Genomic DNA, 124,688 nt, shown 5'->3' with positions numbered 1-124,688 from the left:
CTAAAAAACAAGTTTTAAAAAAAAAAGATCAGCATCCTCAGTAGTATGAATAACCAATGTGAGTAGACCTGAATAGACCCAGGATAAAAAGCTACATTAACATCGTTGACTCCATCTTTATTCAAATTCTTACATGTGTGAGCAACCGAACTCGCAAAGATGCATTTTAATGTGGATCGATATGCTTCCATAGTGTGAATAACAAACCTGGAATCTGTGAGTGAGATGGACTAACAGCACAGAGAGAGAGTGCTGGGCATGGCCTCCCACCCCCGAACCATCAGATTACGCTGGCTAGGGATGATGGGAGATGTAGGCCCCAAAACACTGTAAGGACCAGGATCGCCTCCCATCCTCTGTAACAGCACTGAATATAATCAGTGGTTCATTGTGCCCAATATGCCCAGTATATTACTCTGAACCTGTGGAGGCAGGCATGAAACGTTATGAGACGGAATTGCACTCTGCCAGTCCCTTGATGGATACAAAGGAGCCTATCACTTAAACATATAAGCAGAGTAGGATCTCACAATATTGTTGCTAATGGACAGGACCAGTTTAGGAGGTTGGAAAGTTGGGGGCTGGCCCTGGGCACCATACTGAAAGGAGTGCAAGATAACCCTGAGGGCTTGAGGTCTATTGAGTATACTGTCTACAGCAGGGGTGGGAAACCCTTCATCTACTCCAGATGCTTTAGACTTGTTGTTGTTGTTGGGTGCCTTCAAGTCATTTCACAGGGTTTTCTTGTCAAATTTCTTCAGAGGGGGTTTGCCATTGCCTTCCTCTGAGGCTGAGAAAGTGTGACTTTACCAGGGTCACCCAGTAGGTTTAATGGTTAAGCAGGGATTCAGACTCTGATCTCCAGAGTCCTAGTCCAGTGCTCAAACTACTAACTACATCATGCTGGCTCTCACTGGACTCATTGAACTCTTTTTGTACTAAAGTGCCCATAATAACCAAGGGATATGCTGCCTGCACCTTCTGGAAGATGAGGGCCAAAATATTTGGAATGTATTTATTTATTAATTATCCTGCCTTTCTCCTAATATAGGAGACCAAAAATTGCAGTCTGAAGTTTTTTACATGTAAGGGTAGTGGGCTGTACTACAGCACCTTCATTCTATTTTATGTGTTCTGTACTGTTTTTAATTTATGCTTTCAAATTAATGTTTTCAATTATTGTTAATCATATAGACAATTTAATACTCTTTTAATCTTAACCTTTTGCTTGTTTTAGCCACATGTGGTTTTACGTGTATTTCCTTTAATCTTGTAAACTGTCTTGAGTCCCAGTCTTAGGGGAAGGTGGATCATAAACAAAGACAGACACAGTGGGCTACAGTGAAAAGGGGCTAATTTCTGCAGTGTGTTTGTTATAAACTACAAAAGAAATGGGAGCTGTGTAGCTTTCCAGATGTTGCTGGTCTGCATGCCTCACCAGTCCTTGCCAATATAACCAAAAGTGAAGAATGCTGGGAGTTGCAGTCCAACATTTGGAGGATAAGATGATTCCAGGCCCTGAATTATACAAATAGCTTTCCATCAATTACCTTTAATAATCAGTTTGCAATTGTTACCTTTTGGGCTATAACTCCCCCAGAATCCTCCAGCCATTGATGCCACAGACATCATTGGGGGGGTTCTGGGAACTGTAGTCCCTCAAAGTAATGCTTCTGAGCTCATGCTTTATGTTAGGTTTCTTTTTAAAATATCCAGGATGAGGTCATTCATTCTTGATAAAAATCTGCAGAGCAAAGCTTTACTTTACTAGGGTTGTGCAGTTATGCACAAGCCACATAACTTGGCATCACTGCCAAACTGACTGGCAGCAGGGATTTGGGTGGTGAGAATGGACCAAATGCATTCCCTGGCCAAGGTGCTGTTTATTCTAGGGATGGCCTGCCAATGGATGCTGATCTCACCAATTCAGATCATAGCCTCTGGTTCCGCCTTCTCCCCCAGCTTCATGCCCTTTCACACATGCTCACATACCAGAATAGAATAGAATAGCATTTTTGCATCAGTCTTTGGACCATCTGTTGACAAGGTTTACAGAAAAATACAACAGACAGAGTTAACTGAATTGTTAAACTCATAGTATCAGATATTGAGTAATTTGTTGTTTGCTGTCAAATAATTGCTTGCTGTCAAATAATTCTGATGTATTGGCAACCCTAAGGTGACCCTATCATGGGATTTTCTTGGCAGAATTTGTTCAGAGAGGCTTTACTCTTGCTTTCCTCTGAGGATGAGAGAGTGTGACTTGCCAAGGCATCCCACTTGTTTCCCATGGCTGAGTGGGAATTCAAACCCCGGACTCCCAGAGTCCTAGCCCAACACTCAAACCACTATACCCTGCTCTTTAATAATAATAATAATAATAAATTTTATTTGTGTTTCCCCGCCTCTCCCATTGGATCGAGGCGGGGTTACAGACTAATTAAAACCATTATACAATCTCATAAAAACAGGAGAAATAAACTCCAATATAAAATTCTCTATAGACAACATACAATAGGGTAAGGCAGGGAATCAATCACATCGGAAACCTATTCATTCTAAAGAGGGGAAGGCTTGGGAGAAGAGAAAGGTTTTAAGTCTCTTTTTGAATAATTCCAAGGGGTGTACAAGATGGAGCTCCTCGGGAAGACGATTCCACATTCGGGGGGCTGCTACAGAAAAAGCCCTCTGGGAAGTAGAGGCATATCTGGAAGATGGAATTTCCAACAGGTTCTTCCCGGATGTTCTAAGTGTGCGGGGCGGACTATAGGGGGAGATGCGGTCCCTCAAGTAATTCGGGCCCAAGCCATGTAGGGCTTTATAAAGCATACAATCTTACTAATGAGGGAGATAACTTATAAAACATACAATATTACTTGTAGGGAGATGAAATAACTTTTAGGATTCATGTCAGGATACATCTTTCATGTTTTCAGATTTCCCTGGCAGTTTACAGAGATGGAGCATTTGTTTCACATTGAATTGTCTCATAGGATTTTTGTGATAAAAGATATCCAAAAGGGGATTACTGAGCCTCTTATGCACAGTACTAACAAGGGTTAGCTATGGTGCTGCTGCCATTATCTCTGTGAGATCCTCTGCCAGTGTCATGCCCCATTACTGCTGCTGCCCAGTGGCTGTTCGGCACGATTAGTCTGGCTCCTCAGCAAAAGCCTGTCTGACTTGGGGGACCATAGCATTTCAATCAGCAGCATAGTCTCTTGCCTAGGGGACGTCAAATTCCACTCCCTCATATCTGGGCATCAATGTTGCATATTATGCAAATTATTATAATTATGCATATTATTAATTTGCATTCTGATTATACAAATTCAACACCTTAATCATTGTACTGTTTCTGCCATTATGTTTCAACCTCAATACCAGTATCAAGCTAAGCACTCTTTTTACTTCTTTCCCCTGCTAACTGATGTGAAGAGAGGGAGGCTTCCAAGCAGCCCCAAAGAGTAAAAGGACTCCCTTTACTCTCGCAAGGCTGTTTGGAAGTGAAGTTCCTGCTGCCTAGCCCTAGGCTCAAACTGCTAGACTCAAACCACACAACACAAGGCAATCTCTGCTCACTTCCTTTCCTTTTCCTCTTTCTAGGCCTGTTGGGGGAAGCAGGGAGTGGATGAAAGAATAAGGTGTCAGTGCTACCCCTGTGCAATAGCAACCGGAGCCTGGAAGGTGGGATGAGATTCCTGTCCATGCCAGTCTTCTTATAAGGTTTCCTGCTTCTGCCACTGCCACATTTTAACCTACCCAATAGCCTACAATGAAGGGGAAATTGGCTTTTACTGCTTCCACTGGCCCAGTCAGCCAGGATATTAGTTCCATCAATCCAGGATTTTCCAGCTTTTCTGGAACAAATGGCAACCCTACTCTTGCTTCCCAGGGACACACAATCCCACCACTATGGAAATGTAGTGCCAATGCAAGGTGACCAGATGTCCTAACTGTAAAGGAGGACAAGGCACCGTGAAATGTAGGACATTCAAGAAAATGTAGGGCATTACCAAATAAAAGCTGAAAACACTAATTTAAGTATAAATTCATGCTTCTTAGTGACGCCCCAGAAGGGAGGACATTTTGAAATTCTTCCTGGACTTAAGACTGAAATGTAGGACCTGTCCTAGAAAAGGAAGACGAAAGCTCATGCTACCAGTTTCTTTTTTTCAGTTAGTCTCAAAGATGCCATCCAACAAGAACAAGGAATATACTTTTCCAGGGACGGTCACCCTATGCCAACATGGTCACAGAAATGGAATCCATATACCTTTCCGTTCACACACCAAATATACACAGTTTAATGATCATGGGCTGTGTCTTTCCCACATTCTAGAAAGGAGAATGAAAAACCTGTAAACTTTGGGTCAATCCTAGACAGCTGGCAGGCAGCCCTAACCTGATACATAGTGGAGGAGAGTAGGGAGGATCCTTTGCTCTTAGTGCCATCACAGGTTAGTGCCCAGATGAGCTCACAACTCTTTTGCCCAGAGCTCCAAATAGCAATGAGAGTGCTGCTGCTGGAAGCTGCCAAAATGTTGTACTTTGGAAGCTGGGAATGGCTAAGTGCTATTTTCTTGTTGTTATCTAGAGCAAAAGAATTTGGATTGCCCACAAGAAATGCAAGGAATGAAGGATAATTGTACATTCCCATTAAAAGCATTGTCGGGGCGGGGGACTCTAAGGGTCAGAACCCAAGGAAATAGTGTGACCAGGCCCCCAAATTACTGAGCCATTAAAAAAATAAACCAAAACCTTTCCTCTTAATCTGAACATCACCTGCTTCTACAGCACTGATTGAGGAAGAGCACTATTGCTTGTTACGTGTGGAGAACTTACACCCTAACTAGTGCTAAATAAACATGGCATAACGATAAAAGCAAAAGGTTAGAAATAAGGGAGAGAGGGATCAAGATTTTTCTCCTCCTCTGTAGTTGTTAAAGGCGGAAGGAGGAAGTAGCAGGAGGAAAAGTACTGTATATTCCTTGTTCTTGTTAGTATGGCATCTTTCTGAGACTAACTGAAAGAAAGAAGCTGGTGGCGTCAATTTTCGTAGTTGATCTCAAAGGTGCCACAAAATCTCTTTGCATATTGATTTTCCAGACTAACATGGCTGTCTTTGAAATCTACCACTTTCAACCTTCTGTCCAGGAGGACTTCCAAAATGTTTATTTTGAGTCTGAATTTATATTTACAGTGTTTTCAGCTTTCATTTCCTAATGTCCCCCCCTTTTCCTTGAATGTCCTAAATTTTGTGGTGCCATGTCCTTCTTTCCAGTTAAGACATCTGCTCACCCTGACAGAGAAGGCTAAATATCTCTGAAAACTACAAATCCCAGGATTCCATAGCATTGAGCCATTGCAGTTAAAGTGGTATCATACTAGATTATTTCTTCAGTGCGGATGCAGCCTGAATGTGTGTGTGTGTGTGTGTGTGTGTGTGTGTGTGTTGTTGCCTTCAAGTCATTTCCAATTTCTGGGCAAGAATAGTTCAGCTTTGTCTTTGCATTCCTTTGAGGCTGAGAGAATGTGCCTTGCAGATACGGCCCAGAGGTTGTTTTTTTTTATCCCCACTCAACTTCCCTTATATTTCCCTTCCCTCCCACCACTTGACCATTGGAAAATAGTAATAATTTTGTTCTGTTTCTGGCAATTTGTCACTCTTCTTTATTTCTTTCTGTTCCTCCTACTTGTTCCTACATTTGTATTTTTGACAGTATTTGGATATTTCTCAGTACCGATAAAAAAATCACAATTGAGGGGTATTTTGTTTTTAGCATATTAGTATATTATTTCAGTATGGTAGCATTTTTATAGTGTGGTATTTTATTGTTCCTTATTATTTTATATGTTCTGTTGTTCTGCTCTTTGGTGGAAAGGGCATTATAAACAAACATCATCATCATCATCATCATCATTGCATCTGAGATCCAAATGCATCTGAGGAAGTAGAGTTAAGTCTACCAAAGCTCATGCTACCAACTTTTTTTCTTAAGTCTCAAAGGTGCTACAAAATCTCTCTACATTATTATTATTATTATTATTAGAGAGATTAACATGATGTAGATTGTTTTATTAAAAATAATAAATGGCCTCTGAGGGGAGCGTGGGCTGTAAGGGCGGTCGTCGAAGGCCGTTGGCATTTGTGAGGGAAATGTTTCCTCTCTTGAACCTTCCTCACCCTGCTGCTTTCCAGTAAACATTAACCGTGTGCAGAACGTATTAAAACAAAAGACAGTACTTGCCCATATGCTAACAATGGGGAATGCTTGCTCATAGGCAAACATAGGATACTTATACTATGTTTCCCTATGGGCAAGCATTCCCCAATGTCTCCCTATTGGCAAGTAGTCCCCTATATTTCCCTATGGGAAAGTATTCACCAATGATTCTTTATGGGCAGGTAGTCCCCTTTTTTCCCTATGATCAAATATTCCCCAATGTTTCCCTATGGTCAAAGACTCCCAATGTTTCCCTAGCGTCAAATATTCCCAATGTTTCCCTATGGCCAAATATTCCCAACGTTTCCCTAGGGTCAAATATTCCCAACGTTTCCTTATGGTCAAATATTCCCAATGTCTCCCTATGGTCAACTATTACCAATGTTTCCTTGTGGTCAAATATTCCCAATGGTTCCTTATGGTCAAATATTCCCAATGTTGCCCTATGGGCAAGTATTCCCAATGTTTTCCTTGTGTCAAAAATTCCCCAGTGTTTCCTTATGGTCAAATATTGCCAATGTTTCCCTAGGGTCACCTATTCCCAATGTTTCCGAAGGGTCAAATATTCCGAAGGTTTCCATAGGGTCAAATATCCCCAGTGTCTCCCAAAGGTCAAATATTCCCAATGTTTCTCTATAGCCAAATATGTCAGAATGTTTCTTTATGGTCAAATATTCCCAATGTTTCCTTATGGTCAAATATTCCCAATGTTTGTATTTGCAATCTTTCCCTTGGGTCAAAAATTCCCCAGTGTTTCCCTATGGTCAAATATTCCCAATGTTTCTCTAGGGTGAAATATTCCCAACGTTTCCCTATGTTTCCTGTGCTGCTCCTGCTGTGTATGTGTGTGTTGTTGTTGTTGTGTGTCTCTCTCTTCCCTCAGTCCTTTCCCTCAGAAAGATGCCTCTGGGACCCTGACTGAGGAGGCGGTTTCTCCTCCAACCGCCACCAACTTGAGGGCTGTGTTCTGAGGGGATTGAGGGGGCAGAGCCCCTATCTTATCCCCTCTGCCCTCCCTGCCTCCTGAGAGGGTTTGGGGGCTTCCTAGATCCCTGAGAGGGAGCCCCTATCCCCCTTCTCTCTCTCTCTCTCTCTCTTCTCTCTCTCCCTCCTCTTCTAGGGAGGCTCTGCTCCCTCTCTCCGCCTCCTCCACTTCCCTCTCCTCCTCCTCTGCCTTCCCTCTTTCCAACCCCCCCCCCCTTCATTGGAGTGTGTTTAGGGACCGCTGGGTTTCGCTTTTTTGTTTTCATATTATTTTTATTGGGGGGGGGGCTGTTTCCCCACTTTTTAAAGACTATCTTTCTCGCAGCCTCCTTCTCTGCGGGGCTCCTCCATGGCTGGGAGCGAGTGGGACTGGTTTCAGCGGGAGGAGATGATCGGGCAGATCACAGACCTCCGGGTCCAAAACCTCCAAGGTAAGATGGTCTCTCTATCTATCTATCTATAGCTATCTCTCTGGACCTGGACCTGGACCTGGAACTATGAAGGCACACAACATCCACAACCCCACCTGGGTTTCCTTTGGAGGCAGAAATATGTGTGTGTGTGTCTGTGCATGTGTGTGTGTGAATATATATATTTATACACGTATATGTGTTTATGTGTGTATGCATGTATACATGCATGTCAGTGTATGTATATGTGTGTATACGTGTGTATATGTATAATTATATATGTATATGTGTGCATAGGCATATATGTATATATACATATGTATATATGTGTGTGTATATATATGTATATGTGTGTATGTGTGTCTATATGTATGTAAGTATGTGTGTGTATACGTATATTTATATATATATGCATATGTGTGTATAGATATATATGTATGTGTGTATGTATATGTGTGTATATGTATTTGAGTGTGTACGTATATTTGTATATGTGTGTGTGTATATATGTACAGTATATGTATATGCATATGTATATATGTGTGTATGTATATATAGTTATATGTACTGTACACACACACATACTCTGTGTGTGTGTGTTTGTGTGTGTGTGTGTGTGTGAGAGAGAGAGAGTCAGAGTGATGCAGTGGTTTGAGTGTTGGACTACAACTGGAGACTAAGGTTTGAATTCAAGCTTGGCCATGGGAACCCTCTGGATGACCTTGGGCAAGTCACACTCTCTCAGCCTCAGAGGAAAGCAAAGGCAAATCTCTTCTGAACAAATCTTGCCATGAAAACCCCATAATAGATTTGCCTTAGGGTCACCGTAAGTTGTAAATGACTTGCAGGCACACAACAATACACACACAAGCTGCATCCACACGCAGAAATAATCTGGTTTAACCCCATGGCGCAATGCTATGGAATCATGGGTAGTTTTTGGAGAGATTTAGCCTTCTCTGTCAGGGTGGGCAGATGTCCTAACTGGAAAGGAGGACAAGACATTGCAAAATGGAGGCCATTCAAGGAAAAGGGGGGACATTAGGAAATAACAGTTAAAAACACTAATGTAAATATCAAGTCATGCTCAGAATGGAGGACATTTTGGGATTCCTCCTGGACAGAAGGTTGAAATGTAGGGTTTGTCTGCTGGCCCTATCTGTCAGAGAGTGTGGATCATGCAGTCCTATAGAGAGGGTGAAGTTCCCCTCCTCTTTTGGTCAACTTCCAGATGGAATCGATTTGGGGACTTTAAACTCTAGCTTCCCTCCCTCCAACCAAATCCTTTCCTTAATTCTTCTGTCTGTGCATTTGAGCTCCCTTTCCTTTCCCCCCTTTTGCTACTTTGATCTTGCTTTCCTTGGAAGACTTGGGGGGAGGAGAGAGAAAGAAAGAGATCTGTATAGCATTTAAATGTGTAAACTTAAAACATTAAATAGCTGCCATGCATGGAAAATGGAGGTGGGGAGGGAAAGGAGAGGGAGTCTGGCCCTGGGTTGGAGATCTGTGGAGGCCAGAGAAAGGTGTCAGTCACAGGCTTGCATTTTGTCAAGGTGTTGCTAATGTGTTGCTTTTTGGAGGGATACCTATGCAAGCAGGCTCTTCTCCTTCTGGCCATGTCACACTGGGGACAAGGATTAAAGGAATAAAGGTTTATTAGTTCTCCAGAATGATGTAGTGGACAGTAGATAGTCCAGGGTGGCCTGATTCCCAATACCTTTTAAACTTGCAAATCGGTTTCAACCAGTTCAAATGGCCCTGGTTCCCACTTGCATCAATTTGCTGAAGTGATTCAGAGAAGGGGGCATGCACTAGGCCTATTTAACCTGCGTCTTTTTGAAGCTGATTTTTCCCCACATCTTTTTCACCAAATCGATTCAATGCAAGTGTGAACCAGAAGCTGATCAGATCCGATTTCACAAATCAATCTTAAAAGAATAGCTTCAGCACAAATGTGAACCGGAAGTGGATCGGAATCGGTTTATTATGATGTGTTTAGGAATCGCCAGGTGGGTGTTTTTTGCAGTGCAGGAAAGCGGAAATGATATCCTGTGTCTGCCCACCCTCTCTTGGACCAGCACCATTTTTTAATTGGCCATTGACAGAAGTACAGAGAAATGTGATTACTGTGATAGACATTAAAAAAAAACTGTAGAAAACGATTCTATTTAAATCAATTCATTACTCAGTGTGAACCACAAGTGGGTTATCTACCTCAGGAAACAGTTTAAATAGAATCAATTCATACGTTGGTGGGAACTATAAGTGGGTTATTTTGATACCAGAAAATGACAGAAAATGCGATCATGACAACTGTAGTGTGAACCACGATCTGATGTCGAATCGATCCATCAATTCGGATCATACACCAATTTATTTCTAAATGGGAATGAGGCCGGTATAACTTTCCAGATGTTGTTGGACTACACTTCTCCTCAGCCCTCAATGGTATAGCCAAAAGTAAAGGCTGATGGGAATCGTAGTCCCGCAATACCTGGAGGACCACACGTTCCCTATCATTGAGACAGACCAGAGTTCACAGGTGAAGCGAACTACTTGCCAATAACTGGTGGTCTCTGTAACACCTGCTGGTTGCTGGACCTGTTCCTTATTTGTATAGGGCCATAAATTTACACCAAAACATGCAAAACATGGTGAGCAGCATATGAATCTTGGCCTGATCAACCTTGACACTTAATCAGGACATAACCCTAGTTAGTTCCTGATATATTTCCCCATGTTCCACTGTAACCCAGCCTAAGCACATATAACTGAAATACATGCATATTCAATATTGCTGCACCCATCTCCTCTTTCCCCTCCCTTTTCTCTTACTTCAATGTGACAAATTTAGATTATAAGATCCTTGGAGGCAGGGCCTTGTTGCCTTGTAGATCCAGTATTCACATTGATGCTGCTATATAATTTGTGATGATTGATCCTGAGTGTGCATTCTTTCTTTCTTAATTAAACACAATGAACAAATGAGCAGACTGAACTTTTTAGTTGACTCTCAATACTGTATCCTTATGCCCGCATCTGAGATTTCACAGATTTCTGTGATAAGCGCTTTCCTCTTATCTGTTCTATTCTCCCATTTTTAAGTATCATTAAAAAATGTTAGTGTTTTCACTCAGTAAAGTAAATCAATGTGCTGGGCAGAGTTGCTAAGAGTAAATAAAGTTTTCTGAGACGTGATAGGTTGTTGCCTCAAATCAGCCCTTACTTCCTCCTCCACAGTCACATGGCTGAAGAAATACTTTCATATGCCTCTCATTATGATTTGTTTTGTCTGTATTCTGTTTCAGTCTATGTTGCAAGCCACTTTGGGTCCTACACTGGGAAGAAGGTGGGATATTAAATAAACAGATATAGCAGGAAAGTTCACCTGCAGCCCAAAACCTGGTACAGCATCTAGAGCTAACTTGATAGGGAAGAGGGAATTGTAGGGAAGAGTTTATAGGTGAATTGAATGCAATAACTACTTTTTCTTCTTCTTTTTTTTAGAAAAATAAATAAAATAAAAACCCAAGTATCTGAGAGCTTTTAAAAGAGCCTTTTGTGGGATGGTTAAATTTCAGAAATAGAAACCATTGGGAAGTGAGTGGCCTTAAAACATATTGTCTTGCACATTAATGTGTCCACAGATGCAGTTAGGATGAACTTCTCTCAAGTCTTCACTCAGATGGTTCTTGTGTGTGTTCATTCATGCCCTAGTTTCTGGAATATGTTAATTCCTACATTAGGAGCCAGAGGAATTTTTAATTTTACAAGCGGAGGTGATCTTCTTCAGTTTTGTATTATATACAGAGCGTGCTGAATGATGATGAGTAATAATTACGATGAAATGAAATATTACTGTGATCCTGTTTCAAGTTAGCAGACCACACACATGGAGGCAGCCAGGCTAGCAGTTTGACCAGTAGCTTCCCAGGGCATCACATGGACAATTAGTGCCTGCTCTAGGGGTGGCAGAGTTATGCCCAGGCATTAACCAGTCTGTAAGACAAGCAGCTGCATCCCCATGTGAAGAGAAAACTGCTTGCACAACTGTGGGTAACTGTGATGGATCTGGGGTCCAGCTTTGTGCTCTGGAGCCCCATGAGGCCTCACAGATTGCCAAAAATGTCAGAAAATGGACAAATACAAAAGTGGCCAGAAAGTTGACTTCTAGTGGTTTTTTTTTTTTTTTGGGGGGGGGGGGGGAACCCAATCAGAGGGTTTTTTTAAAAAAATGTTAAATAGTGCAGAAATTTGCAACCCCTGGAGGCAATATACACTCTTTACCAAGAAACTGAGATCCAACATGGCATAGTGGTTTGAGTGTTGGACTATGACTCTGGAGGCCAGAGTTTGATGTCCAGTTCTACCATGGAAAATCACTGGGTGACTGGGCAAGTCACATGCTTTCAGTCTCAGGGGAAGGCAATGAGAGACTTCCTCTGAACAAATCTTTCCAAGAAAACTCCATGACAGGTTCATGCTAGGGTCGCCATAAGTCAGAAATGTCTTGAAGGCACCCAACAACAAACCTGAAACTCGAGGGGGGGGGGAGTTGAAAACTGAAGGGCTTGAGAGCTGTAAAAATAATCTTGGGGACATCATGTGGCCCAGAGTTGCACTTTGGCCAATATCTGGTGTCCCTCCACATGCTCACTAGTTGCTTGGATTTTTGCAAAGCCTGCTGGCTTAAATAGCTTGAAGGCTTGGATACTGTGATGTCCTGCCAGGACTGATTGAATCTCCCCCTGCATTTTCTTTCACATTGGTTCAGACCATAGTATGTTTAGTGTAGGAAAGTCAATGTATTAGTTTGTGGGAGGAGCTGTAGGATTCCCCTGCATTATTTCCAGGTTTGGTTTGCCCTTTCCCAGCATGCTCTGTTGTAGCTGGAAGCCTTTAGTTGGGAGCAGTCTTTGCTGTGAGCAGGCAGAGAGCTGTCTTTTGGTGGCAAATAGGCCCAGACAGCCAGAAAGGGCATTTCTTACACGTTAGCCATTTCAGTTACCAGGTTTAGCCATTTTAGTTACCAATTTAGCCATTTTAGTTACCAACTCAGCCAAATTAGTTACCAATAACAAGTGAATAAAGAATTCAGGAGCTGAAAGACCCTGCACCAGCTCCATTGAGTGAGGAGAGCAAACTAACATCAGACTCAGAAAGATGACATCCGGAAGATTAGTGAAACTGTAAAGTACCTTTTGTTTAGAGCTGGGGAGGAGAAAACTCTTTATTTTGTCCTTTAAATTAAATTTCCACCCTTTTGAACTTTACATTCAGTTTCAGAGCCTTTTTTGGGTAAAGAGTTTGATCTCACCAGGGTACCGGCGTTGCACACCCAAACCTGCCACCACCTTTAGTTGGGTGTGTCTTCACAGATACCTTTTGCAACCTTATGCAAGGTTGTAAAAAGCCATCACCACTGACACAAGACCAGCATAGTGCCCCAATAGGATCCTACCCTATGAATGCTGGAGGTTGGCACAGGTTCCTTTGGATCATTGTTATCAAGGCATGCTTTTGGGAGGGAGGGCAAAATGTCCAGTGTCTTACATTTGTCATTCTACTACACTGTAATGGAACATCAGATAAGCCTTGTTCATACACAGCAGGCATTCCAGTGTTTTTGTAAAGGTTGTTTTGCAATATCTCTAGAAAGTATTGGATACAGAGTCTAATCTTCAGCACCTTTGAGGTGTCTTCTTCCATGTGTGCCTTGTAGTGTTTTCTTAACTTGTTGGAAGTTTTCTGGAGCAGGGTCAATTGTTCCCACTTTCTAAATGCTCAACAAATATTTCTGTGAATTCAACCAGCAGATCAGTGCCATGGAGGCTTAGCTTGCTTTCAGGCCTGTCTTTACTTTGGAGCAAGTCCCACTGAAGCAGCCCAAACACCTGAAAGGCACCAGCTCCCATATGATCTTGGAAGCTAAGCAGTGGCAGGCCTGGTTAGTATTTAGATGGGGGACTGCCAATTAATACCAGGAGGAGCTGTAGGCTGTATTTCAGAGGAAAACAGTGACAATATATCTCTGAGTATTCCTTGCCTAAGAAAATCTATGAAATTCATGGGACCATTAATCAACAAGTGGATTGAGGGCAACATGTATAGTGCCATTGAACTCACTGAGGCTCAGTCCCAAATGGACCTGCATAAATTTGTGTGTTTACTTCATTCAAAAGGGAAGCATTGCTGTAACTCAGTGACAGGACACTTACTTGGCATACAGAAAGAGGCAGCTTCAGTCCTTGACATCTCAGATTTCATTCCTTGACTAGGGAAGACTCCTGCCTGAAACCCTGATAAACGGCTGTCAGACATTGGAGTTATTCAAATGGTGAAAATAATCCAGGTAGAATCTGGGATGAATCTTTGTTGTTCACATGCATTTCAGATACATCCAATCAAGTTTTTTGGGGGAGGGGGGGCTGCAAAAACACACACACACTTAACCTGGGGTAATTGATATTGGAGGGTTTTTTTCTGAGTTTTTCTAAAAGATTCTGATTCTCGGCTGTATGAATAACTGACACCAACAGACCTGTGATAAATTGGAGTAAAACTCTGTATGCTTTGAACGTACAGTAGACCCTTGTTATACGCTGGGGTTTGGTTCCAAGATCCCCCATGTATAACAAAATCCGTGTATGCTCAAGTCCCATTAAATATAATGACATAGCAAAATGGTGTCCCTTATAAAAAATGGAAAATCAAGGCTTGATATTTGAAATTTATACTTTTTTTGAACATTTTCAAACCGTGTATGCTTGAATCTGTGTATAAAAAAATCAGTGTATAAGAAGGGCTGACTGTACTTCAAATACATTTGCATCACTGACTCCATTTTTATTCAAGTGCTTACATGTGTGAGCAACCACACCTGCAGAGATGCACACAGACGCGGTTCCATAGTGTGAACAACAAACCCGGAATGTGTGGGTGAAATTATTTGCGTAGTTGCACTAAAAAAGCCAATGTGTGAATGGCCCCATTATAAACCAGAACAAGCATGTGACATCTAGAGATTCCCCTCTGTCCCCACTCAATTAAAAAAAATACTGTACTAGAAGTGAAGTTTTCTTATGAAACAAGGTACACAGCTCTCTTTGGATGATTTCTGGTTTGATCTTTGGTTGTTGACATTTTCTAGTAGTAAGTCTGAAGAAGTGAGACTTGGCCTCTATAGCAACTGAAGTTGCACACCTCTGATATAGACAATACTGAGCTAGGTCTGACTTGGTATAAGTTTATATTTATAAAAGCAGTTGGCTGATTGCCCTCCTCTTCAGAACTGTGAACTGGTAGCCTTGGTTGACACACAAGTGGAATGGAAGCTCATTGGCAGCTGGTTCACCTTTCAGCTAGTGTGTGATGCAATTTGACCTGGTTGCTACTGCTTCTCCATAAAACCTTCATATTGACTACCTGAGATAAGAAACCCTGTCTGTGCAAATAAGGAATTTTTAAGGTTTTACTCATATCACTTCCAGATATTAACAGCTCAGGGTTCCTAACAAACTTGGAGGAAGTGTTCTTGTTGTTGTTATTACTATCCTCATCACCCATGGCCACCTGTTCTGTAGTAAAAGGTAGCAAGCTCTCAACCTGTGCTTTCAGGGGTATGGTCTTTTCTAATTCATTTTGAAAGTGTAAGCAAATCAGAGCATGGTCCAATTAAGTCCACACATGATAGCTGCAGGATAATCAATTTGCAGATGGAGGCTAAATGTATCCCATAGGTGTTCCAGGGAATCTATTCTGTTTGGACTGATGGCTCCTTAGCTTTATGGATAGTGCTACCCTAGAATGTCAGAATTAATTGAATGCATCAAAGTTCTCCTGCTCACGGGTATCAGTAGCTTGTGTGCTACAGTCTCTAATTTTACTTCCCCACCCCCCAATAAACAGTTAGTGTCTGTACATTGCCTCCACGCAAGCTACTTCCACTGAGACAATGGATTCTACAAGCAGAGAGATGGGGTAACCATGGGAAGGCATCTGAGCCTTGTGATAGCAAACTGTTACATGGAACACTTTGAAAAGCAAGCCCTTGAAACAGCACCAAAAAAGACCACAACGTGGTTCTTATATGTGGATAACAATTTCACCTTTTGGAGCCACGGAGAAGAATATCTGACTTTGTTCCTGAACCATCTGAACATAATTCAACCAAGCATCTAATTCACGATGGAAAAAGAAAAAGAAGGAACATTGCCATTCTTGGATGTCCTGGTCATCCACAAACCAAACCAAGGGCCACACAGTATACAGAAAACCGACACACACAGAGATACCTACATAGGAACTCCAACTGTCACCTGGGACAAAAAAGAAGCGCAATAAAAACACTGGTAGACTGGGCCAAAAGGATCTGTAAACCCCACTTCCTGGAGGATGAATTGAGGCACCTGGGCTTTACAGGCTAATGATTACTCCAGCTCAGATATCAGAAGGGCTGTGAGACCCAGAAAAGCCCGTAGGAGTGAAGACAAACAACCACCCAAAGGGAAGGTATCTTTACCATACACCAAAGGAGTCACAGACAGATTAGGGAAACTCTGGCCTGTTACAGACAGGACTAAAAGTGTGCACTCCGCGCGTGCTAGGGTTAGAAAGGGGCGTCCTTTCCGGATGCCCCCAACCCTAGGATGCGCGGAGCGTGCACAAAATGGCAGCGGCCGTTCCACACGGCCGCCGCCATGACTACGTCACGATCACGCCGCCTCTAAACGGGGCAGTGCGGTTGTGACATAGTGGGGCCGCGCGAGGGCGCCTAGTGTGCCCTTTCCGCGGCCCCGGAAGGAGCTCCGTTTTGGAGCTCCTATCAGGTTTGCGTCGCTGGGCGCAGCCTTTAGATGGCTGCGCCCAGTGATGCAGAGGAGAAAGGGTCCAAGCGGCCCCTTTCCCCTCCTCCCCGTCACCATGGGGTGTCCTTGGGGCTTGAAGCTCCAAGGACACCGCTTTCCAGGCCTCGGGGAAGTGGCCTTTTGCTGCTTCCCCGCAGCCTGGAAAGCGGCGGATCAGGGCCTCAGCGGCTGCCGCTCTGACCGCTGAGGCCTCAGTCCGGCGGGGAAAGGAGCAGGTGCAGGCCGCCGCTTTTCGGCAGTCTGTAACGCGCCTCTGTGAGGAAACACAACCTCCAAATACTGACCAAGAAAATTCAGCAAATAATTTTTCATACCACTATAACTGTGTAGTGTGAAAGGACTGGATAATAGCCCAGAGAAGAGAAGGTTAAGAGGCGATATGATAGCCCTGTTTAAATATTTGAAAGAATGTCATACTGAAGATGGAGCAAAGTTGTTTTTTGCAGCTCCAGGGAATAGGGCCTGAAGGAACAGATTCAAACTATAGGAAAAGTGATTCCACCTAAAAATTAGGAAGAACTTCCTGACAGTAAGAGCTGTTCGACAGCAGAATACACTGCCTCAGAGAGTGGTGGTGTCCCCTTCTTTGGAGGTCTTTAAACAGAGACTGGATAGCCATCAGTCAGGAGTGCTTTCATCACATCTTCCTGCATTGCAGGAAGCTAAACTGGATGGCCCTTGAGATCTCTTCCAACTGTAGGATTCTGTGATTCTATATACATGTTCACTGAGAGGGGAAAACTGCAATGGCTCTACCGGGCTAATCTCCCAAGTAAATATTTCTCTGACTGAAACCTCCTTCTATCTCTTTCTCATAAAGAATATTGTCCATTAACTGTCATGGCAACATCCTTCTTGAATTCTGAGATTTCTGGTTTCATTAGGAATTGTCAGCCTGAAAGCTGTAGTGCCTCACCAGACTACAAACCCCACGATTCCATGGAATGGTGCAATTGCAGTTAAAGGGAAACCCCAGCACTGTAACTGTGTAGTGTGAAAGGGCCCCTAGAGACTGTAATTGATGTGGTTTTAAGATAGCATAAGCCTATTGTTTCAATGGTACTTATTTCATGTTGTTCCAGTCTACTTCATTTTTTATGTCAAATTACATGCCAGAAATACCAGGAATGTCCCTGAGGCCTAGTTCAAAGGTCAGATGTGTAAAGGAACAAAACAATGGGCCTAAGAGAGCTTTGAAAAATAGTTGTAGTAATAGTAGTAGTAGCAGCTATTTTTATTATTATTAGGTATTAATTTCTCAGGCAGGCAAGGATTATCCTATAATATCAGTGTCTGTAAGATATCACAAACAGAAACTCATCAGTTTTCCTAGTGTTTATTGATTCTTTCCAAGGGCTGCGGGAGTTTTCTACAATGTTGGTATTTGTAACCACTCCATGCAGATGGTGTGTTCTAACCTGATTATACATGGTTGATATTCTATTACATTTCAGAGACTATTTAGTTTCAAGGTATAATCTGTTTTGGCATGAGTCAAACATCCTTCATACACTAATCATCTCTCTTACATGCCTCTCAAATCCTCATTATACTAAAGACATGTGTAGAAGAGTAGTAAAGATGACAGCATGTAGGGTGTTTGCCATTATCAGTAAATAATACCTATTGTAATCCAAATACTAAACTGCCATGAGTGAGTCCTATCAGATCTTATACCAACTGCCTGAGAAAGGGGGAGGCCTATTGCTGCAGTCTAATATTGATGATTGTCCAAATGTAAGTAATAATAGCCAAATATAATACAGAAAGTAATTCAGCCACAGCTGTCTGTCTGATCCTATGTACATTTGTTCTTCTATCCCACTGATTTCATAGAATTCATGTACAGGCAGCCTTAAAGGTAGGTGTAGGAAACCTGAGGCCTCCAAATGGTGGAAATGTATCAACCCCAGCTAACATGCTCTGTCGTGGTGGTGGGATTGTAGTCTAAGATTTGGAGTGCAGGTTGCCCTTATCTGTTCCAAGGGATACTGCTGAAGTCTGGCCATCTGGGTAAGAAGTGGGTAAGAAGCGAGCTTTCAAAGCAAGTACTATAGACATATTTTTAAAAGGGTGGGTGGATTCATGTAGAAGTGTTGGAACATTTTGATCTAATGCCCCATAACTGATGCTAAGAGGTCAAACTAATTCTGGGGCATAGTTTTAGAAGGAAGTCTGGTGGTACATTTAGTATGGTCTGCAGCAAAAGTGTGCTTTATGTTTGGATATGTCCTATGTGGTGGGGAAAGCTAATTTTACATCAGGCTATCTGAACAAAATTGGCTCATATACTGATGAAACAGTTGTCCTTGTAATGTACTGCTGTGTAGTGAATTAGGAGAGAAGTGGCACATTGATTGTTCTAACTCACCATGCTTATAGACTGGGTAATGTGGAAGCAAAACTGTATTGACTTCCATTATTATTCATCCAACACAGAATATTTGTTATATTTGCTCATTTTTGTCAAACTGTGTGCCAGTGAAAGTAGCAATAGAGTAAGAGCTTTGGTGGAGGGATGGAAAAACAATTTATTTAATGTATCCTATTCTAGTCTTTTTAATCAAGTTGACATTAAGCAGAAACATAGCTATACCTCAAATTAAAATAATACATTTGGGATTATCTGCCATTATCATTAGGTACAGGGAGGGAATGATAATATGACAGTGAAGCATAAAAAGAAAATTGCAGCAATTGATGAGAAGTTATGTAATATTTGCTTTATATACATTTTCATTCCTTTAGGTATGAGCACTTAGGAAGTCTTGCTTTATACCAATCCAAAAATCACTTTATAAGAAAGCTCCTTTGGCTCTGTGGAATTTGTTTAGGATTGTGCTGTGCACAAGCCTTACCATGCAATTCTGTACACATTTAGTTGGTAGTCAGTTTTCCTGAATATAATGGGCCTGATTTCTGAGTAGGCTTTCAACAATCCTGCAAAGTAGCTCAGATTGAGACAGAATGAGTTGCCCTAGATTCATGCTGTACATTTGGTAGCTCAATGGGAACAAGAACATAGACTTCCCAAATCCCAGTCCAGCACTCTAAACATTAAACAACACTGTTCCTCAGTCGTTTTGTATATTTATTGAAAAGTGCCTATAAAATCAGTGTGTGCTAGTAAAGGTTTGATATTCAGCTCACATCTATATGGGAAATTTGTTGTAGCTCATCAAGGCATACTGAGAATGGCTTTAATGTTTTTTAAACAAACATTAAAAGGTTCAGAATTTTATTTTTGAAAATTATAGTCTATCATATGCATATCATTTGTCAACTAATTATGAAAAAGATACTATATATAGGCGACTATAATTTGACCTCATGTGTAAGTCAAGGGCAGGTTTTGGGACCAAAATTAGGGATTTTGATATGACCTATAGATAAGTCAAGGGTAAAATTTATCAAATGATGTAAAGGACAATCAAAGGAAAACCGTGCCAAAGAACTTACAAAATTCCAGTAGGCCTAACTGTTTGTGCTCACACTAAAGGCAGGATGAATGAGAAAAGAAATAACTTTCAAACATCATGGCAATACTCCTGTAAGCATTGCACTGTTGCCAAATGCATAAAAGCCAAGCACCCTTAAGAATTCACCAGAATTTACTTGCAGTATTAGGGCGGTTAACAACAAAAACAAAAAATTATGTATATTGAAGGATGGAAAGGTCAAGTATCCCTTACCCAGACACAGTGTTCTTAATCTGGATCAGGAACCCACACTTTTACCTCCAACTGTCCCAGTTTGGCTGGAAGACCCTGGCTTTTCCTCTGCCATCCCACCTTCCCAGCTACTTTTTAAAAGTCCTTTTTTTCTCTCTCCTCCTACCACTTTCTTTTTTTCTCCTCAGCTTACTTCAGTTGCTGCAAACTAAGTTAAAAGTGTAAAAGTAGTTTGCATTCAATTAATTCAACTGGGAAGAGAGGAGGGAATGGAATTTCCCCCTTCCCAGTAGGCTCTGGCTTTCCTAAGTTCAGGATGCAGGTTCCACTGCTTTTCTGCTTAAAATAGTGGGTTTTTCCTCATTCATAACTTTTGCCCTCTTGTTGCTTGGCCACACCCTTTTGACCACATTCTAATGCAAAATACCTTGTGTACCTAATGCAAAATGTGAAATTCCTTGTGTACCTAAGTTCAAGAAAGGGAACAGAAATTGCAAAACCCGACATTTTTGCATTCTCTCTGCAGTTGGGAGTAGGTTCTATTCTCTTAAACCTACCAATTAGAAATTCTGTTTGTGTTTGTAACAGAACAATGAATTTCATCCTCACTATTCTATTAATCTGGAGCGGTCATTCTTGTGCATCACTGGCAGAGTGTGTGTGTCCTTTATTTGTTTAATTTATATCCCACCTTTCTCGCAACATAGGATTTGAGGTGGATTACAACAAAGTTAAAACAAAATACAACTGAAAAGCTGATGACACAAAATTTTAAAAAATAAAGGCCAAAACACACTACAAAAATAATCCACTTTGAGACCACTTTAATTGCCCTGGCTCAGTGCTGGTGAATCCTGGGTATTGTAATTTATTGTGGTACTAGAGCTCTCTGATAAAGCTAAATGTCTCACAAAACTACTGTTTCCAGAATTCCCCAGCATTGAACCTGGGCAGTTAAAGTAGTTTCAAACTGGATTATTTCTGCAGCGTGTTGTGACCCTTACTTATTATATTAAAACAGCTATAATTTAAAAATCATTTAGAAAACATAACTATAAAGATAAAAGACTAACTGAAATGTCTAAACAAAAAAAGAAAGAAAAGACAATTCCAGAAGATTTAAGTGTGGTTGGCAGCAGCAAAATATTATTCTGGGATATCAGAGGCTGACTAATTGGATATATTATGAGTTCTCATGAGCAAAAGACTACATAATCAGCTGTGAGGTAATGGGCCTAGTACAGCAGTCGTCGTCCAGTTAAAAACCCAACCAGTTTTTCCACCCAGTGCAAGGAATGATCTCAGTACACCAGCGAGGTTTTTTGAAGTAGCACAGAATGTTTGCCTTGTGCTTAACTGACGTCCACAGGGAATTTTGCTATTGATTTTTTTAACAGCCGGCAAGGCTTGAAAGCTCCATTTGCTGGGATGCCAAAGGCAACTTACGCTGGTGTTTTGTATTATATAGCAGAAGTGTAAATGCTACAGTCTGAACTCTCCTTCTAACCTTGCGCAAGGACTTCTCAAACTTAGGGAAATTATTTTGGACTGAGTTAAAAACAGCAACAACCCAACAACACCTCTTGGTCTTCCTTTGATGTAATACAGGGAGGCAGGGGTGGCCTAAGGCATTTTGCTGCCTGAGGCAAAGAACAAAATGGCACTTTTCTTCCTTCTGTTTCATGTACAGAACCTGACTGGTAAGCAAATGGACCTTCAGTGGACTCAAATGGACTCTGACAGTGGTATAGGGTCCTCTAACACACCAGAAGGCAGCAGGCCAATTTAGGTCAGAGGTGTAGCTACAGGAGAGGAAGCAAAATGTGGACCTTGCTCCTCAAATAAAAATTCTGTCCCTATGCAATTTTTCGTCTCATGTTTTTGGCATTTCTGCTGCTTATGAAGTTGAGCATTTAGCAATACAGTTTAGGCATCCAAAGATAAGGGACAGGCAGAGTTGCCAAGGGAATGGTGACTTGGCAAATGTGAGAGCTAAGCATGAACAATTCTCAGGACTTTTTCACACGGGGACTTATGTGCTTCCATCCCGAAAATGGTTAAAGTGCTGGCATCCCAGAAAAGCAATCCCATTTGCTAATGGTTATCACACACAAGAGCACAACAAGGGATTAAAGGAACATTATTTAGGGTCCAATGCAAATTTGGGCATCAAACAGAGGAGGACAAACACCCATTGCTAGCTTAGAAATATCTTTTCAGCACATGCTACAAACTGTCATTTCCACAAGTGCATACACATCCACATGCTCCAGGGAGGGAAGAGAAACAGGGAGGAAAAAAACTCTTTGCCCCAGAAGCCACAGAAGGTGTTTCAGAGGAAGGCAGGATGAGGCCTCCCTTTGCAAACTCTGTAAAACCACACACAAAGACACACGAGAGAGAGAGAGAGAGAAAGAGGAGGGGGCTGAGGCCATAAACCTGCCTGATTCCAGTGAGGGCTGATACTCCCAGATGCCCTCCTTTTCCAGAACATGTCCTCCATTTCTCCCTCCTGCCAGGAGGAATGCCAAAACGTACTCTCTCTGCCTTCACCTCGCATTCTGTCTGGAGTCTGTCCTGATTGCATGCAGCATCATGTGAAAAGCAGCAGCAGCAGCAGCAAACTTGTTCCTAATACAGTGCTACCTTGGGTTACGAATTTAATTCGTTCCGCGGCGCCGTTCGTAACCCGATACATTTCGCAACCCGAAAAAGCCGCTGGAAAGCCGCTAGCCGCGCTTTGAATTTCGCGCCGAAACGCGCCGAAAAGATTTCGTAACCCGAAAAATCATTCGTAACCCGGAACAGTTTTTTTAAATCTAACTTTTTCGTACCCCGGAAATTTCGTAACGCGGTGAATTCGTATCCCGGGGTACCACTGTACCCTGGATGACCCTACATTGGCACCAGTATAACCTTCCAGAGTTTCACTTTCTGGAATGCTAGCAAATGGGGACCGGAGCAAAACTTCATGGTAGGGCAGAATTATTAGGCTGTGCCATTGGTTTAGGGGGTGATGACCAGGATGTATGGCACTCACAGGTTGTTTTCATAGAGAGGTCTAAGATGATGGATGCGTGTGTCATGAAGAACTGCTTGGAAGGCTACCACCGTAGCCATCAAAAATTTGTTGTCTGAAGCATTGTTTTGTAGACCAGGATTTGGAACGATGACTGTACTTCGAGTAAAAGCTGAGCTTGAAAAGATTGAATTGAACATTTATTTGCTCTGAGTATAGGCAACAAAGAATGATGGGATTTGAAGCTCATGATATCTGAAATTGTTTTAGCTGAATATGTTCAATCTTCTATACCTTTTGGAGCAAGGGGTCTGTAACTCAGTGGTTGGATAGAAGCCCTTCAGAGACCATAATGGGCTAGAGGTACTAATAATTTGAACCCATATGAGACAACTTCATATGTTGCTATCTCATTTTCTTAGACAGGTAGTTCTTTGCTTTTTGACTCTTGAGAATTTGTGATTTAGATCACCACACTTCCATTTTTAAAGCTATATAATTCATGTTGTGAGTTATATTGAAGGTAGTGTAACTTGACACGTGCTCCCTTTAGGACAACTGAAGTACAAGTTGCATTGGAGCTCCATGTTGGGAGCTCCCAACATAATTTGCTTCTGAAAAAAAAACATACATGGTCCCAGTTAAAGACCTACCTACATCTATGGTACAATCATGATTTGCTGCTCCACACTGACAACATCATTTGAATTCCCATGGCAGTGTGCAGTTTGACCCTGAGAGTACTGTGGGAATCTTTGCCCTGTTTTTTTGTTAATGATACAGCTGCATGCTGCTTACTTGTATCCTCAAGGAATGTATGGCATTTGTGACATCTCTGTTGTGTTATGCCTCTGGCCAAAAGTGATAAGTGAGTAAATTAAAAATGATCCATTACAGACAAGGCTGCATCATGAAGTTCTTCTAGGGCATTTACTAATTAACTTTTCAACCAAGGGAAGAGGACTGTATATTTGTGTTTTGCAAGCTATAAGGAGCAAGCTTACAAAGTTTTCCTTACAGGAATTGAATTTAAAAAGAAGAACGGCAGCTAGAACTTTGACCCCATGTCAGGAGAAAGGCAGAATATAAACTATTAACTAACCAATCAATCAATCAGTAAATGAACTCAGTAAAGTTAGACTTTTAAGAAGATTTTAAAAAATGATGCAGGCATGAATGTACTATGTGCCAATCAACTGTGAATTTCAACAAAATGTAATACAGTTGGCCCTTCTTATACACGGATTTCTTATACACGGATTCAAGCATCCACGGTTTGAAAATGTTCAAAAAAGTATAAATTTCAAATATCAAACCTTGATTTTCCATTTTTTATAAGGGATATCATTTTGCTATGTCATTATATTTAATGGGACTTGAGCATCCATGGATTTTTGTTATCCACAGGGGATCTTGGAACCAAACCCCAGCATATAACAAGGGTCCACTGTAAAACATCCTTTAAGAACATTTTTGGGAACACAGGGTTATGAATGTGTTGAATAAGTATTGAGTAGTCATTAGATTGTTGGACTGGGCTGGGGCTTAGGAGATTCAAGTTACCAATAAGTCATGAAATTCATTGGCTCACCTCGGGCCCGTCACTGTCTCTTAGGCTGATGTACCTCACAGGGTTCTTATCAGGATAAAATGAGGAGAAGGTGAGCCATGTACACTGCTTTGAACTTATTGGAGAAAAGGGGGGGTATTAATGTAACCTGTAAAATGAATAATGCCTGATGACAGTCATAATGCCTTACTTGTGGCCTTCTCAGAGGCATTTTGTTGGCCATTCTGAGGAACAGGATGGACTGTATTGACAGCTTTTGGTCTAATCCAGCAGTATTGTTCTTATAATATTTGTATGTCATGTTAAGTTCTTCCATGGCATTTTAAGTGTGATGGGTAGCTATCAAGGATAAGAACTTCTCTGTTTTGTCATCCAGACTGGGCAACATGCATTTTCTTAGAAGTCACCAAGCAGTCTAAAATCCATATTCTATCAATGCATTCATTGGGCCAAAGGAAAAGACAGATGAGCCTATGCAATCTTTCAAGAGCTGCAGCATTTTTTTTGTCAGAGTCTGTAAGGGGTTTGACAGACTGCCCCTTTTAGTGCCAGATCGGGGCCGTGGCAACTACAAGGCACGGCCCCAGCCTGTCCTTTCTGCACTGCAAAAAGGAGCCACAAAAAGTGTCTCCTTTTTGCGATGTGGAAATGGCACAGTAGCTGCCAGTGCCATGGCTTTTTGGCACTCCTTTGGCGCTGTGTCATCGGGACGCTGCATCAGAAGAATGCCATGACACCGCCCACTGTGGGGATGGAGTTGGGCTGTGCATCGTGTGGACACCATGCCCCTACTCTGCCCCCAGGCCTGCCTTTATACAATAGCTGGTCTGTACATCCTGTAACACTCAAACTGGATTCATCAGGGCTTTAGGTTTCATCCTGAATACTTCCTAGGTTTGCTGGGGAAAGTAAAAACAGCAAAAAGAATAATCATTGTTTTAATATTTTGAAAATACAAACATCTGCTCTCCTCTGGTTTTTGTTTGTTGGATTGTTTCTTTTCAAGTAAAGACCTTTTCATTTGCCCAGGCTTTTAACATCTTTTAGACTATGAGTAGTTTAGCATCTAATTTCTAAGATGTTCTTGCAGCTGGTTTTCTTCTCTTACGTGAATTTTCATTATGTTTCATTGTTTTAATTTGTTTTTCAAACTGCTTCGGAAGCCAGCATTCTTTAAAAGGAGTTCAGAAATCCTTAAAATATAAATGCATTTGTCTAATCCCCCTGTATTTTTATTTGTTTGTTTAGAGTACAGTATTTATATCCCACACTTCTGTTACAAAGGCTCTCAGAGTGATTTACAGACTGTTAATTAGACAGTTCCCTTCCCTCAGGTTTACAGTCTAAAAAAGATATGACACAAAAGGATGTGTCCTGTCTGCACTGGCCAGGTTATTCTAGGAGAAGCCTTTAAGCAAAGTGATGTAAGCTCCTGGCTAATATTACATCTTGTGGTAAGAAAGGTATTTTGACACAGGAGGCAGAAAATCCCATAAGAAACGTATCCTACCCCTGACAGTAAAGATATAACAACAACAAAATAACTAATTAAATAATACAGTCAGCCTTCTGCATCCATGGATTCTACATCCATTTGTTCAATCATCCACAGGCTGTAAATATATATATTTTAAAAATTCCAGTTTTAAAATTTAAAAATAGTCTTGATTTTGCCATTTTATGTAAGGGTTACAATTATACTACTTGAACATCCATGGATTTTGGTATCCATGGAGGAGCCTGGAACCAAACCCCAGTGGATACCAAGGCCCCACTGTAATGTGCTGCCATTTATGACATCAGAATTTCAAAGTTTGGGGAAGTTACTAACTACCACCGATTATGGGATTTTTTGTGAGCGTAGTCCAGAAAGCACCCTACTACTGAGGCAGCCACCTCATTTTGCTTAATTCAGGGATGGGAAACTTGTGGTCTTTCAGAAGTTGTCAGATTCCCACATTTTTCACTGTGGATATAGTCTGGGTCACTATACCCTCTAAATGTTCCTATTTGGCAGGGACAATCTCAATTATCTGCTATCCCACCTTTTTGGCTGTGTTTAAAATGTTCTCATTTTCCTTTCCTCCTCTTATTTCCCCACTTGGACCTCAGTTTACTTTATTTGCTGCAAAATGGATTCAGACTGCAAAAGTAGTTTGTGCTCAACTTGTTGTGGGGGAGAAGAGAGGAGGGTGGAATGTTGCTCTTCATTGTAAACTCATGCAAAAGCAAACTGCTGCAGTTTCAATTAGCTTGTGTATCCTTCCCTTTTTTTATCTTGATCACACTCCGATGCGGCTTGACCACATGTATCCTGGTCTTCATATGTGAAATTTTGGAAGACATGTGCCACTGGGAGTTGTAGTGTAACAACAGCCCTGTCTGCGAGAGCCAAATAAGCTGGCTTCTCCCCATTCTTTCAGTGGAGAGACTCAGGACCCAGTTGATGTCTTGTCCATTCAATAATAAACCTGGGGTATAACATTGTTAACACAGATTTAAAAAATTCACTAGTCATCTTGGATCTTCCTGGAAGATCTGGAGCCCTCTGTTGTGATGCTGGATGGCTGTTTGCACAGCCCTCCTGCTGGGCTACCCAGCATGGATGCTCCACCACAGGTCACTTCACTCTGAGGTCAGAATGAGGTGTCCAGGCATGTGATTGAGGCTGGGCACCTTGTTCTGATCTCAGGAATGAGTGACTTGCTGCCATCATGGTTGCACCAGGCAGACAACTGCCCCACATCAGACTGGAGGGCTAAAGTAATGGGGAAAGCAAGGCAGCTCCAGGGCCAGGATACTCTGGGCTTCTCCTTTAGTAATCTGACCAATGCAGACAGGACCATCATCTGTAAGCCCTCACTTTGTCCACTGCTGGTGACAAGCTCGTCTTGGACTTGGTGATACCCAATTATCTGTGCTCTTTGTGATGATTTATTTTCTGTAGGCAATTTTAGGATCAAGCAAACTCTCCCTGCCTCCTCTAGTTTAGGACTGGTTCTCACTGGCCTTTATGCCGGGTTACCAATCGAATCCAAGGAATGGCATTCCTATTGGAAACCGAATTAACTCTAGAACAGTTCTAGAGTAACCCGCAATTGTTCCCACTTAAAATCGAATTGTAAAGCGGGTTTTTATTTGATCCGTGTTATCGTCATTTAACGCGGGTTAAAAAAATAGAAGGATCGAACCTATATTTTCCCCTTGATTTGGGACAGGAATCGGAGTATTTAAATAGGAACGATCAGCCTCTGAAATCGGGTTAACTGGATGGGAGGAGCGGAGCGCGATGGGCTGGCCTGGGGGTGTCACCCTCTTTGGTCTCTTTCTGCATCGCCAGCGCCATTTTCTTCCATTCGCATAGACTCCCCCCCCCCCCGGTGGACTGCAACCTCCCCTCTGTTTGAGGAGAACCGCTGGACACCATTTGTAACGGAAAAAGGCTGGATGCACAGTGATCTGGGGGGAAATAGAGCCTTTCCTTCTCTCTTTCCCAAACGGAATCTGGGGAGACATAGGAAACCCTGTGTGTGTGTGTGTGTGTGTGTGTGTGTGTATTCCACTTTATCTCTATCTCTGGAGACTTCTGCCCTCTCCTCTTTTGTATTGTGTCCTCCTTTCTATCCTGGACGTCTCTTGCTCTTGCTTTATTCGGCTTTCACTCTCTCCTCTCTCTTAGTTCTGCAGCCTCTTGCCTCTGGGATCGTTCTCTTTTCCCCTTTTCTGTCTTGTGTCTCTATCCCACTTAAACCCACTGCCTTCTCCTCCTTGATCCCATTTTCCAACCCTGGGCTTTGGATCCAGAGTCTCTACCCACTTAAACCCACTGCCTTCTCCTCCTTGATCCGATTTGGCAAACACACACACACACGCACACACACTATAGACAGACAGACAGGCACACATGATTTTATATATATATATATATATATATATGCGCGCGAATTTGCGGAACCGAGGCTCTTTCCAGAGGAACTATGGGATGGCTCCCAAAACAGCCCTGGGAGCAATCTTCCGCAAAGATTCTCTCCCCATGGGGCAGCCAAAGCAAATTTGCGGAACCGAGGCTCTTTCCAGAGGAACTATGGGATGGTTGTGTTTGTTGTGTTTGTGAGACATTTATCCTCCTCTGCCAGAGAGTGCTGGTGCCATAATAAACTACCATTCCCAGGATTCCCTAGCACTGAGTTATAGCAGTTAATATGGGGAGACACAGAAGAGGATGAATAAGCACCTCCTGATTGGCTCTTTTTAAAAAAAACCCGCAAAATTTATAACTAATTAAAAATGGCCAGGTAGTGGGAACGCAGGTACAGGCTACATCGGTGTATGTTACTCCGAATTAATGTGACGTCATGATGACGTTGCTTTGATTGACAGCCGAAAAAGGCGAGTGCGAACGAAATAACGCTAAAACTGGTTTATATATACACCGATTCATTCTTGAATAGGAACGAAAGCGGATCATTTACAGCGATTCAGTTGGTACACGAGAACGAAGAAAAAATGCGATTTGGAACACGGGATAACACCTGTGTTATTTTGAATCAGATTTAATGGAACCAATGTATTTTAAATTGTTGTAAATCGTAAGTGAGAACAACCCCGAAGGCAATATTGCTACTGGGCCCGTTCTGTAACAGCTAAACTAGAGGACTGGGGGGGGGGGGGGAAACCCTACTTTAATATATCTTCTTCTCAGTTACTCTATTTTAATCCCTCTCTTGAGCTAAATCCAGTAGAGGTGGTGTAGTCCAATGATCAATTTCAAGGTGTACTTGATAATTGTTGGTGTGTTTCTTAGCAAACAGCTGAAATGCATGTCATAGCTACAGTCTCCACTTTTAATTAAGCATCTCCTCTCAAAGCAGCAACTACACTGTCTGCTGAATGAAGGTGGAAGATGTAATTCTGATAGCAGCTCTGAGTGGCTGTTTTGCAATCAGAGGCTGCTGCTGCAGAAACAGTAATCAGTAAGACTTAAAAGGCAAGCAAAAGATGAGGAGAGGATGGTGCGTGCATGTTTTCCTCTCTTAAATTGATGTGCTCATTCAAAAACCTACTGCTTGAAGGGATGTAGTTAACTAGGCTGGACTTTGTGAATTTCATATAGGAGAAAAGATGGACTTTATGTAAGATTTATTTTTTAACTCTGGAGCTTCACTGATTAAATTCAAAATACATTCTGTAAACTTCAAGGAAATCTGTGCGTACTGTACCACTCTTATAAATCCACCACAGTGCAGATTTCCCTACAGAGATTTCTCCTAGGACCCAAGTTAGAGATTCATGACTGAGGGAAAATACTAATACCTGTTCTTTAAATGCCAGTTTCTTTCATGAATCTTCCTGACTTGTAATTTCCTTCTGACAGAAACCAGCTCTAATTATATTTAATGACATATGGGCATCTCTGTAGCTCTTGCCTCTGTTGTGTTTCTATCATCTGTCAAAATGTAGTTTGTAAGTTCCTTGTAGCACAGGCTTGTCATCTTACTTACTTGGTATGTTACCTGAAAGGCACTGTAAAAAAAAAATCAACACAATCTACATTTGTCGTTTTGGGTTATTGCTTCTCCTTGATGATGCATTTCATGCTGTAAAATTTAAGATACTTCAAGCAGGAAAACTCTGTCATAGCAGCACTCTTACATTTGAATAACTATGCAAAGTCATTTTCATTATATTTTATTTCATTTTGAAGTAGCTTAAATTCTTTCAGATACACAAAAGTGAAGTCAGGAAGTATTTTTGTTCCTTTCTCCTCTGACAAATTTGTTACATCTGTAAAAAGTTTCTATCCTCCTGTGTCTCCACCAAGGTCAGGGGAGATTTTGGTTGTTTTTGCTTAGAAGGCTTAATTTTCTTCCATGGCAACCTTTGTTTTGAAGTACTGCATTCTGGACTTTCTAACTTGAAACATTATGCTTTTGTTAAAAGGATCAAAAACAGCAGAAAATCTAATTGAACTTGAAAAGGAACTCCTGCAGTCTGGATTACTAATATGATGAGGCGTGATATGACTAGGCTATTTGGCATGGCCAATGATGGAGGCTTAAGCAAGCCGAAATCCAATAACATCTGGAGGGCTGCAGTTATCCACCTCAGGCATAAAGGTTTGGAAACTTCTCTTCCCATGTAAGATCAAACAACCACGAATACAGGTATAGCAAAGTGCTGGGAAGGAAGAAGGGAGCATAAAAACATATACCTAGGATGTGCAGGGTTGTTTTGTTTTTTCTCAACTTGAGGTGTAGGGTGGAAAAATTTCTACAATTTTTCAAAAAAGAAAACTTGCCATCCCTGGAAGTATATGATATTCACTTTAAATATTTTCAAATATTCCATTAAGAAATTTTCCACAAATAAGTTTATTCCACTGAATCAGAAAGGTTTATTGAGAGCACTGTAAAAATAATTGGGGAAGTCTACATTGCTGGTTTCTTCTGCCTGACGAGTACATCAGTGTAGGAATACATGTTTAATGCAAGAACCAAATGAAGAAGGTATATGTGCACCATCCCCTTCCAACTGTGAGTGGAGAGGGAGACATGGTCATGTCTGCTTTCTTCCATACCTGAGCAGTGCTCAGAGCACCCATTAGATGTAGACAAAGCCAAAATGCTCCCCTTCCCACAAACGCTTGAGTTGTGTTGACTTTGCCACTGTGTGTGTGTATGTGGGGGGGGGGGGGGATGTCCATACTCTGCTGAACACAGAAGCAAAAGAAGATGTGTCTCTTGAGCTGGACACAGGAGATTGTCAGGATGGGGCTTTGAATGGTTGACTGTTGAGTCTTTATCTTGCTATCAACAAATGCAAATGAGAAATCTCCCAGCAGACAATGAGCACTATCAAGCATACATTAATCCTCTTTTGCAGAGCCTCCCACCCTGAGGCCTGCCATTAGCAACAAAACAATATACATGCAAATCATTCCTGCTTTTCCAGGTCACACAATATATATATCCAAGTCCTTTCCAGGCAAACATTCTCTGAAGATGCCAGCCACAGATGCTGGCGAAATGTCAGGAAGAAACTCTTCTAGAACATGGCCACATAGCCTGAAAAAGCCACAAAAAACTATGGATGCTGGTCATGAAAGCCTTCGACTTCACAGTATGTAGCTTCTTTGAATACCTTAGCATCAGGAAGGAGTTTTACAGTTTTCTTGTACCATTCAAGTATAGAGCCTTGGGGTTTTGAAACATTTTTTGTTTTGTAAGATCAATTTTTATAAGCTACATGATTTCCCCCCTACTAGTATGAATCCAGTTCTTTAGTTACATGTTTAGCACACTGGTTTGAAAGAACATGGTGTGAAAAAAAGGCGCTAAAATATGTTGCAAGCATTGCAGAGTAGATGCCCTTGATTTCTTGTCTAGTCTGTTAAATGTTGACCAGAAAAACAGTACTCTTTCCAAAAATTTTTTCCAATAAATTAATCTAAATGATTGGAACTGAGTATCCTTAGAAACAAAGGGCTGTCATCCTTGTGTCATGTTTTCCCTCAAGAGCATATAATAAATGGTCACTATGCCCTGATATCATTACAGTATGCTCTTATTTGCCCTGATCCATTTCCTTGTCTGTTAGTGATATGAGGTGGATGAATATCAATTTTCATTTCTCATTTTCTCTGTTTTCTAGTATTAAATTCGTTGTCTTCCATTTCCACATCTCTGTGAAAAAGAATGACACAAAAATTGTTTATGTTTTTGTATGGAATTCTCATACATACATACATACATATATATATATATATATTTGTGTGCGTATCTGATATATGCATTTTTGCAAACAATATATCCTAATGTAATGCATCCTCTTTTTCCATCTAGCTATCTATGCATTTTGAATGCATTTTCCCCAGTGTATGCATTTTTAAAATGGGATAATTGCATTGCAAAAATCAGTAAATACTGAAATTTTTAATAACAGGGATATTTGGTAGATAGCATTTCTTTCACTTAATTGGGTTGGAAGTAACACTTAGGTCTTGATTAAAATATGAACCAACTGAATTTCTACCCAATTTCTTCCAGAGGAACAGGAGAAGAAACACTTATATAACAATATGAACTGTAGGTTATGGTGGAATTCAAAGATATAGCATTATTAGTCTGTAGGATCAGTATGTAGTGAGGTCTTGTAGCACCTTTAAAACTCACTGAAAGAAAGAAGTTGGCAGCATGAGCTTTCAAAGACAAATCTACTTCCTCAGATGCATTTGGCCCAAATGAATCTGAGGTAGCAGACTTTAGTCTACAAAAGCTCATACTGCCAACTTCTTTCTTTCAGTTAGTTTTAAAGGTGCTACAAGAGCTTTCTACATGGAGGTCATGGTGTCTTTCTTGTAGCATATAGTTCTCCTCTTGGCCCCCAATACATCGTGTTTTAGAAGATTGTAAAGATAATATGCAGGGTCCCACTGAGGCAAAGAACAAAATTATTTCTTCTCCTATTCCATGTATAAAAGCCAACTAGAGTTGATAGTTTAATTGTTTTTTAATACTGGTGATGGTGCTGCATCCTTCATTACACCTAATGGCAGCAGGTTATCTTAGCCTAGAGCATTGGTTCCCAACCTTTATTATGTCCCACACTCCTAGGAAATGTTTGATTAATGTTTGCACCCCCTACAAATGTAATATCACATTTGAAGATGAAGGAGACTCTCTAATTTTTCAACTCAAAATTGAACCACATACAATACTGCATGTGAACAAAGTGAACTTTAAAAAAAAAATAAGCTTTTAACTCAATATATGAAGCACAAGTCTAAATTGAGCAATTAGGTCTCAATTTATTAAGGAAAGAATTATTCTAATATGCAAGCCGCTCTTTGTTGCATTCCCTGAAATTTCATCTTGCACTCCCTGTGAGTGCAGGCATCCCAGGTTGGGAACCACTGGCCAAGAGGTCACAAGGCAAGGCCATATGACACACAGCCCTCCTTCAGCTTCCTGCTGCCATCTCCCAGCATCTGCCACCTGAGATGACTGTCTCACTTTGCCTAAAGGATAGCTGAAGACAGGGAGATCGGAAGATGACAATTAAAAAAACAAAATCCAGTAGCCTCTCAAATTTACATTCTGATCATTACAACTGTCTATTATCGTCTTGTGGAATTCAAACACTCTTTTCAGCAGCTCCTGTGAAAAAATATCCTGACACTTCTAAATGAACTTTTTCCAAGGTTGAAGATTTAGGTTTAGAACAAGAAGTAAGGAGTAAATGTCTCTGGAGTGTACTGTAACAGAAGGGCATTTATAACCATGTCTTGTAATCAATGAAAGAATGATAAAGCACTTTCTCTTTTATGATATTTTAATTAAGTCAGCTAACTAGGGTCACTAGCAGTGAACTGAGAGCTATTGTGAGGCCAATTAATGTTGCTGGCAAGCTAATATGTACTTATTTTTAGACCTTGGTGGATAAAACAGCTGGGAGTTTAAGAATTTAGGGCAAGTTGAAATATATCCCTATGTAGATTTTGATTGAGAAGCAGCGGGCGGTTAATTTTATCCTAGAAAAGCCAACCTGGTGTAGTGGACTGTGACTCTGAAGACCAGGGCTTGATTCCTAAGTTGGCCATATAAACCCACTGGGTAACGTAGAGCAAGTCACATTCTTTCAACCTCAGAGGATGGCAATGGTAAGCCCAGGGTGACCAGATGCCCTCATTTCCAGAACATGTTCTGTCCAGGAAGAATTCAAAAATGTTCTGCATTTTGAGCATGACTAAGAAGCCTATTGAGTAACACCATGTTTGTTGTTCCCCTTCAAGAAACTTGGCAGCTTACCTTTGCTGTTAATAGGGGGAAGAGGATGGATTGTTCTAAAGTTCCTTTTTACTAGGAGCAGCAAGAGATGAGACTTGCCCCCAGAGTTTCTCGGGGGGGGGGGGGGAGAACAAGCAAATGTGTTAGGCAGTGGGCTGCTTGAGGACACAATGCAAACACTGAAGAGGTTTTTCTCTGTATTTCAGCACAATGGATAAATGAAAGAAATAGTTGAAATGTAGACTAAGTCAAGGGTTTGTTGCTAGTAAAGTACAATTTTAAGCTTTTGTGTTGCTCAGAGTTCTATAAGTATATTGCAAGGAGGTTCCCTGGTGGGCCCCATTCTAAAAATCTTTACCTTCAGAGTCCAGTCCCAGTTACTATATGGCGCAAAGAGATGGGGCCAGGTCCATGTTGCAGCAACTAAAATTATTCAGATCAGATTCTTGAAATAACTGCTAGCTCTTCCTCTGGGAGTACCCTCTTCATTGCTAAGGCTGGAAGAGGATCTCCCTTCTATTAAGGCTAGAATCCCCAAAGCAGTTGGACGATTGTAATTTAACAAAACAATGCTTTACTGAGCAAATTGCTAAGGGTGGATGGGCCCACTTTTGGACATCATTGTTCCTTTCCTATTTTGAAAATGTCCAGACCTCGATTCATAACGATAAATACTCTGTCAGAGATAGGAGTTTTCATCGGATTCCTTTAAAAAATTGCTTGCCAGCCAACAGCAATAGTTCTCTCCATAGCACAGCCTTATAAAGAGGGAATAATATATCCAACAGTATTTCCAAGACTTAACTTTCTTAGCCTTGAGAAAAGCCTTTACTGTCCTCTGTTTTCAGACAATGCCTTCAGCTCATTTAAGGAGAAGGTATAAAGCTTACACACAGCATTTATGCATTTGTGGTTCTGGGGAGGTGAAATACATAGTGCATTATCTTTTACACTGCCCACTGTATAGGGACCGCAGGAACCATTTCCTGGGAGACCTTTTGAAAGCAAAGGCGGGTTGGATGCTACCTGATATTGCAATATGTTGGCAGACCATTCCAAATCTATTACATTTTAGGTGGCCACCTTTGCAGTCACAGCCCAAAAGATCTACTGCAAATGTCTAAAATCATCATCAGTGGACTGTAGAGGGGATCAGTTGTTGTAGACTCATTGTTGCCCTGGCATTTCCCCTGTAATTTTGATTGTTTAATTGTATTTTCCTAGTATTATGTCAGACACTTTTCCTTTAAGCATGTTGGTAACATGTTGTATTTTTACAATTTTCCTGCAGTGCTTTTGTAACATTTTGAAATGGACGTTGTACCATAGACAAATAAACTTGATATTGCAAGCCAACAAGGCATTTTAAAAAAGAAAAAATAATCAGAAAAATACAGTTGTGTACATAATAAAATACATTATACTGTATATAATATAATAGGAGCCCTGGTGGCGCAGTGGTTAAATGCCTGTACTGCAGCCATTCACTCAAAACCACAAGGTTGCGAGTTCAAGACCAGCAAAAGGGCCCAAGCTCGACTCAGGCTTGCATCCTTCTGAGGAGGGAGCTAAAATGAGTACCCAGACTGTTTGGGGGCAAATTAGCTTACTTGCTAATTAGCTTACTTGCTGTTCACCGCTATGATCTTTGGAATAGCAGTATATAAATAAAACAAATTATTATTATTATTATTATTATTATTATTATTATTTAGCTGTAAATAAAGCATATGAAATGAATTTATATTAGTGTTTTTAGCTTCTATTTTGTAATATCCTACATTTTCTCTGAATGTCCTAAATTTTATAGTGCCTTGTCCTCCTTTCTAGTTATGACATCTGTCACTCTGGGCAAGCCCCTTCTAAAGAAACTTGTCAAGAAACATTTTTGAAGGCACACAACAACAACAAAAGATGACTTGGTGTTCTGCTGAGGATTCTACTTCACATCTGTGGTGAAAATACTCAATTGCTCATGGAGGAAACTAATAATTAACAGAATGCTAGCATATGTTACGTTAGTCTTTCCCAATCTGATACCTTCTAGATGTTTTGGATTTCCATTTCCATCAGCCTTAGCCACAATGAATAATGGAATCAGAGATGTTTTAGAATCAAAGCAGGTATTGCTAGCAGCTACTACTTCTCTTTTCTCAGTAGAGTAAGCACTTGTTGTCTGATCTGTCCTGGGACCCTGACATGAGTGGTGGAAGGTTTTTACCCTTCTACCCCATCCCACACCAAAGTTTAGATAGAGCCTAACCACACATGCAATTTATATTGCAAAATCCATTGTTTTAATATCTGATATTGAGAATGTCTAAAAAGGATATTGACATATTGGAGCATGTCCAGAGGAGGGTGACCAAAATGGTGAAGGGTCTGGAAACCATGCCTTATGAGGAAAGACTTAGGGAGCTGGGTATGTTTAAACTGGAGAAGAAATGGTTAAGGGGTGATATGATAGCCCTGTTTAACTATTTGAAGGGGTGTTATATTGAGAATGGAGCAAGCTTGTTTTCTGCTGCTTCAGGGACAAGAACAGGGAATAATGGATGCAAGCTACAGGAAAAGAGATTCCACCTCAACATTAGGAGGAACCTCTTGACAGTAAGAGCTGTTCAACAGTGGAACACACTCCCTCAGAGTGTAGTGGATTCCCCTTCCTTGGAGATCTTTAAACAGAGGCTGGATGGCCATCTGTCGGGGGTGCTTTAATTGTGATTTCCTGCATGGCAGTGGGTTGGACTGGATGGCACTTGTGGTCTCTTCCAGTTCTGTGATTAGGAATAGCATGGCCCTCCACATAGTGTTGAACTGCATTTTCAGCATTTCTTGGTAGTTAAGATAGCTGGGAGTTGCAGTCTGACAGCATATGGAAGACTTGTACTTTGCCTATCCCTGTTTTAATAGATCAGTCTTTTTCAATGTGTATTTTAGACTTGAGAAGCTCAGTTCAGATAAGGACTACACAGGGGAACATCAAAGACCAAATGCAGACTGTTCTGTAATTCAGTCTGGATTGAGGTGCTTACTGTTATCTGAAATTATAAAGTAATACTGTATGTGTAAATAAATCTGAAACATCTAGAGTATGCTAAAGAAGGCCGAGTTAAACTGTTGTGATCAGAGATTGAAAAAGGTACTTTTGGACTACAGCTCCCAGAATCCCCATTCTCTAGCATTGCTGGCTAAGGGATTCTGGGAACTGTAGTCCAAAAAGGTAACTCTACAGAGTTCCAAACTAATATTTGTACTTTTTCCACTATTGTATTTCCACAGAGAAGGCATACAGGTGTCAGTTTACCTACTGTTTATTTGCTGGGAGCAAAGGACCTAAATATCATAATAGAGGGGAGGAGACATTACATCAGGCTACGTGACATGTTTGTATCCATCCTCATCCTGCTTTCCCCCCAAAATTAGGAATCAAAGCAGAATACTACCCTACTAGAGAGGCCCCTTCCCCACCACCTCTCCTTTCCCCTTTTGTGTCGTGTCTTTTTAGATTGTAAGCCTGAGGGCAGGGAACCGTCCAATTAAAAAGATTGTATGTACAGCGCTGTGTAAATTTACAGCGCTTTATAACTAAAGGTTAATAATAATAATAATAATAATAATAATAATAATAATAATAATAAATTCTTAGAACCTCTGCATCATTGCTCCCTCATTCTCTGCCTTTTCTGTGGAAGTATAGCAATGGGAGAAGCATAAGCATTTCCCAAAGATCCTGGTTTAGAGCACTTTAGCCATTCAGTTAGGCATTTTGCTTTCCATTTTGTATTTGCTTTGCAGTTAATACCTAGTATTTGTCAATATGTAAAATTAAATAATTTAATTAATTAACTCTTTAAAGCATCCTTTAAAAATAGAAATCTTCTGCAAAGAAAACATTGTCTGGCAATGAATAATAACTTCAAGACTGTTCTGCATCCTCTTGAAAGAACATCTTGAAAGCTTAGAGCAGAATGCCAAACATACAGAATCACCAGCTGCCTCCTCCTTATATATTATTAAAGGATCCAAATTTTGTTGTTCATTTTTACAGTACTAGAGAGTGGCAAAGCCTGCTAAAAATATCTTCTTGTAGCTGCTATGGAAAGTGGTTGTCATGGATTAATACATGAAACACGTGCAGTACGGTGGACTTCACCCTGCATTTTGATGTATAATTTAAAGATGCCTGTGCATATTACACTTTACTCCATGGTTGCACAACTGAGGAGCAACTGCTCTAGCAAAATGGCTGTGAGCATTTTCACAGAGCACATGTAACCCCCCCCCCAAAAAAAAAAAAAAAAAAAAAAAAGACTACACTACATGTGACTCAGATGCCCCTAGTGTCAATTCAGGGAGGGACAGAAATTATCTTTTAGAGTAAAACCAGTTTAACTCCAGATAAATGTTGTTTGTTGATGCATGCCTTCAAATAATTTCTGATTTATGGTGACCCTAAAGCAATCTATCATGGCTGGGGAATAATTTGTTCAGAGGGAGTTTTACCTTTACTTTCCTCTGAGGCTGATAAAGTGTGACTTACCAAGGTAACTCAGTGGGTTCCCATGGTTGATTGGGTGTTCAAACCCTGGTCTTCCAGTATTGGAGTCCAACCACTGTACCACACTGTAATTCTCATGTACATGATTTTTTTAAAAAATGAGAAATTTGTGCAATATTTTCTGACCATATAAGAATTCCAGTGTAGATGAACTGGTACTATAAGTGAAAGGAAATAGAAGAGTTAGCACTGCATTTAGGATTAGGCTAATGCACACTCTTTTTCTTGAATGTACTTTTCCCCCAGATGTGGGACTTGCCCCCATTTTCCCCCCTGGAATGGAACACGAGCAAATTACAAATATCAAAACAAATGGGGGGGGGGGGGGGAGAGACCATTCTTTTTGTCTGACCACCCTGGTGGGGATAAGGGAGAGAGCCTTCTTGGTGGCTGCTCCCAGACTTTAGAAGTCATTCCTTAGAGAGAGACCAAGATGGCTTTGCCTTTGCTTTCTTCTGCCAGCAAGTTAAAAGATTTTAATAGCATCAGACTTTTAGAAACTGATTGGAATGGGGTTTTAACGCTGTGTGGTACCACTTTTATAGCATGTATATAGTTTTTAAAATGAATTGTAATGTTTTTAACTTTAGAAATGGTTTAATTGATTTTAAATAACTTCTATATATATCTTTATATTGATGTTTTTGTATCATTTTTAATCAGTACTGTTGTTAGCTGCCTTGAGCCTCATTATTGGGAGAAAGGCAGGATATGAATGAATGGTGATGATCAAACCTTGGAGAGCTGTAGCAAAAGTTAATGCCCACGTTTTGGTTATCTGTCAGAGTGCATTTGCACAGCTAAAACTAGTGTGCCAGCTGCATCCATTCCTTGAGAAGTCAGATCTGGCTATGGTGATACAGTGCACCCTCCCCTTACGCGGGGATTTATTCCGGATCCCTCCGTGTAAGGGGAAATCAGCGTATGCTGAAGCCCCATAGGAAGTAATGGGGCTTGCTGCAGTGCCGCACAGCGACGCAGTGGCACACACCCCATTGGTTCTTCTGGGGCGCGTGATGGGCTCTTCCGGCACAGTTTTCAGCATACGCTGAAAGCCACGTATTGTGCGCCCGCTTAAAAAGCAAGCATACTGTATATGCTTTGATTACATCCCTTTTTGGACTCTGTGGGGCTACCTTTGGAAACTGTTCAGAAACTTCAGTGGGTGCAAAATGCTGCAGCCAGGCTGTTGATTGGGGCCAATTATAGGGAGGGTGTGAGCCCTATATTAAAATAACTTCATTCCAGCTTCATTTTCAGGCACACTTCAAAGTGCTGGTCATGACAGATAAAGCTTAGGTCCAGACTATTTGAAAGACCATGGCACTATAGAGACCGGCCTATAGTGCGCCCTCGTCACGTGCTAGGGGTTGGCTGAGGGCGCACTGCCCATACGTGCCTTACTGCTAGCACATAATGAGGGCATCAAAATGGCGGCACCCTGTACACACGGGCTCTGCCATTTTGATGCAATGGACACTTAGCGTCCACACATCCTGGCGTCATTGTGACGCGAGTGCGCCATTGGTGCACTGTGGCATCACAATCGCGTTGCAAGAAGAACCCGCTTTTTGCAGGTTCTTTTTGCTACGCAAGGGAGCCGTGCGGTTTGTCTGCTGTGGCTCCCTTGCACAGCAAAACAAGGCGCCGGCAGACTGCCCTTTTTGGGCAGTCTGTATGCCGCCCATATCTCTTTATATAAACCAGTGCGAACCTTAAGATCTGCAAAGGAGGGCTTTCTCTCAGTCCAACCACTTTCACAGGCGTAGTTAATGAAGACTTGAGAGACAACCTTCTTTGTGGCTGTTCCCAGATGGACGAATGCCCTTTCACGGGAAGTTTAGTTTGCCCTCTCCCTGCTCTCATTCTGCTAGCAGATGAAGATGTTTTTATTTAGGAAGGCTTTTGAATTGTGAATTTGATGGAACTGTAGTATGTGTGTAAATGATGTGCTTTTTTCTAATTCTTCTATTTTATTTCAGTTTAAATTGAAACCATGTTTTAAATATGCTTAAGCGTTTTTAACTATTTTCATGCATGTTTTTGATATTTAATTCTTTTTTTAAAGTTTCCTGCATAGTGTTTTAGCTGTACCTTTCAAATTGTTGTATGCTGCCTTGAATCCCATTTGGGGAAAAGGTGAGATATAAAATAAATAAATAAAGACCTTGTGGTATGTGGACAAGAAATCAGACTTGGAGCAGGTCAGCTCTGTGCATCGATGCTTGCTAGCCTCTGTATTTTTTTAAAAGCAAACTTCTGCTATGAAGCAGCATCTGCTCTTTGGCTCAGATATAGATTTGAATCAGAGGTAGAGAGACTGTTTTGTCCCAGATGCACATTGGGAGCCATATCTCAAAGTGTATGGACACACTGCTAAGACTATACAAAGAGCTCTGCTGGACTGAATCAAAATCCTATCTAGTCCAGCCTTGTGTTCACAGAGTGGCTAGTCAGTTGCCAGTGGAAGCCCATAAGCAGGACATGAATGCAGCTGCAGTTGCCTCACTTTTATGTTGTTCAGCAACTGATATAAAGAGGCACCCGACTTCTGATATAGGCGGTGACATGTAGCCACCTTGACTAGTAGCCATTGATGGTGCTAGCATCCAGGAGTCTAGCTAATCCTCTTTCAAAGCATCCACTTTGCAGACGTCACTACATCCGTGTCATCACATTCCAGTTTAACTAGGCACTGAGTGAGGAAGTACTGTATCTGTTTTCATATGAATTCCACTCCACTCAGTTTCACAGTGAGTGAACCTGTTTCCCCCCCCCCCCCCAATCATGCATTATTTTATACTATTTATATAGTCTCCTTATATTTTCCTTTTCTCTAAGCTACATAGTCCCAAAAGTTTTGGCTTATTCTTATAGGGGAATTGCTCCAGTCTCTTGATAAATTTGGTTGCCCTTTTTTGCCCCATGAACACACCTCCTACTAATGTGTGCATTCTCCCATGCACACAATCTTTACCTGTATTTCTTGCATACACACAACATGCATACACAGGAAGGCTGCTCGTTTCTCAGGGAAAGTGAATGGTGGTTGAAGACCTCTCAGCTGAAGCTTCAAAGAATCCCAAAGGAAATTAGGATAGATGTGCAGGTTTATTGGTTTACGTTCAATGGAATGTTGTACACATATTCTTGCAACAGGGTTTCTTATTTAGAAGTAGAATAAACCAGAGGAGTCTGCTGGAAACTCAGCCAGGGGAAAATAGCCCATAAACAATTAGGAGCACTGATCTGCCTCCGGTTACGGCTATGGGCAAGTGGGCTCTGTGTTTGTGTGTGAGTGTGTGTGAGTGTTGCTTTTATCACAAATTGAGACAATAACCTGGAAATTATATTTAAGCTGTAAATCAAATTGTGGCTGAGAGATGTGTGGATGAGAAAACTCCTTAAACTTGCATGTTTAGTCTTTTTTGTTTTAACAAGGTATAGACTTCCACTGACAGCATAATCCCTTCTTAACCACTTGAAGTGCTGGGAATTGCTGACATCTGGATACATCTGGAATCTATTGGTTTGGAAGGGGATTCACAATGTTATCTAATCCTTCTTCCCATGCACAAAGGAAGGATCTGGCACATGAAATCACCCCTGTGACATTCGCCCATTTAATAGAAAATGTAGTACATTAAAAGTAAAAAATAGGTGCCAAGGGACCATGAGTGGAAGTCTGGGAGACTCCAAGGTGAACCAGTGGCAAATTTTCTTGTAGGACAAACTGCAGTTACTGACATGGGTTGGATTCAGACTAAGTTATTTCCACTTACTGACACTTACATCCTGGTGATATCAATTGAAACTAACTCATTCTGGATCACACCCCATATTTGGTTATACTGGTAGAAAAAATATTGCAAATTGATTGTGTGTTTTGGTTCCTTGTGCTTTACTCTTATGTGTGATGATCTGTCTTTCTCACTGTTGAAATTTCAGCTTGTCTCAGCAAGCACTAATTGGGTTTTTGGGTGTGTGTGTGTGTGTGCTTGCTCTGTCAGGTGAAATATTGTACAAATAAATATTTATAAATAAATTTGTTGTTGTTAATTGCTGTAAAGTCAACTTTGGCTCATAGTGAGCCAAAGGTTTACTCACTGAAACTGAGTGGAATGGAGATAGATTCATATAAAAGCAGGTACATCTTCACACAGTGCCTAGTTAAACTGGAATACAATGACACAGAAGTAGTGACGGCTGCAAACTGGATGTCTATGACCCTATATAAAAAACTATTTCTTTTACCCATTTCAAGGGTGACTCAGAGCCGCTTCGCTTTTGAATTTCTGGGCTTGGAGAATTCCCAAGACTTGTGAACACCATAGTGGTAGTGCATCATTAGGTGTTTTTCTTTCCTTCTTTTTGAAACATTACACCATGGCAGCCTTCCATTTTAAGCAGCTGCTCTCCCAATCTTACACAGATGTGCACCTTCTACAATGGGTACTTGGATAAAGACATGCCAGTGATGTAGACAAAAACAGTTTATTTAGTGGGAAACGTGAGGCTGGAAATTTGGGAAAATCTACACATCCATAGAGGAACGGGAGCAGTTTGCAGAGCAGTGAGTGGCTGGTAGATTCTGGGAACTGTAGTCCAAAAAAGTTAATTTTGTGCTCTTGGAAGACCAGTGGTGTGTTTTGCATTGATGCATTCTTCTGTCCACAAGCATACACTTCTTTTCTTCCATACTTCTCTGGGATTTTCCAGAAAAACACTTAAGACAGCGGTTCTGAATTTTTGATCCTCCAGATAGTTTGGACTTAGCTTCTAGAATCATTAGCCAGCCTGTTTGAGACTTCTGGGATCTGAAGTCAAAAACAACTGGAGGAACAAAGTTTGAGAACTACTGTTCTATAAGGGTTTGCAGAAGCTCAGGAAAATTAGGTCAGTGTGGAAAATGCAGGAGAGAAATTCAGAGAACTTCTTTTGTTGTTGTTATGTGCCTTCAAGTCGCTTTCGACTTATGACAACCCTAAGGTGAAGAAAGCACAGAGTATTCTTGGCAAGATTTGTTGAGAGAGGGTTTGCCAGGCCTCTTGGTTCAACTTCCTTTTTTTCAGGTTACTGTGAAATGAGGGTTCAGGTGACCTTAATACCATTAGTGTGGATCAGGTTTTAAAATATTTATTTCACAATGTTGGTATGTCTTACACTTTTTTCCTCCCATTCTAAAATCAATTTTCCAAATGGGTGCTCCTGTCTTCTGTGTAATCCAATTGTACTTGCTTTCATGGTCATTCTCAAGTTCTAAATTCTAAATTGCTACCGCTTTAGAAAGCCATTTTACTGGGGGGGAGCATTGTTCACATCTGCAGGTCACACATGTTTGATCTCTGAATATACAAAATCTAGATCTAAATAAAACATGGTGGGAACTAATTTTAGTTTGAACAGCCGTCAGCTTCTCTCTCTGATTTGCTAAAGTGTTAGTGCCGATGAGACATAATGATGGGGAAAAGACAAGGTTGGATCCAGATAGTCAGAGCAGGACCATGCTGTGGGACTTAATAATAATAATAATAATAGTAGGATTTATTTATATGCCGCCCAATCACAGGGAATCCAGGCGGCTTACAACAGAGGGGATAATAGACGGTTCTCTGCCCTCAGGCTTACAATCTAAAAAGACACGACACAAAAGGAGAAGGGAATGGTGGGGGGGGGGGGGGGGAGAATCAGATCCAGCATTCTTCTCTCCCTCTTAGTTATGACAAATTACTCATTACTAATTTGAGCCAGTATGTAGAAAGATCTTGTAGCACCTTTGAGATTAACTGAAAGAAAGGGTCTGAACAGAGAAGCCAAAATAAAGCTGCTTTGGGTCATTTTGGTGATATACTGTTTAAATGACACACACATCTTAAAAGGCCAGAAGCTGCACCAAAGCTGCACTCTAGTCCTTAGGACTGGAGTGTGGCTTTGGTGTGGCTTCCAGCCTCTTGAGACACATGCAGCTTTTAAACAGCATACCTCCTCAGATGCATATTGGCGCAATACAGACTGCCCTTTACGCAGAGGATTCTGGCCAGGGCAACCTCACTAGCAGCCCTGTGGCCCCAGTCCAACATTTTTCCAGGCCAAAGAGAAGCAGCAAAATGCCGCTTCACTTTGGCCTGGAAAAGGGGTGCTCTTGCACCTTAGAGGCCAACAGCACCCCAACACTAAGGAGGAAAAGGTGGTGGCTGCCGTGGCCCCTTTCTCCTCTGCATCGTTGGTGCGGCCTTCATGCCAACAATGCGAGGGCCCAAAAGGAGCTCTGTTTCGGAGCTCCTTTCCACGCCTCCGCCAGGCCGCCATAAGCGGTCTGGGGAAGCCTGGACACGTCACACGTGCGCCATGCTGTTTGGACACAGCGCATGTGTGACGTCATCGTTACACGTGCTGTGTAGATGGCATCACATAACAATGGCACCCCCCACACATACTAGGGTTAGGGAGCATGCATTTGGTGCACACTCCCTAACCCTAGTTTCGCCAGGAGCACGCCACTTTATGGCGGAGTGTACCGGCCCATAGTGAGTAATTTGAGCCAGTGGGTCTGATTCTCATTGGTTTTCCATTAAAATCTTTGGGACTTGACTTGTTTTATTCAAAATCTGCACATGTGGATGGTTTTAACATTATTTTAAACTGTTCCATCTGTGTTAAAACTGTCTTGTTTAACTTGATAAACGGTTTAATGTTTATAGTGTGTTAAACTGTGCATTAATTGCTTCAAATTGACTGTATCAATTTTATTCTCCTTTTTGTATCTGAGATCCCAGAATACAGGGCAGGATAGCAATATTCTAATTAATAAATATATAACGTAAATGGGATCCAAACTTTTTTTTTTGTGGTCTTCTCTACGGGACAGACAACTGCCCAGTCACTGTTTCTGAAACAAGTGGCTAAAAGGGAAAAACTCAGTGGTGATTGGCAAAAGTTTTCTTCAAGAGAATGGTCAATAGAAGTGCATGATCCTAATGGTCTTCCCATCAGATGGATAGTACTGAAAGCCTCATCATCTCCAAACTAACTGCTCTTGGAGAACAGTGCTGTGTGTATCAGTCAGGCTGTCCTGTCCTCCTTGAACAAGTCTGCTGCAGTGGACATCACTGCAACATCAGTGTTAAAGTGAAATTCAGCTACCCTTCTAATCTAACTCTTTACATATCACAGGAAGAGTACAACTTTGTCCTTTGCTTCAAGCAACAAAATGTCCCAGGCCACAGCTGTAGTTGCACAACTGTCATTTGCCCCATTCCCAAAGGTATCCTTAGCCCAAGGCCAAGAAATACCTTTTGTATAAACTGGCAAATCTGTTTGGGTTCTGTATCAATAGTTCCTAGTATTTGTGCAAATTAAATTCATATGGATGCCATCACTTCTGTGGAAATCATGGCAATCACATATACATTACTTCCTTCACATGTTGGTTCTGATATTTGTTTGCTTGCCATATGGGAAGTATTCAGTGATACATAGGATTGATTTACATGTGCATATGTTGTTGTTGTGCACCTCCAAGTCATTTTTGACTTATGCCGAACCTAAGACCGCAGTTTTGTTGGTACATTTCTTAGGAAGGGGGAGTTGCCATTGTCATCTTTTGAGGCTGAGAGAATGTGACTTGCCCATGGTCATCCAGTGTGTTTAACACTTGAGCGGGGAATCAAACCCTGATCTCCAGAGTTATAGTCAACACTCAAACCTCAAAACACTGACTACAGACCCCCAAGTCAGACTGAGGAATTGGATGATATCTTTCTAGAACAGATGACCACACAGTCAGAAAGGAGAGATGTAGTAGTGATGGGTGACTTCAACTATCCTGATATTTGCTGGAAGTCAAACTCAGCAAAATCCTCAAGGTCTAGCAAATTCCTCACTTGCCTGGAAGACAATTTCATGGTCCAAAAGGTGGAAGAGGCAACAAGGGGGTCAGCTATTTTAGATCTGATCCTAACCAACAAGGATGACTTCGTTAATGGGGTGCAAGTGGTGGGATCCTTAGGTGGAAGTGACCATGTTCTCCTGGAGTTTGTAATACAGTGGAAAGGAGAAGCCAGGCAAAGTCAAACACACATTCTAGATTTTAGGAGAGCGGATTTCAGTAAACTTAGAGAAGTATTGAGGGCGATTCCATGGCCAGAAATACTAAAAGATAACGGAGTTCAGGACGGATGGGAGTTTCTCAAAAGGGAGATACTGAAGGCACAATTTCAAACAGTTACAGTGAAAAAGAAAAATGGGAGGTGTCTCAAGAAACCAGGATGGATGACTAAGGAACTTTCAACCGAGCTAAGTTTGAAACGGAAGATGTATAAGAAATGGAAAAAGGGGGAAATCACAAAAAAGGAATTCAAAGAAATAGCAGGCATGTGTAGGGGTAAAGTCAGAAAAGCTAAAGCGCAGAATGAACTCAGACTTGCTAGAGAGGTTAAAGACAACAAAAAGGGCTTTTTTGGATATGTCCGCAGCAAAAGTAAGAAAAAGGAAATGGTAGGGCCGCTGCGTCGAGAGGATGGCAAAATGTTAACAGGGGACAGAGAAAAGGCAGAATTACTCAACACCTTCTTTGCCTCAGTCTTCTCAGAAAAGGAAAAGGGTGCTCAACCTGAGGATAATGGAGCAGAGGACTGAATAGGGGAATTTCAGCACAGAATAAGTAAAGAGATAGTAGAGGAACACCTTGTTAATCTAAATGAATTTAAGTCTCCGGGACCAGATGAACTCCATCCAAGGGTATTAAAAGAACTGGCAAATGTAATATCGGAGCCATTGGCAATAATCTTTGAAAACTCCTGGAGAACAGGAGAAGTCCCAGCAGACTGGCGGAGGGCAAACGTTGTCCCCATCTTCAAAAAGGGGAAAAAAGAGGATCCCAACAATTATCGTCCAGTTAGCCTGACATCAATATCAGGAAAGATTCTGGAGCAGATAATTAAACAAAGGGTCTGTGAACATCTAGAAAGCAATTCCATAATCACAAAAAGTCAACATGGTTTTCAGAGAAACAAGTCATGCCAGACAAATCTAATCTCTTTCTTTGATAAAATTACCAGCTTGGTAGATGAAGGGAATGCTGTGGATATAGTATATCTTGATTTCAGTAAGGCCTTTGACAAGTTTTCCCATGACATTCTTGCAAAGAAGCTTGTAAAATGTGGACTAGACAAAGTAACTGTTACATGGATTTGTAACTGGTTGACCGGCCGAACCCAAAGGGTGCTCAACAATGGCTCCTTTTCATCCTGGAGAGAAGTGACCAGTGGGGTCCCACAGGGCTCTGTCCTGGGCCCAGTGCTATTCAACATCTTTATCAATGACCTGGATGACAGAATTGGGAGCATACTTATCAAATCTGCAGTTGACACCAAATTAGGAGGAACAGCTAATACCCCAGAGGACAGGATCAAGATCCAAAATGACCTGAATAGACTAGAAAGCTGGACCAAAGCTAACAAAATGAAATTCAACACAGAGAAATGTAAGGTACTGCACTTAGGGCGGAAAAATAAAATGCACAGATATAGGATGGGGGACACCTGGCTGAATGAAACTACGTGTGAAAGGGATCTAGGAGTCCAAGTAGACCACAAGTTGAACATGAGTGAACAGTGTGATGCGGCAGCTAAAAAGGCCAATGCAATTTTAGGCTGCATCAATAAAAGTATAGTGTCTAGATCAAGAGAAGTAATAGTGCCACTGTATTCTGCTTTGGTCAGGCCCCACCTGGAATATTGTGTCCAGTTCTGGGCACCACAATTCAAAAAGGATATTGAGAAACTGGAGCGTGTCCAAAGGAGGGCGACAAAAATGGTGAAGGGTCTGGAAACCATGCCCTATGAGGAACGCCTTAGGGAGCTGGGGATGTTTAGCCTGGAGAAAAGAAGGTTAAGAGGTGATATGATAGCCCTGTTTAAATATTTGAAAGGATGTCATGTTGAAGAGGGAGCAAGCTTGTTTTCTGCTGCTCCAGAGAACAGGACCCGGAACAATGGATGCAAGCTACAGGAAAAGAGATTCCACCTGAACATTAGGAGGAACTTCCTGACAGTAAGGGCTGTTCGACAGTGGAATACACTTCCTCGGAGGGTGATAGAGTCTCCTTCCTTGGAGGTCTTTAAACAGAGGCTGGATGGCCATCTGTCAGGGATGCTTTTATTTGGATTTCCTGCTTGGCAGGGGGTTGGACTGGATGGCCTTACTGGTCTCTTCCAACTCTACGATTCTATGATTCTATGAAACCTCTGTGCCACACTGGCTGGCTTATAGACCTCTGAGGAATACTGATGGGAGCCAGAGTCAAATTGGAATGGTTGTTGTTAATTGTCATTAAGTCGATTGACTTTTGGTGAATGTAAATTCAAAGGCTTTCATGGCCGGCATCCGTAGTTTTTTGTGTTTTTTTCGGGCTATGTGGCCATGTTCCAGAAAAGTTTCTTCCTGACGTTTCACCAGCATCTGTGGCTGGCATCATCAGAGAATGTTTGCCTGGAAAGGACTTGGGTATATATAATGTGTGACCTGGAAAGGCAGGAGTGAATTTGCATGTATATTGTTTTTGTTGCTAATGGCAGGCCTCAGGGTGGAGGGTCTGCAAAAGAGAATTGATAAGCACTTGATAGTGCTTATTGTCTGCTGGGAGATTTCTAATTTGCATTTGTTGAGTCTTTGTCTTGCTATCTTTCAGGACTGGTAGCCAAACCTAAGGGTTTCCTCTTTTCTGTTGAAATTGTCCAGGTGTTTCTGGATTTCAATGGCTTCCCTGGGCATCCTGACATGGTAGTGGTTGGCATGGTCCAGAACTTCATTGTTTTCAAACAGTATTTTATGCCCAGGATGGTTTGTGGCATGTTCTGCTACTGCTGATTTTTCTGGCTGGCCCCAGACTTGTGGTGACTCTATGAAAGATCTCTAAGACATCCCTATCATCAACAGCCCTGCTCAAGCCTGGTGAACACAGGACTGTGCTTCCTTATTTGACTCTATCCACCAGTAATGGGCTCTTCTTCTTTTTCCTACTACCTTCTACCTTACCAAGGATATCCTTTCATGATATGCCCAAAATATGACAGTCTCAGCTCAGTCATCCTGGCTTCTAGGCAGAGTTCAGGCTTGATTTGCTCTAGAACCCATTTATTTGTCTTCTTGGCAGCAATAGGAATTGGCCTTTTTCAATCTTAAAGAATGAGTCACACAAAGTCCTTGACTTTGTTGCTCAAAGGAGAGCAGATGCACCCATGCAAATTCTAGCTCCATTTGACTGGATTACCTTTGAGATGAAATCTTCATGCAAAATAAACAGATACAGATTCCTGCCAAGCTCAGATTCTGGCCTGTTGCACCAGCCCCTCCATCCTTTTTGATATACTAGAAATATAGATGTCCTCTGATAATTGGTTTGGAATATACTCGAGCTTTGCCTCTGAAGGCAATTGCATCCTCAACAATTTAATTTTTTCCAGCTGTAATTCATACCTTGTGATCAGATTTTTTTTTTAAAAAAAACTCAACTGGGAAAGCCGCACTGTGTGATGCTGTCAGTTTGCCAACAGTCACTTGTTCAAGCAGAAGGATTTCGGGTTTGGTAAAGGCTGGGATTTTCTGCATGTCCTGTATTGACTTTTTCCATAAGCAAGTGAGAAAGAAACAAAAGCCAGGCCAGATTGATCTGGGCAGGTCTAATTTCAAGTTAAGAAAGGTTGTCAGGCTAGATTACATGAAATCTCAGGAAGTGTTCCAGTGAGTGGAGTTAAAATTTGGGTCTGGCTGTGTTTAGTTTATCTGTTCACATTACTGGAAAATGCATGGGTTCGAAATGTCCAGGGAACAGCACACTTCATAGGCTTGTAATGCGAAACCTTGATTGAACTAGGCTAATCTTTGTGCAGAATGGTTATATGCAATCCCCTTGAACCGCAAGACATGAGTAATACTGAAAGTTCCACTTTGATACTGACACTAAGTTGGCCACATTTTCCTTTGCTTTTCACCTACTATCTGCAATCAAGACTGTATTTGATCTCTTTGAAGACTTAGAGAGTGGTTGGGTGAGGGTAATACTTGGACTGGGTGTCTGGAAGATTCTGGTGTTTGGAGTCCAAAAGACAACTTTTCCAGCTGCTGTGCAGACTACAATATGGCCTGTCACACAGTGTCTGCCCAGCAAGATGATTGGAACAGACAGGCCAAATAAAGCTGTTTCAAAATGCTTTGAAGATGGGGTGGAACAGACAGGCCAAATAAAGCAGTTTCAAAATGCTTTGAAGATGGGGTGTTTAGATGACGCACACTTCTAAAGTGGGCAGAAACCAGATTGGAGCCGTGCTATTTGCACCTTCGACCCTGCATATAAATGCTCTGACATGAGAGCAGTTTTGAAGGAGTAATCCATCCTAACCCTAAAGCTGCATATAAATGCACTGGTGCAGGTGCACATTAAAAAAGGATGGAGCCGGTGTATCCAAGTGGTTGGGGTGGCAATACAAAAAAGTGAAATTGTGGCACCTCCAATGGATATAATTACAACATACACAAACCAGACAGTCCAAGAGGGGGCATGGGGTGAAGGGGGCATGTGGCGGGGTCTCCATAATTGTGCTTTGTCAATGTTTTACTGGGCACACTAATGCTCCAATTTTCTGTACCAGGGGAGGATTGCAGGTGCGACTGTGGCCGATCAAAGGCACAACCATCCAATGGGATGGCATCTAGACAGCAAGCAGTCACTGGAGGTGTGTTTATGCAATGGTGCATATGTGTGGTGGGGGTGTGACAAAAATTACCAGAGGCACAGATTAATGTTGCACCATGTGCATTCGGGATCCCTTGGGAGCAGCCGGTGTGGACAGTGGGGGTTCAGCATGCTTCTGGAAAATGCAGGTTTCAGCCACTTTTTCCTGCCTGTCTGTTCCATCCCTATGTTTGTCTTCAAATCAAGTTATGTTTATTTGGATTTTTAGGATCAAGTCACACATTAAATATACAGTGCACACTCAGCAAATAGCTGTAGTTGGCTGCCTGGGTGTATTTTTTAAATATGTACATTTGTGTCTCCGTCTAAATTTCTAAACTCTGTTAAATGTTGATCAGAAACGGGGGTCAGCTGGTCCTCCAGATGTTTTGGACTGCAGCTCCTATTCAGCCCTAGCCAGCATAGTCAATAATGAGGGATGATGGGAGTTACAACCCAACAGAGCTGGCTTGAGACATATTACTGCCTGAGGCACACATAAATCCTTCCAAAGTCTGGTCAAAGAGTGTCCCAGGAGACCAAGTGAACTTATTTTGACACCTCTTGAAAGCACCTCTCCTACTCCATGGCTGTAAAAATACAGTCATAATAAATTAAATAAATTAGGGGATGTAGTCCTTTCATTATACCCCAGACCTGTTGCCCTCTGGCCTAATGGCAGGGCTGGTGTTCCAGTCCAACAACATATGTTTACATGCTCCTAATATAAATGTGAGAAAATGGGCTTTGCAGGCCTGTAACACTGCAGGACTTGGGAAAAGTATCCCCCCTGCTTTTAAGGATTCAGGACCTGGCAAGAGACTTGAGTAAACATTTTAATCCTGAGGTGTTAGTATTATTTTTATTATTATTTTTACAAGGCTGGGTGGCTAGAGGCTTGAAATTTTTCTAGGCTTGTGCATTATGTCCCTCCACAGGAAAACTCTCAAATAATCTGTGAATAATGCCATACAATCAAGGCAATTGTGTGTATGCCACATGTGCTTTTGCTTCATGTGGGAACAGTTAATTGCATATACGAAGGGTTTTTCTAAGAGCTTATCCACTTTGCGTTCATAAGAAGTATCACACTTCACACACTCTGTTTGCTGAATTCTCACTTTGCTGCCCCCACTTCTTAATCAGTCTTTGCTGTGTTTAAAAGGTAACATACATTTCCGGAACAGTGGAGTTGCTTTGAGGGATGGGCCAAACTAAACATACAATAGCTGCCAAAGGCTATGAATCTGAGAGCAGCTGTTCACAAAATGTTGATATAATAAGGATTCTGCTCACACATGGGAGGCATAAAGACACAATCCATACAGACATAGCTCATTTAGAACAGATTTAGGATTCAGCACTTTAGATAGCTCATTTCACTTAGAACTAAAATCTAGACGTGGATATACTTCTCCTGCTGACATGGACACCACCAGCTGTCACTGACAGATAAATCGATCTTGCTTGTGAAGTTCAGAATAATTTACACAGGGCTGTCAGTTGCTTCCCATTGAAGCAATGATTAGCATGGATTAAACTCTTTGATAGGGATGGAGGCCATTTTTTTAGGACAGCTGAAAAAGCAGATCCATGCAAGTGTACAAGATTTCCAGATCCTTTGTCAGGCAAGGCATGTTTGGGGCAGGGGAAAACAGTCTGGGAAGGTTGGGACTTGGTCCTGTTGTCTTAGAATGTAGTTGTGAGGAACGATTTACAGGCTCTCAAAATTCAACCTGAGTTCCCCCACGACCTGCTGCAAATAAAATATTTGGGGGGGGGGGCAGTAAAAGGCAATATAGTGCATAGATTTGTATCAAAGCCAAGGATAGGAAACTTGGCATCCTCCAGAGTTTTTAGACTACAGGCCCCACTATTCCTGGCCATTGACCATGCTGGCTTGGGCTAATGTAGGCATCCAGCTGCATTTTGTGTGCACCAAGTTACTTACGTGATCTATGCCAATCTGTTTTCAGGAGTACTATTGCCTGACTGCATCAATTTCAGAATGATTCAGTAAAACTCAGTCTTACAGAGTGAGGTTTTTAGGGGTTGGTAGCTATATTCAAGACTTAACTTTTCTATCCAGCCCATATTAGTCAGCCCAGGCCACTCCATGCTGCCTGACTCCACAACCTGTCCATACTACTGGCTACAGGCACAGCAGTGAACATGGTGCCAATCAGAGCATTGACTGCATTGATAGTTAATGCTGTAATCAGAACCTGGTTGCTTGCAATGGCTTGTTTGTATTTATGTCCTGCCCAACTGGAAAATGCCCTTTGGCATTTGTACATTGGTACAATGTAAAATCCTAAGGATTCAATAAAATCAGAACAATGGTAGAGCTAATTCCAATATTGAAACAGTAAGAGGTTTTAAAAGTCAGCAGTGACAATCCTTTTTTTTTTAAAAAAGGTAAGAAATTAAATATTAAAGGACAGCTAGAAGGACTTAGCCTGGTAAATGTATGTATAGACATACTTCAGTTAACAAGGCCTCTGACGAAGAAGTTCCCTTTTAAAAATGTTTTTATGGACATGTGCCCTCCCTTTTCATCCTTGTCCTCTGTCTAGCTGGAAGTATTTTAGCAGCATCAGCATTGGGAGGATGGTGAAGGAGGTCTGGAGAAACAGGCCTGCATTGTCACCCTGCAGCTGCATGTCTAAAGTAAACACCGCAATAAAGCTTTGGGTCGGAAAAAATGAGATTCTACTCTAGCTGATTCTACTGTACGCATATTGCCTGCCTACAAAAGGCAAGGTATACAGCAACTGCTTTCAGAAACCCATACTGAACATGCAAGAAAAGCAAAACCAAGAGAAAGGGGGAGGACAGGTAAGCCTACCTCACAAGCTCTGCCCACACACTGTATTAAAAAACAACATAATTTATCACCAAAATGAAAGTCACAGGAATAGAGGAAGCTGGTGAAAGAAAGAAAGAAAATCATCCCTGGATGCATTTTGAAAGAAACCTTTAAGTGGTCACTAGAAGGTTCAAAATGGTTTTTGTTTATTCATGCAAGCTTTACCTGATCTGGTTATTTCATTTTATGAGTGCATATGCTAGTTTGGGTGGGTAGGGAGTTTGCTGAACCATGTTGAACTGCTCTCCTTTTTCATGTAGGAATATACCTCTATTTTTTTTTTCGTCTTGTTTTTTTCATCTTATTTCCTCCTCTGGTACCAACTGTTTTGTTAAAACAAATAATGTCCTGGAACATATGAACTTTAGTAACTGAGCTATACCTGTAGCAAAAATGCTGAGACATACATCCCTAGGTAGAGTGTTTCACAGAGGACATGAAGATAGAGGTAACTCTGGGAAGAAGGGTCATTCCTTCTTATATACCTGTTATGAGTAGCAATACTTAGAAAAGAACCTCCCAGAGCTTGGAAAAGTTACTTTTTGTAATAAAGCTTGCAGAATTCCCAAGTCAGCATGGACAGTGATGGTTGGGAACTTATTTACTGGATGAATCTGGGAGTTATGGTCCTAAAATGTTTTCCCAAGGTATGGAGCCTCCAAAGATGTGCTCAACAATTAGAGTAGAATATATGGGAGAAGGCATTCTTCCTAGGTAGCCAAGTCCTGAAGATATGGAGGTATGTGGCCTTCACCACTTGACTTCTTAACTTTACAGTGCTATGCAATGAGAAGTGGAATACTCTGGGAAGATGCATCTGAATTACTGTGTTAAAACTATTTGTACGTCAGGCTGGCTTTATTAAACCATGAAATGGGGAAAGCAAGAGTAGAGAAGCAAGCTTGACTGTGTATGTTGTTGTTTAGGATCTGTGGAACAGTAGTCCCTTGTGATATGTCATTTTTAATGAGTGTGTAAATGGTGTTCAGGGAATAAAATCTCATTATCAGACATTTAGGGCACATGGTGATCAGCTGCTGCCTGGCAACATCATTCTTGAGCACCTCCTGGGACTAGCATTCTGGAGAGTGTCACAGATGGGAGGGCTTGACAGTTTTATAAGGATTGTTCAGATACATCAGATAGACACTTGAAATAGGCAGTTGCCACAGTCATCTCCAGCTTGAATTTCCACCAACTTCTGAGGAGCAAAATATAAAAAGGTTACTTTCTTGGAGTAATTTTCAGAATTCTGCAGTCAGCATGGCTTCTCTGTGGAATTCTGAGAGCTATAGTCCTATCCCCCTAACTTTTCCAAGATCTATTAAGAAACATAGAGATTTTTGTTTTGTTTTTAAATAGTGTCATGTACACTGACGTTACTACAGATTGAGTCTACGGAATGCCACAATATGAAATATTCCAAAAACCAAAACATTTTTCATGGTGGCTGAGATAGTGATAGCTTTGCTTTTTGATGGTTCAGTGTACACAAGGTTTGTTTCATGTAGAAAAGTATTCAAAATATTGTATAAAATTACTTTCAGCCTATGTGTATAAGGTGCATATGAAACATAAATGAATTTTTTGTGTAGACTTGAGTCCTATCTCCAAGATATCCCATTATTCACATATATGCAAATATGGGTATTCTGACCCCCCCCCCCCCCCCAAATCCGAAATCCAAAGCAGTCCTGGTCCCAAACATTTCAAATAAGGGAGATTCAGCTTATATAATTATAATCCTAATATCATTATCTTCATCTTGTGGAAACAAGTCTTAAAGCAGTGGTGAGCAACTTTTAGCCTTCCAGATGTTGTCAAAGTCCTTTTGTTGTGTGTGCCTGCCTGGCAGAGAGTTGAGTTAGATGGTCATTGCAGTCCCTTCCAACGCTAAGATTCTGTGATTCTTTTTTTTTTAAAGTCTTTATTAATATCACAACATCGAAACAACATCATTACAATCCTAAGAAAGATTACTAAACTAAAATCCTAAATTTCTGTGATTCTAAGCAAGTCCTCTGGGGAATGGTTCAAGAGGTTGAATATGCTTGGCCTCCATAACAGGAGACGATAAGGAGAGACAAGATAGGGCTTTACAAATATTTGAAAGCCTGTCACATGTAAGAAGGGGCAGACATATTCTCTGCTGCTTCAAAGGGAATGGTCCAAACCACTGCAAGGAAGCAGAATTCATTTTATATGTCATTTTATATCAGGAATGCAATTTTACTATGCAGTTGTATTTAATGGGATTTGAGCATCCACACATTTTGGTATTCCTGGGTCCTGGAACCAAGCCCCAACAGATACCCACTGTAATCCAGTTTGACACCACTTTAACATGGCTCAATGCTATGGAGTTCTGTGAATTGTAGTTCGTTTTGGCACCAGAGCTCTCTGACAGAGAAGGGTAAATGTCTCACAAAACTATAATTCCCAGAATTCCACAACATTCAGCCATGGCAATTAAAGTGATGTCAAACTGGATTATTTCTGCAGTGCAAATACATGATAGTGATGGTGATAAATGCAAAATCTGGAGATCTGTTAATAGATTATGAAACAATTCTTTATATCACTGGTATCTTACAACACAATTTTATCCATGTGTACTTAGAAATAAGACTCAGGTGTGGATCAGACAGGCAGAAAAAGCTACTGGAACCTGCATTTTCCAGAAGCGAGACAAAACCCCACTGTCTGCACTGGCCACTCCCAGTGTGGTCTGAATGTGCACGACCCAACTGCATAGCACAGCATGAAGCCGTGCTGCTGGGTAATTCTTTTATTGTCTTCCCCACATACATGCACACTGTTGCACAAACACACCACTGCCTAAATGCCATTCCGTTGAATGGTCACCTTTTTGATCGGCCACACAGTTGTACTTGTGATTATCCACCGATACAGGGCATCGGTGTGCCTAGTAAAACACTGGCAAAGCACAGTCATGCCCCCATTCTCCCTCTTGGACTGTCTGGTTTGTGTATGCTATATTTATATTCATTGGAGGTGTCACAGTTTCACTTTTTTGCATTGTCGCCCTGACTGCTTGGGTATGATGGCTCCTGCCTTTTTAAAAGCACGCCTGCACTGATGCATTTATACGCAGCTTTAGAGTTAGGGTTAGGATGGATTGCTCCTTCAGAACCACTCTCACATCGAGCTGTTTAATTTCAGGGTCAAAGGTGCACATTTTCCAGGCTAAGTCGGAATATCCCGAGTTCTTTTTGCTCCAGTTTTTAGCTCCAGAGCACAGCTTCAATCTGGTTTCCACCCGCTTTGGAGGCATGTGTCATCTAAACACCCCACCTTCAAAGCAGGTGGAAACTGCTTTATTATTTGTCCTGTGTGTTTCACCTCTCCCTTTGCTCAGTGGGGCTTATTCACTGGGTAGCATGCATTGAATTGCAACTTTAAATTTCTAAACCTAACCTCCTCATTCCTTTCTTCCTTCTTCCTCTCCTTCCCTTCCTGCAGATGTGAGGAACAAGGTATTCAGGCCAAATTAGAATAAATATTGTTCACCGCATTGTAAAAATATGACAAGGGTTCATTGTTGAAAAATCCTCTGCATGTTTCACATAGCTTGTGTTTCAGGGTGTCGAAAAAGTACCAGTAGATAAGTGCTGCAGATATTTTGTTTGCAATGTAGGTGGGGATTTGTTTTCAGAAAATAGCTGTTCAAACACTCGTATACATTGTTGAAGCCTGGCAGAGTTACAGTGTTTTCAGAGGGTGAACTTATTTTCCAGCTACTGAAAAGAAGAGAGAGCCTGGAACAGTGACAGGAAATTCAAGGCATTTTTGTAGGTTCAGAAGATTTGTCACTTTCAGAATAGACTACAGTTGTCCCTCTACATTTGTGAGTTTGACTTTTGTGGATTTGATTATTTGCAATTTGAATTAATATGTTCTCTCTAGGAATTTCTAGGTCATCCAGCAAGACTGCTAGAAGTTGAACATGTAGTTGAGCTGGAGAACCTAGAAGTTCCTAGAGAAAGAACTATTCATTGGTAGGTCCTCCAGCATGATACTGTGATCAACTTATGACAGATGTTGACCATAGAGTTGCACTGGAGGACCTGGAGATTCCTATAGAGATGTTTTCTTAGGTAAAAATAATAGTGGTTTTTTATTTGCAGTTTTTCCACATTCATGGGGGTCCTGCACCCCTAACCCCAGCAAATGTGGAGGTACCATTTTAATAGCCAAAATGAACTCTGATCTTGAAAACTTCTAATTCAGTCCACAGACTCTTGCAATCAGTGCAAAGATCATTTCATGCTAAATGATTATAGTACATTAACTCCTATGATCCAATTCTGTTGAATCCTGGGATTTGCAATTTAGGAAGGGATGTTTAGAATTCTCAGACAGGGAGATCTAGTGTTGTCCAAACTACAAGCCCCAGGATTCCATAGGAAGGAACATCAACCTGCTGATGTTAGTTGTTCTAGGTTTAAAATAGCAGAAAATGTTACGTCTGCCCTGGGCTGTGGTAGTTTTGTGGGGCGGAGAAGCAGAGGGAGAGATAATCACGTTATATCAAAATATAGACCAATGAGATGGAATCAACATGAACTCCTTCCCCAAAACATATTTACCAAACACATGAGAGTTGAGAGAGGATGAGTATGGTATATTCTCAAATATTGGCATAGTAACTGTCATGTTCAACTGCCTCCCCCTGTAGCTACATGAGAGAGGTGGTACTGGGAGTGCTGATACTTGGTTGCATCCGCACTGCCGAAATAATGCAGCTTGACACTGTAGGGCAGGGGTCAGCAACCTACGGCCCGCGGGCTGGATCTGGCCCGGCAAGGCCTCGGGACCGGCCCCAACCCGGTCCTGCCGCCGATTGCCGCCCCGCCGCAGCTTGGATGCTGCACCGGGCGCCCGCGGGGGCCTCGCCGCCATCCTCCTCCTCCACCGCGCATTGCTGCACGGAGGAAGAGGAGGGCAGCGAGGTCTGGAGCGGAGGAGGCGAAGCTGGAGGCAGCGCCTCCTGCGTGCGGCCGCGCCACCTTCCCCGCCTCCCCACGGCCTCCAGCTTCCCTCTCAGCCTCCGTGGAGGGCAGCCTCCGCGGAGGCCGAGAAGGAGTGCGCGGGGCCGTCGGCTTCCCTCTCGGCCTCCGTGGAGAGCAGCCTCCGCGGAGGCCAAGAAGGAGCGTACGGGGCTGCCGGCTTCCCTCTCGGCCTCCGTGGAGGGCAGCCTCTGTGGAGGCAGAGAAGGAGCATGTGGGGCCGGGAAAGAGGGGAGGCCTCCAGTGCTGGCGCCCCCTGCCGGCTCTTTCCTGGCCCCTGACGGGGCCTGGGGCCCCATCAGGGGCCAGCAAAGAGGGGGAGGCCTCCAGTGCTTGTGCCCCCCGCTGGCTTTTTTGACGGCCTCTGACGGGGCCTGGGGCCCCGTTAGGGGCCAGCAAAGAGGGGGAGGCCTCCAGCACTGGGAGCCCCCGCCAGCACTTTTGCCAGCCTCTGACGGGGCCTGGGGCCCCGTTAGGGGCCGGGATAGAGGGGGAGGCCTCCAGCACTGGCCTGCCCCCGGAGGGTGGAAGCTCCAACCCCTGCATGCGGCACCGCCCCCGGAGGGCTTCCCCCCCGGCTTCGCCCCCCCAGTTATCTGAGGGACAGCAACCCGGCCCCCGGCTCAAAAAAGTTGCCTACCCCTGCTGTAGGGTAATTTAAAGCCTGGTACAGGCAGGCAGTTTGTGGTGATAGTAGGGCTCGATACGGTGCAGCATCCATATGTGCCGATCCCTACTATCAGCGCCATTACATCGCAAGGCTGTGGTCTCATCCACACGGAGCACAGCCTTGTGATGTAAGGGCGCCCAAGCGCCCAAACGGCTCTGGGCAGAAGAGCTGTCATAGGGCTGCATCGCAGCCCTTATGACAGCACAAAAAAGCAGCCGCCTAGAGCAGCTCCTTTTAGATAGCGCGTCTGTGTTGCAGCATGTGGATGCTGTAGCACAGATGTGGGGCAAAGATGGGTGGCATGGAGCTGCCCATCTGTACTGCCCCTAAGTTTCCTAAGGCTTCAGCCTTTAATAAGGAAATATCAAAAAAGTCAAAGCCAAGCTTGTTAGGATCTAGGTTTAAATCAGCAGAGTAGCAGAAATGTAACACAAATAGCTTGTAGTTCAAACAGAAGTTTTCTAATGACTTTATATATACATAAAGGCTGTATCTTAATCTAGCTAGTGAATAATTCAGGTTGAGAAGAACTATTTATCTCACCATTTTTCCAAAGAAAATTGGGAGAGGAAGAAGATGGAAAACCAACAGTTCAGTAGAAAATATTGAGAGAAAATGTCTGTTAGTTCCAAAAAAGGGAGTGACTTAAATCACATAGTTAGTTTGAATGAGAATGAAAGTGAGGAGTTTGCATGCAGGAAATCCCTATCTATCTATCTAAGTAGGAGGAAAGAGAATGCAAAAATCTTCTAACAGACACCACTTTAAATGCCATGGCTATAGAATTCTAGAAATTGTAGTTTTCTAAAACATTTAGCCTTCTCTGACAGAGAACTCTGGTGCCACAACAAACTACAGTGCCCAGAATTCTGAAAACATGAAGCTGTGGCAGTTAAGGTGATGTCAACTTGGATTTTTTCTGCAGTGCAGATGCAGCCATGGATTCCCAATCAATGAGAAGTTCCCTACACATACACACTCACACTCACACACACACACAACCTTTTTCAATAATTCCTTATACCAAGATGGAATCGTGTGGTATATCGTCCAGATGTAGCCCCGGTTTTTGCCGATCATCCAAGGCACCACCCCTAGGAAAAAGAGATTACAATATTTTAAAAAAGGAAGAGAAAATGCTGGCTTTCAAAGCACATTTTTAGACATGGTCTCTGGTCAATTCTGGTGTTATTTTTTGTGTGTATTTATGCAGTGCAGTGAGTACAATCCCTGGTAGTTGCTAGGACCATTAAATTGCCTCCCAAGCCTCTGGAGCATGCCACTCTTTCTTTGTACAAAGGTGCCAGAGGGAAAGGGGCAAGCAGGCACATTAGCTGTGGGCATTGAGTGCAATCTTGTTTCCCTGTTACATATTCAGTGAAGACATGGATGGGAAGGAGGCTGGCTGTATAACTGCTGGGTTCTACGGGATGTCCAGTGATTTTTATTAAATTAAGGATGGAAAGAATGGAAAGACTATATGAAAGCATTCAAAAATGGTTTTGTTCCATAAAAACTTGCATTTTCTGCATAGACAACATTATGTGTAGAAAACAGCATTTTCTGAGCCGAAAATAACATTTCTACACAAAAAACTATTCATGCTAGCCATGAAAGCCTTCGACTTCACATTAGAAAACATTCTGCTTTCTTTTTTTAAAAAAAAACCAAACATTTTTTCTGCATAGAAAACAATTGTTTTGCAAAGAAAAAAGCATTTGTGCAGAATTATTTTCTCAACAGAAAGTGCTATCTTCAACATAAAATATGTATTTTGTTGCACAAAAAATGTCCAGAACTGCAAATAATCTTGACAACTGTCGGTTTTGATGACTTTGTGGCAGTATAGATGGATGGCTTCATGCCATGCCACCCATCTTTACCCCACATCTGTGCTCTAGGCAGCTCCTTTTTGCGCTGTCATAAGGGCTGTGATGCAGCTCTATGACAACTCTTCTGTCCAGAGCCATTTGGGCAAACGGGCGCCCTTATGTCACAAGGCTGTGTCCTGTGTGGACAAGGCCACAGCCTTGTGACGTAATGGCGCCAATAGTAGGGCTTGGCGCATATGGATGCTGCATCGTATCGAGCCCTACTATCGCTGCAAACGGCCCACCTGTACTGGGCCTTTATCACAGTTGGGAGGAAAATGGTAAAATTATTTGTTCTTGCTTATGAAAACAAAATTTATAAAGATATGCTTCCCTACATTGTAAAGCTTAAAACACACACTCTGCTTATTACCTAGAAATGGTAGCAGATGTGGCTACATGAATTGGTCATACCCCTTTGAGGTCAAATGGCCCTTATAATATAATCAGGATTTCCCCACTATATTCATTGTTATGGTAGTTATGCAGTCTTTGTCATGCTTGCTTAGTAGTGAGTTTAACTGAGAACAGATTAATATTTCAGCAGGGAGTGTAAAGGAATTATTCCCTTTGAATTGTCCCACATTAGTAAATAAAGAAGAGATGTAAAGAACGTGTGTGTTGTTTTTCTCTCAGTGAACCTCATTTCTGTGTATCTCATTTTAAGGCCAGAAACAAATTGATTGGTAGTACTCCCCACATAATACATCCTGCATTAAATGGGAAGACAGAATATTGTTATAAAGGTGGAAATGAATATTGATTTTTTTTAAAAGGTAGACTGTGTATGGTAGGCATGGTGGACCTAAAAAGGAACTAATGAAGATATTGGATTTTTGTTCTGCTTCATGATGTTTACAGTCCAAAATACAGTATGCAGATACAGATTATATTTCAAGCTTTCGATATTTTCTGCTAATACAGTGCTACCTCGGGTTACGAAATTAATTCGTTCCGCGGCGCCGTTCGTAACCCGATACATTTCGCAACCCGAAAAGGCTTTCCGTTAGCGCTGGAAAGCCGCTAGCCGCGCTTCGGATTTGAATTTCGCGCCGAAATGAATTTCGTAACCCGAAAAATCTTTCGTAACCCGGAACAGTTTTTTTCAATCTAACTTTTTCGTACCCCGGAAATTTCGTAACGCGATCAATTCGTATCCCGGGGTACCACTGTACTATGGTTTTATGTGTATATCTTAAATTGATGATGCTTCTCCCATCAGTTTTCACGCCTCTTTCCTCTGAGTTTAATCCTGCTTTACATACTAGAAATTCGGCGTACAAGTTAAATACATAGGGTGATAAAATAAAGCCTTGTCTGATGCTCTTGCCAACTGCAAACCATTCAATTTCTCCATATTCTGTCCTGACCACAGCCTCTTGTCCTGAGTATAGGTTATGCATCAAGTGTTGTGGCACACCCATTTCTTTAAGAGTGATCCTTAGTTTTTCATGATGTACACAATCAAAGAATTTGCTATAATCTATAAATCACAGGCTGATCTTCTTATGCAATTCTTTGGTGTACTCCATTAGCCAACATATGTTTGCAATATCGTCCCTAGTGCTTCTTCCTTTCCTGAACCCGGCTTGGACATTGGATTTCTCACTCCACTTATGGTAAAAGTATTTGTCATAGAATTTTGAGCATCATTTTACTTCCATGGGAGATTAATGCAATGGTCCTGTGGTTACTTCAACCCCTTATGTCCCCTTTCTTGCATACTGAAATGTTTTTTAAAGGTAATTAACATAGCTACTTTAAAATTTATTTATTTATTTATTTATTTATTTTAAAAAATGCATGAATAGTACTTACTATTGGCCTGTGAAACAAAGCATATTCTCTTATTGATGCTTCATAGAATCATAGAGTTGGAAGAGACCACAAGGGCCATCCAGTCCAACCCCCTGCCATGCAGGAAATCCAAGTCAAAGCATCCCCAACAGATGGCCATCTAGCCTCTGCTTAAAGACCTCCAAGGAAGGAGACTCCACTACACTCCGGGGGAGTTTGTTCCACTGTCGAACAGCCCTTACTGTCAGGAAGTTCTTCCTAATGTTGAGCTGGAATCTCTTTTCCTGTAGCTTGCATCCATTGTTCCGGGTCCAAGCTACAGGAAAAGAGATTCCAGTTCAAAACCTTCATGCAGGCCATGAGCCAGCAGCATGAAATACGTATTGCTTGAGCCAGAATGTCAATCATGTGATGTTCGTCCGTCACCATTTAGAGAAGGTGTACCACTGTAACTGAAGAACTAGGCAAAATGTTACAGCTGTATTGCAATAAGACAACTCATTCAGTTGTCATCATAACATAAGGAAATTACATCCTTCATTACTGCGAAAGGAGGAAGAGGAGGAGGTGACTAGTGATTACATCCAAGTTCTCCTAAGGCTCTCAGATTATTATTTTTTTAAAGTTATATAGCTCAAAATGGGAAGTTTTACTGCGACACACATGTTTAACCAACATATTCTAGGCTACGTCAAAGGAGTATAGTGTCCACATCAAGGAAAGTAATAGTGCCACTTTTTTCTGCTTTGGTGAGATCAAACCTATAATACTGTGTCCAGTTCTGGGCACTGCAATTTAAGAAGGATGTTGACAAGCTGGAGGTTGTCCAGAGGAGGGCAACCAAAATGGTAAAATTTTGGAAATCATGTCCCATGAGGAGTGACTTAGGTAGCTCAGTACATTTACCTGGAAGAAGAGAAGGTTAAGAGGTGATATGATAGTCCTGTTGAAATATTTGAAGGAATGTCATATTGAAGATGGAGCAAGCTTGTTTTCTGCTACTCCAGAAACTAGGACACAGAGCAATGGATTCAGACTACAAGAAAATAAATTCTACCTGGACATTAGGAAGAACTTCCTGATGGTAAGTTTTTCGACAATGGAATAAGGCTGGCTTGGAGAGTGGTAGAGTCTCCTTCTTTGGAGATTTTTAAACAGTGGCTGGATGGCCATCTGTCAGCGGTGCTTTTGTTGTGTCTTCCTGCATGGCAGGGGCTTGGAATGGATGGCCCATGTGCTAATGTTATTTACCTGTCAGCGTGCTAGGGATAGCTGTAGCTCCCCCTCCAGGTTTGCAGTCCAGTGTAATGCTTCATGCCAAAAAACACCTAAAATCATTTGGTGCTCAAGGCAGAAAATCCAAATGATGTCCCTTGCAACGATAAACCAACAAAACCAGCTGAACAACCATTTTTCTTTAACAGGAACTCCAGCTCTGACATCTGACATGGGCACTTTCACCTTGTTCAGTAGCATAATAGGCTTTTTGTGAAATCTTCATTATTGACCTGTGAATGAAATAACAGTATTCGTCAAGTTATGCAATTTAGCATAATTATCTATTATGCTGTAGCTTCACATTTCAGAATTGCAGGGTGCCTTTCACCATAATTAACAAGATAAAAGAGAATCCAATTACGAGTTGCTATATAAACCATTCCAGAGAAAATCATAGCATAAACTGCTTTTAAAAATGAGACATGAATAGATTTTCAACTATGCAGTGTGCTGGCAGTGTCCAAAAACTAAAATTAAAAAAATGACACACACACGGAACAAATTAGATTGCTATGTACAGACAGTAGTTTTACAGAGCAGCAATGTAGAGTTCTGATACCAGAAGTTTCAAACTATATATGATGGTTAATAAAGCTTTATGTGTAATCTAGAGGTTTGTTTGTTTTTAAAGCAGCAGCTGGGATGTGGAAGCAGTCTCATAATGGGATCAGTGCCACTCTGGACAGGGAATAATTAAAAGGCTTTTTTTTTCTTTCTTTGCTGCAGTCCTGAAAAATATTCCCCCACTTTTGAAGGTGCTGTTTGCATTGGGAGGAAATTTCCACCATATGAATCTGTCTTCGCATCAGACCTGACCCTTAGCAAAATCTTGTGTTCCCACTAGTTGCAACAGTTGCCATCATTCCCATCAAGGCTGCAGCATCAAACCTTAGATGCCAACTCCAGCTCCAACTCCTCTATTTTCCTACTCTCCAACTCTTTCAGAAATGGCAAATTTATATTAATTAGTAGTAAAATGGTAGTGCAAGGCATTTCAACACTGCCACGTAAATCCTCTGGCTACTTAGACAGAACATAGGGCTGGAGCACAGCTTTGGCACAGCTTCTGGCCTCTTAGGATGCATGCATCATTTAAAAAGCATACCTCCAAAGTGACCCGAAGCAGATTTACTTTGGCCTGTCTCTATGGACCCATAGACTATGGCGCAGTACAGATCTTCCAAAAAGGGAGGCCTGCCGGCACCTGTTTTTCCTCCGCATGGAAGCCACAACTGCCAAACCATGCGGCTTCCCTGCGGAGGAAAAAGAACCTGCAAAAAGCAGGTTCTTTTTGCCCTGCAGAGCAGATGTTGCGAGTACACCAGTGGTGCACTCGTGATGTCACAGACACAGCACGATGTGCGGACGCTATGCGTTTGTCACGTCACAATGGCGGAGCCCATACACACGGGGCACTGCCATTGTTACGGTGCCGCACTGTACTAGGGTTAGGGGCCATGTGGTTGCCGTGCAGTCCATTAACCCTAGTATGGTGCCAGCACGGCGCTTTAGCGCCATGTGTACCGTGCCAATATTTATTTGATTAAAATTTCTAAACAAGAAGACTTTCCTAAATTCCTGTGAGAGTAAATATACAACAAGCTAGACCCTTAATAAATTAAAATGGTAAAATGTAGGTGTAATTTATATTTTTGTATGCATACACAAACATACACACATACCATATTGTTATAATGTTAAACATTTTTATTTTAAAGTCTGAGTCAATCCCTCAAAGCCTTCAAGGTCTTTCATGGCTGTAGCCGTGCTGGACCCTGAAGGCTTTGCTTCCCAGCAGCTGCCGCTACTGAGAAGGGTACCACTACGGCCTCCGAAGGGCCTGTTTAGGCTCTGGTGGGGATGCTGGGCAAGTGGAAAAGCACTCTTTCTTGCTTGCCTTGTAGCCATGCTAGTCTCTCCAGGTGTACCTCCCCACCAGATGAGACTACCCTCCCAGGGATGTCATCTGGTGCGATTTATACCACCTCCTAGTGGCACCACTGACTGTGTGGATTATTTATTTATTTCCTACCCCATGCCCAGTTAGAGCTCAATGTGGCTCATAATTGAAAAGAACAACACAATTCAAACTACCAAAAATGAGCATTGAAATAAAATTAAAACTATTACAGTATTAATATACATCACACATTAAAGAATAAAATGCATTTAAAATCTCTTTAAAACCGTACAATTAAAACAAGGGAGTTACATCATCTAGGGCAGTGATTCCCAAAGTGTGGAAAGATCCTCTGGGGCAGTGAGGTAAAAGGGGGTGATGGTAGGCTTTCAATCAAAATACTGGTACAAAAGAAAAACAATGGGAACCAGCAGCCTTTAGGACCATGGTGGGGATGAGGGTTGAATGAAAATTGCACTGAGGACTACCACGACTGGGAGGTCATTGACTAGTTTCCCCCATCAATGAAAAGGGATGCCCTATTCTTTGGAGACACATAAGCTACGGGACTTGCCTAAGGCCACCCTGTAGATTTTATGGCTCAGCAGGGTTTTCCCTATTCCATGCTGGCTCTCAAATATGCAGTCTTTATTATTCTGTAGTTTTTTCCATGCCCAAGGCCACAAGCCAACTGTTATAGTTTTAGCAGATACATAATAGAAAACCTGGGGTGGGCTGTCACACTTAGTCCAGGGCATTCTAACCCACCCTGCATGAATCAAAGAATGACTTTGCTGCTAATGTTACACCAACATGGAGATCCAGACAAACACAGCAATTCAGTCAGACCTCAGCTGATACCGTGTGACATGGCAACCCAGTTGGCTAGTCCCATTTTAGGGCATGTGTTTTCTTTGCAGGAAACAGCTTTTTTAAATGTTATTTCCTTTGCACACACACACACACACACACAAAACAACAACCCTATTTTCTGTGCAAAACAACTATGTGCAAATTTGGTGCAGAATAAGTCCCAAACTGCAAAAAAAATCTCATTTAGTCCAGGAATGTTCTCATGAAAAATGTTTTAAAAATCCAAAACAATTTGTCAAATGTTTTCTAATATTCTTTCTATCCCCCTCTCATCACTCCAGCCAGCAGGACTGGGTGGGGATGGTGAGATCTGTAGCCCCACACCATTGAGAGGAGCCAAGGTTGGGAAAGGCTGGATCTGCGTCGGTATTACCTAGTTCTCTTGGCTAAACATTTTCTGTTTCATCCACCATCCTGCAGAATGCTGGAATTGAGGGGGTGAGAGGTTGCATTTGCTCCTGTGAATGATGTAGAAATCAAAGTGAGCAAAGTTGTAACTTGTGTGATTTAAGCCTGGCAACCTCCAGGAATAACAAGACATTGGGGTAAAGTTATTTTTCAATTAAATTAGGCTTTACTGGTCTAATCCCACTGAAACATGAGGTGCTATTTTTAGTAAATAACATTTTATTAAGCAGCAGCTAAATCCAATGGAAAGTCAGGAGGACTTTCATTGTTTTAGAGTATTGCGTACTCAATTGAAGAAGTAATTTGGGGGGGAAAATATTGTAAGGATGGTATGGAAGAATGAATACTAAATAGCAAAGCAAAGCAAAGCATAAAACCAACACAAACCCTGATGAAGGTTTCTGTATAATCTAGAATGTATTTTAACACTCCTAAAGAACATATGGAGAGCAAGTGTAATGCAGTGGTTTGAGCATCAGACTGCAACTCTGGAGACTAGGGTTAATTTTCCTGCTCAGCCATGAAACCCACTGGGTGACCTTGGGCTAGTCACATTCTCTCAGCTTCAGGGGAAGGCAAACCTCTGAACAAATGTTGCCAAGAAAATGCCATGATTGGTTTGCCTTAAGATTGCCTTAAATCAGAAATGACTTGAAGGTACACAACAACAAGAAGAACAAAGATCACATGTATTAGTTTTTAAAAATGAGGAGTTAATTGCAGAGTTGTGATTGAATTCTGTTAAAGAAATGGCTTAAATACTGAACCCTGCATGCTTTTAAGCAGGCAGTTTGTGGCCCTGCAAATGTGTCACATTGCAAGTCCCTTCAGCTCTAACCACTGTAACCAATGGTGAAGAAGGATGGGAGCTGGATTCCAATAACATCTGGAGGGTCACAAGTTGCCTATCCTTGCCTTCAGGGGCTTGCCAATACCCTGATCCCTTCTAGCAAAGGGTTTTGTGTGTGGACCTCATCTGATGAGCTTCTCTATAGCCTCTGACTTCAGCCAGAGATAATTCTGTTTAGCCTCAGTGCTTTTATTTACAAAACCAGTAACTTTCATGTAGTCTTTATAGAGAGACAGCAAGTGTAGTGGCTTGAGTATTGGGCTAGGACTCTGAGAGACCTGACTTTGAATCTCTGCTCAGCCATGGAATTTTGGGCAAGTTACACTATCTCGATCTAGGATGAAGGCAATGGCAGCAGCATGCTCCTCTAAATAAATTTTATCAGGGAAAACCTAGGATAGGATTGCCACAACTCAGAGTCAACCTGAAGATACATAACCACTGTCTTTGCAGAAAAAAATTAGCTCTTGTCCCATCTAGTTCTGCTAGTATTCATTACTGTTTTTCTGGGCCCGAACAGAAAGGCCAAAATAAGGCTGCTTCGGGTCACTTTGGAGGTATGCTGTTTAAATGACACATGCCCCATTTAGTATAGTTTGAACATGTTCAAATCACAAATCCAAGAGGAGCTTTAAAGTTATTTGGTTGTGAAAATTATGACTCTAGCAAGGTTTTGAAAGTTGAAGTCATATGTAATATATATGAAAAGAAGGAACTCTCACCATGTTGCTACCTTACCCTTTCTTTTCCAGTGCGATTTGCATATGCATATTTCAGCAATCAGCCACCAAAATGGCAGTCTTTTCTTATGGCATGTTCCAGCTTGTCCCCTTTATTTCTAAATGTGTGAACACTGTTCATTTGTCACCTTAATAATCTCTTGAAGCAACTTTTAAAATATGCAGAAGTATTCTGGAGATGAGGGGGAAAGGGGAAGATATGTTGGTACTGTATAACTAAGGGGTAGAGCGAGATAGAAAACAGCCAATTGGAACTATTTACAGCAGTGGTTCCCAACCTTCCTAATGCCGCGACCCTTTAATACAGTTCCTCATGTTGTGGTGACCCAAACCCATGAAATTATTTTCATTGCTACTTCATAACTGTAATTAAATAGGTGTTTTCCAATGGTATTAGGCGACCCCTTGAAAGGATCATTCGACCCCCAAAGAGGTCCCGTCCCACAGGTTGGGAACCGCTGATTTACAGCCAATTTCTGCTTCAGATTTGTAGAATTTCCCCCCAGCATCCATCTCCTGCATGCTGATTTAAGTGTGTTTTAAGTTTAACATACTTTTATATGTTCAATTGCCTGTTCTAAACAAATATTTGAGCTGTCTTCCTTTGAAATAATAATCCCTGTAACTTCAGTATTCTTGAGGAAATGGTTCTGCTCTGGGATAGAGGAAAAAGCAAGATAGTTGAGATAGAAAAGTAGACTATTTTTCTTTTTGTTCTTTCTTCTTTTGAAGAGAGAGCAAAGGAGACATTATCTTCATGCCTATATTCCTAAGAATTAACTTTGTCTGCTCAGTTTTTAAAAAACTTTACTCAGTTATTTTCCAAATGTGTGAAATAAATCCATATTTAATATAGTGGATGAGCCTGATGCTGCTCTCTGGATTTGGTTTTGTGAAGCAATCATACCTATTTGATCAAGGTGGAGGTCAACAGCTGTTAACCTTGGCTAGATTTACAAATTTTACGTTTCTGTTTCCTCTTCATCCAAGCAAAGGATGCTGAAGCCTAACTCTCCCTCATTATTTCTTGCTCTGACCCACTATTATGAATTCAGCTAAACTTACCCTGTGCATATATTTAGGATAATCTGTTCCTATACTAGTACTGAGAACTAGTTAGCATGGAGGGTGTATGAGTGTGGGAGAGAGAAGCTTTCACTGTTAATGCAATCTGATTAAATTTACAGAACCATCCCATATAGTGCTTTCAGGTGCCCTGTTTTATACAGCATGTCTTGTATTTGTGGGCTTGGTGTCTGGTCCCATACCAGTGTTGTACAGGATACCACAAATTGTGTATACCTTGAACTTTTCAGAATAGCCACCAGCTAGGTTCCCAACAGACCTACCCCTGAGCATTTGGTAAGCAGCTGTCAGGTCTTGCCAAAAGCCAGGGGATCATGGTTAGTGTGGTACTGCTCTTTCTTTTCTCAGGCTGCAGAAGTTGGCCAGGCAGTGGTGTGACCATTTATGACATATGGCTGGCCTGTCATCATGAGATTTCTGTGGTTTTTGGAGTTCTGGCAAGATTTGAAATGAGCTCTTGTGAGACACCCTCCTTTTGTGAAAGTTGAAGTGGATTTATATAGATTTTGCCTCAGATGTTCTGGGTTATCTTGAGCAGACCTTGGGAAATAATCTCTCCCATGTTGGTGTGCAGACAGCCTGGTAACTCTAATGCTATGTAGCCGTTGCCTATGCCTGGTGAGACTCTAGAATGTCCATAAGCTATTGTTACAGTACTTGGTTACATAGACAGTTCAAGTTGTTCTGGAGCCCACGTCCACCGTGAACATGCCGTGACTTATCTTGTTTGCTGCTTCAAAGTGATGAGAGTAAGAGTTAAAGCTAGTTTGAAATACACTCAAAGGTTGATGGGTAGGCAAGTAATTATGGCCAAGATCTTGGGGTAGATGATGTGAGCCAGCATGGTGTAGTGGTTTGAGAGTTGGACTAAGACTTTGGCAGACCAAGGTTTGAATCCCCACTCAGCCATGGAAACGCACAAGGGTGACTTTGGGGAAGTCACACTCTATCAGCCTCACAGGAAGGCAATGGTAAGCCAATAGGAATAAATCTTGCAGAGAAAATCCTCTAATAGCTTCACCTTACTTTTGCCATAAGTCAGAAATTACTTAAAGGTACACAACAACAACAACAACAACAACAACAAGTTTAAGATGGGATGCATAACATGTAGCATAAAAATTAACTTTATTATCTTCATTTCAAAACCTTTGTGAATAACTGTCTGTCTGTTTTCTGGCAGCCTGATGGGTGGGGAATAATAATCATGATGATTGTTGTTGTTGTTGTTGTTGTTTCCAACAGTTTTCCCAGTATTGGGGCTCAAAGTAGTTTACAGAATACAGTATTAAAACCAGAACAAATCAAAAACATATAAAATATCAGTTCTATAATATGTGAGTGTGTACACTTTAAAAAAAATCTAAATATGTATGTGTGTGTATAAATTTTAAAAATAATTAATCTATAGAATTAAAACCATTAACTTTTATTAAAAGAGGATGTAAAAATCAAAACAAAAAACACAGTCCATTGCAGTCAATTTAAGAAGAAGGGAACAGAAAGAGAAATTAGATAGTATAAAAGAAAAGGAGAAATTGGCAGGGAGCAAGAATGTCTAACAGAAAAAGAAAGAGGGAACTGAAGGGGGGATGGAAATAAGAGTGATCTCTCCCACCACTCGCTTTTCCCACCCATTAATGGTGTGCAGCCACCAACAGATGACCTCAAAGAAGGCGTGGCCTTTGACAGCAATATAGTTTTCCCACCCCCTCATTAGAGAATGGTGGGATCAAATTCCAAAATCTTGGGGCAATGTGTATTTTGGGTCTATTTCATGCCAGGTTACTTTATTCATATCCTGCCTACTGGTTGCTGACCATTCCCATAAGCAAAGTATAGAAGAAAATAGTCTTATATAACATGAAATAACAAGATAATAAAAGCACATTGAAACTGAGGAACCGTTACAACCTCCTAAGAATCAGATGTAAAACTATTAGTCGGAACCTTGAATTCTGAGCTTTTTGCAACAAAGACATCTCTGGCTATAGGCAAAGTAGTCAGACTCTGAATACTGCAACTTCTGAGGGTCCCCTCAAGGCAGTCAATATGTGAAAAGAACACAGAGGCATTGGCTTGATATCAATCCGTAAGAGAACAAAATCCTGCAGTCCAATGAAGCCTGTTTGCATCCAGCTGGCAGCATGAGACTGACTTGTTATGAAGTGTCAAGAGACTTGAACCAGGGACTCTGACAGAGGAGTCCAAGTATCTGACGTTTTGCACAACTGGAGCATGTCTTGGGCAAGTCTTGACAAGCTGGAACATGTACCGACGAGGGTGACCAAAAGGATGAAAGGTCTGGGAACCTTTCCCTTTGAGGAGCGGCTTAGGTAGCTAGAATCCAGTGGCATCCCCAGGGTTGGTGTCACCCGGTGTGGTAACTCAGGGTATCCCCCCTCCATTGGCCTCTCATTTCACATCATACAGAATCCTTAGTAATGCTTTTTTTCCATTAATGTTATAAATCATAATTCCCATATACCACTGAATTGTAAATTGAAGGTATACAGTCGGCCCTTCTTATACACGGATTTTTTATACACGGATTCAAGCATCCACGGTTTGAAAATGTTCAAAAAAAGTATAAATTTCAAATATCAAACCTTGATATTCCATTTTTATAAGGGACACAATTTTTCTATGTCATTATATTTAATGGGACTTGAGCATACATGGATTTTGTTATCCACGGAGGATCTTGGAACCAAACCCCACGTATAACAAGGGTCCATTGTAATTTTAATCCTGCTAGTTGTTTATGTGATAACTATTAGCATGTTATGACATAAACAACTAGCAGGATTAAAATTATACCTTCAAATTACGATATCATATACCTAACCTAATTGTATTTACATATACATAGTGAAGATTTGGTTTAAAATATAATATTTTAAAGAAAAGTTAAAAATAATATTTTAAAATTTTTTTAAAATATATAAAAAAATTAAGATTTTGAAATTTTAAATTTTAATTTTTAAAAATTATGGCCCCCCTCCTTTCATCTCCCACTGAGCTTCACCTCACTCTCACCAACTCTTAAAGCATTTTAAAGATATACAGGCAAATGCTGCTTTCTGCAAAATACTTTGAGCAGCAGTGGTGCCACACACACCCCCCCTTACGGTGTCATCTGGTGTGGTCTGCACCCCCCTAGTAACGCCATTGTTAGAATAATAGAATCATAAAATTGGAAGAGACCACAAGGGCCATCCAGTCGGTAAGTTTAGGTAAGCTAGGTTATGTTTAGCCTGGGGAAGAGAAGATTAAGAGGTGACTTGACAGCCATTTTAAATATTTGAAGGGATGTCATATTGAGGATGGAGCAAGTATGTTTTCTCCTGCTCCAGAGATTAGACATGGAACAATGGATTCAAGTAACAGGAAAAGAGATTTCACCTAAACATCAGAAAAAAATTTCCTGATAGTTATTGCTCCTGAACAGCAGAACACACTCCCCCGGAGAGTGGTGGAATCTCCTTCTTCAGAGGCTGGATGGCCATCTGTCGGGAGTGTTTTGATTGTGACTTCCTGCATGGAAAGAGGTGGACTGGATGGCCCTAGTAGTCTCTTCAAACTCTATGTTTCTACGACTGAAATTTGCTTTATTTCTCTGATAGGATCTGTACGTGAGTAGGGTGATACCGGTTGTTGCGCACCTTCTGCTTGCAAATACTACTTACACGGCTCATTTACACAATTATATTTTACGTCCCCAAACAGGTAGTGTGCTAATTGCCAAGCCAGAACAGGTGACCTAAAGAACGAAGTGGGTCCTGACTCCAAGCTTTGGCCTTCAGCATGAACAACTCATTCTTGACTCATTCTTGAGGGAAGCTGCTGAACAGACTCAGACTACTCTTTTTCTTGTCTATGTCCTAGTAAAATGTTACTACTGTCCCATCTAGTACCGCATCATCTGTTGTTATGTGCCTTCAAGTCATTTCTGACTTATGGTAACCCTAAGGCAAATCTAACATGGGTTTTTTGTTTTGTTTTGTTTTGGCAAGATTTGTTCAGAGGAGATTTGTCCTTGCCTTCCTCTAAGGCTGAGAGAGTATGGCTTGCTTAAGGATCATCTAGTGGGTTTACATGGCTGAGCCAGGATTCAAACCCTGGTCCCCAGAGTCATAGTCCAACATTCATACCACTGAATCCTGCTCCTTAAACTAGTGTTTCTAAACTTTTCCTTTATTTGGACTACTGCTTTGTCATTGTTTGTAACCCTTTGTGGATAATCACAACATATTTATACCATAAAAAGTGTTGCTAAAGAGGAAAGTGGGTTACTTCTGTTTCTTTCCCACTTGTTTCCTGCATCTTCCAAATGTTTCTTTTCCCATCAAGATTTTGTGTTTTACTAGAGGAATTTAACAGTGAAAATGCATGGCATCAAACTTTTACCCTTGTTGATGTCTCAAGGCTGAAAATGGGCTCATGCATGGGTAATTTTTGCTGCTTTCTTGGATTTGGTGTGTCTATTTAATTCCTATGCCGCTTATTGAAACCGCTCTGGGATCTCAACTATTTTAATCTGGTTTTGCCCACAGAGCCCCTGCAATAGATGGATCACAAATGGTTCATGGACCCCCACTGCCTTAAACCAGGTCGAACTCTGTAACTCTTCCCCCTCCCTGTAAGGTTTAATTGCAACAGCATAAGGAAAAGTGCCTACTGGGGAGGACATTTCTCATCTTGAGTTCCTGTTGTCTTTATGGAGCTTACAACTCTTAAAAATTAAACCAAAACCAGACCATTTTCCTTTACTACTTATATTATTGAATTCTAGCAAGGATTATTTCTTTCTGGCATGGTGCCATGGATTGGTGAGCAGGCCTGGCTGTATGCTGTGTGTAATTATGATATTTCTAATCTTGTTACTGCTCTCTAGATGCCTAGAAAAAACACAAGACCAGTTCAGTAAACGATATGCATATGGGCAGCAGTCTTTAAGGCATGGCTGGTTTTATTTTATTTTTATTTTATTTTCTGGCTGCACCTTTTCACAAGGGTAGGTGCAAAGAAAACATGTTCCCTTGGATTTATGGAAACTGTATAATGTTTATAGAGTCTGTACCAGGCTTGCAAATTGAAATGGCTCATAGTGGGAGTTCTACAAAAGAGATAGAGAGGGGCAGAAATGAAGGGAAATTATATGAAAGCCAGTATGGTGCAGTGGATAAAGCAGGACAGTAAAAGTGGGGAGACCCAAGTTCAAATCCCCATATAGCCTTCAAGTTCAAAGGCTGACTTTGGGACAGTCATTATCTCAGGTTGTGAGAATAAATCGGTAGGCTGGTGTATTATGTATGCCCCTTTGAACACCCTGAAAGTACAGAAGAATGTATTTATGTATAATATTTCTGTGCTTGCTTTAGGAGATCATAAACCCACTTCAAGTTGGGTTATGTGAATTTAAAAGTCCAATAAAATCAATATAAAAATAAAACAGAAAAATAAAATAGGCAAACACCAACACTTAAACATGCAGCCCAGACAGTATATGAACATGCTAGTTCTCTGAGCAGTCCCATTTTTGCATACTAAACTACTATTTTCCAGGAAACTGCCCTGTAGAGTATCATTGTTCGGGTTGTCAAACTCTTTCCCTCTGGCTGTGTTCACTTGCTGGTACCAGGCCCAGCCTTGCCATTAGGCAAAGCGGAGCAGCTGCCCAGGGAGCCGATTATTTTGCCATGACAGTTTTTTTCAAGTCACATTTGTTAGGAAAAATAAAACACTATGTTGTAGAATCATAGAGTTCTAAGAGAACACAAGGGCCATCCAGTCCAACCCCCTGCCATGCAGGAAGACACAAAGTACTCCTGACAGAAGGCCATTCATCTGTAATTGATTGAAACTTAGAGACATGTTTACAACTGGGCCAGTGACAATATTGTAGATTGCTGACCTGTAGATCTAGTTCTGAGTGGATTCTGGAAGAAAGTGTGTCTCTCAGAAATTGAATTGTCCCATCTTGTTGCGCTTGTTATTGAGGCCAAGAAAGATGTGATCATGCATTTCTTATATGGTCTGGTTAGTTCCCAAGACGTTGGGGGAAAGGAAGGGAGTGCTGTCCAGTATTCTTGGTGATGCTTTGCCTTACTTTATTTTATAAATGCACATTTCACATCTGCTTTAGTACCAGAAACCAGAGCTGTGGTAGAACTAAAATGTAACCCTCACCCTTAAAATAATGTTGATTTATATTTCTTACCTTTCTAGTGGAGAGGGAAAATGTGCAGAAAAGGACTTTCACCCGATGGATAAATCTACATTTGGAAAAGGTAAGCCTGCTAGATAAATTAGTCCATTTAAAATTATAATGATTGAAAAGTGGGGTTTGCAGCACTTGTATGGGGATTTGCTTGGGTGTTTTAAATACAGGTATGCTGCAGTTAACAAAGTAGATGTGTTCCTGGACATTACTTTTAACATAATATTTGGTACCAGAGAGAAAAATAACATGGAAAGAATAGGGATATAGTTCTATACTACAAAAAAGAAGAGCAATTCAACATGTTTCTGCAACGTTTTTATTAAAAAATAACAATCAGGTCAGGTAAGCCTTGCATTAGCAGAGAAATATAATAATAATATATAATAATATAATAAAATTTTATTTGTATCCCGCCCCTCTGAGAACAATCGGGGCGGCTAACAAAGTTAGAAATACAGCACATATAAAATCCCTGGTGCCCTCCCCTCCTTAAAAAAGTATTAAATCCAATGCAGAATTTAAAAACAAACAGACAACAAAACAAAACATACAAGTTAAAAACTGACCAGAAGGTCAACAACATCAGTCAGCAAACAATCAGTGGGAGCAGCAGTATCTTATTCCCAGACGTTTTTCTGAGGCCGGGATCTCTATTCTGGGAAGGCCTGCCGGAAGAGATCCGTCTTAACAGCCTTTTTAAAGCTGTCTAAGGATGTAAGTAGATGGATCTCATCAGGCAGGCCGTTCCACAGTCTGGGGGTGACGATGGAAAATGCCCTCTGGGAGGTAGCCGAGAGCCTAGATTTTTGTGGCTGAAGTAGGCCTCTCCCAGAGGACCGGAGTGCGCGGGGAGGATTGTAGGGGAGAAGGCGGTCCTGAAGATAGTTTGGACCCAAGCCATTTAGGCTTTAAAGGTGACAACCAACACCTTGTACTGGGTCCGGAAGCTAATGGGCAGCCATTTTGATCCTTCTACAGAGTACTTGTACCCTTGTTCCAAAAAGTAGCAAAGGGTTTTTTCTTTCTTTCACCAGGCTCTGTTTCCATTTTGGTGGACATATTTACAAATCACTGTTTGTTTGTTTTTTACATGTTGTGGGGAGCTGGTGAAGTCGGCTCATCTACTTTTCCTCTTTCTTTCAGTTTTATGTATCACACATGCTCAATAAGGGATTTTGGAAACAGCTACTGTTTACTTTGACTGATGTAGGCAGACCCACACAACTACAGCATACTAGCTACAGTAGAATCCTATTCTTTTCCATCTCAAACATATTGCATGTTTTACTATAGACACACTACTTCAACCTAAAACTGAAAGTCTGTGTTGTTCTAGCCCTTCTTCACCATTTCCCTAGTGCTGATACTACATTAAAAACTTTGGAGCTAAATAGAGGGTAATGAGGAAATGTTCGGTAGCTAGACTGGTTTAAAAAGAATTTGTAAAAGCGAAATTATTTGTTAGAGGCTTTGTTAAATGACGTATACCTATATTTATTAACAGTTAATGATGTCAAAAGCATGTCAATGATGCATTTCAAAACAACAAAGAGTTTTGTGCCTCTTTAGAAAGTAACACATCTACAGTGGGCCCTTTGCATTCACTGGGGTTGGGGATAGAGAAACCCCATGAAAGTGGAAAAAACGCAAATAAAAAAAACCCTGAGAGAACACCTCTCTAGGAATCTCTAGGTCTTCCAACACAAATCTGTGGTCAACCTGTGCTAGAGGTTGATCATAGAGTTGGGCAGGAGGACCTACAGATGTCTAGAGAAGTGGCCTCTCTAGGAATCTCTAGGCCTTCCCGTGTAACTTCTGGCAGACCTTGACCATAGAGTCATGCTGGAGGACCTAGAGATTCCTAGAGAAAACATATACCGTAAATCAAATCTGTGAATAATCAAATTTGCAAAAGTCAAAGCCACAAATGTAGAGGGGCAACTATATTGTGGCATAAGCCATAAGTGAGGAGTCTTAGGCCCTGTCTGCATGGGGCAGATAAAAGAGCCTCTCCCTGCCCTTTTGGCAGGTAGACTGGATGACATACAATTCTGGTGCAAACAGACCAGAAAACGTTTGTCCTGTTCAGCACCAGAACAGCACTGGTGTGTCCCCGGCTTATAGCAGAGTAAAATAACTTACTGTTTACTTCAGATCTTCCCAGGAGACACCACGCGGCTATTTAGAACAGATCCTGCTGAGCCACTGGAGCCACTATCACTCCCATATGTCACTTGCTTCATGGTCAGAACAAGACACCCAGACATGTGATCAATGTGATTTGTGATACAGCAAATGTACTAGGTGGCTCAGTGGGATATGCATATGAACAGCCACCCAACTTCAGAATGAAGGGCCTTTGTAACAGGAGAGGACTGGGGTAGCACCAGGTCCAGGATACTCCAGGTTGCCCCTGGAGTATCCTGACCAGTGTGAACAAGATCTCTGCATCTCCTACATCAGATACCTGCAACAGGGTGGCTTCATCTGCCCTAAGCCTTCTTCCTTGGAGATGATGCAGGGCAGAGATTGGAGATCATAGCTAGGATTGCTCCATTTTCTACTCATCTTCCCAAGGAAGCAGGTGAGTAGTAGACTATCCTCTCATTCCAGAAGGTAGAGCTTTGGGGAGAGCAAAGAGGGTCCCTGTTACATTTTCAGATCACACTGTGTCTGTGTCCTTAAGGTTTCCCTTCCTTGGTTAAGCCCTGGTTGGCTGGATCCCAGTTCATCTGATGCATGAAATATAATCCTTATTATACAGATACATAGGTGAAAGGGAGGATCTGAAAAGCAGGATGAAACAGCACTCAAATGCAGAAAGTAGTCTATCACAACTAGAGTTTACATATATAAAAAATAACCTATATGGACCTTCACAGCACCAATCACTCACTCTTTATAACACTTATGATCTAGCATTGCTGAACTATTTTATGCCTAAAGTGGGACAGAAAAATATTCACTCCTAAAGTGAGCTTTGAACATTAGGCTTGAAGAATAAAAACTGGGAAGTCAATTTGTTAGCATTAACACTAATAACTGAAATTAAATTGCTTGATTTGTTAAATCCTTGCTATTAATTCATTAATTAAAAATTAAAATTAAGAAAAGTCCATGGCATTGTTAGAGAATGACATGGATGTTCTTATAATTGATACCTAGGGGTATTTTTTTCCCTATTGATTCTTTCAAAACTATTTTAAAGTCACCTTCACAACATGGTATTCCTCACCCCACCCCATGGACTACAAAGCCCAACAGTAATATTACTGTTACCTAGGGTTGTTGAGTGTCCAACATTTCTGGAAACTGTCAGGTTGGGAAATGTGTGGGATTTCATTTTACAACCTGTTCAATTAAGTCTTCTAATAGATCAACCTCAATTTTCTTCTTTCTCGCCCCCCACCCACCCAACATTACCAGCATGCATATTTCACTCACTTTTCAAACACCTTGCTTGTTCAAGTTAGTAAGGAGTGTGATATTAAATAGTAAGGAATGATGTGTTCATTTCAAAGTAATGTTCCTGAAGCTATCCAATGTGGGGAGCAGCAATTTCCCCCCCAATGTGCCAGGGACTAGCAACATTTGTTTCCAATGGCTAGAACTGTTTTTATTTCTTTCCTGCAAACTCTTCATCGACAATCACCAGTAGGTGAACCATACCTTTAACTAGTAACTTTGCGCTAGATGACATTGATTCACTGCAATGCACTGAGGTAGGTATGAGGAAAGCTTTCCCACTAATTATCCAAGTGCCCAGTTATGTGTGAGCAATAAACATGCACAAGGAGTACAAAGAATAATATACATTCTATTTCTCCATTCCAGGTAAGGAGCACTATTTCCTTGCAGGGAGATTAACAAACCAGCCTTGTGATGCATTCACAGTACCCTTTATATTAATAATATTAAAAACCAGAAAATAAAATCAGTAAAAAATAGAGGATGAGAATTCAAAAGACTTTATTATATACCCTACCACCCCATCTGCCACCCAGAAAGTCTCCATCGGTTTCCAGTAGGTGGGCAGTGGGGAAAACAACAATCTTGTGGTCTAAAAGGCATGACATTCTGAAAGAGCCCTGGGTATAGGAGGGCCTTCAACTGAGCAGTCACCTCCCCACCACCACCACCAATTCTATTTCTCCATTCCAGGGAAGGAGCACCATTTTCTTGCAGGCAAATTAGAACAAAGCCGCCAACACATAGCCATGTGATGCATTTTTTCCAGTTATAATTATTATTATTCTGGAGTCCATCTGTTTTACCGAATTTGACCAAGAGAGAAAGCTATCACCTTCCCTAATGAGTTCTAATGTCCTAAATTATTTAACTTGTTTAAAGTGTCAGATTGACTTAACGTGCATCAGGAAAACTATGGATTCCGATAACATTAGAGGGAAATTCAAATGGACAAGAATTAATTGATGTAATTAATAAACTCCCCTCCCACCCCCAAGCTCAGGTTAGAATCGTATAGGATTTAACTTCTTAATAAATGGTAATTCAGCAGTTTTATCTTTCCTTCTGATCTTCATCTGTTGAAGGATGGCCACATTAACATTAATAACAGAGAATCTACTTATTTCTTGGCACTGCTGTTTCCTCTTTCAGATTTGTGCCTGGTTATTGTGGACTGGCTTTTTTGGCTTGTATAGAATGCATCCGGGAGATGACTATGTATACATTTGGGTTCCTTAATGCTGATTCCCTTTCTTCACAGTGCAGCCCACCTCTGGAAGTGAAAGATTTGCTGGTTGACATTAAGGATGGCAAAATTTTGATGGCATTACTAGAAGTTTTGTCTGGACAGAATCTGGTATGTATAAAATGAAACAGAGAGCCTCTGAAATGGTAGTATCAAGAGCAAGGATGGGAAAGTATAGCCCTTGGATCCCACATTGGTGGCCCCTGAAGCTCTCCTGTGTTCCAAAGCCCCCCGACCACCCTTAAAAATAACTGTGATGACTTTGGGATAATTTTCATCTGAAAAAATACACAGATCACTTTAATACATGCAAAATCACCACCACCACACCCACAGAACTGTCCTATTGCTCTAAAATTCCTCCATTTTCATCACTGCCTCTCTCAAAATGGTGAAAGGAAATGATACAATCATATCTAGTCACTGTTTGGAAAGGGACTACAGAAGAAAACAGGTATTAGCCTAAATATCTGTTTTCTTTTGCAGTTCCTCTCCAAACAATGACTAGTGTGAGGATGTATGGACCACAGGAGACCTAGAGGAATTGGCCCCTGGCCCTCACACAATTGGCCATCTATGGTCTAGAGCCTGGAAAAGTTACTTTCGTAAACTAGAATCTCAGAATTGTAGTCCAAAATCTGTTCCTCCACTGTGGCTTCAATCTAGATTAAAGAGATCCTGCACCTGCAATCTTAAATTGAAAAAATGGTTCATCTGCAGTAAATGAGATCTTATTTTACAATGCAAATTGCAGGTGAGGGGCTCCTCAGTCCAGATCATACTCACATTGGGAGATTAAGAGGTTTAAAACCCCTAATGCCCATGGCAATAATCCTTGTACTATCTGTTTTCCCAGACAAGCAGACAACCAAGCTTCAACTTGAAGTTAGAGTTGACTAATGTTACATGAAGTTTGGCATGTACATTCTCAGCTGTACCTTCTCAGAGGTAGAAGATCTCAACCCTCATCTTTTGCATTCTCTAACCTAGGTGTACAATAAAGCAAACCACTTTTTGTATTGTTAGCAATAGCAAGTACATTTCTGTACTGCTTATCAGTGCACTTAAGCACTCCCTAAGTGGTTTTACAAAGTGTAAGCTAATTGCCCTGAACAATCTGGGTACCCATTTTAGCAACTTCGGAAGGATGCAAGCCTGAGTTGAGCTTGAGCCCTTTTGCTGGTATTGAACTCACAACGTTATGGTTTTTGAATGAGTAGCTGCAGTACAGGCATTTAACCACTGCGCCACCAAGACACAGTTATTGTTAGATAAGTTGCAAACCACTAACAAACAGGAGAAAAAGCCATTTCTTTTGAACAGTCAGAGTAATTTTTCCATTGTTGTTGTGCATCTTCAAGTCATTTCTGACTTACTGCAACCCTGTGGCAACCTATCATGAGGTTTTCTTGGCAAGATTTGTTCAGAGGGTTTTGCAATAGCAATTTGCTAAAGCTGAGTTGAAAGCTGTAGTAACAATTTATTTAAATTTATATATATATATATATATATATATATATATATATATGTAGAGAGAAAGAGATTGAGATTGAAATTGATTGAGAGTTGTTGCAACACATTATTGTTGCTGCTTTAGTAATCTGGGATAATCTTTCACACAAAAATAATCTTTTTTTAGTTTAGGTTATTAATATGTATATTTTAAGAAAAGTACACATTGCTTGATTTTCTTTTAAAACTACTATACTCTCCTTGGTTATTGTTTTTTAGCTGCATGAGTACAAGCCTTCAACTCACCGTATTTTTCGCCTGAACAACATTGCAAAAGCCTTAAAGTTTTTGGAAGACAGCAATGTAAGTAGTTTGAAAGTTGCCAACTTATTTATCTCTTAAAGTAGTCACTCAAACAAACAAAAAGTGAAGGGGGAGAATGGTATGTCTTAAATGAGGAATGTATAAGCTGAAGGAATTGTGCTTTGTTTAACAATGAGTCTAAAAGACTGCATGCAATATGTAAGAAAAAAAGCATTAAAACAAGAATTCCTTTTTAAATGTAATGTAAAAGGGTTCAACTGGATTAAAGGATCAGGAGTCTAGTATTAAAAGAAAATAATAAGAAATGCTTGTAATCAGCAAGCTGTGAGCAACCAGGCTCGGGTTGCTTTGAAGGTTTGGGACTTGAGTCATCTGGGGTTTTTAAAAGTCTTTTCAGCGTCATGCGTTTTATATTTTTCTCCTAAATTACTGTAGAAGCTCATTTGAACTTTGTTCCAAAAACCTGAGTTTTGAAATCTAGCCTTGAATGATTGGTGCAGATTTGAAGATTACACATGGCATAACTGTGGTGAAAATTTCTCCAGCCTGCACTGGCATTGTCATTCACGGTGTCTGTATGTAAATTCTTACCTATATGGCACAGCATAAATCTTTCCTGCCTGTCTTTACACAAATGATTGTGGAAACACACCATTTTTCTTTCACTTCCAACACCTGTCCCCCTACCATTCTTTTTCACCGTTAAATGCAAATCATACTACTAGACGTGATGGTTATTAGGGATACAAAGAATATTCAGTCCACTGTAGAGAAAAGGTGATTCTCGTTTGTCAGGAAACCGTAGTGAGGAGTATTACTTCTCAATGAGAATTTGCAGTTTTATTTTCCATCAAGTTGTCTTCGATTTACGGTGACCCTATGAGAGTCCTCCAAGATCCCTGATCCCTGTTCAGCAGCACCCTGCTTGGTTCTGGCAAACTCAGAGCTGTGGCTCCTTTGACTGAATCATTCCGTTTGTAGCATGATCTTCCTCTCTTCCTACTTCTTTCAACTTAACCAAGTGCTATTGTCTTTTCCACTGAGTCATGTCCTCTCAAGATGTATCCGAAGTACAGCAGTCTTAGTGTAGTCACCTTGGAGGTCTAGAGAGAGTTGAGACTTGATTTGCTCTAAGTCACTTAAAACCCACCATGTTTTGGGTTGGGGGTTTTTTTTTGCACAGAAAATGTTATTTTCTGCAGTGGAATGCCATTTTCTGCACTGGAAACATGATTCTGTCATGCTGACTATATGAAATAGTTCCTTCTTCCCCAAAGTCTGAGAATAGGGAAATCTGGACTGCTTGTTTTTTGGAAGTGCAGCGGATTCATTGTTAGTGGGCAACATCCTGGGTTTGTGGGAAAGGCTGCTTTTGACACTCAGCCCTGGGCCTGCACTGCTGCCAAAGTTCCTGTTGCCACCAAAATCTGACAGCTATTATTTGGGTTTGTTGTTAAATTCTGTTGGCAACTGCAGCAGGTATCCATAGTGTAAGAGGATGTTAGAGTAGACCTTCAGGACAGAAAGTCGCCTTTTCTTTCAGAGGAAAAGGTTGTCAAAACTGCCTTCTTTATTGTGGCACCATCACTAATTTTTGGAAGTGCGGAAACTGGTCTGTCAGCTGCAGCTCTGTCAAGCAAATGGAGACAGTGTGAGCCTCAAAAATTGCCTTCAGCTTCATGTGGCTTGTGAACCATGAGATGCCCATCACTGCAGTAAAATAATGTACTTCTTCTCAAAGGAAGAAACACAGCAAGTTGTGTCAAATGATACAACTGAACAGTACAGGCTTGGGAATGTAGTTTTTCTCTAAGCTTCCATTCTGCCAAACAGGACTGTCTGGCAGGTTGTTGTTGTGTTCCTGGGTTCTGCATTTCCCATTAGCAACATCACACTTCATACACACACAGTTTTATTCTGTTGCTAAGGGCCTTAGTATGTCATAGTAAGGTGCCTCACCTTGCCTTAAGCTTATGTAGGCTGAAGCTTTCCTTAGGCCCATTGAATTTGCTGAAGGCCAGATGGAGTGACTCAGGTTTCCTGTCAACCCTCTTCGGAGGGTTCTATCTATAATCATATACTTGTAAGTGACTCATACTGAGAGGAGGTAGGAAGAGGTAAAGGTGTGGTAGTTTACCCAGGGGGTCTGAGTCCTGGTTGAGAAATATGTGGTCTTCCAGATATTTCTGGACTGCTCCTATCAGCCTTGCAGGCATGGCCAATAATACAGGACAATTGGAGTTGCAGCCCATCAGTATCTGGAATATTGTTCCCCATCCCTTCTTGAATCTCAAGGAGACTTCTTGGGTCTTCCACTCTTATTTGGGTAGTATCATTTTCAGTGTTAGCAACTTCTCTTAAGGCTGCACTTAGGCTCTCGGGATTTCTTTTTCAGTGTGCCATGGACTGGCACTAAATTTGTGCCCTTTAGGTACAATTGTTTCTTTCTTTCTTTCTTGGAAACATGCCAGGGACCAACAACCAAAGGTTCAGGGACCAGCATCAGCATTGGTTAACACCGTTCAAAGGTAACTGTTAAAATGTCTTCTTCAGGGCAGTTTTTAATTCCAAAGTGAACCCGATTTTCTTTTCATTAGTTTGCAAACTTCAGCATGGGAACAACGCTGCTCTACATGTGGTGGTTTCAGTAAGAATCAAACAAGACATGGATGGTTATATAACTTGAAAACTATTATGTGCTACAGTGTGAAAAAGAAGCTCTTTTTCTTCTTCTAAAAAACAACAAACATCCATAAAGGCTCCAGCAGCTTAAAGGTTTATGGCCTAGTTGTATTATGATACAAGGGTGGTGACATCTTACCGAGGCTGAAAATTCTTGACATTCACCACATGTTAAAGTTTCCTGGTTGAACTTCTCTCAAGAACAAAGGGCAGTGAGGTTCCTTCAGCAGCAAACTTATCAATTTAAATATTAAATCATAAAGAAAGCGGTAGAAAAGATCTTTCGTGGTGTGTGGTTGTGTTGGAGATACCTCAGCTAGAGAGCCTGCACTGTCCAGGGCCATGAGGCCTCTTCTGTGATTCTATAGGTACAGTTGGCCCATCTTATACACAGATTTTTTATACACAGATTCAAGCATCCACAGTTTGAAAATGTTCAAAAAAAGTATAAATTTCAAATATCAAACCTTGATTTTCCATGTTTTATAAGGGACACCATTTTGCTATGTCATTATATTTAATGGGACTTGAGCATCCATGGATTTTGTTATCAACGGGGGATCTTGGAACTAAACCCCAACATATAACAAGGGTCCACTGATGTGGAAAGGCTGTACAGTGGTACCCCGGGATACGAATGCGCCGCCTTACGAAATTTCCGGGTTACGAAAGAAATTCAATTAATTAATTATTTCCGGGTTACGAAGGTTATTCCGGGTTGCGAAAGAAATTTTGGTGCTTTTCGGCGCGATTTCACCCGGAATCGCGGCTTTCGCTATTAAAGCCTATGGGCTTTTTCGGCTAGCGAAAGTTTCCGGGTTACGAAGGGCTCCGCGGAACGGATTACTTTCGTAACCCGGGGTACCACTGTATTTCAGGGGTGAGCAACCTGTCCCCCCGGTCAAATCCATCATTCCTTCTAGGGAGGGCAGATGCTTACTGATGGAGGGACTGAAGTTTGTGACAGACAAAGCTAGTGCTAAAAGAAGGGAATTCCACACATTGGTTGCACATTGGTTTCAACATGTGGACCTTTGCTAGTTTGAGCCCTCTATCACCCCTCCCCAGCTTATTCTGCAGCCTCTGAAGCCCTCCAGCCCATCCATTCCATCGCTCATGGGGAGCAATCAGGGTCAGAAAAATAGCTGGCTATCTCCCTATAGGCATGCACAAAATGGATATAACACTGCTGAAAAACACTGGATCACCTGGAGGTCTCAGTTCTACTGTAACCATTTTGCATCTGGCTACAGGGACACAGCCAAAAAAATTCTCCATTCTTGCTCTCTTTTCATGAAGCATGGAATAGGTTTTGTGTGCGCACATGTGTGGAAGGTCTTTCTTGAGTCTACACAGTAAATCCGGGGGGGGGGGGGGGCTTTGGGCCCTACAGAGGGAGGAAAGAATACTAATTTCTGCATTGCCTACAAGAAGGACATATGTTTTGATATTTTTTGTATGAGTCCCTCAACAAAGATGATGACTTACCCAACAAAAGTGAGATAAACCCTAATGGTCCTGATACAAGATTAAACTCTGATGATGAGCCCGTTAGCATAATAAGTAAGCAAGGAACTGAGTTTGGTACTAATGCAAACAGGTTCCGAAATTATCCAGATATGGACGTACAGACTCTTGACAGTGCATACCAACCAAAAGATACTGATCCATTAGATGTGTCTGTGTCTGTGCATGTGTGCAGGTATGTGTCTGTGTGTATTCTGCTACACAGGGACAGCAGTTCTCTCTATAGATAGATAGATAGATAGATAGATAGATAGATAGATAGATAATCGTTGTTTCTGTGTAGGAAAATGCTTTCAGGGCATCTATATGGAAATATAGATGGGGTATGCTGTTTAAATGATGCATGCATCCTAAGAGGCTGGAAGCTACAGCAAAGCCATGGTCCAGTCCTAAGAACTGGAGCACAGCTTTGGTGCAGCTTCTGGCCTCTTAAGATGTGTGTATCATTTAAACAGCATACCTCCAAAGTGACCCAAAGCAGCTTTATTTTGACCTGTCTGTTCCAGCCCTCAGTCAAGCAACCAGCATTTATAAAGATGCACAGTTAAAAGATGGATGAAAAAGATAATATTATAGATGAGCCTCCCAAGTCAGCAGAGAAAGGTTTTGTTTTTTCTCCCCCGAGCCTAGTTTGCATCGGATGTGCATTATGTTCCAAACACCCACAAGCTCAGATGGCACTCCAAATGAATAATGGTTCCCTATCCACACATTCTGGATGCCAGAAGGCAGTACACCATGTGGAATCTGATAAATCTGACTTGAGTACAGCAGCCTCAGATAAGCATAATATAATCAAATCAAAGGATGCAAACTATGAATACTTCATCTCATTAGCATTGAAAAATTCAGAGAGCTGAAGGTCAAACTAGTAATTACACTAATGCATAGCAGACATGTGTCTTAATTTCCCTGATTCCTAACCCCTAGTAGTTTGTGTATCCTGATAAGACAGGATTCTGTATTTCCCTATTCCATTGCAGGGTTGGAGCTAGATAAGTAAACATGGGATACCCTGGCAACTGTCCAGTCTGATTTGTGTGGAGTTGGCTCTCATGCAAATCATAGATCAGGATATATTGAGGTGGGGGGTGGGGAGAATGTTGCTCCACCAGCTTTAGCAACATGGTTCTTAAAAGCCATTGCCCTAAAATATGATGCTTTAAAACTCTGAGATGCATGTTTCTTTCATGAACCATAATTGATACTTAGATATATTCCTGGAAACACCAAGATTTGAATGAAACCAATGCACCTGAATTACTTGATTCTAAAGTCCTAGTGGAGATGCAACTTGTCCAGTCTATTAGGAAAGATGCACTGGGGGGGATACAAATTTTGTCAACTTTTCCCTAAGTAGCCCTAATATATATATCTGGCTAGCTATTGTGGGACAAGAATTATGGATTTGATAGGTCTTTGTTCTGATCCAGTATGGATCTTCTTCTTTATGATTAAAAGTGGGGTGAGTTATGAAAAATGGCTTCTGTGGCCATTTGGGAAATGGGAAACAAAGAGACATAAAATCCAAGGAATAAAATGTCAATGTCATTAAAGCTTAATATTTCATCTCAGCTCTACAACTTCTTTCACTCCTGTGTCCAAAGTTGGATTGCATGCCTACGGAATCTGTTTTCTTAGGTCCAGAGTGATGGCTGCTGTATGTTGAAGTAAATTTTCTTCACACCACAGCAGATCTTTCCTTTTGGATGTCTGCCCTGCCTAAAGTGAGCCATCGCTTCACATCAATATCATGTTATAAAACAGCACAGCAGATTCAGAAATGTGGATAGGCAAAGAAAATGAATGACTAGTTCACCATACTCTATGCAAGTCAAAACCTTGCCTAGTGTAACTGCAAACTCAGGCATTGTCTATACCAGCCTTCTGTAATTCAGCACACTCTAAAGTGTTGAACTGCAGCTCCTGTAATCCCCAATCACCATGGTCATGTAACTTGGGTGTAATGAGAATTGCAGTGCAACATATTTGGAGGGTGACAGGTTAAAGAAGGCAGCCCTATACTTCCTCTACTGTTTAGGTATCACAAGTGTATATTGTGTAATTAAAATTCCATTCCTGTGAATGTCTTTCTTGTATAGCATATTTTAAAATCCTTCAACCTGTTTTTCTGTAGGTAAAGCTGGTTAGTATTGATGCAGCTGAAATAGCAGATGGAAACTCTTCAATGGTATTGGGCCTGATATGGAACATAATCTTGTTTTTTCAGGTAAAAATAAAAGTGGTGCTTTAATTGCTTGTTAGCTATTCCTGTGACATTTTTCAGCTTCAGTAGAATGAACAGAACAGAGATTTATGTAAAGGTCAGAGAGTGAAATAAGGTTCATGCTTTCCTTTGTATCTCTTTTCTCTCTAGCTCTTTATTTTGCTGGAATTAACAATACTGTAAAATCTGCAACAATAACACCTGAGCCTCATTATACCTTTCTTTACTTTCCTACTTCTCATTCCTGTTCTCCCAATTGCTCTCATAAAGAGATTTCTGAATCAGATTACACGAACCCAGCTTGACACGTGGACATTTGGCTCCTGTTGAAATCCACAATCAGATGAAACTGTATGTGTTTGTGTGTGCACACCAAAAATGTCTAAATGCTGCTTTGTAGATGTTTAAATGCTGGTTTGTAGATGTCTAAATGCTGCTTTGTAGATTTTGATATCTGTGCTCCCGAGACAGCATGAGAGTAATGCTAAAAAAAGCCCTTCAGTATGTGTTGCTGGCTTAAACTGAGATTGAAACTGAAATGCCCTAAAATGAATAAAACCAACAAACCTTTTAGACATGTCTGTCTCCAACCTTTCTAAAATTCTAGTACAGTTGTAATTCTTCCAGTCTCTTAACTCTGGATAAGAGTTTGGGGGGCAAGTCCTGGCCTAGGTACCTCCTTCTGTTCACCCACTGCCCTGGGCACGTTTTGTCAGCTCCTTCCTGGGTGGCTTTAAACCTATTGCAGTTCCATCTCAAAACATGGACAGTCCTGCCTAGGTTCCACATCATAGTCTGAAAATGGAGTGTGAAAACTGTGGCTAAAGGACAGCTTGTGAGCTCTTCAGATATTACATGTATTGTGTGGTATTCTGATGAGTAATTGACATGGGACTTCCAGGAGGAGAGGCATCTCAGTTCTGAAGAAAAGATCTTAGCAGCTGAATCTTTAAAATTGTTACCCAAGCCACTGCTGGAAAAGAGGCTCCTACACAAAATAGTGGAACAGAAGTATGATGACCTAGAGATCCCACACTCTTTCTTCCCCTCACATAGTCCATCCATCCATCCATCCATCCATCCATCCATCCATCCATCCATCCATCCAACACTTTGTTAATCCATTCCCCCTCATTTTTTTTCTTTCTTACACATCCTGTCCCCATTTCTCTATTTCTGCTTGTTCTCCTTATACCCACTCATTTTTCATCTATTCACTCAACACACTTTCTCACACACAGATAAGCAAACTTCTCAACCCATATCCGCTATCCCCATACGTATTCTCTGGCCTTCTCACTCTTCCTTCCTGGGGGCAGTAATATTACCATCCTTAATAGATTAAAAATAATTTTATTATTTTGGAAACAAAAATGTTTTATACAGTTTTGTTTGGTTGTAGAATTATGATGATTGGTATATGAAAAATACAGTCCAGTCAGATAGTAGTTACAAAGTTAATTGCTCTTTCAATTTTTTTCTCTCTCTCTCTCTCTTTTTTTTTTTTTTTACAAATGAAGCTACAAGGTCTGAAACTGTAAGGAAACTGTTGTTTTGCCACTTTGTTAGGAACAGGTAAAATTTTAAAACGGAAAAAATAATCAACATTAGTAAGCATTAGTAAAACATATAAAGTTTATTTTGTTTCTTCTAGTCATCAAAAGTGCCATGCAGGCATAAATACCCATTTTCTTAAAAAGAATGAGAAAAGGAGATCGGAAATTGCAATGATCAGATAACTCTCACCGCCCTCAGTTACACTGCAGAAATAGTACAGTTTGACATTGCTTTACCCGCCATAAATGATCCTGAGATTTGTAGTTTTGTCAGATATTTAACCTTCTCTGCCAGAGAGCTCTAGTGCAACAACAAACTATTTTCTGGCGTATAAGGCGACGGGGGGTATAAGGCGACCCCCAAGTTGCCCGCCGGCAGCATCCCTGGCCTCCTATACGGGGCTCTCACGGTTCCTTACTCCTCGGCGCTGCCACCACTGCCGCAGCCACCGCTGGGGATCCTCCAATCCTCCAGCGGCTTCAGAAGTCCTCCGCTGAAGCCGCCGCCGCCACCCGGGATCCTCCACTCCTCCAGTGGCTTCAGCGGAGGACTTCTGAAGCCGCTGGAGGATCGGAGGATCCCCAGCGGTGGCGGCGGCAGTGCCGAGGAGTAAGGGGCCAACTCTGGAGCCGCTTCCCCGCCGCTGCCTTTTGAAAAAAAAATGGCGGCGAGCAGTCGGGATAATGGGATAGGTCGCAGGGGGTCACTGGGGCCAGGGTTCGGATGCAGTAGAAAGCAAGGGATGATGGGATAAGTCACAGGGGGTCACTGGGGCCAGGATTTGGATGCAGGAGAAGGCAGAGGATGATGGGATAGGTCGCAAGGGGTCACTGGAGCCAGGATTTGAATGCAGGAGAAGGCAGGGGATGATGGGATAAGTCACAAGGGGTCACTGAGGCCAGGGTTCGGATGCAAGAGAAGGCAGGAGATGATGGGATGGGTGGCAGTGTGGCAGAGAGGACGAGATGGCATGAAGGAGGAGGGGGGGATGAAGGAACAGGACGCAGGGGGCCAAGGGGGTGACATCGGAGGGATCTTCCACACCAGACCAATTCGAAGTGAAATCGAAGTGAGCTTGAAAGTGAATTCTGTGAATTCATTTTTTCCCAATTTTACCAAAATGAGGGCTCACTTTGGAATCACTGTGGAAGTGCCACGGAAGGAGTGCCCATAGAAAGGAATCTCATCTGATAACACATTCATGTTATGATGTGAATTCTCATTGTGGACCCACAGTCACCCCAGATCTGAGCTCCAAAAATCCCCCCAAAGCCCCGTGTGATATACTCCATTGTATTCATCATTCTTAAAAATATATTCCAAATCCATTTTTTACCATTTTTTAAATCTAATTTTTTTTTTTGGGGGGGGGGTTCCTTCCAGAACAAAGGCAAATGAGTTTTTCTGATTTTTTTCTGTCTTCCCAGTTTTTTCCAAGACTGCACCTCTCTAGAAGCTATCAAATATTGCAACATAAAATTTCACCCAAGAACTTTCCAAGTTTATGCTATTAACATAAAAGTAGCTCAGATAGGATGACAATCCATAACCATTGGGGATGGTGCTATTGTTTTTGCTGTTGTCTAGTAAATGAGAGCACGAAGAAATTTCAGGTTGAAATGCCAGTTCCTTACCAAGAGAAATTTACTGTTTGTCTCCATCATTGTGCCAGCCTGCACCTGCTTTGTTGCTATTTAGCAAGCAAAACACAGTTAGGCAAGTATGAGCTGTGTGAATATCAACACATCTAGATTGCCCCAAAGATGAATCAAGTTTTCAGTGGGTAAAACAGGACAGAAAACACAGCAGGACAACTGTCCTTCACTCACCCTTTATCTACAAACACACACTATTCAAGCAGAGAGAAACCAAAGGGAGGAGAGGAGAGGCAATCTGGACTGGGTACAATGATAGTCTGTTGCCGATCTCTTAATCACAAATAACAGATAGGGATGTTTTGCTTGCACCAGAGTTACTTTTTTTGGACTATTACTCTCAGAATTTCTCATGGGATTGTAGTCCCAAAAACAGCTTTTCTATGTTCTAGTTCATACTGGCTTATGGTCATATTAACAGGACCTTCTGCCCTCTTACCTTGGAAATAAATTCCCATCATAAGCTTAACTTTTGCTGGGCCTCAAAGTGTGCCTGCTTTCAACCATCTGTATATCTTCCAAACCCTGTTATAGTTTTCCTCTGGCCATTTGATACCTTCTCTGAGATTGCTGCTTGCTATTTTCCAGATGACTATATTTGCCGTAGTTTATGATGAAATTTGTGTTGTACAAGAACACTAACCTGAATCCTTGGGCTTATCCTTTTAATTAATTTCCAAAGGGAGTTAGTTTCTTTGTTTACATTTGTTTATTCTAGTAAAAATAGTAAAAACTTGGATCTGGAGCAGACCTTGAAACATTAGGATTGAAAATCAATGTAATTAATCCTGCATATTATAAATTTGGAGCTTAATTCATTGTCGCTAACATCAAAAACTTGGAGTAGTTTGATTTGTTGGATTGCACTAGTTAATTTTTCACTTAATTCATTCATGTTCCAAGCAAACCATGGGATTTATAGAGAATGATGTTTTGATTTTTACAGTCACCCCCTACAGGCTCATTTTGCTACTAGATTTTAAAAAGTGCTCCTTTTCTTATTGCCATCTCCAGTTTAACACTTTCAGGTGTATAGGACTACAAATAGTGGAGGATGTTGAAACCTGTAGTGTAATGCATCTGGAAATTACCAGGTTGAGGAAGGCTTTCTAACAACCTGTTATATTAAATTGCATTATTTATCTACCTCTCTTTCTGTCACCAACAAACTGCATGCTGTTCACTCACATTCCTAATTTTATGGATTGTTTGTCTGGATTGGAAGAGACAAATAAGGAAATATATGTCCAATTTAGTTACAGAGTGCTGCTGTACTGAAGCACATGGATACAAAAATCATTTGAAGAGTAAAGGGTGGAAAGTTCTTAGGAATATTTGTTAGTGTGTCTTAGCATATTCTGTATTATGAAATAACTTCATCCTCTACTTTCACATTCAGAATCAGCAAGCTTAGTAAGCAGAAATCAGTGCTAACAGCATACGTTTTTCATACAAGGGCCAGGCCCCAAATTCTATGTCTACTCTATCCACCTTTTAATAATCGCAACTTTTTACAGTCCAACTGAACCATTGATAATCTGGTTCTGCCATGCACCATGTAGATGTGGTTCCAAAGGGAGCTTCAGGACCAAAGGGAAATGGTCTAAAGTTATTTCCTTTTCATTCTCCATTGGTAGCCTCACTTGCAGGGAGAGGAGACTTTTTCATCTGAAGGGTCACATTTCCTTGCTGTAATCTTTCAGGGGCAGCATGTCAATGGAGGATGGAACTAGACCCCTTAGCAAGTAATTCCCCTTCCTGTCTCACTTCCCGTTGCTCTTTTTCCTCCATAATTTAGCAGGCTACTGAGAAAGGGATACACCACTCATGCAGAGATATACACTGATAATTTATGAAGGGCTTCTGATATTAAGCTGAAAGCCAGTCCCTTCCATGTCTGTGTTTCTATGCAATCATGCTGTGATCTAATGTGCTCCTAGGATTACAGATTGTCTATCCTTGCTCTATGAACTATATTCCCTTTTGTGAACAGAAGGATCTCTTCAATTTATGGAAAGGTCATCCTGGTTCTAGTGATTATGCCATTCTGATGATGGCAACCCTGGAAAGTGTTGTAAGAGTCGTTCTTGCCCCCCCCCCCCTTCCCAAGATGGTACAGAGGTTGATCTGAAGATAGTTTGGCCAGAATCAAATATTGGAACAATTTTGAACTGAAAATCCCAGAACCCACCAAACCCCTCCAGCTTGGTCACATGGTACCTTGGGTTTCTGAAAGCTGTAATAAAATAAAAATGTTACTCTTTCAAGCTCTGGCCTGATTCACACCATCAAAGCATGGTGTAGTGGTTTCAGCATTGGACTATGACTCTGGAGACCAGGGTTCAAATCCTGGCTCAGCCATGAAACCCACTGAGGGGAAGTCACAGTCTCTCAGCCTCAGAAGAACTTCTCTAAATTACTGAAGAATCTTGTGAAAAAAACACCCTTGATAGGGTCACATTAGGGTCTCCATAAGTCAAAAATAAGTCATCAACTCTTCAATGCTCTAGCCTGATTCATGCCATCAAGGAATTCTTGTATAAGAGCAGCTACTTGATTATGACATTTGATTATGACACATGAGGATTATATAATTCAGCTGCCCAGCCTGATTTGAGTCCTTTTTTGTATTTTACCAAGGGACACATACTTTCAGATGGCATGAAATTGACCCCAGATGCACTCTTGTGCTTAGTGCAGGGTTACTTGGCACAAACTGACTTTTTGTGATATCTGCAAGCAGCCACTTGCCTGAAGAAATGAATAGTGTGCTTCTTGTCCTGAAGGCAGCATGGCGGAATGATTGGTTCTTTGTTTCTGACCCTGACTGTCCTCTTTTCCCTTACAGATTAAGGAACTTACTGGCAACCTCAATAGGAACTCCTCCTCTTCCAGCCTGTCATCAGGGCCCAGCGGCCCTGATTCAGACACTTCTCATCCCAGCACGCCTAATGTGGAGAGAAGCATGTCTATTTCAGTGAAGGATCAGCGAAAAGCAATCAAGGCTCTTTTAACCTGGGTTCAAAGAAAAACAAGAAAGTAAGTCTGCTCCCTGCTCCTTAAAAAAAAGACATCTTGATCATCACAATTGTAAACAACACTGTTGCTCAGATGCAAGGAGGAAAGGCCCTTGTTTTAAATGTGGAAAAATGCAAATGATAATTTAATGCCACCAATAAATAGAATAAACTGTAGTTTTGCCTATTGACAGCCAGGTTGAGGTCTGCATCTGGATATTCTGACCTGTTCTGTTCCACAATGTTGTGTGTTGATAACAAGAACCTGTTGGGCTGGGGAAGCATTTATTTCTGTGCACAAATCCATAGTGTGTATTTAATAACATTAGAATAGGTGTGCATGTTCATTGTTATTTCTGTTCATGGTGGGGCTTAGGATCCATGATCCTGCCTATCAGGAACTGAACCAAAGTTCACCCTATCAATGCCTTCCCCTTGTATGCCCTTTATCTAGAAAGCACAAAGGCCAAGCTACACTCCAGAGGTTGACAACTTCTATGGGTGAGAGGGGCTGTATTAACCTTTGTGGACCACATTCTCTTCTGTTTTTTAAAAAAAAAATTTTTTTTTTACTATTTTCTAACTAAAAATAAGTTGTTGTTTTTTTAAAAAAAGTTGATTTCCAGTTTACTTCCCAGCTGAAACAAAAAAAAAAAGGGGGGGGGGTCCTGAGCATAAAAGAGCTTAGGGGTGCAATAACTGGGTGAAACTGCTTCCCCTCCTGAGGCATTTTTTGTCATAAACTGTATTTTGAATATTGGGGTGGCAGCTCGGGCTCCTCAGAAAGGACCTTGGAGGCCACACTTTTCCTGTCCCTGGTATGATTGAATTGTCTCTGGAAGCATGATTCTTGGAAGATTTCTTTTAAATATCCACACAACACAGAAGTCACATGTCTGAATGGAAAGAGAAGATTTCGTCTCCTTACCTCACTCCATGTCAACTGGACTAATTGAATCTGTGTTCAGCAGAGTGGCCATAAGACAGCATTTTCCACTCCACCTCAAGGAAGGAAGCTGACTTAGGGGGTACGAGACAGGCTATGTTCATCACATGGCTTTGTCCTCTAATACCTTACTGCCTGTCCCTGCCCCTCTCTCACACACACATACTGAGACAGTTGCTGCATTCTGCCTTGTGGCAGAGCTAAGTGATTTTTAAATGGGGAAGCAAGCTGAATAAATTATTGCTGTCTTGTCATATAATCTGCCCTATGTTTGGCATTGGTAATGGGTTAATATATCATTGGGTTGAATCCAGATGTAATGGTGTACAACTAGGCTAAGGAAAGCAGAATTCACCATTACCGTTTGTTCTCTACAGCATCCATTTCCAGTTCCCTGAAAATTATTCACATCAGGTCAAGGGACTCTGCTGGATAGGGTGATCTGTGACAAAGTGGTATCTCCTAAAATTAATATGTGGTACCCATGGCAGAATGCACTCAGCCAAGACTAGGCAAGGGAGGGCTAAGCCTTCCCACAAATGATCTGGCAAAATTGGACTACCAAGACTCCTATGAAGGTGAGCCTCCCCAGGCGTTAGCAATCAAGTGTACTACATGATCAAGCACTAAGAAATATTAAAACAGCAATCATTGTTGAGCCTTCCTAGAAATAATATGGCTTCCTACAATTTGTGCTATACAAACCTATTTCAAAATAAGCTCCACTGAACACATAGAGGCCACTATGTACCCACTGCAGTTTTAAAATACTTCACATTGTTAATGGATGCTAATGGATAAAATCACCCATTACTTGAAAAATATATAATCAGAAAGTTGGAGAAAGAATGGATTCCAGCCAATGGTATTGGTAAACTGTATGGCTGGACACACAAACAATCAATAGGATAAGTTTCAGTTATCATGGAAGACAAAATAGAGGAAGAAATGTCAGATAAAAATAAATAAAGGGTAGATAATAACAACAAAATGTTATAATTTATGTTATGGAATTCATTTAAACTAAAAGCAAATTCAACAAGGTTGGATGAGAAGTCAGTAATGTGTCTTAGAAAGTATGGTATGTTTTATGTATTATTTATGTCATGTATGTAGATAAGCGTTGTTTATGATTTGTATAGTATGATATAGTAATGAATAGAGATGTTATTTTAAGTAAAAAAATTTAAAAGGTGGGGAGGGGATTGGTGGTCCCTGGGGGTACTTTCTTGTGAACAGAGTCCATCTCCCCCACACAGAAGGCAAACTGTGGAGTCAATCCTAAGTAGTTTCTGATTCTATAATGGTATTTCATTGTAATCATTTCCCATGTCACAGGAGTTTTGAAGGGGGCTCTTTGTCACTCTTTTTGCTCCTTCTGTCTTTAGGTATGGCATTGCAGTTCAGGACTTTGCCAGCAGTTGGCGAAGTGGGATTGCATTTTTGGCTGTTGTCAAAGCAATAGATTCTAGCCTAGTAGACATGAAGCAAGCTTTGGAGAAATCACCCAAGGAAAATTTAGAGGATGCCTTCAACATAGCACAAGACCAGCTGGGTATTCCTAGATTGCTGGAGCCAGAAGGTAACGTGTTCATGTTAGATGTCTTCTATGTGTGCTTTGAATTTACAAGCTTCAAAGGCAACAATGCAAACAGATCAAGCACTGACCCTTTTGTTCACCCTTATCACTACCCATAAGAGGAGCTGTACTTATTTTCCTTATTCTTACAATGACATGGTACTGAGTCATTTGACACATTACAAGGATGTATCCAGCAATTCAGTTTAGGAACTTACTGTTGTGGTGCTCACAGTGATAAATAATTATTTTAAAGCTGGGGTGGTCAGTGTGTGGCCCTCTGGCCACATGTGGCCTCCAACTCATTTGCATGGCCACAAATCCTGCTCTGCAGATTCCCCTGGACCACCACTTTTCTAGCAAAAAAAGTTAATTTTCTTCTCCTAGACATATCCAGAAAAAGTGGCTCACATTTCAGCTAGGTCATTGGGGACCCTCTGCACTGTTTTAACATTAAAAATAAAAAGTTGGTCAAAACTAGAAAGTGGAGTTCTCACCACCTCCAATTTATTCCATGTGGGGAGCACCTCTGGTGGTGTGTAGAGCCCATGGAATGTCTGAAGGCAGAAAATTGTTCCCGAAATTGCTGGAATACGAGCTTTGTTTTAAATAAGCAGACAAATTGTTATGGAACTGAAGAACAAATCTCATCCATCAACAGGTGCCTTTAAAATGTGCCCATCTGACAGATTTCTCCCAAATGCTTTGGGAAGTCAACATTCTAGAAACCGCTTGTTAAAATATATTCCAAAGGGTCATTTTATGCAGAAATGTATGTGTTTATATGTGTGTTCACACACATGAATTAGTGTGTGTGTGTGTGTGTGTGTGTGTATTCTGTGATGCAAGGAAAAATGGTGGAAAGGAGAGATCTCTGATGAAGTGAACTGAAATCCAGGAAGGCTTATGTTGAAGTAGTGCTACTCCTTTATTGTTGTTGCAAATGGTTGTCAAATTGGCTAATGACAGTGCTATGAATGAGAAGACATCGAAGGCATTCTGTTATTAACAGTCCTGCTCAGGTCCTGGAAACTCAGGGCCGTGGCTTCCTTGATTGAATCAATCCACTTCTCTTGTGCTTTCTTCTTTCTCTATTGTCTTCCATTTTACAAAGCTTGAGGTAAAGATCCTCTTCTCCCATTTTTTTCACCACCTTATGCTGAATCAGACTGACATGGCTATCTCCTGGAAAAATTCACTGTTTTTTATTTATTATTTTATTATTTTATTTAATTCATTTATATCCCACCATTCTCCCCAGAGGGACCCAAGGCGGCTCACAAATAAAGTCTTTAAAATTGTTATAAAATTCAAACAATTAAAACATCTATATAAAATCACATAAAATATACACAAATTAAAAACAGGCTAAAAACCCACCTGCTCCATAAAAACCACCTGCTATGTATTATGTACAGAAAGCCTGCCAGCATAAAAAAGGGTGGTCTTTTTTAGTAATGGCCTCACCATAACCTCCTTTAGACAAGATGGAAATCTGCCTTGCTGCAGTGAGACATTTGTCACCCCCCCTTACCCACTCGGCCAGTCTCTATCTGACTGCTTTCAGAAGCCAGGAAATGCAAGGATCCAGCATGCAAGTGATGGCCCTCAGTTCACCAAGGATCCTGTCCACATCCTCAGGTTGCACAAACTGAAACTTATCCAACAATGCAGAACAAGCAGGTGTCAAGACTACATCCACTGGACCTGAGTCAACTACAGCATCCAAGTCAGATTGAATTTGAGTGATTTTGTCTGCAAAATGTCTTGCAAATTCTTCACAGTGAGCTGCTTAATAGTCTTTGTTTTGTTCTTGGGGGCTAGAATGTAGAAGACCCCTGACCACTCAGAACAGCTTTGCTGGATGACACCATATAAACTCAGTGTTGGCAGAGAAGTATAATTTCTTCACTGCCTCCATTGCCTTGGCATAGGCCTTTCAATGGGCCCTAGCCCATTTTCAGTCAGATTCATTCCAAGTCTTCTGCCACCATTGCTCTAGTCTCCATCCCACTCGTTTTGTCACTACCAGGGAGGGGACACTTAGAAGTAATCATGTCCACTGCCCTAGCCATTTCCCTATTCCAGAGATCTGCCAGGGTTTTGACAGCATCACCTGCCAAGGCAACAGGAAACTCCCCAAGAGCCATCAGGAATCTGTCTTAATCCATAAGCCTCTTGGGGCAGACCATCTTAATTGGCCCTCCATCCCTGCAGAGGCTCTGAGTCCCAGTGAGTCTAAACCCTACCAGGTAGTGAACAGTCCATGACAATGGAACTACAGACAGTTCCTCCACTCGCAGATCACTGATATCCTGCCCAGAACAGAAGACTAGGTCCAGAGCATGTCCTGCAACATGGGTGACCCCCAGTATTACTTGGAACAGCCCTATGATTGTCATGGTGGACATGAAGTCCTGAGCTGTTCCTGATAGAGCAGTCTTGCATGGATGTTGAAGTCCCCCAGGACAGCAGGCTGATGAAGACCTCCAAGTCTCATGCACCTGTAGGCTGCTTCCACATCCCTCCTGGGGGTCCCACTCCACAGTTTGATAACTACTACACTACCCTACGCCAATCATGCTTGCACACAAATAGAAGTTCTTCCATTCACAAAAGGATGCCACTGATTGCTACAAGACTTCTTATTCTTCACTGTCCTGGAGAGCCACACAAGTTTTTATCAGATTTTCACAGGGCACTTCAGGGAAGGGGAAGGGGAAGGGGTAAAAATGACTGCCTCCAACCCACTTCTCTTCACAGAGGCTTCAGTTAGATTCAAGGCCCTCTGTGAATAATAGGTTTCCACTGATTTCATTGAGCAACAGATCTCATTTGATTAATTTAGATTTCGAATTGTGTGAACAGGCCTTTACTATAGTGCTTTTGTACCTTAAACTACATTGCCCAACTTCTTGCTACACCACCCTTCCCCAGCTTGGTGCATCTCAGATGTGCATCCCATTCGCCATGCTAGTGCAAACAGGTGGAAACTGTAGACCAAAACACCTGGAGAGCACAACGTTGGGAGAGAACATGCTGGACTAAGGCACCCATATTAGAAAGCCATCAATGTTCATCACATAGAAAATGAAGGAAAGCATCAGAGCAGCATTGGTGTATAGTGATATCTTCCAGGATAGTAAAAAGTATCTTAAGTTTGTTTGAGCCTGGAGGGGAAAATAAAGCATCACTATGAATCTAAGAATAAGATAAAGACAAAGACATGAACATTAGGAAGAATGTAAGAGCTGGTGAGGGCTTTTCAACAGTGGAATAGACTACTTTGGAAAGTGACTTCTTTGTTGGAAGCTTTTAAATAGGGGTTAAATGATAACTTCTTAGGGGTGCTTTAGTAGTGGATTCCTGCACTAGAAGGGGAGGCATTAAATAGCCCTTGGGATCTCTCCAACTTTTATGATTCTATGATTCTTTGACATCTAAATTCTGTATACTATCTGCAACACCTTTTTGCAACTAGACTTTGATTCATAGCTGTTTTTATAAACTTTAGTCAATGAGACAACCCTTGTTATGATTTCTCCCCAGACATCATGGTTGAGTCACCCGATGAACAGTCAATTGTGACCTACGTGGCACAGTTTTTGGAGCATTTTCCAGAACTGGAAGGGGTATGTGTTTTCCTTCCCCTCACTCCTAAACTCCCCCTGACAAGGATAATAATATCAATAACACTTTTAGTGATGTTTGTAATTCCTTCATTTTGAATGGCTTTAAAAGCCAAGATATTCTGATTGCCAGCAGTTCTCACATTATTATTATTATTATTATTATTATTAACCTTTATTTATGAAGCGCTGTAAATTTACACAGTGCTGTACATGCAATCTTTTTAGTTAGACGATTCCCTGCCCTCGGGCTTACAATCTAAAAAGACATGACACAGAAGGAGAAGGGAGTGGTGGAGGGAGAGGGTAAGAGGTCCAGCAGTTCCTCTCTGCCTCTGAGGCCTGGACCAAGGCAGATGGACTGGAGGGAGGGCTTGGCTTCAAAATGGAAGGTTAATCTTCATCCAGGGAAAATATATACTCTCAAGTAGGATAATACAAATACAATACATAGCAATACAGGAAATGGTTTAATAAACAGGCACTAAAAGAACATCAGATGGTAAGCGACAATTATGCAATGCCTGGGAAGGCTTCTCTGAACAGGATGGTTTTCAACTCCGTTTTGAAGCTAGTTAAAGAAGTGATGGCTCTTGCTTGTGGGGGAAGAAGGTTCCAGGAGTGAGGGGCAGCAAGTGAAAAGGGGCGAATCTGGGATGGGGCAGAGGAAATCCTGGGCTGGGACAGCAGACCTTGACTACCAGAACGGAGGGCCCTGGTGGGAAGGTGAGGAGAAAGAAGGTCTGATAAGTAAAGAGGGGCCAGTCCATGGAGGGCTTTAAATGTCGACAGCAGGAGCTTATACTGAATGCGGAAAGGGAGGGGGAGCCAGTGAAGGGATGCCAACACAGGAGAGATGTGGTCAGAGCGGTGGGTGGAAGTGATAATGCGTGCAGCTGAATGCTGGACAGAGATTAAAGGACGGAGGTGAGAAAGAGGAAGCCCAGCCAGGAGGACGTTACAGTAATCAAGTCGGGAGATCACTAGGGCATGGACCAGGATCTTGGCAGTAGAGGCGGAGAGATAAGGTCGGATTTTGGCAATATTGTACAGAAAGAATCTACAAGCCTTGGCTGTGGTCTGGATCTGAGGGATACACGACAGAGAAGAGTGAAAGATAAAACCAAGATTGCGGGCTTGCTGGACTGGTTGAATAGAAATGTTGTCCACAGAGACAGAAAAAGAGTGTTGAAGGGTGGGCTTAGGGGGAAAGACAAAAAGCTCCGTCTTGGACATGTTGAGCTTCAAACGCCGATGGCGCATCCACTGCGAGACAGCTGTGAGGCAGGACGAGACTTGCTGTTGAAGCATTGGAGAAAGGTCAGGGGCGGAAAGATACAGCTGGGTGTCATCGGCATAGAGATGGTAGGAAAAACCAAAAGAGCTAATGAGTTTACCTAAGGACAGTGTGTAGAGAGAAAACAGAAGGGGACCCAGAACAGAGCCCTGGGGAACTCCAACAGATAAGGGAACAGGAGAAGAAGTCTGACCCCTTGCAACTACTGCAAAAGATCTGCCAGACAAGTAATATCTAAACCAGTCAAGAACAGAGTCGGAGAACCCAAGGTCAGAAAGTATATCCACTAGAAGACAGTGATCAACAGTGTCAAAGGCTGCAGACAAATCGAGAAGGCTGAGAACAGAGTAGAGGCCATTAGCCTTGGCCTGTAAAAGGTCATTCGAGATCTTAGTGAGAGCTGTCTCTGTGGAATGCCTTGGGCGGAAACCAGACTGAAAGGGATCAAGGATGGAGTTGGTTTCAAGAAACTCAAGACAGCACGAATAAACAACCCGTTCCAAAACCTTAGAAAGAAAGGGGAGAAGAGAAATCGGGCGATAGCTAGACAAAGAGGAGGGGTCAAGAGAAGGTTTTTTCAGAATTGGGGAAATGAGAGCATGTTTGAAGTCCGACGGGAAGGAGCCTGTAGAGAGAGAGAGACTGAAGATATGGAGAAGCGAGGGCAGAAAGGAGGGAGCTATAGAGATTAGAAGAGGAGTAGGAATTGGATAAAGAGGACAGGTTGCAGGTTTGGAAGAGTTCAGAAGTGTAGAGAGTTCATCCAAAGAGGCAGGAGGAAACACAGAAATTTTTTTAGGCGAGGGCGATAGAAGATTAAGAGCAGAAGAAGAATCAGGAGGGACTATCTCAGAGCGAATAGTGGTAATCTTAGAGATGAAATAATTAGCAAAGTCATTAGGAGAGAATGATGAAGAGACAGGAGGTTTAAGCAAAGTGTTGAAGATGGAGAACAAACACTGCGGGCGCCTCTCATTGGCGGAGATCAATGATTCTGTTTTGCTATAGACAGGGCGCGTGAGAAGGAATTGGAGAACAGCATTGTTCTCCACTTTGCCAGCTAAAGGTGTTAATGTGTTATTGATTCATTCTTTTTTTAAGCTCCAGTGGATTTGAGTTCATCTATGATGGTCAAGATTTAAATTACTTAAAATGTAACTGTGAGCAGTGGTGCAATGTCAAATTTTGGAGGCACTCCTTAGGACAGTCCTCATTGTCATACTCTAAAGGTGAATCCATAAATGGTCAATAAATAAATAAATACATTTCTTGCCATTTTCATCTTTCTAATAAAATCCTAATGGATCTTATTTGCGTATTCAAAGTCAAGCCACTCCAAGATATTTGGATTGCAAAAGGGGTCACCCACAACAGTATATTGTTGCTGGAAAAATCCATCATTCTCAGTGAGAATTACAACTAACCTCAGAGAGCTAGAGAAGCCTGAGAGAGGTAATAGATGATACTTTTGTCCTTGCTAAACAAAAGGTCTTAGAGTATCAACCCTTGATCTATCACAACATTACTTTGGAGGTATTCCATTTGGTGGTAGAACAGGGAGCCGGTAACAGCAAAGATCTGCAATTACTCTGAGAACCTGGAGAGCTGCTGCTATTTACAGTAGACTACTGATTCTCATATGCTGTTCTTCCAGATGTTTGGGACATCACTTCTCAGAATTCCTGCTGCTGACCATGCTGGCTGGGGATTGAAGCCCAAAATATTGGGAGGATCAAAGTTTGAGAACTGTGGCAATAGACATTACTCAAGTAACTTGATAGACATCAAGATAACAGATTATTGTCTTCTTCAAAGGCCTCTATTAGAGAAGACTCACCGAATTCATGAGGTTTACAGAGGTGTTGTTTTACTATTCAGATTTAGTAGGTCCACTCTCCTTGGAAGTAGCAAATGAGTTTAAGTGACCCCTGAGCTGCCTTAGAACAGAAAAGATCTTATAAGATAATATGTTACAATCAGTATGGTTACTTGGAAAAAACTACTTTAGGGGAAATGAAGTTGTAATGAGGTTATGTTTCAAAAATAATACAGTGCATAAGAGTGCAGTTGTTTTATTTGACTAATGATAATAATTACAGTCCGTCCTCGCCTTACGCGGGGGATCCGTTCCGGATCCCTCCACATAAGGCGAATTCCGCCTATGCTCGAGCCCCATTGGAAACAATGGGGCTCGTGCGCGGGGGGCGCAACGGGCGCATGCGCCCATTCAATTGAATGGGACGCTCTGCCCCGCGCACACGCTGCGGCTTGAGCGCATACGCTCAAGTCCGCGTATGGCACGCCTGTGTCATCTGGCTTGACGGGAGAAGAAAACAATTATTTCAACCTCTGTTTCAAGGTGGGGAAAGAAAGGTCCACAGTGTGGCCCCCTCTTTCTGTACAATGCCCTGATGATGTAGTTTATAAATAAACACACCTTCTTTAAAAACACACATACACACTAACATTTATGAGTCCATATTAAGTATTTTTATTTTTATTTACTGTCATGCAGGAAGATTTTTCAGACGCGGACAAGGAGTTTCAAGCTGAACCTACGTCCGTCCATGTCGAGGAAACACCAGGGGATGCAAAGCAAGGAAAGGTTTTAATTCTGAATGAAAATTGGGAACACACATATACTCCTGACTTAGACAGAAGCCACTCACCACCTCCCAAAATCCATATTCTTAGTTTACCCCTTGATCAGGAGAACCAGAATTTTCATATGGCACATGAAGAACTTCATAATAATCAGGATCATCCAGAGATTTTGACAGGAGAACCCCAGCGGCCCAGCTCACTGCCAATACCAGAACCAACTGGTTTTCAATCTAGTCCTAATACTGACATTATCACCAAAAATGTGAACAAGTCTGATGGGAATCAACGGAGGATGAGTGATCCCCTGAAGCAGAATGAGGATCTTCCCCCAACTGTTCTTATGTATCGCACACATTCTCTTGAGCCAGTTGACTCTGAGGAGTCAAAGCCAACCAGTGAAACCAAAGAAACACTTGAAAGAAGGACTCGCTCCTTACCTTGGAATTCACATCCACCTAAAAATGTACCAGAACATCCGACAAAGGACCTTGAATTTCCAATTTCAGGTTCTCAAGAGGAAGAATCTGCCCATAAGTATGTATTACAAATGTTGAATGAGGAAATATCCAAGTTTCCAGAAAATCCTGAATATGCAAAGCAAATGTCAGACAAGAACGAAACATATGCATCTTGCCAGGAAACTGATGAGCCTGATTTTAGGGATACTTCTGAGGCACCATGTCCATCTGAATGTTTTTCCTTACCAATCAGAAACACTCCTAAGAGCCTAGATATTACCAATGAAGATGGGTCAATGGCTATGAAAGCACCAAATTCCTCTAAAGTTTCTGTAATTCCCCATGATCTCTTCTATTATCCACATTATGATGTTCCCATATCAGAAGTGTTGAATGCTTTTGCCTCCCCCAACCAGGACTTAGATCCAGATCCTTCCCTTTCAGAAAACAACAAAATCTGTGCTGAGATCATTGTGAATTGTTTAGCTGAAAAAGAGACCCATAGTCTAAACTTTGAGGAGGATATTTCAAAGCCAACCCTACACACCAAAACAAAGGATGAACCAGCAGCAGCGGATGACAAAGAGTTAGAAAAGCGGAAGAAAGAATCTCATAGTCATAAGAAGTCTTCCCTTAACAAGACTATTCCTGCAGGGAAGAATGTGTGTCCTAAAGCAAACAGCAATATATCCTCCACTCAGACGAATTCTGGTCACCCAGATATCCCTGTGGTAATGTTTGTTTTTATTCTTGTTTGTATGAATATATTAACTTTTACTTTGTGCCATCCAAATAGTTTTAGAGAAGGTTTGTTCCCTTGTTTTTTTTAAATGTTCGCTTAGGCTAACTTGAAGGCGCAATTTGATAACATTAAAAGCAATTTAAAACAAAAACATTTAAAAAGAACAAATACAAACAAAACAACATATGAAAGCCCCTTTCTCCTGAACAGTCAGCCCTTAGATCTGATGAAATAAAAAGGCGTCCACCTGCCTATGAAAGGATAGTAAGGAGAGCACCAGTCTGTATGTTCTAGGAAAGAAGCCGCTGAGCAGCCATCAAGAAGGCTGTCTCATGTTCTCATGCGATGATCCTGTGAGGGTGATGGGACAGAGAGAAGGATCCTTAGAAGAGCTTAAAACATGGTCAGGCCCATATGGGAGAGTTCTTCAGATGATTTAGACTTGAGCCATACAGGGCTTTGTAGGTCATAACCATACAGAGAGATTGTTTAATTGTTTTTAATTAATTTTTATATTTTATACTTTTTACTGGGTTTTGTGTAATTTTAGTATGTACTGGTTTTTAATAAGTTGTGAGCCATTTTGTTCCATTATTGCAGAAATGGTGAGACATATGTGAATAAAATTTTAAAAATTGATATTAATAACCAGCACTTCGAATTGTGTACAGAAACATATGGGCAGCCAGTGGAGCTGTTTCAAAATAGGAGTTGTGTGCTCCTTGTACCTGGTTAACAATCTGGCTAGACCTCTTTTCAGTAGCTGCAGTTTCCAAACATTCTTCAATGGCAGCCCCAGGTAGAGCGCACTGCAGCAATCCAAACATGATGTAACTAAGTCATGTGTCACCGCATCCACACTCAATATCTCTAGGAACGGGCACAGCTCGCACACAAGTCTTAATTGTGGAACCTGAACTTCTAGGTTCAGAGCTAATTGCAGGAGTGCACCCAAGTGTGAATCTGCGTTTTCAGGGAGAGTGTAGCCACATCCAGCACAGGCTGAATCCCTATTCCTTGGTCTTTCTTTCAACAGACCAGAAACATGTGTCTTGCCTGAATTAAATTTCAATTCGTTCAGCCTTACCCAGTCCACTACTGATAACAGGGACCAGTTTAGAACCAAGACAGATTCCTTGGACTGAGGTGGAAAGGAGTAGTAGAGCTGGATAGCATCTACATACTGTTCAAGTGTTGACATGTAAGGCAGGGATGCCTATGTGCATAGACCCTTGTGCTCAAAGACTTCCTGGGTTCTGGAATCCTTGATTGTGCAGAGTTCCAAGACCCAGGGAAACATTCATGCTCAGAGATTAGTGCACTCAGGCTTCTCCATCTGAGATATGCTCAATCCCATGAATTACAGGGCCAGGAGTGGTATGGGTGAGCCAGGTGCAAGGCACTGCAGCCCATTTGTCTGTGTTAGCTCTTCCATGGAGGTAACAGATGAAAGGGGCATATAGTTTCTTTAAGGTGTGAATACTAAAGTGAACCAGTATGGTGTAATGGCTTGAGCATTGGACTATGACTCTGGACACCATGGAAACTCACAGGGTGACCTTGGGCAAGTCACACTCCCTCAGCCTCAGAGGAAGGCAAAGGCAACCCTCCTGTGAACAGATTTTGCCAAGAAATTCCCATAATAGGTTTGCCTTAAGGTTGTCATAAGTCTGAAATGATTTGAAGGCACACAACAATATATCTTCATTTACTTGTTTAATTTATATTCCACTTTTCTCCTGAGATGGAACTCAAGGTGACTTGCAACAAAGTTACAACAAAAATCTGATGCTAAAATGTTAATGAATCTATCATAAAGCTAATACACGTATGTATGTATGTATGTGGTGTAAACTATTTTAGTCCTCATTGAAGTAGACCCATTGAATCAATTAGATTTATTCATATGCTGACTCACTATTCAGCAACCAATTGAATGTGTTTACTCTAGTCAAGACTAACCAACATGATGCCAGCCTGTGTATCACCCCTATTACTATGTTTGAGAATGCCCCAGGGCTGCATGTGGCATGGCCACAGTATAGAATTATATATATACGAAACACCTACCCAAATGAGATGATCAGTTTACAGGCAGATAGCATTTTCCAGCCCTTTATCCAACTTTTTATTTGGGGACCAGCCCAGTTGAAAGATAGAGAACTACAGTAAAGGATCATACGTGTGTCTTTGAAATTGCCATCAATAATTTGCTTTTTGACAATAGATAGAGCAGATATGTGGCTCACTTGGTCATAAGCTTTCTTGTAGTGTTGAGATGTATGTATTTTTGTTTAAATTACTGTATTTTTTTAAAAAAAAAAAGCTTGCATCTACAGATATATATTAGAATGTGCAAGTTTTATGTAAATTGGGATTTTTGGTGAGTGACTACATGGACACTGATGGATGATTGACAGGGAAGTGTGAGAGGGCCTTTTCACATGTGGATCACATTATGTTAAATAAATCCCATGCTCTGGAAAGTTAATTTTGCTTCTGCTTTGCCTATTTTCCATTGCCATCTAAAATATTTTTTATCAGTTAACTGTTACCAGTTATCTTTTCCATCTGTCTGGTATAAGTATTTGAATTATCTGTTGTATAAAGTTATTTTATTTATTGCTGGCTCCTTTGTGTGCATATTTTACAGTTTTACAGTTTTCTTTTGTAATTTTAATTTTCATGTTGTTTATTTGCTATTAGCTGCTTTGGGAACCTCTGTTTTTCAGAATGAAATTAAAACAGAAATCCCCATATAGTGATATAGATACAGATGTGAATACTAATACTAATCATTTATTTCTATTCCGCCTCTCCAACAGGATTGAGACAGCTTACAACAACAATAAAATTCATACAATGTAAAAATAAATCCCACTAACCCTTCCCTTCCTAAACAAACAACATAATAATTCCCACTTAACAATAATAAAATACAATTTAAGTCATTAAAACCATCAGAGACAAGTGCAGCTTATTTAGCATATTGGAAAAGGGAAAAAGGAAGAAGTTTGTGTTGTAAAGGTTGTACAAAGTTTGGCTTTTACCACTATTTTTCTTTTTTAAAAATCTTTCTGTCTATCTGTCTGTCTATCTATCCATCCATCCTTAATAGATTGTGGTAAACCAGTTTGATACTGCAGCTGAAGAAAGAAAACTACCAGAAGAAAGAAGTAAAAAGAAAGAGAAACGGAAGAACAAGGCAATTTTCCAAGGAGAAAATGCTCAGAGTCCAAAAGCTGGCTCTACTCGGTTATTAGATAAGCAAGAAGAAGAACCTGTAGATTATCAGGGACTCTCAAGGTACTCTTTCTTTCTTTGCTTTCTAACGATAAAACCTGTCTTTCCATGTCCAGTTTCCAGGCAAAGCTTATTTACCTGCCACATCTTATATTTTATTGGGTGTCATGGCTGCAATCCTAGACAGTCATGGCACAAGCTGCAGAGAAATGCTCAGGTGGCCAAATGCATTGTGGAAGGACATGATCCAGCCAATTTGTAAGCAACTTCTTGTGCCCTGCTGTTTTCAACAGGGGAGACTAAGTTACGTGTATACTTAACTCTTTCAATAAGTTCAGCAGTATATGGCATAGCAACAATACTCAGCAAAAAAGGACTTTCCCATTTAAAACTGGCTCACCTCTTCAAGCAGGTGATCACCTGTACTTAAAATAAAACCCAAAATTTCCTTGCTGGATATGTGTTCCTTCCTACCCCTGCTACTTCATCGTGGCTTTCTAGGTCTTGTGTAGTGGCGAAGTAAAAGTAGTACTGCAAAATACCATCAGCTCCACAGCCAGAGGATTTATCTAGACTATGGTGGCTAACCATCCTGGATCTGGAAGTTTATGTTTGCCTCAGTGGGCCACAAATTGTACAGGCTGGATTTACCATATGAGCAACTCTACTCAATTTTCCAGCACACATGCTCTCCAAATTAGGTGACAGACCAGCTGTTTTTTTTCCTCAAGAGTTATTTGAAATTGGCAAGTAGACAAGCTTTGTGGAAACTGCCCTATCTTTGCAGTAAGCCTTTGCAAGGAAGTAACCTTAATGCTGTCAATATGAACTGTTTAGAAAGAGAGATAAATTTTCCCAAAAAATCTGAGTGGGAGGCTTCCAATCATCTTTTCCTACAGTCATTGTACGGAACAGTGAATCAAATTGGCTGAACTTTATCCATTCAAGTAGGGGGGAAAGAATATTTGCAAATATTTAGAAAATGGTTGGAAACTATGTTTTTCAACAGTTAACAAATCCTGTTGAGAAGAATCCTGGACCACATGAATCTTTGCAGTTCGGGACTTATTCTGAACAAAATTTGCATGTAGTTGTTTTGTGGAGAACACAGACTTTCTGCCCAGAAAAATGATATTTCTATTCAGAAATACAATTTCCTTCACAGAAAATACTGATTCTGTAATTAGATATTTATTCTGTGCAAAATTCTCATGTCGTTAATTTATGCAGAAAACAAAATTTTCTGTGCAAAAAACAGTGTTTTCTGTGCAGAAAGTAATGTTTCTATGTAGATCATAGTAGTATGTAGTAATGTTTCTGTGTTTAACCCTACTTTAAGTGCTGTAGCTCCATCCTAGGAATTATGGGATTTGTATTTTTGTAAAGTCTGCCAACAAATGCTGGTGCCTCATAAAACTACAGATCCCAGGATTCTGTAATATAGAGCCATGAAAGTTAGCATGGTGTCAAATTACATGATTTCTAAGTGTAGATGTTTCACCAGTGGGATCTATTTTGAGGACTCTTCATTTCACCTTATAGTGCTCATTACCATATCCTTTTCTGCCTGGATTTTACACACTCTCACTGTTTAAAGTGAAAGGGGAGTACATAATAGCAAGTGCCTACTAGCAAAGAACATGGCCTTTAGATGTTGTTGGCATATCTCTTCCATGAACTCTAGCCAACATAGCCAGTGGTGGTGGATTACAGGAAATACATTCTAATAATATCTGCAGGACCATATGTTCCCGGGGTTTCATATGTACATCCCTGTATCACATGTGGATTTGGGGATTAGGTGATTCTTTATCCAAAAGCCATTGGCTGATCCACCAGAGTAGCTTTATGTTAGGCTGAGACCATTAGATTCTGGGAAATGGGGATACTAGGTGTAGAGGATTTTAGCAATTTGGACTACACTAGATATGAGAATTTATATGCATGAGTACACTATAGAATACAGAAGTAGGCCGTTCGTCTGGATGCATATCCAGATGGAGGAAGTCTGTGTCTTTCATCATCCATCTTCAACCTTGCTCACCAGATGTATTTGGCTACTGCCACCATTATCGCACCTAAAATACTGACTAAGAGTTATGGGAGGTATCATTCAGCATATCTGGAGATCACCAGATTGGGGGGACCTATTTTAGCAAAAGTATTAAGAGTCCAGTCATTCTTTAAATTATTCCTCACTTATATAATGTTTTGCTTGTGCTTTGCAGAATTAGCCACAGTGATCCCAATGTTTTCCAAAGATATGTTTCTGATTCTTCCTCTAAGGTAAGTATATGATTTATTTTTTGTGTCATTTTCAATTTTCATTCCTCCTAATATTCCTCCAAAAATGAACTTACAATAATGTGGTGCCTAATATGAAGTCACATAGACGTCTTCAGAAGTAAGCCCCATTGTATTCAGCAAGGTTTACTTCCAGGTAAATGGCTATAGGATTGCAGGCTTCAGAGAGCTCCTCCCCTCCCCATCTTTTGTGTGGTCTCATTTTGGTCATCCTAACTCAGGATCTCTGTGAAACTGGGCTCCTTCAAAGATTTCAACATGGTTTTTACTCAGTTATGGCAATATAATTGGCACTGTGGCTTAAAAGATGATGATATAGGAGAGTCTCTTTGGAAAGCATTCCAAAGGCAAAGACTCTGTCCTTAGCCATCACATGTCCTGTCTCATTTGGCAGTGGCCTCCCTGGAACAAACTCAAATAGTGACCATAGCGTGCAGGCAGACGTATGGCAACAGCATAGTTATGGCGAATGCCAACTGAGAGGTGCAAGTAATCATCTGAGTCCCATGGTGAAATACATGGATTAAGGGGCTGGACAGACGGGCAGCTCCGCACTGCCCATCTTTCCCCCTCGTCAGTGCCGCAGCAGCCGCACTGCACAGCACTGACGTGCTGTCATAAAGAAGCTGCCTAGAGCAGGGTTTTTTTTTGCAGCGCCGCAAACTAGAAGAGGAGCTGCCACGACGCCACTTCCTGTCTGCGATGTGCAGATGCTGCACCATCATGGCGGCCCCCGTGTGGACCGGAGGCCGCCATGATGGCGCCACTGCCGCACGCTAGGGTTAGGAAGTGTGTGGTTGCTCTGCACTCCTGAACCCTAGTTTCAGCGCCGGCACACCGCTGTCTCAGGCCTAAAACACAGAAAAAAAATATTTTAAAACATAGGATAAAAAAATAGCAATACGCTGGCTCACATACACATATTTCTTCCACTATACACTATATAAGCATCTTGGGGATTCAGTTTGGCCACACCTGTTGCGTAAGGGACCTCATTTTGAAGTATTTGCCAGCTACCTAATTGTTCCTTGCTAACAAATAACTAGGAGTGCTGCCATTAAAACTGCTACCTTAAAGACAGAAGTGGATGGCTGGACAGCTCCCCAGAGATCTCCTGTACAGTAATCAGGGTCCTTATATAAAATAAAATGGTGCAATATTTGTGGGTTGCAGAGAGACATCGTTGGAGAGAGACATGAGGAGATTTCAGAAACTTGTTTTTTAAAAAATGCATGAAAAATAGAGTGAACTTTCCAATGACTAGGGTAGTGATGGCAAACCTTAGATGAGATTATTGCACATCATTTTTTGCCTGATCCAGGCATGAGGTGAGAACAGGTGAGAACGGATGTTGCTGCATAGGAAAATGCCGCCAGTAGACCACAAACCATACTCCAGCCACGCTTTGCCCACTGATTCTGAAGGATGGCATCAGTTGTGTTTTCCTGTGCGATAACACCCATTCTCACCAGTTTAAGCCTGTTCCCAGCCCATATCCTAATCGGGCAAAAAATGACATGTGATAATCTACTATGAGGCTGGGTGCCCAAACTCAGTGATGCTCCCACACTGGGTGTCACCTGTTGTCAGGGGGCAGAACTTCTGGGGTGGGACTTCCAAGGGGGAAAACCCAAGGTACACCCTCTCAGCCTCAGGCTAGCAATATCAAACCCCCTCTGACAAAACTTGCCAAGAAAACTCCATGATAGTTTCATCTTAGGGTCGGCATAAGTTGTAAACGACTTGAAGGCACCACACACACAAGACATGTTCTCTCAGTCTCAGAGGATGGCAATGCAAATCCCCCTCTGACGAAGCTTGCCCATGATAGTTTCACCTTAGGGTCACCAGGAACCGGTTCTCAGAAGGGAAGGAGGGTGTTCTGGACCCGTAAGTTGGAAATGACCTGGAGGCCCACAATAATAACAATAACAAGCATAATAAAGCACAGAAGGCACAACACAATAAGAACAAAGAGCCTGCAGTTTGATCTTTCAACTCCAGAGACCAGGGCTTGAATCCAAGCTCAGCCATGAAACCCACTAAGAGACATTGGGCAAGTCACACTGTCTCAGCCTCAGAAGAAGGCAGTAGCAAAAATCCCCTCTGAAGAAATCTTGCCAAGGAAAAAAAGGAGAAGGAGGGCCAAGAAGCCCAGAGAGCCCCTCCTCAGACTGAGGGGGAGGCCTCTCCTTGCTTCTTTCTTCCCTGAGAAGTCAGAGCTCCATTACCTATAGGACCCCAAAGCCTCCAACACCCCACCTGGGTTTTCCCACCACCCTAGCTGTAATCCTGAGGGTCTCCCGAGAGTGAAGGCAAATTTAGTACTACAAAAGAAATGGGTATAGAAGATAGACTTTCAAGAGGTGAGAGCCATTTTTATGCATATGCTTTATACATCATGATTCTGAAAACAAAATGCCCATGCTATTCCCAAATTCATCACAGAAGCTGAACAAAATAGATGGGATCAAATTGTCCTATTTGGCACACAGTTGAGTCAGATACTTTACAGCCTAGGGTATTTGATTATATTGTTGTTATACTCATGGATTAAATATTTTCAGGAAAATGATAGTACTGATCTACAGAGGAGCACAGGCACAAGTGAAAGCACAAGTCCTTCTGTCAGGTGGGTACTTTCCCTTCCTTTGTGAATTTTGAGCCTTAGGGTGGAGACAGACATAATATTTGACTAACCATATTGAACATAAATATACTTTGTCCTCTCCGCTGCCAAACTCTTATAGGGAGAGACGAAGTAGGAACCAGGTTTTCCAAGATGGCAGCAAAAGCTCTCTATGGAGGATGCTGACTGGAAGCCACCCATGACATTAGCAAGAAATCTTCTAACCCAGTCCTTAGAGTTGCTGCATTGTTTTTTCTTATGTACATAAATGACCCTGTGTTTTTTCTTAGAATAACAAAAAGGCAGGCAGCAGCAAGGAACAGCAGGTTTTGATGGTCAGGTGAAGTGTTTGAGATGTTAGAATGGATGGCTGTTATTCAAACCATGAAGTCAAAAGAAACTAGGCTCAGGCTGTGGGTGCAGAACCCATTGCTTTGACTAATAACTGTATCTTCATCCTTTGCTTATCAGTTTAAACCTTAGCATGGTATAGTGATTTGAGTGTTAATTCGAATCCCTGCTCAACCACGTAAATCCATTTGATCTTGGACAAATTATTTTCTCTCAGCCTAAAAGGAAGGAGGACCAGTCTTGCCAAGAAAACCCTATGAAAGGGTCTCCGTTATTCAGAGTTGACCTGAAGGCACATAACAACCATGTTATATAAGGCAGGAGACTCCCCCTGCAGTTGCCCAAATCTCCTCCAGAGGCTTAGGAGTTGGCCTGTAAAGAATACTTGCAAATTGTTTATGTTAATGGTAAAGTGTGTCACAACATGTTGAGACATTGTGTTGAAAAAATAGTCAACTGCTGCAAGATTTTTCATTCCTGCACATGAGTAAAATACCAGTGCCTCTTTTTGTAGCCGCAACAATAAAAATGTGGAATTTTTATACAAAAGAGGGTTTTATGTGGGGAAAACATTCTGTGCACAAAGTGTGTGTGTGTGTGTGTGTGTGTGTGTGTGTGTAAAAAGTACTTTCTGCAAAAATGAAAGTCTGCATGCATTTTTTGAAAAAAACAGTCTTGTCAATGTGAAAAATCATTGGAAAAGTGTGTAATTTTTTTTCATAATTTCACTCAGCAGTGGTCCAGGATTCTTCTCAACAGGATTTGTTAACTGTTGAAAAACATGGTTTCCAATCATTTTCCAAATATTTGCAAATATTCTTTTGAAATATTTATTTCTTATGTTAGACAATGAAATAAGAAAAGATTTATATCCCTAGTTGGAGCAGGTAGCACTGGGAATATATATGTCAGCAAAGATTGCCTGTCTTTCACTTTTCTCTGATAGGCATTTTATTAAAAGCAGAACACTGCTTAGGAATACAGTGGGCCCTTGTTATCCACTGGGTTTGGTTCCAGGACTGCCCGTGAATAACAAAATCCATGTATGCTCAAGTCCCGTTAAATACAATGGTATAGCAAAATGGTGTCCCTTAGATAAAATGGTATAAAGGTTTGATACTTGAAATTTATACTTTTTTTTTAATATTTTCAAGTCGTGGATGTTTGAATCCGTGTATAAAAAATCCATGGATAAGAAGGGCCAACTGTACTCCACCCATCAAGAAGGAAGCTGAATCCCTCCCTATGAATCAAGAACAATTCCCTTCATTTCCCCCTTATGTCCAGAAAATCTCTGAATATTTATATGATGGTTCTTTCTTCCCACCCCACCCCCACCCCCCACCATACATAGCTTAAACTTCCTCCTCCCTCCAAGTCCCCATTGTAAAATGAAATGTATCCTAAGGGCTCTGCATTTGCTCAGATGATGGTGAAGATTGTGATGTTGATGACAGTAAATATTCTAGAACACCCTCAACATGCACTGTTCTGTGCATAATGCAGGAGTTCCTGCCCCATGGTGCTTGCATTCTAAATCTTAAGATTGGGGCAATAGGGAGAGTTAAGTGAAAGGAGGTTAAAGAGGAGAACAGTATCTAGTTGTTTGCATGACAAGAGATGCTGTTGCTTGATTACAGGCTTACAGTTGGGCATGGAAGCAGAGGTATTATACCCTGGTTATTAAGTATTCCTTGTTATTCTCAACTTTTTATTTCAATGCATCTCTTCTCTGTGTGCATGCTTGTTAACATTTGTGCCAAAATCTTCTGTATGTTTAATTTTCACCTTTCATTTAGAAGAATTTGCATCTGAAGATGGTGTAAAGACATTTTATGAGGAATTTCTCATGGTGCATGGCTTTCATGCCCCCCCCCCCCAATGACATTCAAAGAGATGTAATAAAATTTCCATCATAAAGGAGTTAGAATGCAGAGACAGCCCACTAAATTAAGGTGGGGGGGACCCACATAACTGTACAAAAATTATAAGTGAAAGCAGCAGTGAATGATTCCTGTAGCCTGTGAACTATCAACGTGCCCAATAAGGGAGTGAAATGTAGCGAAGCAAATCAAATGTGGCAATAAATATACATGTCGTGCCTGTGCCTCCATGAGCTTCTGAAATCCCAGATAACTAGGACTGGCTTTCTTTGATAAAGGATAGTAGCCAAGGTATCACATGGAAAGGACAAAAAACCACGTCATGTGCAAACAATCCCCACTGTTACCCACAAAGATGTGGAGGCTTGGGGAGTGTGTTTTTAATAAGTTGGTGAAATTTGGCTTGGCTTTGCAAATGGGGTAATGTCAGGATCGACTGTACCAGTACGAACTGAGAAAGATTCCAGGCACAAGTGAACTAATTAACTTTTAGTAGGGAATAACATGAAAGAACACTCATACAAGATGGACACACACTAATACCCAGCATTCAGAGCTAACTAAAACAGAAAAGTGAAAGGAGGCATTTTACAATTGTATTGAGGGGTAATATCTACCTATCTTAAAGAATTTTCTGTGGATAGCAGTAGAGACTCATATTGAGAGTCTGGGGGCAACAGCCACCATCAAATTGGGAAATGGGTGGGGATGACTGCATCAAAAAGGCTAGGTTTTCCTGGGCATATTTACATCTTTAAAATAGCATCAGGTTAAGGTGATTTCATGGGGAAAAAAGACTTGATAGCCATTCCGAAGGAGCAAAAGCGTTCCTGAAGAGGTTGCTTGCTTTGATATCTAAAAGACAATGGCTTAATTGACTTCAACTGATAATGGCTTAATTGACTTCAACTTCCCAACAAGATCTGGTATATTCCAGAAGAGGCAGACAGTAAGAATTTTCAGGAACGCATTAGGGGATGAAAAGAAATTCCATCCTCATTTATTCTAGTTGCCAGAATTCATTTTTTTATATTTGGTTTCTGTAAAAGCAGGGCATAGCGGGGGTGGGGGGGAGAGTACCTCCTGTCTCAAGCCCTTTCTCTCATAGTTTTAGACTTCCACATGTCCAGGATCTGCATGCTATATTCACAATACTACCTCTGCCTTGTTTTGTAAGTCGTTGCAGCCTCTGCAGCCCATGCTGGCCTTCCAGCAATTTGACATTAAAGTATAGTTGGATTGTGGGGATATCGGGGCACTTACACCACCTATCAAATAACTACAGGCAATGAAATCCAAAGTATGTCCAGTCATGACCTTAGCCAATCCATTCATATTTATTATTTTTTCTTATCTCTCTTTTCCCCCCCAGGAAGAGAAAAGACCCTGAAACGAAAGAAGCTCCAGAAAAGTCTAGTTCACATATTTCCACTTCACGATCAGACCAACCTGAACTCTTTTACTTCATAATTTTCCTCTGGGTGCTTGTTTACTGCTTATTGCTTCTTCCACAGCTTGTTAGCAGCAGGCATTGATCTCTGTGAGTGAGTCAGAATAATAAAAGATAGCAGCTTGATGTTTTTGTTCATGTGCCCCTTAAATGTGTTTCATCAGGCGCAAAAAACATCAGCCAAAAATGGCATGGTTTCAGTTCAGGCCATAAGAAGAACCCTGCTGGATCTGACCAAAGGCCAATCTAGGGTGCCCGCAGCAGGACGTGAGGGCAATAGCACCATCTTGCTCATGTTCCTCAGCAGTTGGGTTACTTTCAGAGATGTATTGCTCTGATATTAGAATTAATACAGAGCCATCATGATTAGTAGCTATTGACAGCCATATTTTTAGCAATCTGTTCAGTCTCACCTTAAAGCTATCCACATTGATGGCCATTGTTACATTTTTCCTTTTAATTATCCTTCTCTTTCAGCTATCCTGAATATTCCACTACTTGTCTTTAGTGGATGATTCGAAGCTCTGCCATTGTGGAAGGCATGTCCCCTTATCTGCTTTCTCCACACACTACATCATTTTATATACAGTATATCATATCATTTCCCTTCTTATGCTTTTTTTTCTTGAAAACCTCCCAGACATTGTGACTTTTTTTTATAGGATTCAGATTTCATTCCCAGTTCTTAATTCTTTTACTATTGTGTCCTGTTATATTATGAAGACTCAGCAAATTTGTCGTTGTGTACATATATTATATATTTATATATTGACAGATAGAGATATATATAATGAAGTGACTGGGAGGACGACTGAATATTCACAATTTTTGTATGTTTGTGCCTTGCTTTATAGGATGCTAAATAAAATGTATAATCTTTTAGGGGGAAATACTAGATTTAGAGTGTTATAATCCTCAAAAATCATTCTTTTAATTCTAATTTATCTACAGCTATGAAATCTGCCAAAGGCATATGTGTATATGTATGTATATGGGGCTTTTAAAAATTAGTTTCCCAATAGACATTAGTGGTTGAAGACCGTTTGTTCCCCTGCTATGATTAAATAGTATGCGATTTCCTTACATCCTTATCTAGTAAGTATGTTCAGCAGGTTAAGTTATGCCAGAGAAATCACAACTGGCCACAGCATAGATACTTCAGAAATATATGCTGTGGGTTAGGATAAGAATTTAGCAGTCTTGATAAATGAGAAGCAAATAGGTGTTGCAGGTAGAAATAAAAATGAAGAAGGGGCCTGATCTATTTTCAGTGGAAATGTAGAGGTGGAAAAACTTGTCTTGGAGGGGGGTACCAATCTCTAGTTTGAAATGTGATATTTATGAGGCTAACTAACTCAGAAGATATTCTGGATCCATAGTAGGAGTGGGGATCATATGATATGTAGATCCTATACAGCCCTTGGGGAAGGATCTCATGTGGCTGTTGGCCACTGCAGACCCCCCCCCCCCCAATTGTGAAAAAATGTCCCAAAATTTGTTTTACTTTGTTTGCCAAATTAGACTCCAGGTGCTCTGCTTTAGCCTATAAATGTTGTTTCTCCATCCATGAAACAGGAAAAGGATAATCTAAAATTGGAAGTGACTTCCAGTCACTGCTTGGTGTGCATGTAGCTTTCAAAAGGTTCAGAAGAGCCAAAATTATTTTCCAATCCTTGACACATTACCACTTCTACTCGGGAATCAGGACTGGCCACGAGGCTCCACCTGAAATGCACTTTTGCCAGCAGGGCCTCATGGGCTAACTGATCTCAAAGATATTCTAACAGCACAATCTGCCAACAGAACATCTTCTGCAGACAGAAGAGCCAAAACCAGGGCGGAGGAAAGGAGGAGTCAGGGACGAGCTTAATTCCAAACCTCCTTCAATCCAGCAATATAGTTAGGGGAGGCTAGGGGATAGTCTCAGTGTCACTTCCTGTTTCCCTTAGCTCAGAAAAGGTTTGAACTGAACACAGCTTCCATTGGCTGATGGCCATCTTGGCCAGTTAAGATTATGCTTCAAGACAGGAAAGGATAATTTACTAGCTTGATGCTACCATATTAAAAGCAGTGAAAAATTCAATCTATACAATTTCCAGTATAATCACTCAGCACCAGAGCTGCAGAATGGCTTCATCTGTGCCAGCTGAGCTGCAGAGCTGTTTGTCTGAGTATGCCTATGTGAATGTGATCAGCCAAAACAACAAATGGCCTTTGAAGATTAGGCATACCCAGGAAGAAAAAAAATCAGAATGCCCTAATGCTGGGATAAAGAATGTAAGAAATGTGCTGCTGATGGATCAACCCAGAGTCCATCAAATCACTGATTTGATTCCCAGCTTCATTCAGGCAGCTACATACTTCTGGACAGCATAGACATAGCCATTTTTGCCCTGTGCCTCCGATACTTGAGGCAGACTGCCAACCAAATGCTTGGGAGGACTAGAGTCAGTCTGCTACCCTTAACACCATTCTTCCCCTCCTGACAGCTGATCCACACAATGAAGCTTCTTTTACAGGGTCGTAAACAGACATGGCCCAGTCTTCTAGTGTAAATTCCTTTTAGTTAAAACACAGTTAAATGTCCTGATTTTCCAGGTCCACTGAGTACCAGTACAATGCAGAAGATGGAAAATATATGGCATGTCTAACATGAGATGTTACCATGCTCAATGCCCAAATTTCCAGCATTTGGAGATAATGGCCTTTGCACTTTGTGTCTGCCCATGGAGTACTGTACAATAATGCTACCATGGTTCAGTAGTAGAATAGCCCACACCACTTCAATGGCAGGGGGTGAGGAGACACCATTTAAAAACATATATTTGCTGGTTTTATTTGTTTAAAGCATTTCTACATTGCTCTATTACTAAGAATGCTCCTAGTGTGGCTTACAGATAATACAAAAAGAAAGCAGACACTATCCTCAGCCTCAAGGAGGTAGCAAAGAAACCCAGTCCACAGATCCATAAGATCATTTAAAAACAAGCCCAAGTATGAACCACTTCAGTGTGAGGCAACAAATTCAGTCACGCACTGTGTAAAAGGAAAATGGGATAGGGAGGGAGAAGGGGAAAGGCAAATTTATGTACTAGATCAACCAACTGAGAAGGAATGGGTGCAACAATGTGGAGATGGGATCAGGCAAAGGCAGCTGGCCTCGGCAGAGCCAGTAGAATAGACCTGCTTCCCTCCTCATCTTCTCAGAAAAGCAGGACATTTAATTCTGTTTCAACTGAAAGGAATTCATGATGGAAATCTGAATCTGTATTTAAAATAAAGTTTCTACGGGGTAAAGAGGAAACAGAGTTAGAATTTCTTTCCCAGTGAATGGCTTCAATCCAACATCCCCTCAGTGTAGCATAAATATTTGCGTGCAGGCCTACTCTATGCTGAACCATATACCCCTCCCAACTTACTGTGAAGCCCCAGTGCTGCTCTGCACAACTATTCCATGCTTTACAGGAAGCAGTCAGGATTGGAAATGCATCTGGCTACATCCTCATAGCTAGACACACAATGACTACAGCTAAATCCACCTCCCTGGAAGACCAGTAGATCTCAACATTGATGTCATTGTTGTGCATCTGGCTATGTGGAGGTAGCTAAGTGCTTCTCCAGTCTTGCCTGCTTGTTGCAAAATACAGAATGGCTGTGTGAGGTAGCTTTACAATAAGTTGGGCAGGGTGGGCTTTGCATGCTATGGAGGAAGGGAATACTAACCCTTACAGCATCTAAAAAGGGACATCTGCACATTTAGGGGATACCTGCATGTGCCTATGTCCCTAACAGAGTTCTGGCCAATTTGTTTTGGTATTTTTAGTTCCTAGAAATTTTTCTCGTTGCTATGCCATGGGTTTCAGCCTAGAGAGACTGTTGAAACAAAACATTCCATAATATTCAGGCTTCAGGAGCTTGAAAATGGCAAAATATGTACCAACTTTGCAGTAAGCCTGTAACCTGTCAACTTCACCACCTCCTTTTTCTTCCTAGGGAGTGTAGGCCTAAGAAAGGCTACCAAGGGAAGTTCTAACCCTCCTACACACAGTGCAGTGATTGTCTTTGTGGCAATACAAGGTCACCTAGTCCAAATTTCAAATTATTCAGGTATTTTGGGTTTTCTACATCCCTAAAACAATTGAATTAACTTTTTCTTCGTTCATCAATCCCATTAACTACATTACCAATGCCTAGGCTGTACTCGGTGAATGACAGCAGTCAGCCTCCTTGTTTTCTTTCCGCATCAGATTAGCACTGCAGGAAGAGGCCTTCATGGGATGACATAATTTGGTTATTTTGTCTCATGCACTTTTGGTTTTGGCCAGCTTCCTGATCATCATTAACACACATTTGTCTGCAGCTTTTCCCTTCAAGCTGGCTACAGTGTTTATTTTAAAAATTGGAAGTTATCTAGAAAGAGCAGCATGGCACCTCTGAACCTGTTTACCTCCTTGCTTGATGCTACTGATAGTCTTCCAAAAAGATTTCCTCTGCCAGGGAAACAAGGATGACTGTATATTATTATTTCCCAAACCCTGGTGCTCTTTCCACCACAGTGCGTACAAAAGAGCCACTCAAGCAACAGAGTACACAGATTAAGCCCTGCACACTTTGCAGCTGCTACCCCAAACATCATGCAATTGGTAGAACATGAAGGTTAGTGGAACAGCTTTTCTTCTGTCTCATGAATAAAGCTGAGAAATCTGTTGTATTTCTGGAAAAAGAATACAGTAATTATTTGACATGGCCAGCATCATACAGGCCTCATCCCAGGGGCTGCTTACCTGTTCCACCCTTTTCTTCATTCCTTGTATTTTTGAGGATGGTGATGTCAGAAGTACTTTTCTTTCTGGCTTTTGCCGAACATTTTTTCATTCATTCTACTTGCTTAGTAACAGTGCCATCCTAAGAATTTTTACACACTGTTCCAGGTAAACTTGCATAGAATTGCAGGCTGAGCTGCGTGATGAGAGCTGATAAAAACTGGTGCTAT

The 124,688-nt window shown here is 41.3% G+C and overlaps 1 protein-coding gene across 2 annotated transcripts; it reads left to right on the top strand.

The window, feature by feature from the left end:
* The first annotated feature begins 7,113 nt into the window (after nucleotides 1–7,113).
* Nucleotides 7,114–122,419, top strand: CLMN (calmin). 2 transcript variants are annotated; one of them, XM_089522473.1, is made up of 13 exons: nucleotides 7,114–7,642; nucleotides 77,431–77,492; nucleotides 82,155–82,250; nucleotides 83,871–83,954; nucleotides 90,262–90,354; nucleotides 96,412–96,602; nucleotides 98,915–99,108; nucleotides 102,655–102,737; nucleotides 106,547–107,824; nucleotides 110,954–111,141; nucleotides 113,307–113,364; nucleotides 115,950–116,014; nucleotides 119,618–122,419. In XM_089522473.1, the coding sequence occupies exons 1-13, from the start codon at nucleotides 7,561–7,563 to the stop codon at nucleotides 119,778–119,780; spliced, it is 2,637 nt and encodes an 878-aa protein (XP_089378599.1). In that variant the 5' UTR covers nucleotides 7,114–7,560; the 3' UTR covers nucleotides 119,781–122,419. The 2 variants fall into 2 exon arrangements, with proteins under 2 accessions (XP_089378599.1, XP_089378598.1); XM_089522472.1 differs by lacking the exon at nucleotides 7,114–7,642 and adding an exon at nucleotides 30,692–30,864.
* Nucleotides 122,420–124,688: the final 2,269 nt, after the last annotated feature.

Source organism: Sceloporus occidentalis, unplaced genomic scaffold (genome assembly GCF_023333645.1).
Source record: "Sceloporus occidentalis isolate IW3139 unplaced genomic scaffold, rSceOcc1.0.p SCAF_4, whole genome shotgun sequence".
NCBI lineage: Eukaryota > Metazoa > Chordata > Lepidosauria > Squamata > Phrynosomatidae > Sceloporus > Sceloporus occidentalis.
The sequence above is the reverse complement of the archived record's forward strand: the minus strand, read 5'-3'. Positions and strand labels throughout refer to the sequence as shown.

Excerpts from the sequence above, each read along its gene's own strand:
- CLMN (XM_089522472.1), top strand. The coding sequence starts at position 30,753 with ATGATGAGGCGTGATATGACTAGGCTATTTGGCATGGCCAATGATGGA. Across the intron at positions 111,142-113,306 it reads GATTATCAGGGACTCTCAAG|AATTAGCCACAGTGATCCCA; the intron begins GTACTCTTTCTT and ends TGTGCTTTGCAG. Across the intron at positions 116,015-119,617 it reads AGCACAAGTCCTTCTGTCAG|GAAGAGAAAAGACCCTGAAA; the intron begins GTGGGTACTTTC and ends TTTCCCCCCCAG.